The sequence below is a fragment of the Pseudopodoces humilis genome, chromosome 5 (assembly GCF_049639895.1).
Source record: "Pseudopodoces humilis isolate 2021_Gansu_Grassland_sample_001 chromosome 5, ASM4963989v1, whole genome shotgun sequence".
NCBI classification, from domain to species: domain Eukaryota; kingdom Metazoa; phylum Chordata; class Aves; order Passeriformes; family Paridae; genus Pseudopodoces; species Pseudopodoces humilis.
The window spans coordinates 36,822,213-36,966,391 of NC_142204.1; the positions used below are offsets into that span (position 1 = coordinate 36,822,213).

General features: G+C 39.2%; 1 protein-coding gene across 9 annotated transcripts; it reads left to right on the forward strand.

Moving 5' to 3' along the window:
- Positions 1-9,886: 9,886 nt before the first annotated feature.
- On the forward strand, positions 9,887-108,424 carry KCNC2 (potassium voltage-gated channel subfamily C member 2). 9 transcript variants are annotated; one of them, XM_005519370.3, is made up of 6 exons: positions 9,887-10,228; positions 10,917-11,674; positions 98,082-99,012; positions 101,403-101,570; positions 106,162-106,256; positions 107,296-107,420. In XM_005519370.3, exons 2-5 carry the CDS (start codon positions 11,042-11,044, stop codon positions 106,221-106,223), a joined length of 1,794 nt encoding a protein of 597 aa, XP_005519427.1. In that variant the 5' UTR covers positions 9,887-10,228; positions 10,917-11,041; the 3' UTR covers positions 106,224-106,256; positions 107,296-107,420. The 9 variants fall into 9 exon arrangements, with proteins under 9 accessions (XP_005519427.1, XP_087911439.1, XP_087911440.1 ...); XM_088055313.1 differs by having other exon boundaries at positions 105,335-108,424; XM_088055314.1 differs by having other exon boundaries at positions 106,162-108,424.
- Positions 108,425-144,179: the final 35,755 nt, after the last annotated feature.

Below are 144,179 nucleotides of genomic sequence, written 5' to 3' on the forward strand. Positions count from 1 at the left end.
TATGCAGGTATTTAACCATTGCTTATTTTCTATACTATATGGAAATGGAATATATGGAAAATCTTTGTGTCAGGTGAAAATATCTTTATTAGACTTTGAGGTGTGTAGTACTCCCTATTGCATTGGGTAAGACAAGCCAAAGCTTCTCTACAACAGTGTTCAGGATGTAGGATGTCTATTAGTTCCTGCTCCTCTCTTTTCCTCTTTTCCTTAAGTTAGGCTGCCTCTAACCTGGTGAAGTGAAAGGTGTTATCAGTAAACAGAGAGGATTGCTGTTTCCAGGTGATTTTTCTTTGGCTCCCTTGTCAACTTGCTACTATATTAATGTCTGCAGCGCCTTCCTCCTCCTCCCCTGTAAAGCTACTACCATAAAAAATACATAAACCCATGAACTGCCTGTCACCCCGAAGGAGCAGTCTACAAGGTTGCTTTAGTCACCAGTCAGGATTATGTCACGGTTACTAACTTTATAGTATTCTTTTTGGTTTAATTGCATTTTTCTCTCACCAAAATGAAAAGAGTACTAAAACTGCAGCTGTATTAGTTCCAAATAAACATGGACTACAAACTCTTCCTTTGCATTTCGACTTCAAAGACAGTCTCGTTGATAATTTGTTAGATTGAATTTTACTCTTGGGCTATAGAGACTATTTGATAGCAGCATGAATGTAGGCTGTGAATTCTTAACTCATCATATCTGTGAGCAATTTAAAGGTGGAAAAAGACAGTTTTGATGCCTAAAAAAATCAACCCAGAATGAGGACAACGTCCTGATAGTTTAGACTGAGTTTTAATTGATGGTTTCTAGTATCTGTCTTGATAAAAAGTGTTCAGAAGCATCAAACAAGAATTGGCATAGTAGGTATCAGTTTAGTGATCTAATAAAATGTAAATGGAGGCTGGAGTTATATCTGTGCTTCTGGAAATGCCTTATGTCCACTTCATACCATGAAGCTGATTGTCCTGCTGCCAAGACAGGATGTGGAGATGCTTTTCCCTTTAGGAGAGATTATGAACCATAGGACTTCTTGCCCACCTGTATTCTTGATACATTTTACCTAAGGGAAGGGCTGGGTGGTTCTAGGGTGTAGGGAGCTGGCACATGGAACCTCCTAAGAAATTTTCAAAATTAATATTAAAAGCCTAAGCCAAGGAGTTATTAAAAAATGTAAATGAACCTGATAAGCAGTGGTCTTTTTTTTCCCCTCCCAAGATTAGCATAATATTCACATTAATCATGATACTGCTAGATTTTAAATTAGAGCTTCCTTTTATGGAAGGAGGAGTAGCAATCTTTTAGTCACAGTAGCAGGAGAAACTTAAAGGTATATTTAAGTCAGCATCTCTGCTCTCAGAGCATCTCTTTTTGCATTTTTTCTTCTACTCTGCCTCCCCTTTTGCTGTTGAATCTTTTTGAGCTGGGACATGTCAGTGACTGTTCCATTAATGTGCTTTCTAGCTTTGAAGAGCATAAAAGATGTGTCATGCCCGAGCTAGGCACAATGCACACTACTACATTGGGATATAATCCTTGTCTCAGAAAATGTATAATATAAGTTGGAAAAAAATATATGAGGCTGGGAAGATATGAGGATTGGAGACAGGGAATACTGTGTTAATGATACAAACAGCTCACTTTTAATACAAAACTAAGCATATCAAATTGTATCTTGCTTAACAAGTACCTATGGCAGCAATTTGTAGTATGAAAATATTATTGAAAAGTCAGAGCAAATTTCAACTCTGCACAGGCTAGCAGGAACACTAAGGTAGGTGTCTAGATAGGTAGGAGTTTAAAATACTGTGAAGATTTTTTTTTGTTTAGGCAATTTGCAAGCAGAGCATTAGAAGCCCATCTTTTTTAGAGAGGTCCTTTGAATCTCCCATGTGATATTTCCTGGCTGCATAGAGTTTTATAAAAAAACAATCATGACATGATATGAGAATGCTCCTTCCATTTTGACAGTCAACATTTGCAAAAAAAAAAAAAAAATCTAATAGGAAGGATTTTGCTGTTATGAACCTTGATCTTGAGAAAAAGCAGATGAGAACCTCAATGACACACAACGATAGCAAGGGACTTCCCTGTGCATACCTTGCCAGCAGCTATATTGCATATTTAAATGGTGTTCCCTACTACATCAATGGCAGATTGACTTCTGTCTCTCTGCCAGACCTCTTAAAGGCTGAATTGCAAGCTAAGTAGAAGGGTGAAAGTTACAAAACTGGCACCTTGAATTCCCACGAGGCTGATAGGAAATTTTTACCCATGCTGCTGCATATGCGCTGTGATCTTGAGGTGAAAATGTCTTCTTAAAAAGGGGTATTAAACTCTCAGGACATTTTATCCTCTGTGCTTTCAAGTTGTAGGGAGGGGGAGGTGTTACAGCAACCCATTCTCAAGAAAAGGTGTCACTAGTGTTGTGTTAGTCTTGGTTAGTCCCTGGTAGGAGCATGCTGCTTTAGGCAGCTGCTTTAGGGTACCTCTGTTGTGCTGTCGCACTCTTTAGGCTGCCTGCTTATTCCAAAGAAAAAGCAGAGCCTTCCAGAACTTTAAGGCATATATCATTCTCTTTCTGAATATGTAAAAGTTTATGGAAATCACCATAGCTATAGTGACTAGTAAAAGTGAAGCAGGTATTCACTCTTCCTGTAGGACACAGATGTTAGAGGTCAATGCCCATTTATTTCCCTGTTTCTATGGTTGGACAGATCAGATCAGTCCAGGACCTAACACCTGTCTCTGCTCTGAGTTCCTACTTCAGGAGGTGTACAAGGCTTCAGAGAAGACTTCTGCTGCCCTTATGGCCCCATTCCTCCAGTCCAGGCACATCTCTGCACATCTCCACTTACACCATGTGCACAATACAGGTAGGTGCCAGGGGCTGGTGTTTTATTGGCTGTGTTGTACCTCCTGTTCCTGACCCAGGTGGTGTGCTCAACAGTATTTGCTGCAACATCAGCCCCTGAGCCTGCGCCTACCCCACCTTGGTCCAAACCAGCTCTTTTTTTTTTTCTTTTAAGGAAGGCATACTTCTTCTGGAGCATTGCAGTTCAAAACAAATTGGGAAAAGATCTCAAGGGTATCAAATGTTGCTGAAATGTTTACAAGATCAGCACGAAGATGGCATGTTCTCTGACAGCTAAGTGTAAGAATTGATGTGACCAATGTGGTTTTACTCTTTGAATAAGTATGTAACCTAACTTGTTCAAAGACACAGAGAAACCTGCAGTTTTGCAACCTTGTATTATTTGACTAATACTAAAAAGAGCTACTAACTCACAGTTATTTAGGCTGTTGCTCTCATAACTTCCCAGCTCAGCATGACCTTGCACAGCTGTTCAAGGCCCACTGGCACCTTGTCTCTGAGGGTGAAATGATGCTGATGATGCTACCTGCAGTGGATCTGGTGATTCCTAACTGGCTCTCCCCTGTCTGGTAGGGTAATGGTTCTGGTTTATGGGTCATGGCAGAAATCTGTAGCAGCACCTCTAACTTTGGCAAGCAAGACTGAAGCACAAGCAGAGGAGATGCAGTGTTTATCTCTTGAGAATGCTGTTCTGTTTCCATGGCAGTAGACAGCTCAGTCCAGATTTGGGCAATCTTGTCTGCAAAGTAGCACGAAAAAAATTAGGAGAGGAAAAACTTAACTGCAGCTGAATGGAGGCAGTCAAAATTAATCAGGCTTGCATACACTGAGATTGGGTCTGCCATATGAGACGGCAGAAACTAAGAAGAAACCTCTTTGCTTCCCGCATTGCTCAGGCATCTGATTTCAAATCTGCCTGCCTCTGTTAGTGAAGATGTCTGGGAGACTTCTGTGCCTTGAACTCTTGGAGTTGCCTTTCTAATAGAAAAACTATAGCTGTCCACAATGGGAAGACAAAAGTGTTACAAACCAAAATCGTTAGACTTTGAATCAATAGTAGAAAATGATTATGAGGTATCCTCTATACACTGATAATCAATTAAATTGCTGCTGCTTCAGGGTTGCCTCAATGACCATCAGTGCAAACATCTTCAGAAGATGATCTCTTAAAGCATATCCCCGATTCTTGAGGCATGTGTATTGTGGTCTCTTCCCAAAAATTAGTGAAAGGAATGGAGATTGCTAGTCATGGGAAGGAAGGAGATGATAGATGAGGTTTCCAGTTGAGCTCTGGTGAAACACAGAAACCAGGCGTAACAATGCCAGTCACCTGAAAACCTCTAGTTCTTACAGTGTGTTTCCATTGATTTTGGTAGCATGTGAAGGAGAGTGTGCTGACTTCCTCAAATAAATCACTGTCATATGTAGATTGTGTATCAGATTTGAAGTGATTTTAGAAGATTAGTAAAAATTAGCATTAACTGAAACATAAGACTGCTTCCAGAATATTTTATTGAATGGACCTAATCTTTTAAAAACACAGACTAGCTGTTCAATAACAGTTTGAATATCAATTAGGCAGTAGATAGAGTGTATGCTGGATGATAGATTATTTAATTTACCAAAATAAAAGTGTAAAGGTCTCTTTTCCATTTTTCCCCCTATGAGTCAGAATATGTCCAAGTCAGTTTGATCACTTCTAAGACTTAGAAACTAAATATCACTTTAAATTTCTTTGCAAGGTTGTTCAGTGGTACATATACAGTCCCCTATAAATTGGCTGTTTCTTAATACAGTCTTTGCCAACGAAATGAAAATGACAGATGTTTCAGAGCAAAGTGTGTTTCAGATGTTTTTGTTTTGTTTAGGGTTCTTGTTGTGGTTGTTTTGGGTTTTTTTGGTCTGTGTTCTGAGGAGACTGCTAAAATTAGATAATAAGGCTCTTATGTTTAGACGAGTTTAGTTCTTTCAGAGCACGCTCTTCTGTAGCTGAAGAAACCTAATTGTCCTGCAATCTAGGTGATTGTTTATTATTTATATGATGTAAATGCTTAAGACTTGCAACCAGATGAGGTCCTCATTATACTGACACTAAGTTTTATTATTGATGTGTTGCCCAAAAACTTCAGTTAAAATTAATGAGAAGGATAAAAAATATATAATCACAAAAATTTTAGAAGTAGAATTTCCCAAAATTTACATAAGACTGCCAGGAAATAGAAACTCCTCCAAGCTGGTGGAGGCTACCTTGGCTCTGCTGGCCATGCTGTAAGATACATGGCTTTGGCATTTCCCCATTTTCCATCTCTCTGTGCTTCCCAAATAGAAATGGAAAGCTTTATTCCTTTTGAATGAGGAAAGCTTGTACCTGAGCTGAGAGCTCTTTGGAGCTACTGCATTCATTTTCCTGTCTCTTGGGACTCTGTATGCTTGACATTCCAAGACTTGTTTCTTCCAGTCTCTGTAAGTACTAAGAGCATCTGGAAGAAGCTCAGTCCATGTTATTTACACTTGAACTAAGGAGTAAGTGCCTGTTGAGGAGCCCAGTACTGTTCTCACTGCCCAATGAGTCTTTCTTTACAAAGGCACTGTCTTGCTGAGAGGTGCCAGACCCTCAGAAGTGGCATCATGTGCTGGCTAGTTGTGAAGCAGGAAAACGCATCACTGACCCTTACCTGAAAACAAAGGAAATTTTCAGGATAGGTCAAAACTTCATTTCAATTACTTTAGCACTGGACACTAAAAAATGTAAATGTGGACAGAGCCTGAGGCAATACCTCCTTTTATAAGCAGAATGTAATATCCTAGACCTCTTGAGAAAATCTGCATCCCACAAATGTGAATCAGCACTGACGAAGATACTTGAATCACGGCAGAAACAGGTGAGTAATCTTGCTTTCCACCATTTTGCATTGCTAATACCTCTGGCATTAGTTCTGGGGGAGGCAAAGGACACCCCAGGGTCATGAAGGAAAAAGATAGTGACTTGAAGATTCTGGTGCTGTTGGCATTCGGGTAAAGGCCTTGTGCAATTTACCCCTGATCTAAAGGAACAGTGGAATCAAAAGTGAACAGTGACAGTGTCTAAGCGAGAAGCAGGTGAGAACAGGTACCTGTGAGAACAGGTACTTTGGATCAGAATCAGAATCGGGAAGAGGTGATCTATTGGAAAGACTGCACTTGCCTATGTGTGTTCTTGTAGTCCCCAGGCAAAACAATCCTGAGGTGGGGGATTTTCACCCTTAAACAGACCAAACTCTCCCCTTCTTTTGAAGACAGAAACCCAAAAACAGTTTTAATGTACATACACTTTAGAATTCCATCCCCACCACTAGGGAAGGCAAGGATTTAACCATGTAGCCTGGGTCATACTGGGGATTCCTAATTAGGCAATGCAATTAGTGCTCACCTGTTTTTATTTTTTCTACTGTGTCATCTCTTCTCAGGAGACCCCAGTCTTGTGTTCACTATTTTTAATTTCCTTCATAAATGTAATATACAAGGACCTTTCCAGGGTTTCATTTTTTAATGAGAGACACTGCATTCCCCAGCATTTCACAAGGAGCTGAAATCTAGGGGAAAACATATGAAGCACACCTGTCTGTTTAAAGCCTCTCATATGGAGGACTCCTGCCTGCTTGTGTGGGACTAAGAGTAGGCTGACTTCATCATAGCTTTTACATTTGGTATGTCTGTCTTATCCAATCTTACTTTTATTTATATTTCTCAACAATAAAACTTTTTTTCAGTAATTCTGTGTTATTGATCAAACCAAGCTTATATCTCAACTGTATTAACTAAAAATGCAATCCTGCACTGGAATTTAAAACTAATGTCAACTTTCTGCTAGCTTTGTTTTGAGCTTCATCCAATTTAACTACACCATGGCTCCTTACAGTTCTATTTCAGAGATGTTTACTTCTATTAATTCAGGATTTTTTGTGGTTTTAGAGTAAGATTCTGACAGATCATCAGTGTACTTCAGTATCATATGGCTGCCATGCTCTGCAAGATATGTAATGAATTAGTACATGTAATTGTAAATAGTAGAGATGATTATAAATAATAAGGGAAAATAGCAAAATACATGAAAGCAGCAAGTAGAAGTTTAATAAAATGTTAATGACAATGGATATTTAAAATAATTAATTTACTTAATAATCAACTAAATTGATATAAATAGATAATAGTTTATCTGTTGCACTGTCTTCAGTTATGATTTTTGATTATAAAATTGATTATTTTTTGTTTCCCAATTACAGCATATATGAATAATATAAAATAGACTAGAAAAATTTGGTGGCTTCAACCTCTCATGTCCTCCACAGGATGGCAGATGTTATCTGGACAGGGTAACCTTCCTGGGGACCCACTAGTTAACAGGGACAGATCTCCTGCAGAAGGTGATTCAGGGCATGACTTTAGCTGAGGTACACGGTATTTGTCCTCAAATTTATTTTTCTTTTGCACAAATCCCTTCTTGCATTTACTCTTGTTGTTAGACAGTTAACCCATTGACTTTTCATTACAGTACTCAAGATTGCACAAAGAATGATTGCTCCTAATAAGTAAAATGCTAATTTGCCTTGGGTTTCTCATAGGGATCCTTATATCTAATTTTATTGTTTTGCTGGTTAAAACCATGACATAGGACCTTTCCCTTTGTAAAGGAATTATTAGCCAGCAGGGAAAATCAGTTGTGAATTGCTCAACACAGATCCTCAAATAAAGCCCCAAATTCTGAGCTACAGAAATGTTTCCACTTACCTTTTAAATGAATATATTTGAGCATGTGTGTAAATAGGTTTTGGATTTGCTGGAGTTTTGTCCCCTTTACAGACATATTGGTAAGGTAAGGCTCACTCAGCAGACACATTTCTCTCTCTTACATATGTCTCATGCTCTCACTCTTACTGGAAGCACTGAGGAGTGCAAAAATTCAGGTCAAACTCTTGTAGGGAGGAAATTAATTCATAACTGTCACTATGTCTATGTAGAATATTGTGATTCAAGAAAATTTCAGCTCTGGAAAGTCAGCACCTAACATAATTTCATCCTTCATTGAGAAGTCCGCTACATGATGAAACTACAAGGAAGAATGACACACAGAGAAATTAACAGCATTATATTTAGTAACAGACAAGTTATAAAATGTGAAAATTTTTATATGACTGAAGGACTATTATATTCTGTAAGAGACCATTCCTTTTCTTACCATTTAGAAAAATTCTTTCTGTTGCTTATTCTCACCATGCAATAAAACCCCCCACGTGCTTCACAAGTCTGAAGTGTCAACCGGTTCCTCATAATAAATGCCTTTTTCATGGCGATGGCATTACAGGTATGACTGTAAAGCTTTCATTCATGAAATGCCATCCTTGTTAGTCTCAGTTTTTTTAGGATTTTGGGTGGGTTGTGAGGGGTTTCTTAGGGAGGGTGCTTAGCAGGGTTTAGGGGGGTTTTGTTGATTTTGTTATTGTCGGGGCTTTTGCTTTTTGTTTTGTGTGTTGGTCTGTTTTCTGGAGGGGTCGGCTTGTTAACTTGGGCACAGATGTGGGACTTGAGCAGATGGTGACAGTTCAGAAGGAAGTCCTGGTACTCTGTGATGATTCAGTTTGTGTAGTGTTTTGGCAGCTACTGCCACCCTATGGTTTTCCATAATGGATGAACACTGCAGAGCTTTAATGTGTTGCATTTCTCCAGAAACCTCTTGTAGGTCAGAGAGAAGACAATGAATATGCCTTTTGTCTTACTCCTTCTCTATGTCCCCTTTTCAGAAAAATCCCATCTGCAAAGAAAATCAAGTATGGCGTGAGAAGCCATAGGTGGCATTAGGATGGTAGAATCTTTTCCACTGCATTTACAACTATGTAATTGAATATTAATTTTGGTTCCAAGGGTTTTTGCTAACTGATTATATCTGCTTTGTCAGGATAGATTTTGCTCTCTTTTTTTTAGGAACTCCAAAATGAATATCTGGAGAAAGCCTCCAGAACCCATTTCTTAAAGAGTCTGCTGCTTTGGGAGCCTGTGTTTACATCAGGGATGCCACATATAGACAGATCTGGGTTAAAGCAATCTGGTCTAAGCAGAGTGTCCTCAGAGCATTGCTTCCAGCAGAGCTCTGCCCTCCAGACGCCAGCAAGTGCCCAGCCGAAGGCTCTGATGTGGAAAGAGTACGTTTCAGATACCATTATTCCACTCATTGCCCTTCTTCAGGCCAGGGAATACCCTTTGCGTGGAGGAAGACTTTTTTTCTTTTGAGGAAGGGGAAGAGGGATCACCTCTCATGTTGTATATCTTCTCTTTGGGGCTGGAAGCTTCTTTCCCTTTGACCAACCCAGCTCAAACCAGGCAGCAGTGTAGGCTGTAGAAAATAACTCAGCTGGCTTGGAGGCAGAGATATGGGATTCTCTCATATAATATAGTGCACAGGCATTGGTTTCCCTCATACTGAGGGACTCTCAACTTCCATCCCCTCTGCCACACCCCACCTCACACCTATGCAGTGCACCAAGTTTGAAGTGCACCCACTGCTCTTTATTTTTCTTAGCCGACAGGGAAACCGGGTGGCCTGTCCTTAAGCCGGCTCCCAGGGCCGGCTCTGGGGCTCCCCGAGCCGGGGCCCTCACTCCCCGCCGCCGCGGTGCCCCGGCACCCCGCGCATTCCGCGCCGCGCCCGCCGGGGCTGTGCGGCGCTCCGGGACCCTCTCCCGGGGGCTGGCCAGCTCCTCTCCGCAGCCACCTGTAGCTACGGCTGATTTTCCGGCACTTCTCCGAAAAAACAGCTATTCTCAGCCCCTCTCCCTTCCCGCGTGTTTTACTTAAGTCAACCAAATGTCCATGTATCAGCAGCGGAGGTGGTGTCTTTTTCGGAAAGATGCAGTGTTTGTTTTCGCTGTCGCCTCCCTGCGCCCCCCGGGCTGGTAGCGCGGGACCGGAGGGGTGTGTCGGGCCGCCTCGGCTGCCCCTGCCCCCGCCCCGGGGCGGAGCTGCGGCCCCAAATGAGGCACGATTTCACCTTTGGGCTCGTCTTCACGGAGCGCCACTGGAATCACGGCCGTCCCGGTGCCCGGTCTCGCTGATGGCTCTGCGCTCCGCCCGCTCCCCGGTCCCAGCCCCGGCGTGGAACGGCCGCGTGCACCCTGTGGAATGAGGGGAGCGGGATCCCCGTGCGGGCGGCGGGAGCCGCTGTTCCGCCTCTCGGAGTTGAGCACGGAGGGAGGCGAAACAGCCACCTGAACGCGGAGAAACACCCGAACCGACAACAAGTAGTCTCGCCTGGCAGGGCGGCGCGGAGAGCGGCCGGGGCCGGAGCCCGCCCGGGAACAGAAGGCGCTGTCGCTGCTCCGGCAAAGGTAGCGGCGGGGCGGCGGGAGGGAGCGCGGGGCTGGAGGGGAGCGGGGGGACCCGCGGCGGCGCTGATCCCACCTGCCCTTCCCCGAGATGCGCCCTCGCCTTCGCGATTTGTCTGAGAAAGTAGCGAGCCGAGCTCCACGCAGACAGCTTTTCCCAGAGTATGCCTGCTGCCCGCGCTTATGGGGTGCACGGTATTTCTTCCCAAAAAGCAACCCTTTCCTCTCTCCCACAGTGGGGGTGGGGAGGAAAAATATTTAAGCCTTCTTTTTTCCCCCTCGTTAAGCTGTTAGGATAATAAAAGATAGATGCCCATTAAATAATTAACCGTACACTTTCTGTTCCATCAGCTCGGTTCACACAGCCCCGCGAGGGAGAAGGGGGTGGGGACGGTGGCGGATCCATACGCGGTCGAAGCAGCAGCAGTGCCATTTCGGTCGCCTGCTTCCAGGGGAAGCGGGAGGCAGCCCCGAGCTGTGCCCGGAGCGGGCAGGCGGCGCAGCCCTCCGCGGAGGAGCGTGCGGAGCAGGCCGGCGGTGGGCGGCGGGCCGGGCCGGGAGGGCTCTCCCCGGAGCGCGGGTCCGCCGGAGATCCTGGCAGGGGTCTGGGACAGGCCGTGACCGCGGGGAACGGTCCTCCCACGGTGGTGCCTGTGGGGCTTCTCCTCGATTTCTTCTGTTTGCGTTTAAGGCAGAAGCTCGTCCCCCCCGGACCTGCCGGCGACCGGCTGCCCCCCGCCCAGCGACCGGCGCGCCCCCCTCCCAATCCCCGCCGCCGCCTCCCGCGCTGTCCCCAGTCATGTCCCACCCGGAGCGATGGGGAAGCTCGAGGACAACGAGAGGGTGATCCTCAACGTGGGGGGCACGCGGCACGAGACCTACCGCAGCACCCTGAAGACCCTGCCGGGGACCCGCCTGGCTCTGCTCGCCTGCGAGTCCCAGAGCGAGTCCCCGGGCGGCGAGGAGCCACCGCCGCCCCCCAACCCCCCGCCGCCTCCCGCGGGCGGCTGCCCGGAGCCCGGCAGCGGCTGCAGCCCCCGGGGCAGCGGCGGCGCCAGCGAGTTTTTCTTCGACCGGCACCCAGGGGTCTTCGCCTATGTACTCAACTACTACCGCACCGGCAAGCTGCACTGCCCCGCCGACGTCTGCGGGCCGCTCTTCGAGGAGGAGCTGGCCTTCTGGGGCATCGACGAGACCGACGTGGAGCCCTGCTGCTGGATGACCTACCGCCAGCACCGCGACGCCGAGGAGGCCCTCGACATCTTCGAGGCACCCGACCTGCTGACGGGCGAGCCGCCCCCCGACGGCGACGACGACGACTTGGCCGCCAAGAGACTGGGCATCGAGGACGTGGGGGCGGCCGCCGAGGGCAAGGGCGGGCGCTGGCGGCGGCTGCAGCCCCGGGTCTGGGCGCTCTTCGAGGACCCTTACTCCTCCCGTGCCGCCAGGGTAAGCGCCGCCGGCCGGCGCTCCCAGAGAGGGCTGGGGAGGCCGAGGGGCTGCTGGGGTCCCCCGAACGGGAGCCGGCATCGCGGGGAAGCTCGCCCCGCTTGGGGTGTGCGTGCAGGAGTGATGCTGTGGTGGGTCACTGCAGTGGGGGGGACGTCGGTCCACGTGGGGTGGCGATGCTTGTCCCCTCCACATCTGCAGGCAATGTCAGGCAGCACGGGGGTCCCGCCGTGCCGGCATCCTTCCCGTGGGAGTGGACGGGGGTGAGGTGGAAGCTGTGCCCCGAGAAGCCTGCTAGGAAGCCATAGTCACCCCCTGGCCCGTGTGGGGGTGTGGAGGGGGTGACTCACTGGTGGACCTGTTTGTGTGTGGGTGTGAGCAGGAACAGCCCCAAGGCACCCTCATCCTCCCTGAGCCTGGAGGTGCTTTTGGGGCTCGGGCAGCTGGCCTGAGATCTTGGGCTTAGGGTCAGGTGGTGACAGCGACACAGGAGAGTGACCTCAGTCCTTTCTGAGCTTTGCTCTGTCTGTGCTGGTGGGTGATCCTGGCTCAACAAAGTAAATGTGACAGAGGGTCACCCTGGCTCTTCCTCCATTGATTTCTCAGGGTGACCCTGACTGGCTCAGTGACTGAGGGTCTGGGGACAAGACAGTAAGTGATCCTACTGACTTTCTCTCACTTAGATAGGGATTTTAGATTTTTATTCTCACTACTTTACAGTTTGATGACTTGGATTTTAGTTCTGTCTTTTCATTGCAGTTGTCAGTGGTGATGTGGGTTCACTCTCTAACTCAGGGCTTTGGGGTGAACAAATGGTTGTAATTCCTTTGAGAGAAACATGCAGTGGTGTCTCTCATTTAACCAGAAAAGCAACCACCAGCAAATCCTCCCTGCAATACAGGACAAAGGACTCGTAACAGGAATTGTTTGATTATAAAATGGCAATAAGTATTTTGTAGTGTATTTATCAGGATTTCCACAAAGCATTCAGAGCTAAATCTCATTCTGCAGAAAGTGTGGTTATGGTGGGTATAATCTCTTAATCAGTTCCACTTACTCCGCTGGCAGTCTCATAGATGTGCACGTAAGTGTGTGGTTTAGTGACTTCAGAAAGTTCATGGAATTGTGCCCCATGGCATGCTGCAGTGTCTGCCCACTCACCCTATGAGCTTACTGAGGTAAGTTAAACAGAAAGTAAAGGTCCTCACAGTTATTACTGTCACTTGCAGAGTGCCAACATTGTTTATGTTTTTGAAGGTTGCCTACCAGTATGTCTTCCCTCAACAGCTGGCTCCAGTTGATTCTTGAAATATGTTTTTAATAAAGAATGGGTTCTGAAGAAAAGCTACCAGAAGTGTCTCTTTGCTCATCAGTGACACATCCACATCTCTCACCTCAGCTGTCTGAATCCCAAAGAAAATTTCTCTGTCAGTTACCTGACAGACTGTGGTGTATGCGGTGATTGCCCTGCAGATTTTCTTTTACCTACTGTCTTGGGGAAAGTTGCTGACAGTGTCAAAACTGCAGCTTTTATGACAGAGAATCTTCCTGCTCAACTTTGCTGGAGAACTGAGAAGTACGGAGTAAATGTTAAATGGAAGATACCAGTAGAAATAGGAGGGCAGGCGTGCTGAATGCCCTGGAGTTGTAGTTGGGTTTTTAGCCCAGTCTTTTGCAGAGCCTGTAGGTACTTGATTTCCAAATTTTCCATCTGTTCTAGGTCATCCTGAACCATTAGTGACTTGTGTGAAGATATTTCAAGTTTGCAAAATGAATACTGTAATTAACACTGTAGTAGGAAACTGCAACACAGCAATATAAATATCTTAGAAGATAGAGTATTTACTTTTCTTAACTGCTTTTAAAGATTTCATTTTGATTTCAAACCCAGGCAGCCAGAGTAAGGCAGTGTCAGAACCATAACAACCGCATCTAAATCTATATTTTCAATTTCTGAAGATCTGTACTTGATCTTGCAGGTAGGGAGACAATTTTGAGAATTTCTGGTGAGTTTTAAAGCATTAAAGTGAATTTGTATTTAAGGACTTGCATGCACTTAGTAAGCACTCTCGAACACAGTAATTTAAGGTGATTGTAACCTTCATTTGGAACTGAGACATTATGTTTTTCCACACCTGAAACAAGAGCCCTTATTTTCTGAGTATTCTGGCAAATACACTCTTGTTTTATGTCAGTTGAGATGATGACTAACTCTAAAAACATTTGAGTGAAGTCCTGGGCTTACGGAAATCAAGACAAAACTCTGTGAACATCAATCTTTGCCTCACAGTGTTAGTTACTGACTCATACATCACTTAGATTATGGTGGGGCTGCTCAGTGGTAAACTTCCCTAAGAACTGTGGTAATTATTTTCTTTTAGCATTACTGATTTAGGTTCACTAGTGTCTTTTTTGGGAATTGTGATGTTGATAAAAATGGGATATTTTCTGTTAATGAAATGGTACTTAATATTTGTGATTTTCTTTATTCAAAAGTGTGATCTCTAAAAATAGAAATTTATAGAAATTCAAATATAAGTTGCCATGGTAACCTCTTCGGGGATAGTGCACGCACAAGATTATTCTAGCAAGACCATCCAGTGATGTTATATAAATAATGGAACTAGTTTGTTGACAAGAAGGTTTACTTTAGTTGAGATTCTAAAAAAATTCAACTTCTAGTGCGTGCAATCTGGGAGTCAGATAGCGACATCTACGAAACATGGGGCTTGTAAATATGAAATGTAATCCATGTATATATGATTGCTTTGAAACCTGCAACACTTTCCTTTGCTTCTCGAGTTCAGGAGTTAGGTCTGAATGTTATTTCTGTCTTCGTATTATCGTTTTGGATTTCATAGACCATGAAATGAAATTAAAGAGTGCAGCCGTACTCCTTTCACTCCACTCGTAATAGAATGATCATTCACAAAAGGCTGTTTGACACAATGCTGTTATGTAGATATGGAAATCTACTGGCATAAGGTGCTGTCATAGGAGGAGGAGTGCTGGGTGACTGAATCTTTGTGCGTTGGTTTAAATGTCTCTGAACCAGACACCTAATTCTTACCTGACTGAAACGTGTGCACTGTTTTGTTGGTTAATATCTGTAAGTGATTTTGGTGTCCAGTGGCTTCTAAGTGCCAGGTACTTGTTTGCTTCAGTGAAAAGAAAACAAAGCAACATCTAAGTGAAATTTAGTAAAAAAAACACCTAAGTGGTTCGTAAGAAAGCACAAGAGGCAATATTAAGTGCTGAATTCAAAAAGTGTCTGCAGATGTCCAGCAGGAACTGGAATGCCAGTGCTCATCTCGGATATCATATTTCAAAGTAATTACCTCTAAAGCATTTTTACTTTTGAATAATAGTTGAAAAATGATGCTGTTTAAAGAAGTAATTAGTATTTGTAATTGATTTTTCCTTGGGATTATGGATTACTCCTGTACCGAGTGCAGGAATGCAAAAACGGCCCTGAAATTCACCAGATCCGTAGCTATATATCCTTAATGTTTTGAGAAGACTGTAAATCTGTTCATAGGTAAGGGGACAGCATCTGCAATGTGAGGTAGTTAAGCAGTGCAGGACAAACCATGGCCCAGGGCACTTGAGCCCTCACTGCCGTGTGCAGCAGCTGAAGGTGATTTACACAGCCCCCTTGCTATGGTTTTTATCTCTAGGAAATATCATAATTACTTGGTTTACAGGGAAATAGAAATCCTAATTAGCAAGTATTTGTCAAGTTTGGTGTAAGTATATATTCACTGCAGTGCAAGTAGACCCACAAAAGCCTTGCAGGTCTAAGCATCAAGATACATCTTGCAAGTTTTCTTAAAAATACTGATGGTGCTTCATAATGACATGGGGAGCTGTATTTGAGCAGTGGGTGGTATTTTTGGAGGGTAATAAAGTTCCCCTTTACTGCTTTTATACGGTGTTAAATTGTCAGAGATTCCTTTCAGTGACCCATTGCATCTGCACCAGCTTTGAACATTAGGTGATGTGAAGAATCAGCTGAAATGAGTGGGATGGGAGAGGGGAAAAATACGATTTTACAGATTCCCTCGAGAGGCTAAAGATACAGAAATTTATGTTGAAGAACATTTTTATCAAAGATAACTTATGTCTTTATTTGGTGATTTGCTTATGTTTTCTCCAGGTGCCTAGATACCTGTTTTGATACCTGTCAAGAAAGCCTTGATTTAGGAAGCCTGTCATGTACTATGGTGAATGACTGAAGTGAGTTATATTTTTAGGGCTTTGCCTGTTCTGATGCAAGACAGGTTTTATTTTTGGTGGAAACAACACTGCTGCAGTCGTCTGAAATACTGTGAATGGAGTGGTGAGGTACATTAATCTCAGAATGTATGTTTGCAGATTAATAGTGAATAGCAAAGGTTTGCTTTCTTAACTGATAGAAAGCCCTTTAATACATAAATGGAAATCTTTACTCTGTCTTTTATTCGACGAGGAAAGCAGGTATATTTTAGATCTTGCCATTCAATTATTAGTTAGGCAGTCATCTGTCTGAAAATGGCACAAAGAAAATGGTTAAGGTTGATGCTTCAAAGAGGGTATTCCTTTTGTTGGTAATCAAAGCACTGCATTTATTTACAAGTAGAGAAATAGTCAATTACATTAAACTGGTGAAAAACAGTCATTCTGCTTGAAGCATTTATACTATGGGAGCTGTCTAGAAAAGACACATCAAGATGTGTTCTTAATGACAAAAGTCATAATGCATTGCCATTAAAGATATTCATAGACTCTGTAGCTTCATGTATACATGAGCTGACTAAATCACATTATAATTCTTATTAATTTACTCTGGCATGCTGGCTTTTGAAAGTCCTAATTGAAAATTCTAGCTTGACACATGATGTATAATCAACTATCTTGATCTACCCTAAGTGTAGATGGTCTCTGATGGTACTGACATATCAGTGAGGTAAAATCAGCAAGATTTCAGCCTTCCTAACTTCTACCTCTTCCTCTACAGCTGTTCTGCCTGATGCTGCTAGTGTTTCCATGGAAACAAGCCAGCTCTTCGCTTCCTCTTCCCATTGAAAACAGCCTTCTCACTGTCACTTATTCATCTGGGAAAAGGATTTTGTCATGGCTCTGACATAAATGACACAGAGATGATCTGTCCTATCATTTCAGAAATAGATGCTATTAGGTATGTGCCCATGCATACAGCCAGATTGTCTTTCAGTGACTAAAATAATTTGGTTAATGGACTTGGGTTGAATTTGCTTTGGTGTAACTGGAAGTGGAAATCAGCTAATTAGACACAGTCCAATATAGTAACAGTGTGAGAACTATTTTTAATTGAGAAATCTGGCAGACAATGTTCTTTTTTTTTTGTAGTTCATATAGAATGTAGTATTTGTCATATTTGTTTACAGTGATAAAACACTTAAATGGTTTGCTTTGAGGATGAAAATTTATCCTCAAACTGATTAAGATGGTGGTGGGAGGAATAGCTCACAACTTGGGTTGAATATTGTATAGGTTTCAGCACTGCTGTCAGATGAGGAATCATGTTATCATGCACATCATGTGATGCAGTCAGAATATGAAATAAGTGATGCAAGAAAACTGATATCTTCAAGGTCCTTTTATTCTTAAGGTGTTTGGTACCTAGTCCAAAATAAATATATCAATCAATACCCTGTGAGTAAATCAGCATTTTTGCTTGATTTGGTGAATTTGTGTTAAGTTATAATCAAAAAAAGTTCAGAACTCAGACAAATTCTATATCCTTGATTAATATTCTTCACTGTAGAGACTTTAATATACTCTAAGAGAAGTTTGTGTAAAATTTGCCTGTCCTTCTCTGCCTCAGTGATCATTGGCAGAACGTGATTGTTCTCTTCCTATGAAGGTGCCTTGCAATTGGGGTAGAAGAATAAGAGAAGAGGAAAGGCTTCCTCCACACATTTTTAATATTTTAATAATCTCTTACAAAAGTGATGTCCGGTAGTTTTAAGATGGAAGAAACAAGTTCTTCTCATTATCAAGTGCTATTTCGGCACTGTTCATTTCTCCAGAGGTGGTTTCTGCTCATCCTGTGATTCACATTCGTGGCTCATCTTAGGGAAGGACAGTTTCCTTCAGCCAGAACGGGAAAGAGAGGGTTTATGCTCTCTGTATTTAGCACCCGATGGGGGTAGTGTGTTCCCTTTTAATTCTCTTTACTAAACCTTTCTTTCAGGTGTAGTGAAGAGAGGTCTTTCTTTAGACCTCACTTCTGTCAGCATGGTTTACATAAACATACTGATTCAGTGTAAAAAGCTTGTGGGGATTTTTGCAGGGTTTTGGCTGTTATTTTTTTTTTTTTTTTATTATTGTGAGTAAATTAGTTAAGCAAATAAAATATGGATATAGTAATAGTCAGAATATCAAGTTATCAGCTGTCAGTCTACTTAGTGTATTTCTTATAGTTATACAATTCCTTTACACACTCTTGTTCTTTCACAAGCACACACTTTTCCAGTATAAATCAGTAATTGCAAAGGAATATTTTATTTTAAAGAAATGCTAAGCAAGATTATTCAATAATTTTATATGCAGAGGTAATAGGGGAGCTATGTCCGATCTTGCTTGTGTGTGCTCTTACTTGCAAAGAGTTTTTTCCCTGATGCAAGGGCTGACACATGAGAATATTTCACATGTCAGAAATAATTTATTCTGGTGAACGAAATATTCAGTTGGGGTAATGTGCAAGGACTTAGTAGGATAAATTCAGATTGGTGAACATGATCATCAACATGATCAAAAGGAGTCAAGTTGTAGTGATGACCTGGTACATATTTTTTTTCCCTATAGTGGTATACATGTGTATATGTTGATATACTAAATGGTAATTTTGTCAGATGCTGTAGAAATAGCTGTAGAGAATGAACATGAGTTCACACATTTTTTTGGTTTTTCTTGTTCTACTAATTTGTTTAATTAACATCTTTGTTGGTACTTCATGATGACTGAAGCAGTTTTGAAGGAAAAACGCCACTTCCATCTGTTAATCAGAAGTGTTAAAAATAGAATGCCATCTAATCACATGAGATACAGTTTCTTGTGATTTGTGATTTGCTTCACAGATTTCCTGGCTGAAGTGGTGGCTTGAAGCTTAAAAAATCAAATTATCTAATTATGTATTATGCTAGTGTGTTGTTATTCCCCCTGCTGCTTTTCAGTTGAAAAATCTGTGATGTTGCTGTGGTTTTGTTCCTCTTACCAGTAGGTTAATTATTACAGTAGTGTGATAATTCAGTTCCTTCTTGTTACAGACAGCTTTCTGTAGTTTCTTAGTGTTTCTAGGTGAAACTTAGGTATTGGGTCTTTGATATATTCTAGCAAAACGCTGTAAACAGAGAACAGTCTCTTAGCCCAATGCAGAATAACGTGGTGGAGTTTATTAATATGCATGAAATGTGACACGCAGTATGATCTAGGCTTGTTTCTGAAATAAGTGTAGTTTAAAGTGTTTACATTTTCATTAGTGTATATAGCATAGAGAATTACATTTTTCCACTTTGCCTAGTCTTCATATAAGGGTATCCCTTGAAGATTGTGCATTTGGGTTGGATAATTTTTACAGTACTAAAGATACAGTAGATACATAATAGTAAACTTATTTTTAGCTGTTTAATCCTTATCCTGAGAGAAATAATTCTCCATTGGCAATGTCTTTCAGCCCAGTAAAATGTGTGCTGTGACAAAAGCACAAGGCTATTCCAGTATTAGGGATCTGATAGTACCTGGGATTTTAGTGCAACAGAAATCAAATGCTGAAACTCAGTTAATGGCAGAGAGAATTGCATTGGAGAAGATGAAATTTAGTGGAGCTGAAAGAGGAGGCTGTGGCACAGTGCTGTGAAGTGCTGGGTACGTGTTGTTGCCATAAAGCCGAGCACAGGCTGAGCTCCCAACAATTCTGCGAGGAGAACGTGTTGGTGCCTGCTGCAGCGCTGAGCGAGAGCTTAGCCATCCCCAGCAGCACCCTGAACCTCCACAAAATATATTAGGCTTTTATATGCTGTGTGCTGTAAGATTGAGGGCAGTCAAATATGTAGTAATTAATATTTTATATAAGGCTGTGCAATAGCAGAACTTTAATGTTTTTATTAAAGTAGATTTAAAAGTTTTTACAGGAAAATGTAAAAATGTTTTTGAAGTATACAAATGTCTGGGTATGAATTTTCTTTAGTTCTTAGACAATATCAAAGGAGATGTCTTCAATAGTCCTTATTTTTACATAGTATTTAAAATTCCTCTGAACTTTTCAAGTGAGCAATAGTCCTTATTTGCAGTTGGTAATCTTACTAATATGAATGGCAATTATGTTTAATAATTGGTTTCAGGAGTATCTCTATTTTCACAGGATAATTACTAAAAGCTGAAAGAGATAGCTTTGATATTTTTTATTAGTACCATCAAAAGTGTTACAGAGGTCTTTTTTGTGACAGGAATTTTTCAGTATTCTACATTTAATCCAGATATGGTTTGGAGAAGAACCTTATTTGTCTTCCTGGTTTCTGATCCCATTTGGGAAATAAATTTTCTTGCATTTGCAGTTCTGGATCTGATACCTACTGTCAGATTTTCATTTGAATTTTTGGATGTAATTGATGCACAAACACATCTGAATTTCACCTTGAACATTCTTCCCTTGATCTGCAAAATTATTAAAAAAACTATAAATAACTCAGTTGAGATGGAGTTATGTCTTTCTACAGCTTCCTGAGGAGGGAAAGTGGAGAGGGAGGTGCTGATCTCCTGGTATCCAGTAACAGGATGTGGGAAGGGTTCAAAGCTTTGTCAGAAGTTTAGGCTGGACACTAGGAACCATTTCTTTACTTGAGAGGGTGGTCACATACTGGAACAGACTTCCTAGGGAAGTGGTCAATGTCCCAAGCCTGTCAGTGTTTAAGAGGAATTTGGGCAATGCCCTTAAAACCATGCTTTAACTGTTGGTTGAGCTGTGGTCAAGCAGTTGGAGTAGATGATTGTTGTAGGACCCTTCCTACTGAAAGAATCTATCCTGTTTCTAAAGAAGTAAGTTCTGGTTTTCCAGCCTTACCTTCTTCCCCTTACAATGGAAAATTCAAGTAACTTTATGTAACAATGATGTTGCTTCATATTTTCATGGTTTAAAACCAAAAGTGTATATAGTAAAAGACGTAATAAATGACATAAACTTTTTTTTTTTAGGGTAGAAATCAAACAGGGTAGGATTTCAGTGTAGGTATTGAACATCAGCTTTGCTGTATGACTCATTATCTCTTCATTTAATAGTCTATGTTAAATTGATTTTAGCACCTTAGGCATCTTAATCCTTTGGCCAGTGAATTTTATTGTTGTCTGTATTAGAGACTGTTTGCATATAGTTTCAAATTTGAGAATTGAGACTCTTGATAGCAGGACATATTTATTTTCCTGATTGCCTAGGTGATATGCCTGTGCAGCTTGGAAAACAAATGTCTGTGGTTGTCATTTGTCTCCAAAACAGGCATGTGAAACTAATAGTGCAGTGACCTGTGAATGGTCAACAGAACTGGTTTGATGCATTGCAGGTAGGTACAAGGTCTCCTTGGTTAGTCATTGCACTTTTTAGAGTTGGTGCTTTGATAGCAGAAAAAATGAACTGGGAGAATTAAAAATGAAAATAGATATTTAATAACAGGGAAAGTTACATTGTGGGAAAAGATGAGCCATTATGAACTGAAGCAAAGAATATATTTTCATTGTCTTGATTTGTCACAATATAACCAGCCAAACTTTAAAACTGGCAAAGATATTTCAGGTTGCATGTGTGTTTCTTTTGACTGACATTGATTGTTTTAAGGATGGAAGATGCTGGGTTTTTATGAACTGCAAGTTTATCTACTTAAACTTCTTGCTCCAATTGCCATTTCCTTAATCTTTTCGTGAGATGGGAGCTTTGATCTTTTGATCTTTTCAAAATTACTTCCCTAATGACTAGGTTATGACATTCTTGGAAGAGCTAATGCAAGTAGGTACAATCTGCACCTCCAGCCAGGAGCTGTGACAGCAATGAGTGTCTCTTAAAACTATCATTAAAGGCTCAGAATTGGTTCTTGTTTCTTCGCTCTTCAGCTGCATTGAGTTGCATTCGGCATCTTGCACTGCCACTGAATGCCTTTTCCAATGCTTTTGTATTAAAATTTACCATTTTGCTATGGCTTAAAGTGCAGTGATAGTTATAGGTACCTATCTACTGTAAATACTACTTTAGTAGCTGTGTTAGCAGTTCTTCTTTGAAAGTGTGATAGCTTGCCTCACTTACTGAAATGAAAACTCTGCAAATTTTCAATGACTTTATATTCTCAACAATTGAAAGACATTTAAATTTAGTGTTTGGTAGCAGAAATGTACCCATTAGTCTCTAGAGAAGTGCAGATGTAGTTTATATTTGGTTTGTATTTCATTAGAGCAACCTCTCTGGCAATGCAGTCCTGACAGACCTGTGAGATGAAGGCATTCCTCTTTGAAATTATACCTGCTTTCTTCAAATATGAAGTGCTAATTTTCTAAAATGTGAAGAAATATTAAAATCCTATTTTGTACTGCCGCTGTTTGTGTGCTCCTTGCAAATAGGGATCAGGAGGTGTGTATAGGTAATTACAATGAACAATCTTTGCAACTCCTATTTTGCTTGTTTACTGGCAAAGCAATTTTAAAATAACAAGGTAATTGTTACAGTTTCCTAATCACGCTGTGAGTAATATGTTGCCTCCAGAAACCCAAGACTTGTCTGTGGTTGGGAAAGTCTTTGAAAAAGTGGATGCTAAAGGAAAATGTGTGACCTAAATTTTTCATTGCAGTTCTACTGTTCAGACAAGTACAGCGTGACAACTGTGTGCACTGAAGAAATGCCAAAATGGGGTGAAATGTGAGTGTGAGACAGGAGGGAGGATGTTTGGGATCCTAGTGCTTTCAGATTTCAGGTGTTCTTATCCATATATATATGCAAATGTGGATGCAAATATTTTGTGTGTGTGTGTATATAGATGTATGTACATGCACAAACGCACATACATTTATAAACAATTCATAGGTGGCTGTAATCTGTAATCATGATAGTCAATAAGATTTTAATTTCTTTTTTTTAAATTTGATTTCCCAATTTGTCCTTGAAGATTTTAATGAAGAAGGCTGCATCCTAGATTTCATTACTTAATTCAATGCTCTTGCTTTTATATGTTAATTCAGCTTCTGGCTGTAAGTTTGAGTAGAGTTTTGTGAACTGTATGAATATTTTGCTTTTTTAGGATCAATCTTACTAGATGTTCATTTATATTACAAAGTTGGTGTACAGTAATTAATCATGTTTGATAACAGGAGTAGTGTTCCATTCTTTAGAAATTTTATCTCACTAATTGTGAGGGAAACCTGAAGGAGTTACATAACTTAAGACGTGTTATTTTCTGTGAACTGCTTTCTCATCGGTGACTTCAGGGCTGAATAAAGTTATCCCTGTTTGTCAAAACATTAATTCTTTATAATATTTCATAAGACATTTTAAGAAAGTCATGTCTTACAGGGATGCAGTTTTCCCTTCTTTAGCTATAGTAAGGGGATATATTAAATAAGACCAGATTTGGCAATCATTTACATCAGGTCATGTTGATAACACACACAGTGATTTTTCATCTTTGAAGCATTACAGCCCATTTTATTATTAACCTGACTTGGTTTTTTGTTTATTTTGTGTTTTTGAAAGGAATAGAGGATCAGTTCAAGTTAAGTTCATACATCTCTGCTTCTTGTGAGGATTATTGACTAATGGGAAGCATAAAACCATGAAACCAGCATTTAAGCAGAAGATGCAGAATGTCTTAATACAGTGAAAGCTGGGAATGGTTTATGCCATGATGAACTCATTTGGTCAGGCTTGGAGGGACACTGAGAGTGAAGAGGGATCAGGAGCCTATAGTGCTAGCAGGAAGTTCTGGAAATCCGAGTTTTTGTCTTCTGTGGCTCACCCGTGACTGTAAACTGTGAAGATACAAATGCTCTCTTACCTTAGAAAATAAAAAGAAATAAATTAAAGAACAATTAGTACTCAAATAACAGAGTTTCTAAAAAAGAGGGAATTGTATTTTTGTTTGTGACTGCAACATATAGTGCAAAGGAGAGCTTAGGTAATTTTTAATGAAGGTTGAGGATTGTTTCTGTGGTTTCTATGGCTGAAAATTTAAGCATACATAATCATTTAATGGTCCCTTTTTTCTTCTTTTTTCTGTTGGATTTTTTTTTTTCCACTCAGTGGATCTATGGTAGAAGTGCGACTGTGTAGTAATTTGAATGTTTGCAGTAATGAGTACAAGAGGAAATCCTCAATGTATTGATAATAGTGTTTGCAGAGCAAACTTGGAAGAGTGTTTTCAGAGAAGAAGGCTTATATCCTACACCTGAAGGCTACAGAAAAAAAAAAAAAATTGACTTCAGTAAGAAAACACGACGATTTTGCGAACTGAGGCAAAGTCTACATGGAAGAAAACTCTTCAGTCATGTTAGTAATAGTTGCTTTGTTGGATGTAAACCCAAGGTGATAGAATTAAAATCATAGAACAGTAGAAAAGACCTTTAAAATAATGGATTAAGGTGGGAGTTGGCACATATTGGTCTACTATAGTTTTTCTTCTAAAATTTCTTTAAGTAAAAAGTTTGCAGAATTTGGTACTGTTCACTGAACATCTGCAAAGACCTTCACTATTTGGCCTTTTGCAGTTAAATTCCAGCACAACAGAATGTAAAGTCTCAAAGTGAAAAATGTTGTTCAGTTTTTACAGTTGATCTATCAATTTGATCTGCAGTATATTAGAATGATAAGTATATTGAATGAGCTGACATTTATTCTTGGTTGTGTTCTGTAGCTGCTTTCTAAGGGATGCATTTTATCAGGCTTTAAAAAAAAAAGAGGATAAGATCCCAAGGGCATGGCCAGTGTCATCAATACTTATGGTAGCACCTAATTTTATATTTCAGGAGCGTTTGCATTAGTTACTGAAAGCCAGTTGCTATTCCTTGCTGCTTTTTAATAGGTTAATAATTTGTACTTAATTATATAGATCAGTATTGCCTAAGCATGCAGCGGTGTTGTAATTGAGTTACTGTAAATTTTGGTATGACATTTTTTCAACAGAAATTAATCCTTAATTCTGAAATAACACTCATCTTTGTGTCCTGCTTTTCATGTACAAGAGCTGTAGCTGTAAGTTCTCCCTGTAGAGATGGGTGAATTTGTCCTATATATGGTGAATGCATTTTCATGAACAAGATGTGTAACATGTTGTTTAACAGTTTATTGTGAAATGAAGCCAAACATTTTGCTTATTGATCAGAAATGTGAATTGTTTCCTAACGTGAAAGCCATGGAGAGGAAGAGCATTGCCGTCAAAAATTGAAGTGTTGAAGTGTTTTGGAGATTCCTGGGGCCACTAATGATGCTATTTTGATTTTCTTTGTTTTTTCTTTTTCCTCACAAAGGGAATCTATACTGAGTCACTATATCAGGAAATACATTTTAGGGAAACTATACTGAATTATTACAGGAAATACATGAATAAAATAATGTATTTTTATTATTTGTAATAATAAACGGCAGTGTTTCCTGTTGGGGAAAAACAAAACAAAACTAACATTTAGTTATGCCTGGCCAAGATTTTAGGATGTGCTTAAAGCATGTGGCAGTATTGACTGAATTAATTCCAGAAGACGGCATTTGGCAAGCCTCAAGTCTGCTCTGATCGTGGACAGGCAAGCGATTTCTTCATTCAGTGAATTGCTTTGGAACAAACAAGATGCAGGATAAACAAGTGAGCTCAGTTTGTTTTTCTACCTGAAATGATGGCTGCCTGCTCTCTCTTTGACAGAGAATGGCTGTGTTTTGGGGATTTCTTCTGAGGCTTTTCTTGTCTGTTGTTAATAGCTGTGTAATATAGGGCTGGATTTCAGCATTGATGCCTAATACAGAGTAATGTCAAAACTTAAACTGACATACAACATTTTCATTAGAATTCAGTGCACATTCCCAGTCCGTAAACCAACTGTAAAGTATCTGTCAAGAGAAAATTTATAGCACTATAACTTCATGTCTGTCACACACGCTCTTTTGTTCACGTACTGTGCTGATGTTGTGTGTTCTGAATTTGGCAAAGCTGGTTCTGAACCAGGAATGTAAGGACAGATCTGGTTTCATGTTCACTGCATATCTGAAGAAAACCCAATCCTTCCATTACAGGAGTTTAACATGAAAAAATAGTTCTGTGTATTTCTAGTTGTCGTTGCAAATTGCTGGCATGAGTGGCTACTTTGGCCCTTAGAAAGCTACGAGCTGGTAGCCATGAGAATGATTTGCAGTGCATTTTACACTGAGTTTGGCATTAGTTATTAAAAAGACTATCCTTGACTCCTGTGATACTTATCAGAGTGAAAACCCTAATAAATGGAAGAGTTTTCAAGGCTTACTTAGATAAATACCTTGCTTTTCATGAAGATTGGAGTTCATAGTGTTCAGTGGAGTCAAGGCTATTTGTGCTTAAAAGAAGTACACTGCTTCCTGCATTAGTCTGGCAATCTCTGAGTCAGGAAAGGATTTCCTAGAACATGCAGAGAATACTGGGCAAAGTGAGCACTGTCAGGCTGGTAAGTTAAGTGTACTAAGGGATGGAAGTGCACCTATAAATAGGAAACCAATCTGTAGAAAATACATTAAGATCTTGAGGAGAGAGGATCTTGGAGGAGAAATCTAATGGGGGATACTGAAGAAAAGTGATGCATTTGAAATAGCACCTAAATAAAAAGAAAGGGTCAAGAGTGAGAAAAGGCCTGTTGGGCAGGGGTGTTTTGTTTGAAGACTATAAATTAAATAAATTAGAAATTAGGAGCTGGTGATGCCCTGAAATGTAGGTTGTGTTGGTTATAGTTGCATCTGGATTTGTTTTATTCTGCTGCCTAGGGAAGAAATAATACATGTTAACAATTTTGTAGGGTGAAATATTTGCATTTATTACAGCCCTTGGAAATTCTTCAGCTGATTAGAATAAAGTATTAGCAGGCGAAGAGAAAGGAGAAGGGCAGGGAGAAGCCTCAATGTCCATTTGTACAAAGTCACATTCTTCTTAGGTTTAATTATACAGTTGTGGTTTTTTTTTACTTTTGGAAAGCAATATTAAATCTTTGAGTTTACTTTGAATCTCTCTGAAGATTTATCTGAATGGAAAAACTTCTGTGTACCTCTGTGAGCTTTAGAATGGGGTCCTGTACATGCATTTGTTTTTTTAATTTCTGGAGAGTCCATAGCTCACAATTCTGCTGCTGTGCTTAATCACTCTCTATTAAACATGGTGCCTGTTGTGCAGTATATGTAGCTTTTTAGATAAGAGATTTTGAAATTAAATCCCTGAAAATATATAACATATGTTGCATTCAGGTGTTAGGCAAACTATCTGAGTTGTGTGTGTACCTGTATGTAGCAATATTAAGAACATTATTTAAATGGTGAATTTCAAGAAAACTGAACACTGAGTTGTTTTTTATTTCAGTTCACAGGAAAGCAAAAAATAGGTCATGTAGGAAGAAGAAAGTCTAATAAGATAAATCTTTAATATTTGAAATTCAGGAAAACCACTAAGTGGCATAGAATTTTACTTTTAATTTCAAACTCGTTAGTTTTTACAGAATGGCCTTGAATAAAATTATCCTAAAGGGACTGTCTTATACTGTCTTGTGAGCTGATATACTCAAATGAAGGCTTTTTCTCCATCTCACAACCTATTTTAGGGCTGTTGTTGAAAGGACATTGATAGTAAGGATGATGATTCCACTTTTTGTGGCACTAATCCATAGCAGAAACAGTTCACTCTGAAATTCCCCTTGAAAATAAAGTAAGACTTCTACAGCCAAGCAAAGGACTTCCAGCTCTAGATTACTTAAAAGCATGGCTTCTTTACACAGTATCAGAATTAGAGAGGCATGTCAAGTGAATGATGAAATAAACCACCTTTTCTGTGTTGCTATGAATATGAAAAGACATTATAAATCATAAATACCGTATATAAAATAAAACCTTTTTTTATTGCCACATTGTAAGTTTACCACAAAAAAAAAAAAAAAAAAAGGAAAAAAAAAGAAAAAAAAAAGGACTCTATTTCTAGGATATATTTTTATCACTTTTATTACTAGGTTTAGGAGACTTACATAGCCATTCAGATAAGATGAAGACCCAGGGAGAGGAAGAACAGTAAAAATGAAAAACAAAGCTTGAAGATTAGCCCTTTTCCTGAATTATAAGTGATGGCAATTAAAATGTCAGACAGTCTTGATAAACTGCTTTGTGTTCATAATCAGACTACTTCATGAAAATTTGAATTTTTTTTGAACAAACAGGAAGAAATGGAACAATCAACCATATGAAAACCAGTATGTGTAAATGATGGTTTTATGACACCCTTCATCAGAAGTTCACTTTAGAATGCCTTATTGATAATTGTGTGGAAAGGAAAAGTCTGCCTAGATATGCACAGTCAGACAGTTCTACTTCCCCACTAAATTTAGATTTTTCTTAAGTGTTTTTTTTTTAATTCAAGCGTATGAATTGCCATCATCACCCTTATTTCATGAATTTGTTACATTTTGGAAGAAACTAATTTTCTTCGGGCTATTTTCTACTTTTTCTAATTCACTTATTTTTCTGCTTGTTTTTTTTCTTTCCTCTTTTTTTTTTTTTTTTTCCTTATTATTTGAGGACTCTAAATTTAGCTAAACCATCACTCCTCTGTAGAAAGATCCATCAGCAAGGCTTCTTCCAGTAAGTGTGGGTCTTTATATCTGTAGAGCCGGTGGTGCATCTCATATCTGATCCTGTAATGCAGAAAAAATGGGCAAAGCCCATACCCCCTTCTTTTTCCATTTTATTAATGTTAAAAAAACCCTATAAATCTCTATGGGTTCACAGCTCAGAACTGTTAAAGATAATGAACAATGTTACTCTTTTCAAACACAGTTAGACTTAACCATCTTAAAACTGCATCTAGTTTTTAATCCTATCCGCAGATCCATTGTATCCCTATTACAGAATCCTCTACACAAAATCAGCCTGAAAATGTCTCAGATGTTCTGGTATATAATTTCTCCTTACATAATTTCACCTGGAGGCGCAATTCAGTGCACCCAATATCAGGAATCAAAGTGCCCCATCTTCTTAATAATTTGAGGTACAGGCCTTGGTGGTTAAAAGTAGCTGAGAGAGATGCATTCATTTGGCACAATAAACTCTCTTTTGAGCGTTTCAAATATAATCCTGCTATGTGTGACTGAAATGGGCAGTTGTGCTCTCTGCTTCATTGGACTGCATTTGTTTTCCTATGAGCTCTACTAGTGTGAAGTAAGCATTGTGCAAAGTTAAAATTGTATTTGTGGTCTAAATGTAGATTTGGCACTGTACTAACTAAATTGTTTGCTAAAGCTGATTTGCCTAAATCCATGTAGCAAGCCCTAGGATTGTGCTTCAATTGGTTAAAGAGTACTCATTTAGCTTAGTTTGGCTTCCAAACCAATTTTCTCCCACTTAACAGAATGTACTAGAGGCTATCTCTGATGTAAATAAGTTAATTTGCAAATCAGTTTAGCTAAATTGGAGAAATTTCTCTGTGATTTCTGTAAAGGTCGTTTGTGATATGAAGGTGTTCTGACCCTCGTAAGATATCCTAGGAAACAGGTGTTGCATGCCTTGAGCTGTCAGTTCTGGTTCTGACCCATCAGTTCTGGTTCTGACCCATCAGTTCTGGTTCTGACTGCCTGAGATGTCTGAGGCACACTTGCTTTCAGTATGCAATGGTTTTCTTGAAATAGAAGTATTTGAGTGAAATCAGGTTGAACTGACTCTTATCTACTTCTGAGACACTCATTGGTTGTGTTTAGTACTTTTGTTTCTCCAGTCCTTGCCGTAGCCTCTTCCAGCTGTAGATTCCATATATGTGCAGACTGTTGTTGCTGCATGTCTGCACGTATTTGGCTTTTGTGCTTTGGATTGCACAGCATGAGCCCTGGTAGGGAGAGTAATGAGTTCCTAATGCAATTCACTGTCATGTTTGCGACCTCATCAAAGTCTAGCATATTTTAGGGAGCTTGGATGTTCTTTTTTCATCAAGTCAGTAACATCATCTTTATTCCATTCTAGCCTGTCTTCTTAATGTTAGTGTGGAAGAACTGCGACAGCTGCCAGCATACTTTATTGCAATTTATAACATCACGTAACCACCAAGTGATGTTTTTTTGCTTCTCACATTCGTGCTGAATTCCCTCCTCGTTTGCTGTGCCCCTCAAGTGTACAACAGAGCCATTGAATTCTCTTGGGTGTGCTGTGGCTGCATGAACCCTGTTGAGGCAGTCCTCTAAATCTCTTACTTCAATCTTGGTGATTTCCATTCCCCTCGGCATGCCCCCCTTTCTGCATTTCCAAGCCAGGGAGCAGAGGCTGGGATAGCTGCATCACATGGAAGGAGTTACATGAGGATGGGATATGTTCAGAGTCAGCAGGGAAATTCTTATAATAAATTGCCGGCCCATGTTTTTGGGGTGGATTGCACATGGGGGGGATCACAGGTCTGTTTGTCCTCTGCCATGGGGGGCAGTGAGAGCAGTAGTGACAGACAGGGTAGACCTGTGGAGGTCCATGCAGGTGTTGCTTTGGTTTTGTTTTTTCAGGCCTTTTTTGGTGGCAGGGACAGAACAAATCACTAACAACCATAAAAGCTGTTTTGCTACATGAAAGAATGGCAATCACAGTGAAAATGGACGACAGCACCTTTTAATTCTGAAAGGTATGTAAATAGTCTCTGTTGAAAGGGAAAGTAAAGCAGGGGCTCAGCAGGAAGCCTGAGAGATGCTGCAGTAGACACACACCTGCTCAGCAGTGCTGAAGTGATGTTCAAGTGGAAGGCACAATGTGCTTATGCATCATTGTGGTAGCTCACTTTAGTTACTTTTTATTTTATGAAGCTGGAAAAATTCCCTGACTGTAAATTCTAGTTCTGCTGTTTTAATTTTTGACAAAAGAAACCATTGGAACTGCTTTGCCTATTGCCCTCTTCTTCATTAAATGTCTCCTTTGCACTGCTGTGTATCCCTGTTCATTTTGAGGAAATTAATGTGGCCCTCTGTGTTGAGTGGGCTGGTAGGTTATACAATTGCAGCTTTTATATAATTTCCTCTCTCTTGTATCCTTGGGGAACAGAAACACCAAGATCTTCAGAAGATCATTTTGTTGTTGTAGGTAATGGATGCATGCTTTCTTGTGGATCTGTTATATATTGTTTATAATCACAATATATAGCCCTTAAATGTGGAAATTACAGTAAAAAGCACCTATTTAAATTGTACAGTTAGCACCCTGAATTAGGGAATACTAAAATTCCCCATTCAGAAGTAACACCATCCTGTGTGTATATTTAAGACATGAGATTGTAGTGCTGGGTGATACTATTCACTTAGAATATGAGGGCTGTTGCTGCCTCCACAGTTTGTTCACCAAACTCCATTGCATGGCATAGACATATAGACATATAGGTAGTTACTAGTTTTTGATGTCCTTACATTTCCTTGAAAATTTTGCAGTGGATTCAGTAACTGGTGTTACTGGTGATACCAAAAGCAAGGATCCCAGTGTGGGCTGGGAACTGCTTCCATTTGGGAATACTGTGTATTATTTTGTGATAAAGGGTTTCCCTTTCCTTGGATTATATCTGATCTACCTCTGTGGGAAGTGTGGGATGATTCTTGTAACTTTCAAAGTCATTGAGTAGATGAAAGGAACAGATTCAGTGATTAAATGAAGAATAACAAGGTGGAGCTGTAAAGATGACCCTGGTTTTCTCATTATATATTAAGCTGCCTTCTCAATACTGCTTTGGGCATCAGAATGATTTGTATCTGCCCAAGCTGACTTTTTATTGAGGTTTACTAATGTGTACACTGGTAGTTTACTCAGTAGTGTTCAGCAGCAGAGTACAAATGCAGACTTTCTGTCAAAGACCAAGAACTGCCCTCCAAATACTGCCAGAATAAAAAAACTATCATGGAAAAACTGCTTCTGAAGAACAGCTCCCTATTGCAATTTTGTTTTTCCAGAAGCTGGAAGCCAGCACTTACTTTCTTAACTTCAGTTAATGACTTGAACCATTTCAGAGAAAACTCTCCTAGTTCACTAGAAGGAGATTGCTTGTCTACATGTCATTGTAAATGTCCTAAATATGAAAAAAAATCCTTGATTTAGACCCTCACTGTTTATGCAATGTGTAGCTGCTCAGCATCACCTCAACATCTTTTGTTTCCTGTTTGTATTATAATTTCTAGCAAATGAGATGAGTTATGAGAGCTGGTTTGCTGCTTTACTGGCTGGTGGATGCTTATGTGGTACATTAACCTCATACTGATGTATTTCTTTAATTAAGTTTGCTCCCAAGTAAAGTAAGAATTATTACATTTTTAAATGTTTATGCTCACTGCAAGATCTGACAGAGAAATTCCTGTTTCATGATTTTGACCTGAGGACACACAAACTTTTAAGGCTTGGCTCTTGCAGAGCTTATGTTTAATTCTGGGTCCAAAGTAATATTTTGTTTAGTCAGGAGTCAGGCAGGGTAAACATTAATGTGAAGAGTCATGAACTATCTCATTTGCTTCAGTGGATGCTAAAGCCCTGATTTAACCAAATAAGCATCAATATGATTAACCCTTTAACTGATAAAGACATTAAAATAAAAAAATCTTTTTTGTAACGTAATCTTATAAAAAATATAAGTCCATTAATTTCAAAAGATTGTAGTTTAAAGAATAAGATTAAAACTAAATTTTCAGGTAGACTGATATCATAAGAGATAACGCTTTCATTAATTAAATTGTGAAATTCTAGTATTATGAAGACATCACTATAGAACCTTTGTGACTTCTGTTTTGTGGTTTATGAGATTTTTGTTGTATTTCTGCAAAATAGAATACTCTTGGTAGGCACAAAACTGTGTCTTGAATTGAAGTAGAACAGCTATATAAATATTTCTTGATTACTCCCTTTCAACAATAGCTGACAGAAAAAAAAAATGTCAACAAAAACCAGAGAAGAATAAAAAAAACCCTGTTTATATTACCCTGGGCTGTAAGCACACCACAGTATTCCTCTCTTCTGAGATTACAGAAAGCTCTGTCCCTTGAGCTTTGCTGTTAGTGCCCTCCTCCTGGTGAACCCCTTCTGAGGGGCTCTTGAGGGCCAACAGCAAAGTTCCACCTCTCAAGGACTTGGTGGCATCATCCAGGAACAGGAAGGAATAGTTTAGTGATGCTGCTTTTCTTCCCCAGGGCCTTTATTTCAGTGGGTGGGCCAGCCTCATTCCATCTCCTGCATAAATCATTTTATCATTGCTTAAATTCCTGTTGAGTATTATCTTTTCATTGAATAGCTTGGTCAAATTCTCAAGTGTGCCTAAACTGCTCTGAATTGATGATCAATAACAGTGTTTGGGGAAAGATGGAAACCCGGGAAGAATGTAATGACTTACTGTGATCAAGTGGTCTAGGGGTGCAAGTATACCTTTTCTTCATAAACCTCTGTTCTTTAAGCATGTCTGTTGTTATTATGGAACCAAGATGGACTCGTGGATGCTGTCCATATCACCAGTGAGAAATTTAGAAATTATGGCTTATTGAAAGAGTGCAACCTAAGGTTGTTTGTCTTAGGGAACAAGATAATGTAGAAAGACATAGGGGACTTCAAACAGGCTGCCACAAAAAAAGGGTAAGCTTTTCCAGTGCCCATACCAAGGAGAGCAAAATATAGTAGGATTAAATTAGAGGTGGGAGGATTTAGTATAGGTTTAGTTTAATTTTAGTTCAGTGCTTTAGTTTAGCCAGAACAGATTGTGATGATACTGAGCTGAGCATGAAACACCAAGACTTACTTTGCTCCTGTCTCCTTGCATCTTTCCAAATTCTGTGGAGTTGCCAAAACGCTTCAGGATTTAAAGTTCAAATTGCAATTCTGTAGCTGGACAGTTATAGAACAACAAATAATTGTCTTGGATGAGAAAATCCATGCTTCATTCCCCCCATTCATGTTTGTTTTATGTTTTGTTCTTAATTGCAATAGTACTTTGTTGGAGTTTTGAAAATGGTAGAAATTGTTAATAATTGAGAGATTGTATGTTTCTAGTCACATAAATTTGAGAAATGTGCATTTGCCAGTGGATTGTAAAATAAGAGTGGTCTCAAATTATAGGCTAGGGTTTTGTGTTGTCTTGATTAATTATTTTTAAAAGCATTCTTACTCCATGTTATCAATGTGTGTAGCTGCTAAAAGCAAAGTGACAGAAGTAGTTCCCTATGACTCCTATGAGAGAAGTGTTGTGAGCTAAGAGAATTATGGAGTCAGGCAATGGACACTGAAGTTGTGTTCATATTTAAATAACTGTAAAAATAGGGATGTCGAAGAGAGCAGTAGTTCACCAGGAAGAGTTGGCTGGGAGGTTGGAACATTTTTGCTCTGCAGTCTGTGCAGTCATGAATTCCTGCTCTAGTCACAAAGCAAGCTTTAGGCTTTTTCAGGAGTCTTAAAGGTGACTAAGGAGGTGCAGCATCCTATTGTTTTGGCCATATCAAATTCAGAGTCATCATTTATGATTTCTATCACACAAATAAAGATTTACAAGCCTGTTTGGCATAAGAGAAGATGCCAGCCAATTTTTACCTCTCTATCTGGACTCCATATGAAGGACTTGCACTAGTATATAAATAATCCAGTGAGGGATCTAAATAAGTGCAAGGAAAATAGAAACATTTATAGTCTGTGCCTCTGCCAAAAATACTTCGTCTTTATTGGGAGATCTATCTTCTCATGGAAAATGGCAGCAAGATTTTTACCTGAAGTAAGATCTGAAAGTAAGTTCTGAAAAACTTGAAAATAATAACGGAAGCCTTTTAAAATACCCTCCAAAACCTTGACATCAACCAGAGTTTATCTTCTAAATATTTTATATTTGTTCAACTGTTCCTTCTTCCGAATTTGTCATGCCTTCTGATGTTGTGCCTTCTGTTGTTAGTGCTTATGCAGGAAAATGCCTTTTTAATGCTCTTACTTGCTTTTCTGAATCAGGGCTGTAATGTTTTCCAGTAGTGAGTGTCTTTTATATTTGGAAGTACATTCAAATGCATGATAGTCAGCTGAAATGTTGGGTAATATTTATTACTTGGCTAGTAATTGTCCAAAATTGTCCAAACTGCAGCTTAGGGGACATAGAATGTATTCATAAATTTTGTGTTGTTATTATTTGATAATTTAGGTCTGGGGAAGGAGAAATAATGGGACAGAACAGCATTTTTAATTTTTTTGAATCAGCTACTAATTTTGAAATGCCGTAATCAGTAGAAATTTCACTAAAAATCATAAAAAAAATTATAAGATAGGTTTTAATATTTTGATGTTGAGAGGAAAAAAAACAAACAATAAAGCTAAACCATTAATAAAACCAGAAGAATGTCCATTAGGAACTGATCTCTTTTAGCATTTAGTTTTTCCGTGTGTTCCTCATATTGAGAAGTCCATTATTTTTATTGTTGAAGTGACTGTCTCTGGTTTGGCATGAAGGCTTTCTGGGGAACCAAGAAGAAAACAGGCAGAATTTAGAGCTCTCTGGAGGACTTTTACGGTAGCAGCATTAAAGGGCAAACCACACTTGGATGTCAAACACCCAAAGCAAAACCAACAGATTGCTTGGGTCAGAGAAGAAGGTGTTGTGGGTTCAGGCTGCCTGAAACATGTGCCAGAGTGCCTGAGACATGCACATTTCAGACAACTTCTGCGTGGCTGTGAGGAGGAGGTTCATTAATTTCAGAATAATAGTTGTCCCAGGGAAGGAAAAGTGGTAATCTGGGCTAAGAATTTCAATAGAAGTAAGAGATGTGCAACGCATTTAAAAAAGAACCCAAAACCTGGTATGGTTGGTGGTCTTGATGAGCTCATTAAATCTCAGGCTCAAGTAGAGGCAAATTTTAGAAAAATATAGATGAGATTTCTTATATAAACATGAATATAATTGATTAAAAGCTTGTGTAGGTAAATGTAGTGAGACTTTATGAACATCTGTTGATTTTTTCTCAGAGTTCATTATGCAGAAATATGTCTCCTGCTCATTTTGAAGTTTGGACATTAAACTTAATTGATTAATAAGAAGGCGACATGGATAATAGACTGCTATTAATGTGCATAACTTACTAAGGTGAGCTTTGTTCTCCTGAATTAATAAGTGAATTTTAACAAAAATAGCTGAATTGCCAACAGAAAGGGAATGGAATTTCTTTGTATAAATAAGATGAAAATACATGTTATCAATTTAGAGTCTTCTCAGTGGAGGAGAATGACAGAAGTTTCAATATGAGAAATCACAAGTTACCATCACTGTTACAGCGGCTACTCTGAATTAATGGAGTATGACTGCATGCAGGCAAGGGAAGGGCTTTTCCTCTTAAAGAAGGAAGTGTTATCCTTGTAGACACCACTGGGAAAAAACCCTACCAGAAACGAGAAAATACCACTTTAGAGGGCATCTCTGCCATTTGGTATGCATACTCAACATTTATTCGTACATGCTCCTGTAATTTGCGCCATGGTGAATGTTCTTTACACTGAGGACTTTGGTTAGTGTGGTTGTGCAGGTGTCACTGAGCTGCTGTCCAAGGGTGCAGGCTTGTCCCTGCCCTGTGAATGGCAGCTGTCCTGCAGGGGCTGTTACCCAGTGCCAGGGGTGTGACATTCTGCTGTCAGTCCCATCTGGCTGGTGTGTTGGCAGCTTGCAGATCTGTGTGTGTCTTTCTCCTCTTCTAGAGAACTTTGTGGACCTACAGTGAAGGATTTTCCTTTCCTGTACGTGGGAAAACTAGGAGCTCCAGCCTACTTGCTCTCTCTGCAAGTGTTACAAAGTCTTTTGCACAGCACTCAGTTTTGACTTGGCTTCATTGGTGAAGCTCACCAGTCTCAATCCCATTCCCAAAAGCTGAATGACTGTCTCACTTTAAAGCTCAAAGCAGGAGAAATGCTATTTCAAGTAAATAGTAATTTTTCACCAAGGTGAAAACATTCTGATTGAATCAGAAATTTAGATTGAAACTGTTATTTACAAGAGTCGTTAATGATTGTGGGTAAATAAGCTTTTGAGGAGAAAGGTTTTGTACAAGTGGCTGGCAGTTTCATACAAGAGGGATGTAATGCTGTGTTGCCCGTGGAAGAAGCCTTTTTCAAAAGAATGACATAAAAACTGTGTTGTGTGAAGGAATAGCTACTAAAAGAAATCCTAATCCTTAAGTATTTTAAATTTCTTGTTATTAACAGAAATTTTCCCAGTCTTTGTGTTTGTTGTACTGAGTGCTGTTTCTCAATCACTGTAGTATGAGTTGAAATATGAGTTAGTGATGACTATATTGATCACTGATCAATACCAGTGATCTGTTTTACAGAGTAATGAAGATGGACAGAGTCTGAGGTGAAGGCCTCCTGTACAGGAACACCAGCAGACACTTAGGCCCACAATGTAGGCTCATTTTGTTACTAATATTTTTGCTCACAGCACTGTCAAGGTTAACTGTCTCCAGCAGATGTTTTACCAGGAGTGCTACATTCTTGATGCTACTGAAAGGTTTTGATTGGAGAGATACAACAGCATGTTTCCCTGGTACTCACAGGCTTGTAGAAAAATTCCTTTCAGAGCGATTCAGCTAAAGGTAGAAAGAAATGCTAAACTAATGAAAGCATGTGTTTTGAATATTTAAGGTTAATGAAGTCTTTGAATGATCAAAGCTGCAAATGAGTCAATCAGAAGAGGAGCAGGAGGACAGAAGCCCTCAAAGTATCAAGCACCCCTGATAACCATATGACCAGATACATGATTTTCTCAAATGAGCCCAGAGTTTGAGCAGTGGCAGGATTATTTTGACAGCCATGCTGAAATGGGAAGTGTGATAATTCAGCTTGTGGTCTTCTGCCTAGGGGTTTGAAACATGACCTTTATGTCCTGTTTTACTGGCTGATTCGGCTGCCTTGGAAATTAATAATTGGCCAGATAAATGTGGATATTGAATCCAGCTGGACTTAAGCAGAGAGGGAGATGAGCAGTGACCCACATAAGGATCTTTTTGAACTGACTTTCCAGAATATACATCATGGGGGCGCTTTTTGGAGCAAAATGAACCTCATAGTTGTTTTGTGCATTAAGGAGGCTTCTACAGAGAAGGAGAAGCAGTAGTTGCTGTGGTGAGGAAGGAGCATAAAGGCTGGTTGAAAAACGTGTATGTGTGGTTGAAAGGGCCGAATGCAGCACCTCTGCTCTTCCTTCTGGCCGTCCCAGGAGTAACAAGAGTAGCAAGCAGCTCCAGGCCAATTTTCTAGGAGTGCTAGACAGAATCTGCCTCATAGCAGTTCTAGTATGATTATAAACTACCACTCTTTTTGGAAGAATCCAATCTTTCACCAGTGAATTCAAGATTGCATTGCCTGCAATCAATAGCTTTTTTTATGCAATAGATTTGTATTAATTTTCTTAGTAGAAATGGGTGTTTTGCTCTTTGTATAGTTACAGGATATATCCAAGGCAGTGATTCTTTGGATCATGAGTTTCTGGCATTTAAGGAGTACCGAGCAGTCTAATGGGCAAGTGGGAAAAGCACTAGAGAGATCTTTCAATCCCAAGGAAACCAGGTTAATCATGGTAAATGATTATTTGAAGAAGTCTGCCAAGGTAAAGTCACTTCTAGCTTATCTATTACTGATAGTAAATAGAACTTAAAACAGCAGGGTTTTTTATGTCCGTCTCTTCTACATGGAAACTACTGGCTCATAAAACAATGGAAACTAGAATAAACATTTAATTTTTCTTGATGTCTGTGATATTTAGAACAGATAGAATAAGGTGAAAAGAACAAAAAGATGAAGAAGTGCATTTTTCTTAAATTCTCTCTGTTTATATCTATCTGGGCTTTTATCAGTAAAGTGCATTAGTATGAATAACAATTTACTTAGCCATATTTTTAGTGACTTCATGACAAGTTGGCTACTGGTGATGGAAATAGAGGCTAGCAGATGCCTATCCCAACTCTACAATAACATTTGTTAAATCTGTCTTTCTTTTTGCTCTGTTAAATAGAGCTAGTAATCTGAATATCTTTTCTCTTCAATGAAGAGTGATAACTACTATAATTATTAATGCAATGCCAGTCACTTAAACATGTGGTATTTAGTATGAGTAATAGTCTTTCTTTTAAAACAATTTTTACTCCCACGGTCATAATTTCATTACTTACTTCATGTCATGTTATTATTAAATGGAGTATACCTAAATGCTCTTCAGGAAAGATATTGCTGACACTTTCAAATTAGTTTTAGGTCTAATTAAACTTCCACTGTATCAGATCAGGTATTTGGGGTTTTCTAAATTATCTTCTTTTTTTAATAGCAGATGAAATGCCAGTGGAACAGAGAGAGAGAGAAAGGCAAGTTGCTGTGATATGATATATTTGATCAGCCATGCCAGAGTCTTTTACCCATGTGGTGGAAATGTTAAATGCAAAGTGCCAAGTGTGTCAAGACACAACAGAAAATTAAAACTGTCACATTTGAATGTCAGTTGGGATGCCACAGAGCTTTATGAGGCAAAGTAAAACTATTGGACATGTTGAAGCTCATGGGATTATTGGAATGGGTGAAAGTCTTGGAGAATTCCTTTTTGTAAATTAATGTTATTAATCACTGTCTTCAAGCTTAGAGCCTGTTAGGTTTCCATTAGCAGACAAATAGTGAGGTTAGGTCCAAGCACAAGGAGTACTGAATGCCCTCTGTTGATACAGAGGCAAATGGTCTGATCTTCCCAATGTCACAGAATGATAGAATGGTTTGTGTTGGGAGGGATCTTAATCTAGTACCAGTGCTCCTGCCATGGACAGGGACAACTTTTACTAGACCAGGTTGCTCAGAGCTCCATCCAGCTGAAACACTTGCAAGGATGAGGCATTCACAACTTCTCTGGGCAACTTGTTCTGGGGCCTTACCACTCTCACAGTCAAGAATTGTTACCTGATTTCCAGCCTACACCCCTCTTTCTGTTTAAAACCATTGCACCTTGTCCTGCCACTCCTTGCTCTTGTAAATAATCTCACTCCATCTGTCCTGTGGGCTCCCTTCAGGTACTGGAAGGCTGCATTTAGGTTACTTTGAAGTCTTTGCTTTTTAGGCTGAACAAACCCAATTCTCTTAGCCTTTCCTAATAGGAGAGGTGCTCCATCCCAAGTGCATCATATACATCTTGGTCTTGTTGAACTGCATGAGATTCCCCTTGGCCCATTTTAAAAATTATTTTTAGGCCTGTGAAACATGTCAAAAGAGTACTACCTCCAGTGAAATTGCAGGAGGGATCACATTATAATTCACATGTTTTATATGCTTGTGTTCTGAATGCAGAATGAGTTTCTGATTTGTGGTTGTCATATTTTTTTTGCCTGGATCAGATGTAAATATTTGGGATAGATTGGAATTTTTCAGCACTGAAGTGTTTGAGAATGAAATATTTGGGAAGGGAAATTGTGGATCTATTGCATCCACACTTCTGGAGTTAAGAGGAATATCACCTGATTGTCTTTATTCTACATGCAATAAATAAAACTGCTGTCACATGTGACTTCTTTTATTCCAAAGGAAGAATTAAATGATATTCTGGCTTCTTTTTGCTGATGTTCTCCATGGCTCAGAGTTGTGGTTTTCAAAGGAGAAAACCCAGAAATTGTGCCAAGTTGTATTGAATGCCAATAATGTTTCATCTTATTAAACTGCTCTGTGATTTTTGCTTGACAGAGGTCAATAGTCATTTATCATTCATCTTGTAAATTGCTGTAAACTGGGTCTAATGGATAGTTGTTAGTTTAGTAGAGGAGCTCTTTGTGTACACAACAATAGAAACTGTCTGTTTACTGAATGCATCAGAAAGCTCTTATGACTATTTATTAATTTATTTCAGGATTTTTTCCCCTCAGTATCATTATCCTTTATTAAGCAGGAAAAAAATCTCAGTTTTGAATGCAAGAATTCCAAGGCAAAACTTTTGATAGACATTCATATTCTTAGGTTTTTGCTTGTGGGTCAGATGTTGAAAAATATTTATTCTTTTGACTATTCAGTGGAAAATCGGCTTGGGAGAATATTTTAATTTTGTGAAGAGCGATGAAATTATTATTTTAGATATGGTTATTTTAAATATATAATTTAAAAATGATTATTTTAAATATAAAATTGGTTGCTTAGTAATGTTTGGGTATATTGAAGGATGAGGACTCCACAGCCTCTCTGGGCAACCTGTGCCAGTGCTTGACCATCCTTGCAGTAAAATGATTTTTTTTGCATTGAACATAATTTCCTATATTCCAATTTGTGCCAGTTCCTTTTGTCCTGTCTCTGGGCACATATGAAAAGAGTCAGGCTTTTGACATTGTTCATTTTCACTGAAGCATGGCTGATCTGGGACTGCCCTAAACGTGGCTTGAATCATTGTGATTACCTGCATCAAACCTGTTGTATGGAGAGGCTTAAAGCACTAAGATAAAGATCTAGTTTTTTTCTAAGACGATATGGGAAATTAGTATTCTTAATGTTCCATTTGGTGTGATTTTTCAGTGTTTAAAATAAATTACCACTCATTTAATTAAAAATAAACAAACACTGGCTCTATTGGAAGAAAGGTGAATTCCTGTTTCAGAGGAAGCAGCACCTTCTTACTGCACAAGCAGCTGGTTATGGTTATCAGCTGATGGGATAGTGGGGTATTTTATTTCCAGCAAGGAAGAAATACAGCATGGAAGAGAAAAAGTCGAAACATGGGGAAGAATATTATTAATCTTGCCTGCCATACCAAAGGGTGAGAACATTTTTCTCTGTTAAATCCTGTAAAGCCTTCATGAGTTTATAATTGCCTACTCTGAGCAACGCATGTGAAATCTCCTGTTTTACAGCATTTCAATAAATCTGCTTGAACTATGAGCACAGCACACTAGCAATAGAAACCCATCTTGGATTAATAAGAAATGTTTTTTGTTTACAGTTTCTTCAGTGCTGAGCTATTTCCCTGTTATGTCGAAAATTTTAACAATTTAAAGCAGAGTAGACTCAGAGACTGCAAGTGTTTGTTTCCAAAGCTCAGGCCTTTTGATCTCTTGTATTTGGGGTCATCTGTGATCTTCTGAAAAATTGTATTGTCTTGACAAATTTTTGTGTGGCATTATTACTCTTCTTATTAGCACTACTCTCTACTCTCTCTTTGTTCCTAAGCTGCTGCAACAGTTCTTCAAACTCATTTAGCTATCACAGTGCTACTTGTGTCCTCAAACAATTTAGGGTATGTCAGTGCTTCATTTATAAGTCATGTTTTTCAGGACATCACTGCATTCTTTCTGCTCAGAGATATCGTGGACAAGGTGTATTAATAACAAGATTTGGTTTTAATTGATTTGTTCTAACAGAAAGCTCTTGATGACTTTGGCTTGGGTTCAAAGCTTGTGTGAATCCTGTGGATTGCTGTGTTGCCTCACCCCAGCATGCAGCCCCAGCCTTCCATACATTGTCTTTCCTCTGGAAGGCTTTGCATTATGGTGGAAGAATTAAACGCTGCTGTGAGGGCTTTTCTCCTATAAGTGCTTAGGTTAAGAGAAACAGCTTCAGTTTCATTCCAACTAAATGTCAAATTTGAGGCCAGTTCAGTGGAAAACAAAGAGTTCTGTTATTAAGACATTTAAACACATGGTTTGCTGATTTAGCTAGTTCATGTTCTTTGCTAAAAGAAAAATATTTATTTGTGGAATCCTTCTGCATCTCCAACAACATTATGAATAAAATTTATGCACTCTCTTTTCAGATAAGTAGAAATCATGGCTTGGTAATTACTTAAAGAGGAAGTAGCAGAATTAGGTAGAAATACCATGGTCTGCTTGTTTTAAGCCTGCAGATTTGCGTAGGGGCATGAGCCTTCATATAAATAATTTTTTTGGTGCTCTAGTTGGACATATGTGCTTTGAGATGATTCTTCCCTAAAAAGAACATATACACTCAGACTGTCTGAGAGTTAAGGCAACAGGACATTGCAGCTGTTGTACTGTAAGAAGTCTGCAGGCTTTGTGAAGGACAATTACAGTTCTTTTGGGAAATAAAAATCCCCTCTCTTCAGCAGCTGCAGAGAATATGATTAGGTATCATGAAGCATTGCCTTGGATTATAACCAGTCTGATTGCTGAGCCTGAAAATCTGGTCCTTTAAACTGCCTGCTGTGTGATTATAACTCTGTGTCAGGATTTGGGATTACAGGAAATGGCTACAAAGAGCAGAGGTACCAGAAGTATATTGAAAACAGCCCTTACACTTCAACACAGTCCCTTGTGGCAGGCCAGGACTCTACATGCATGTGTGTAAATGCTGAGAGGAGAGTGAAAACTTTCTGTTGGTAAGGAAGTCAGCAAAAGCAGGCATTCCTTGAATATCTGCTCATCTGGGGGTAGCTGGGGATCTTTCATGAAGAGTACATCCATGGGTACCAGTGCGTAAAAATGAGAAATGCTCAGATGCCAGGAAAAACTATATATCCTTATCTTTCTTTTTTGATCACTGTTTTTATGCACTACAGCTTTTTTGTGGACTCTAGAGGCAAAATCAGTGTTGATTTAGGCTGGCTTAGGCTTTGCTGAAGCTAGGAGAACTCATTCCATCCAACAACAAAAATAAATTATTGAAGGTAGAACTTGGTAAATTTACGGATGCACTTGGGTGATGAAGTTGCTAGAAATTGAACCAACTAGTCTGAGTCCTTGGGTGTCCAGCTTGATTATATCCCCAAAAGAGATATGATTGGTATTGACTGTTTATTTCTATCCTTTGTGTTTGAGTCACTTCCCACAGCTTACTGGAGTTGTCCCTAGGCCTTCTGTTGTATATCTCGTCTTCTTTTTTTCCCTTTTTCTATTTTCTTTCTTTTCTTTTCTTTATTCATTTTTCTTTTTTCATTTTTCTGTTTCTGTTTTTTCAGTTTTTTCCCTTTTTTTGTCCTTTTTCTTTTTTCTTTTTTTTTTACTTTTTCTTTTTCCAGGGGTTTTCTTTTTTGTTTGTGTTTTCTTGGTTTTTTTCTCTTTTTTCTATTTTCCTTTTTTCCTTTTTTTTTTTTTTCTTTTTTTTTAAGCATACAAAAGTGTCAGAAAGAAGGTAGATAGGGAAAAGTGGTGGTATCTGTTGATGCTATGAGAAGTACCAGTATGTCACTGATCACTGAACATTTTGTCATGTTCACATGCTCTGACACGTCAGCATTGTTAAAAGTGGGGGAGCATTCTCACCCAGGCATTAAAGTCAAGCGTGGGTGGGTTGGTTTGTTGGTTTGTTATCATCTTAATTCCATTTTAGAATGGGGTCTGGGTCACTTTGATTTTTAGGTCTCTTCTAGAACAGACCTGTGAGGGTTTTTTTTGTTTGGAAGGGGTTTGTTTTGTTTTAAATGGTATTGTAAAATGTTTGTTAGCAGCAACACAGGGTCACATCTTAAAAAAAGCAAAATAAAAGAGATACCTATTGTTTACTTGCCTGCAATAGTAACACTTGGCTACTTGACCTGTGGGCTTAGGAGTGATGGTGGTGGCGACATGTTCTGTTCCTGTGAATGGAGATGGAGCGAGTCTGGTACTTCTGTCTCCTGAGTACTTGATTTTTATGATCTAATTAATATTTTAGACGTCTTTTTTTGTGAGTGGAGAATATCATACAGAACATTGCTTTGTGCAAAACTTTATTTTTGGAAAAATACAAATAGAAAAATATCTCATTCTTTTCAGTTCTAAAAGGCCTCAACTTTCATGTGTAGGAAATACATGCAAAGGTGATACAAGATACTTTGTTCATCAGTGTGGAGTATTTGTTTTTTTCACTTTTTACATCAATGTATTTATCGGGCAGCAATTTGAAGATGAAGTATTTTTCTTACATTTTGCACTTAAAAACCCCAAAATTTAAAATGAACAGTCATATGCTTCAACTTTTGTTCCTATAGCTACAGTCCAGTCACTCATGAAATGTATCCTTAAAAACGTGCTTTTAGTCCTGAGTGGATCTCTCTCAAAAAAGATAAATCTCTATAAATTAAAATTTTTGATGCTTTTAAGCATTTGCTAATTTACTTTGTGTTGATGTAGTCCACAAATATTGTACCTTTTCATTCAGTAGGTCTTTTAGTCAAACATATTAACAGATTTCCGCGTTTAATGAGTTATTTTAAACTTATGTTGCCATTACATAGGCTGCAGCTGTTAAAAGAGTTGACTAATGATTGCTCTTTTATGTACATCAGTGAAGGAATTGTTTACCTAAATGGTATTGATCACCTGTCTGTGAGCTATGGGAGTGTTTATTATAGAAACACATTTTCTTTTGTTTAAAGAAATAAAAGACTGCTTCAAAACCTTCTGAATGGAGGCTGTGTCCAGGCTGTGTTTGGAAACAAAGCTGCTGCCTTCAGAAGGTTTGCAATATACCGCAATACCATCTAACTCCTGACTATAGAACTCTTGGAATCTCTCTCACTTTTTGGGGTATGGGAGGCAGCATCACAGTAGCTCTTGGGCTGAAAAAGAAGCGTGCTGTGAGCTGATGTGAATTTGCAGGGGCTGTACATGCCGATGCCTTGGGAAGGGTCTTCTCAAGGCTGGTCCTTCACTGGCATCTGAGGGGGAGCCAGGCCTTCCTGCGGCTTTCCCTGGGGCCAGAGATCATTCTGGACATTGATAGGATGACCAGTTTATTTAAAGTATTTATCATGGACCTTCATGTATGGCTAGATAATAGATAGTAATGGGAGAAGTGCAGATTTCTCCTGCATTCCTCATCCAATTGAAATTCTCATTAGAATTAGAATGAAGATATTTAATTCTGTAAGTTGTTCAAACTAAAGGGTTGCTAAAATTTTCTTCCCAGCTTACATTTCCTAATATGGTTATTATTTTTTGCTTTACAGTATGTATTCTCTTCTAAAGAAATGCTTTAATTACTTGCATTTTGCCCTGCTGTCTGACATAGATTCTGATGCTTTTAGCAGTGTTTCTGCCTGAGTTGGAAAGAGAGAGGAAGTTCACCAGCCTTCTTTGTCTGTTTTCCATGTGATATAATGCCTTTTGTGACAGGCATTGGCAAAGAACCGAGGTGCAGAAAACTGTGAAATACATGAAAGTCCTAAAGCCATCATCTAAGTGTGTGAAGCTCACACAGCGTATCATCCTACTACATATTTAACAGTTTTTCCTGAGTAGTAGGCAGCTAGCTTTGGAAAGTTCATGAATATTTAATTCTATGAGATGAAAAGTAACTATGTATCAGACATATAAGACTTTTTGCTGGGTGTTGTTGTTTACTGCTTTTATTTGTGTGTACTTTGCTTTCATATGGATGAATCAGCATTTAATCTCCCAAAAACCTTCTAAAATTATTCCCATCAACTCAGTAGTACTCGTTGCTGCGGCAGACCTCATCAGGTGGAGTTTCCCGTTGTGAAGGGAAGAGATGTGAGCTAAGATGCAGAGCATGACTGTTTTTTTTAGTCTTGGGGCGGTTTGTGACAAAGGGAGTTCTGAAACTATAATACCGAATTTCAATATTTAAGTAAAGTTTGAACCTTTTTTCCTGCTGGGAACTGTAACATTCAGTAGCCTTCTTGAATTGAGAGGAGAAACAGAAACCTGGGATGTTGGCAAATGTTTTTTTGACAGCAACTAGCTGAAGAGAAGTGAGCTGTCCTATATGAGTTGTTTGTCCTAGTTTTGGTGTTCAGGCTGTTGTAGTTCTGCTAGAACACAGATCGAAGAGAAACATGATTTACAGGTAGAAATAATATCTTTTGTGAATCAGAAGGCATAGGGGGAAGATATAGGAAAGACTTTGGCTGTGTAAGCCCTTGTCAGATGAGAAACAGTAAAAGCAGAGATAATAGGTTGATAACAATTGCTATGAATTTAATTATGTAGATCATCTAGGCAGGTCAGAGAAAAGAATTCTTCCTACCTGTGGTGTAGAGTACTGCTGTGATGGATCATATTGTTTGGTCTGGAGGAGGAAAGCCTTAGGCTGGAAATATTTGCTGACATACAGATTTTCTTTCAAGTCTATAGGCATGTTAGGGGGAATGCATGATCATTTTTGTCTGGGAAATTACTTCATCACTATGCTAGAATTTATTTTACTTCTTGTTGAGAGATATCCAGTCAAATTACTGTAATGCAGTTTTCAAATACTGTGTTTTTTGTTTTTTTTCTCTTCCAAAGGACTATTGATTCATTGATTCTTTTGCACTATGCCCTCATTTCTTTAAAAAAAGTTTTCTTTCTTCCCTCTGTCCCTCCCTCCCTCCTCCCCCCATCAATCTGCTTAGCTTATATCTCCCTCTCATTTCTTTTTGTTAATCAGAGTTCTCATTTCTGTGGCAAGATATCAGGGAAGGTAACTGAACATGCCTGTAAAAGTTCCCCAGATGTCAAGTCACATGCATGGTATCTAGAATGGAATGATTGCTCAGAAATAATAAATTATCTATATGCACTCTTGTTGGAGGCAGAGAAAAGGAGACCCTTCAGCAGCTGCCAGAATTTATTTAGTACAGATGCTGAAACCAGGCAATCGATCTGCAGCTGTAATTCTGAGGTGACCATGTAATCCTCTGAAAGGGGCACTAACAACAGTCTTTTAAAGAGAATGGAAGAGCTAGTAGCTGGTATCAAATTGCAAAGTGGTCCCCTGGAGCAGAGCACACGCAGTAGGACAGCCAAGAGCACCTGTGCAATTCACAGCTGTTGAAGGTGTCAGAAGTCAATGGATGAGACTTATGAGGTGGTTTATACCACCTGAAGATTTGTCATCAGTTGGTGTTCTCCTTCTGTAAGTCTTAAAATGTACAGCAGTATTCTAAGTGTGTTATCCCTTAAAAGGAGTAAGCCAAAACACGCAGAAAGTATGTGCAATATCCATAGCTCCTCATTTGAAATGGAGGATTTGAATCACTGTTTAGTGCATGCTTAAGATCAGTTCAGGATAGTTTGTGCCTGTGCCTTGTGTGTAATAAAATGTGTTTTTTTACACAGAGAGCAGTTGGAGGAGAGAAGAGAAGGTTTTGTTGAAGAGGTACTGTGTTGTTGAACTGTATTTGGAACAGGAGACTCACTGAACCTACTGCGTCTCTTCCAGTTTGCATAGTCTAAAAAGAAGGCTGTACTAATGGGCCTGCACTGCCTCCCTTGACGGGATCTTTGCAGATCTATCAGGAAAGATGAGCATTGCAATTAGAAAGACACAAAGTGACTACATTTTCCCATTTGCACTCCTGCTTTTTCTGGCTCTTTTTTCCCCTCTGTGTGTGTGCCTACCTTTCATGCAAGGGTGGTTTTGAGGATTAAATGCTCTGTCATAGTATTGCAAGCTAGGCAGGAACTCCTCGAGTCCTTCTGCAGTTTTTCAAATCCTGATTGCTTTTCTTTTTTGCACATAAGCTTGAATCTTCACAAATCTTCAAAGCCTTTAGGCTTTTTCCTCAGGATATGTTTATACCAGCAGAGTATAAACTGAGTACCACTGAGTATTACTCAGTGCCCCCTAATCAACACTGTCTCTGAAGGTAAGACAGATGGAATTTGTTTGCTTATGAATTATGCAAACTTATAGCTTATAACGTTCCTGCATTTTAAAGTTCCTGCATTAATGGGCAAATGAGCCAATGTCTTATGTGGGTGAGATGGGTACTACACATAAATGGACTACAGTTGCATCAATTTGATAACTATGCTTTCAAGTACACCTGTTCTTCATTGTGGCTCTCGGGTGGAAAACCTACCATCTAGAATCAGACTACGTTTGGAACAAACAAATAAACAAACAAAAAATACCAGAAAGGCCATAAATTTAGGTCAAAACAGTTTTTTCTCAGCTGAAAGAAAGCACATTTTCATGGAACTTGATAACAGAAACAACTGCTTGTTGAGAAATATAATTAGAAAGCAGAGTTTCATATTGCCTACTAATGGATGATTAAAGAAGAAAATTAGAGAAATATGTGAAGTGTATTGCCACCAATTTAAATTTTGCAGATTGTATTGAGTCAAAACCCATTTCAGCTTGAAATGGCAGTGGAAATTCCATTTTTTTTAATGCTCTGAGAGACAGAATATGAAGCTCCAATGGCTTTTTTTGATTTAAAGGGAATGAACTGGGAAAGATAAGAGGCAGCAGATGACAGGTGTGTTATTTGGCTGTCACCTAACTTTATTTACTTTACATACAGACAGGAGATGTGCATCTTTTTTTGTAGCTGGACAAAGTTTGATGCAAGATTCTTTAAAAAATCGTCTTCAGTTTTGGTTTTGAAAGACACCGCACCAACCCAATTTCAAAGTAGTAACCCCAAAGTACAAGGAACTATTTAAAGAGTCTCTGGTAATGTAGTAAAAGGCAATAATTAAGATGGCAGAATGAATCTGTTAAATTACTGTGAGTTTTCTTGTAAACATGAAGAGTTAACAGCCATGAGAACTTAATGAAAAGAACCAGTACGTAAAGAAAAACGGGAATAGTAGCTATTAGCAAATTAATGTTTAATGGTTAGTTTTATAGAGCCTCTTCTTCATGGTGCAGGAGAGTCAGAAACTGAAAAGATGAGATAAGGTAAGCTTTTATATACACTAGTGCCAGTTCATTGACCTTGTATGATTGCAGAGCTGTAGCAAATGCTGAAATGTGGCTGTTGGGAGGGAGCCTGAATGATAAACCATTTCCTCCACTGCTAAGGGCAAAGGCAGATGCCCTTTCCTGCAGGCATCAAAAACAATGTTAACAGTTACCTGTGTATTACCGCCAGGATAGAGGTTATTATGTCTGAAGAATAATCATTGAAAGGAAGAATAATTTATCTATTTGTCATCCACATCTTACAAAATGCTTTAGGAAGGTATTTAGAGCTAAGATAAAAAGCTTTGCTTTGAAATGAAATGAAGATACTTACACAGGTTTTTTTTTTGTTTTTTTTTTTTTTTATGGGACTGATAAGCCATAGGAGAGGACAAGTAACAGGCAGCTTGTAAAACTGAGCCACTCTGGTAGCTCCCAAAATAGTCAAGGATATGTTGTTCCTAGTTCTCCAGTCACTACTTTTTGGTGATTACTATTTCCTGTTGCTATTTTTATGGCAGAGAGAGTGATTTTAGGTGTTGATTTTGGGGATTTGAAATATTTCCCCCTCTTCAAAAGGGGAGTATTTTACTGCTGATACTGCAGGATGCATAAATGATGAGCACTGATGACAGCTGCTCACTCACACTTGTCATCATTATGTAAACTGCCATCTGCCAGAAATGGGCACTGTCCGAATAAAAAGCAGAAGAGCTCAGCTGAATATCAACCACTAGGCTGGGCTGACTTCTGCTGAGCTTGAAAGATCATCTGGTCATAGATGCAGCTTCTTCTTTCTGTTGAATGGCTTTCAGACAAAATTGGTGCACCTTGTTTGGGCCATTTGCATGCCTTGCTTCTGGTGCTGTGCTCCCAAATGAACATTCAGCAGTGAAGAACAAAGCTGATGATCTAAATTGTTTCCAACATTGCCACTGACCAGGGTGGCCTTTATACCATCTTCACTGTGTACGTCAGTGCTATATTTGGGAGAAATGCTGGATGACCTGGTTATTGCTTTTCCCATGGTACAGCTCTGGAACTCTGCAAATAAGTAATGAGAGCATCCTATGGCCAGAATAGAAGGAAAAGTAATGACTAATCTGAAACAGGACAATAGAATGTCTTTTGATTTGGAATATAGTGTAGCTTGGAAACAAGATAGAGCAATTTTTGTCCAGTTAGTAAGAGATTATGCATGAGAAAACTCCAGTTAAATATATTTTAAAAAATCCCAGTGACAATTATAATTTGTTATAGGATCTGCACAAGTCAGCAGCTGTGATGCCCATCTACAAGAATGGCTGGAAGGATGATCTGTGGAATGACAGGCCTCTCAGCCTGACCTCAGTGTCATGGAGCAGGTCATCTTGAATGCCATCAAACAGCATGTGCAGGACAAATGGGGGTGTCCAGCCAGCACGGGTGAATGACAGCCAGGTCCTGCTTGGCCAACCTGATCTCCTTCCATGACAAAGTGACCACTGAATGGATGAGGGGCAGGTTGTGGATGTTGTCGATTTGGACTTTACTAAAGGCTTTGACAGCATTTCCCACAGTGTTCTCCTGGAGAAACTGGCTGCTCATGGCTTGGACAGGTGCACAGTTTGCTGGGTAAAAAACTGGCTGGATGGCCAAGCTCAGGGAGTGGTGGTGAATGGAGATAAGTCCAGCTGTAACCAGTCACTCGTGGAGTTTCCCAGGCCTCAGTGTTGGGGCCAGACCTGTTTAATACCTTTACTAATGATCTGAATGAGGGGATGGATCAAGTGTACCCTCAGTCACTTTGCAGATGACAGCAAGTTGGGTGGGAGTGTTGATCTGCTGCAGGGTAGGTTTTGCAGATGGGTCAAGGCCAGTTGCATGAGGCTTGAGCAGGGGAAGTGTGGGAAGTGTCAAGTCTTGCTCTTGGGTCACAAGAACCCCATGCAGCAAAGAGGCCTGGGGCAAAGTGACTGGAAACCATCCTGGTAGAAAAGGACTTGGGGGTGTTGGTCAACAGCAGCTGAACATGAGCCGGGGTGTGCCCAGGTAAGCAAGAAGTTCCATGGTATTGGGCCTTGTGTTAGAATTAGTGTGGCCAGCAGGGTCATAGCAGTGGTTGTCCCCTTGTACTTGGCAGTGTTGAAGCTACACCTTGAGCCTGTGTCCAGTTTTGGGCTGCTCACTGTAAGAAAGACACTGAGCTGCTGGAGCAAATCCAGAGAAGGGCAGCAGAGCTGGGGAAGGGTCTGGAGCGCAGGTCTGATGAGGAAAACTGAGAAAGCTGAGGCCTGCAGAAAAGGATGTTCAGGAGAGATCTCATTGCCCTCTGCAGCTACCTGAAAGGAGGTTGTAGCCAGGTGGAAGTCAGTCTCTCCTCTAGGCAACCAATGATAGAACGAGAGGAAATGGCCTCAGGTTGTGCCAGGGGAGATTTAGATTGGATGTTAGGAGAAATTCCTTTACCAGAAGGGTTGTTAAGCATTGGAAACAGCAGCCTGAGGAAGTGGTTGAGTCACCATCCCTGGAGGCATTTAAAACAGGTGTAGAAGTGGCATTTAAGGACTGTGGTTTAGTGGTGAACTCCAGTGTTAGGCTAATGGTTGGACTCAGTGATCTTAGAGATCTTTTCCAACCTAAATGGTTCTATGATTCTAACCTCTGTGCTGTGTAAGTGCTTTCTTTGCAAGTTTATATCCTTATTTTTAAGTTGCAGCTACATTAGTAGTAATCTAAACCCAGCAGGGTAATATTCCGCATTGGCCATTATACAGTAATACTGGAGTGATCAACAGCTGAGACATTTCCTGCAGCAAGAGGATTTTGTTTTGTTCACAAGCATTAGGTTGCTGTAATATTCAAAATTTTCAGTCAAAATTACTGATTGACTGTGAGTCTTGATTAAAAAATAATACTGAAACTTCAATTTTCCTCACGTCCTGTGAGTAAGAGTCATCAGAGACCAATGATGCCTGCCTCAACATGCTGCAGCACAGTGCTTAAACAGGGCAGGAGACAAGCAAGGGCTGAATTTTGTGTATTTGAGAGGTTTACTGCTCTATGTTGACAGTAACACAATAAAAATCCTTCTTTTCATAACAGGCCATTTAAAATGTGATTAGTGCATTTAGTCAAAACCTAAATATAAATAGAAAATAACCATGTGTATAAAAATGTTCGTTGTGTGTAGATTTTCCCCAGGAGCAATAAATTAGCCAGTAAGAGGTTTTGTGATGTTTATTAGTTACTGTGCCACATTTTACTTCAGGAAAAAAAACACCTCTATTGAATTTGATGAAGCAGTAGAAGAACCTTTATTTGAACAGTTTGTGACTACATGTCCCAGATGATGGGTGCGGGGAACAGTAAATTTAAATTTTAGTTTAACTTTGCTTCATCAAATGCTCAATGCATCAGAAATAAAAATGTTTTTCATTGCAGTTTACACTCAATCTCCCTTATCTGAGAGAGCAGATTTTGCATTAAGGAGTTTGGAAGTACAAGGACACCAGTTCAGGGTCTGCAGAGTTGGCCCTCTGGAGCAGAGCTATGGACCACAGTCAGGTAACACCCGGTATCAGCACACAGTACGTCCAGTCTGTACACTATGAACAGTTCTGTACTCACTCCAGCAAGCAGCTACAGGTTTCCCCCAAAACCTGGACTCCTCCTTAACCTCCTCTCTGTTTCTAACAGTGGCACAAAGTCTTCCTTGTTCATGCTTGCATTATTTATGTTTTGCTGCAAAGCCTTTCTCCTGAAATTATCCTGAAGAATTTCACCTTGAAAAATCTATTTTTTTTCCTCCTCTTTTGGCTTTGCTAGGAGGCAGAAAGCTACAAGTCAGCTATGTTTTCTTTTTCTGTATTTAATGCAAACCTCTTTTACTGCTTTCCAAACTCAAGAAGTCAGCTTCAGGCACCAAGACCACCTGCATTCTTCTGTTGGTGTCTTGACTTTAATACTAATTATATCCACACCATCTTATTGGGTGTGATACATTTTTCAGTAGTCTGTGGCAGTCTATACTGTAATGCCTAAGCTTTGAAGTCTCTTTAGGCATGTTAGCTTGGGGCTTAAGTTCATGCTCAGCCTCAGATTCTGAACTGTCTTTGTTTATTCAGTTTGTTTCAAGGGATCTAGCCCTTTAATCTTTACATGAGGAAAGAGCCAAACTTCTAGTGGTTTTCCCTGGTTGGTACTGGCTGAAGGAGGACCTTCAACCAAAACATAGGCTCGATGATTCAGACTTAAATCTTCCTAAAGCGAGCAGAGTATTTCTAGCCTGCTCAGAGCCGTTTTCGCTTGCTGTTTGCAAGGGATATCAGATAAAAAGGTGGATGAAACATCTAAAATAGGTGTGTGAACCATTCTGCTAATGTAGGTAGCTGTCCTAATGTGCCAGATACAGAAGTACCTTCATTCCAAGCAATTTTGTGACATTCATAGTTAGGAAAAAATTACATTTCCAGTACTTTTATAGTGTTTAAAATAAACCTGTTCCAATACTTACAGTAGAACAACTTCTTTTTTGTTGAGTTTGTTTTCTTCTTATTCTTTTCCCTCTTAATTGTCACCTGAGAAATGATTCATAGGATTTGTTAAATATTTTTGAAACATGGCACATTTAATCTGATTCTAAGAAATTTTTAATTTTGCATTTGCTGTTGAGATAAAATAAGCAAGGGAAAAAATGGAAAACTGCTTTGCAGAAATTAACCTTATTACAGCTTTGAGGAAATGACACTGTAATTAAAGCTGAGACAGATATTTTATTCAAATCCCTTCTCTTCAGCTGTGCATAGCATGTTGAAAATAATGTTGTGATAATTTATCATGTTGATGCTCTTCAATGGACAGTTTGTGGAGAGAACTTGTACTTAATTCTGAGACAGAAAATATAATATTTCTGTGTATATTTAGACTTGGGTGAACTTTTGTAGAAAGTACCTTGGAAGCTGGCTTTAACTTCCTGTTTTGTCCCAAACTTCATATGTACTGTTTCCATGGATGTTCCTATAGAGTGGAATTCTATCGTCCCTCAAGAGCCATAAAATCGGAGTTTGGGTTATGACATTAGTACATAGGATATTTTCTAATGATGAATGATTTGCTTTTGCCAGAGTAAAAGTGGAAAGGAAGCAAACAAAGGAAAAAAAAAAACCCAAACCAGAAACTGTTGACTTGTTCTTGCATTGCACCTGTTACTGTGCCATGTGGAAACTTTCCATTTGGGATTTTGGGGGAAAAAGAATAAAAAAAAAAAATATGAGTAGGTACTAGCATGCTTGCTCTCATTTGCTCCCATCTCAGCCATATTTACTATTGAGCTGAAAAAGCCATGAGAGCAGACCTTTTGTTCACTTGGAAAGAAGAGTTGCTCTCTTCTGTTTTTCTTTTACTGTCGTTTTCAGTTCCAGTAAGTCAATTAGATGTCAGTTCTCATTTTCACAGCTTTTCTATCCCTCTTTTAAAACCAGTAATATATATTTTTCCATTTAGGAAAAAAATATATTGAATAGATAGACAAAATATTGAAGAATTTATGACTGACTCAGACATGTTTAGAAGATAAGAGGCTCTTCCTTGATCTGGTCTACAATGCCTTATGTTCTTTTTTCAGTATTTTCTTACTGCAGATTTTTTTAATGCCTCCTTTTAATTTTACAGCAAACACTATAGTTTTTCAGAGTACAAAGAATCATTTCAGTTTTTTTGAACACAATGAGAACCAAAACAACTCATAGCTGTAGCCTGCAGTTAAGTTGTCTGTAATTTTTTCATTGCAATTCCATTTTTTTCAGTTGCTTGTATTTTTATCAAAAATCTACTCGTGCTTCAGCCTTACTTATCTTTCGTGAGAATATTTTCACAGGTGCTTTTTGAGGAGAGCCTCCCCAGTACAGGTGCTGAGCTGGAGGGGAAGACCTGACCAGCAACTCTTAATAAGATCAGATTAATAAAAGGGTAAGCTCCTGTCATCTTGATCTGTAAGATGAAATTTGTTGAGTTGTTGTAATAAAGTCTGTGCATATCAGCAGAGAACTTATTTTCAGTTGTCACTTTTGGAGATACACTGTGATTTATAAGATTGTTCAGAAATAATTATTAATAATGCCATGCACCAAAAAGGTCTGTGATGCTTCAAAGGGATGCACAAGCCCCAGAGGCACGCTCAGAGTTACTGCTGAGTGTGATTGCAGAAGAAAGTCATGAGGCTTGTGCACTTCAAAAGTCAGGGCATGCAAAAGTTGAGGCAGCCCAAGCAAATTCTCCTCCTCCCTTCTGCTTGCTCATTATAGTGCATATAATTGCTCAATCAGTTTCATTTCTTTGGAGCATCTCCTTTAGCAGTTAAGAGATTTGATGATCTAAGTATGAATGGAGTTCTTAAATTATATTTTTTGGTATTGAGGTTTTTGGCCAAGTAGAAATGCAGGGTTTTTGTTTCATTACTGCTGCTTTGCCTTTACAATCAGGTTTTGTTTTTTTTTAAACTGTGATCTGGTCTATTAAAGGTCTCTCCTGTGTATCAAAGCAATATGCTGCTTTCAAACATCTGTGTGGTGCATAATTTACTGTTTTTTTTGGTCTGTGGGTAGCATTTTTATATGCTCCTATAGCTGAAAGAAAAATTACACATGAACAGTACCCTGTGTGCCAATATTTAATCTCATCTATGAAAAATATTTTATTTCCTTACAGAAAACAAACATATTTATTTAGAAAATGTAAGACTAATTTGTAGAGCTAGAGTCTTAACTTCATGTGTCCAGAAAAATGACTCTTAACATGATGCAGACACATAAAAGTTTAAACCTGTCATAGTTTAAGCCCTCTCTGGAGCATATAAAGGAGGTCAAAATATGCTGATCAGTATTACAGGTTTATAGTGTAAATAACAGTAAAAACAACAGCAAAAATTATAATAATGATGATGATACTACCCTCTACTTCTACTACTACCGCTTTTGTGTTTTCAGTGGGAACTCTCAGCCTGCTTTAATAGACAGACCCATCTTTACCTTTAGTTTCAGTGGTGTCAGGCCACATGTAGAAGTGTTCTGGATCTGAAGACTGAGGTCTTGTCTCTAGCAAAATAAAATTAATCCATTCTTAAATGTGACCTCACAAAAACCCATGGCTGCACTGTCTTTATCCCTATAGAGTCAGGCAGGGATTCAATGTAATGGCTTCAGATAAGTGCTTTTTGACATTTGCATTTCTTGCAGAGCACTTTCCATAAAGATAAAGGCAATAAATGGGTTACAAATATTACTGTAAAGGATTTTTATGATAAGGCAAAATAGTCTAAATAAGTTTATATTGACTGATTATACTTTAGACAGAAGTGGTATGTGAAATTTGATAGATTTGGCATGTACTAATTGCCTCTTGATCTAGCTGTTGCTGACTTACTAGTTAGTAAAGATATACAGTCATGTCAAATCTGCAGATTCAAGCTATATTAAAACATTTGGATTTATGTCCTTAAGATACTCTATTCCCTTGTACACTGAGACAATTTACTTCCAATCACTGCACTTCAGACTCATTTTCTAAAATCAAATAGTTGTGTTGTTTTTTACTCCTGTCTCCCTAAACAGAGAAATGCTAAAGCTGGTGGTGAACTGGGATGTTAACAGTGAAAGAGAAATAAGGCAGAACTTTTGAAAATGCTGGTATTTATATTAATGAAAAATCATTTTAGAAGGAAAAGGAAATGGCTTATAATTAAAACAAAGAATTAAAATCAGGAATGATCTTTATTTGCAGCTCTAGCAGAAGATTTAAGAAGTGATTTAATATTTTTGCATGGTTTTCTTTCCAGGTCTGTAAAATGGCATGATAAAGGTGTACAAGCTAATTCAAGGCTGAAGAGTTTCTAGAGGCTAGCGGTTGTGTCAGATGAAATGAACTGAAATTCCTTTCAACATGAGAATTTACCTTATTTAACTTGACTTGATTACCATGCTACTTACTTTTTTATCTAGACCATAAAGCTATCGAATGGCTCATTTTTGTAAGTTATAACTTTTGTAAGTCATAAAAAATAGTGAAAAAACTAGGAATTAATGTAAGTTTCATATCACACAAGAGAGACGACTTTGAAAGTCTATATTTAGTTCATTCCAACTCTGAAAGTATGTGGAATATGTATCAGAGATGTGCAACAGCACTAATTTTCAGGCATTATCTAAAAATAGTTTATATTTTAGATTTTCATATAAAGTCAAACTTAGAAGTGCTGATTAAAAAGCTCATTTGGAAATCCCTGAATTAACTAACTTTCACAGATTTTTAATGGATGGTCTTTCCTTCCTGGCTATCCTACCTGTTTAATTTTGGAAATGCTTTTAGAGTTCTCCAGAGATCATTTGTTTGGGTTAATAGGGAGCTGATGTTCTTTGGAAATACTTTGGTTGAGATGACTGAAAAAAAGTGTTTGGCTTTGAAATGTGGATCTGGTTTAATTTCACATTAGAGGGTATGGTGAGAAGTAAATATCCTTCAATACAGTTGTCTTCAATTAGTCATATTTTTCCACTGGAAAGCAACTTTATATTTTATAAAATAACTATCCCATTAGGATTGAGCATACCATTGTTTTTTATTTATTCTGGATTAGAACATTTATTGTCCCATGGTAAAATATTTAAGAGCCAATGTGGTAATGAAACAAACAGCTAAAAATAAGTGAATAATGAATTAATCAGATGCATGTTACTTACTAAAGTGTCTCTAAAGATTTATAGCCTTAGTGAAAAGAAAATTAAATACCGTGTGTATTTTTCTGGTGGAAAATCAGTCATCAGGAAGATACTGTCTTTGCCATGAGTAACCTCTCTGGGAAAAAATGCTGAGAAGAAAAATCTGAAACCAAATTAGTTCTTCATCTAGGAAAATATACTGAAAGTACCAGGATTAACCTTCTTTTAATTAAATGATAAGCTTTTATCAAGGTAGACAAGCACTGTATATTTGAAAATTTTATCCGTAATGTATTATTGTTGTTACTAATTTTGCTGTGCTAAGAAATATGGATACGTAAAACTTGTGAAAGGAGAAAGTTATTTGAGATCCAGAAAGGAAACTCTTCTAACATTTCTTTTCAAGTTTGCAAGAACTCAGGGGACTTGTTTGCAAGGTATTACATAAGAGAGAGGAATGAGCAACCTTTCAAAGTGCAGGCCTTCTGAATACAAAATCAGTGTAGACTTCAGAACCAAGTAATAACCAAATTCATTCCACCTTTTCCTCCTGTACTCAGCACTGGTGAGGCTCCATCTCGAGTCCTGTGTTCAGTTTTGGGCCCCTCAGCACAAGAAAGACACTGAGGTGCTGGAGCAAGTCCATAGAAGGGTGGCTGGTGAAGGATCTGGAGCACAAGTGTGATGAGGAGTGGCTGAGAAAGCTGGAGAAAGGGAGGATCAGGGGAGACCTTACAGCTCTCTGCAATTACCTGAAAGGAGGGTGTAGCCAAGGGGGAGTCGGTCTCTTCTCCAGGCAGCCAGTGATAGAACAAGAGGAAATGGCCTCAAGTTGGGCCAGAGGAGGTTTAGATTGGATATTAGGAAAAATGTTTTTCAGTGAGTGGCTTGTCAGGCACCAGAACAGGTGTCCCAGTGAGGTGAGTGAGTCACCATCCCTGGAGGCATTTAAAAGAGGTGCGGGTGTGGCACTTGGGGAAATGGTTTGTTGGTGGACTTGGCCATACTGGGTTAATGGCTGGACTCAATGATCTTAGGGGTGTTTTCCAACCTAAATGGTTCTATGATTCTATATTGTACCTTTATACAAAAAATGATGCCTCCCTTATGGCTGGCTGTAATTTTGAATGAGTTTTAGGTTATACAGTCTGCATTTCTTACAATGTATAGAAGAGGAATGATAGGAATGAATTAGTCCAGTGAATTGGCCCAGCCTCATGGTGGTAATCAGAGTGAATGTGCCAATCTTTTTTTTTTTTTTTTTTAAGAAAGAAGATGTGATTTTGATTATTAGATCTGTTGAAACACTAATCTCAGTCCTTCACAAGGCATCCATACACATCTGTAGTTTTGTATATTTCCACATTGTCAGCTCTTAAAGACAAAATTGATCAAGTGTATCTGGGGCTTTTCTCTAGCTACTTGTTTTATTAATGTCTTACCTACTTCGCTTGTTAGTTCTTAGACTTTTTGCATGCAACTTCAAAAGCTATTTCCCAGTCCTACCCAGATAAAAGTGGTTGCTTCAGAGATGCAAAAAGCTGTCTTACCAGAGCTAAGTTGCTCACTGCAACTAAATCAGAATCAAGTAAAGGATCACAGTCTAAGTAATAGGTTAAAGATGGTGTTATGAAGCTCTATGACTTAACAAATTACAATATTTGTTTCTGTTCCTTCTACTCTTAGAACTGTGGACATTTGTTTCATTTATGAAAAAATTAGTTGAAATAAATGATTTACTTTCCTCTTACTTATATTTAATGTGCAGAAGACAGAAATTTCTTTAAAATTGAGACAAGAAAAAATTAAATTCCTCAAACTTTGGCTTTAAAAATTTTTATTTCTGTCCCATTTATTAGTGACTTTGGAAAAGAACCATAACAAGTGAACTTCAAGTTGGCTTTTCAAAATGGGAATTTAAAAAGCTGTAGTTCCTGAAAAAAAAAAAAAAGGATTATTTCCACATAAAGATTTTTATTTTTACAGAAATGTCTTTGTCTGACTAGAACAGTTTTTATTAGTTAGTCATATGTGATTTCTTATATGGATTTTCTTTTGAAAGAAATTACTTAAATGGAAATAATGCAAGTTAAAAATACTTTCTAGAGACCCTGTCCTAAAAAAGGTTGTTATGAAGTGTGGGTTAAACCACACTGATTTTATACTGTATTGCATAAATCTTTAGAAGGCTATCCAGGCAGAAAGATTTGAAACACCATATGCATCATCCAGTATGAATATGCATGGAAAATTAACTGAATGATAATCTAAACTCATAGGCAGTTGTCTGTAGTTACGTTTTTTGAAGTATCTCTAGAGAAATTTAGAAGAGATCCATCAGGGGAAGATTTTAAAGCTCTCTTCCCCCCACTATTTAAAAGCAAAAATTAAGAGGCAGATATCTGGGTGACAGCTATTGGAAATAGAATTTTTTTATGAATGGGAGTAGGATTATTCTTAGCAATTTATGTCAGGCTTGTAAAACACCTTTTGCCTGTTCTTTCAGAACTACAATAACGGATTGACACTGAGCTTGAAAGACATCTGGGCTTCCAATTATCTTCTTCCTTTTTGTTCCTAATTGGTTGAACAACATTTGGTGCTATCTCAGTAAAGAAGGTTGTTACCCATGCTGGGGAGCCAGTGATTTCACCATGTTTCTGTTAGCCTTATGGGCAAACAGGATGTGTCTGGCTTATTTGAAGTTCCAGCAGCTTGGCTTCTGAAGGGAGTTACCAGCTCTCCTGGATTCTCCAGGGTGAAGTTGATCTTCAGAAACAAACTGAATTGTTTATGGTATCTCTGAAACCCATGAGACCTTTCAGAAAGAACTTCCCTGAGAAGGTCCTCTGCTCCCTTGTTTTAATTGTGCTTCCCAGAAAAAAAAAAAAAAAAAAGCAGAAAAAGCTGACTTTTGTCTTTTAGATCTTCTGGTAATTCATGTTCCACCCTCCTTACAACTTCTGGGAGCTATTCCTGAAGCTCTACACTTCTTTATGTAGCAGAAGCAGGTATGTTCATCGGAATGTCATATGCATAAACATCTTGTAAATCATTTTGGGGTAGTGGTGATGATGATGATGTAATGATGATGCACATACACACAGGTTAGAAATAAAACTAAGTGGAAATTTCTCTTGTAGATACTTAATTCCTAATGTCTCATATTACATGGCTTGTAGCTGGGGACCATGCACAGTTTCTTCCTGCAGTGGTGTAAGTTGTCCAGTGCTGGGTCACTGACGTGTTACTCTTCCTACTGGTGGTGGAAATGGTCAATGAATAAACCACTCTCTTCTCCTGGCCTAATGCATCTAAACATCATTTGTCTGTGTTTGGCTAGTGTCTGCACTCTCACCACAGTCCATATAAAGTGTTTCCAAAGGATAAGATAAATCTCCTTCCTGAAATTCTGCCTCTCTCCAAAGACTGCTAAAGAGTTATTCTGCTTTTGGTGATTCAGATCTAGGATTCCTCATCCAACATATTGGTTTCCTGAAGGCATCCCTAGTTCAGAATGACATTTGACAAAAGTATTTGTGTTTCTCCTAATGTACTGATTTTTTTTCCCTTGTATTATGTGCAACCAGATTTATATTCAAACAGCTGAGGGTGTATTTTAGCCTTACCTGGATTTATACTGTGAAAAATGCAACCTTTAGTATCTACTTTTCTACTCCTGATGTGAGATTGGCTGTTGTGGTACTTCAGGTTCTTTGACCCAAATCCATCCTGTCCCTTAGTGCAACCCTACCTGCACACCTATCCAGGCTGGAAGGTCAGTCACTTGGGTGTGTGCATGACTTCTTAGCTGGAAAAACTTGACATCTGAGATTTAGACCCTGGTCATTCAAAATTAAGCCCATTTGCAGCAATTAGGCTTTTTCCCATGGCTTCTCAGCAGCCTGTTACATTTTAGTCATTCTAGCCGCTGCTAACCCTCTCTGCAGCCACTTCCCTTCTTTGTGTAGCACTGGCTTTCCTTCTTGGGGGAATCTTTCAGAGGAGGAAAAAGGGAGAACCATTTTGTGTCTGGGTCTTGACCACAGTTTCAGGAAAAGTCAAAGCAAATTCCTGGACCCATTTCCAGAAAAGTTCCCAGCTCCACCTTCAGCCAGAGGGTGTGAAAGAGCCTTTTATTCGGCTGGGAAAGACTCCTTCGAAACACTGTTAAGTCTATAAACCAAACTAGATAATTTTTTTTCTTTTGGAAAAAAGTTTTAGTTAGGATTTACTTTTATGAAGCTTTCCTGAGGGCTGATATTTAGTTGAACTGTAGTCTACTGCAAAAGGGGACAACTGAGTGCTCTCTTGAAGTCCCCTAAGCAAATGTTAATTGTCTACACTTCATAAGGACAGTAAGCGCTGGAGGAAAGATGCTGCCTGCAACCTTGTGGTAAATAATCAAAGATTGACTAGAACACAAGGAAGGTAACCCTTGGCTAAAGTTAGACTCAAAGTGAGATGTTGTCCGTGAAAATTTGAGCTTAAAGCAAAACACATGATGGCTGGAGATTTCTGCTAGCTAGAAAATCTTTCTAATAAGAAAAGAAGGACAGGCAGGGTAGTGCTACTTCTAGCAGAAATTCTGCTTCAAGGCTCAGACTTGGGGTATACACGGAAGCTGTGACTTTCTGTCTCTTCTGTAAATTTTATTTAATGAGCTGTAAATGTTACGTGTGAAGAACCATCTTAATATTTCTGAGGCTCTGCCATGCCAGATACTTAGTACACCCTCAGATAAGCCTATAGACTACGCAGATTCCATGACAGATTTCGCATCTAAATATCTAAACAATGAAACTGAATTGAAAAGACCTGTTAAAGATGTATGAATGAAGACTACAATTTTCATTTCAGCTGCTTATGTTCCTAAGAAAACACTTTAAAGACAGATTTCTAGTTATTATTTCAATGAGTATTTATTAGCATATTTGTCCATCTCTCTGCAGGCTCATACAGACTTGAGCCTTTTGAAAAATCAGTGGTGTTTTGGAGTGAAGTGCTAGTGCAAAGCCACATATCAGTCAGACATCCTAAAGAGATTTAGGAGATGATGCAGCAAAAATATATACAATCAATTTGGAAAAAATGGTTCAATCATAATTTGTAGCCCACGAAATGTCTGTTTTGGCTCTGCTGATATTTTTGGTAAGAGTCATTAGGATTATGAGTTTGTATGGGTCCAGCTATTTCATTGTCCAGGGAGAAAAAACACTAAGAAAGTACACATATTCTGAGTAATCTCAGTTGAGCTTAGTGACAATGTTTTACTCTGTAGGCAAAATACTGCAGGTATTAAGAAATTATTTCCTCTCCTTGCCCAAGTGTTGTGGGAAAAAATAGGACTGTGAGCACTTCCATGTTTTAACAAGAAGTGTTTTCTATTTCTTTTTAAAATAGCCATGTGGTGTATCTAATCAAAAACTAAACTGGGTTGCTGAGCTTCCATGTGTACTTCCCCTCTTCTTAATGGCATAAGAAAGCTATAACTGACCTTCAGTCATTTGTTTGCAGACTAAAAAAAATCAGTGTGGAAACCATTGCATGGTTACCTACTGAATTTGAACATTTCATCCTGAATTGTGATGCACAATGTCTTCTTACCTGCATTGGTCTCGCTAAAAGAATAAAGTTAAAAGTTTCAGTAAATAAATTCTTAAAACTAGTGATTTATTAAAATGTCTATTGAATTTTTTCTTTTAAGTCACATCAAGCAGAGAAGCTTCCAGATAGCTCAGTGTCTTGGGAGAAGTTCAAGGCCAGCACTGAAGTTTATGGCATGGGTCCAACGGCAAGTGAGAACTCACAGAATTCATGAAACAATTAAAGAACAGCAGTTGTAACCTTAGCATACAAATTGCACAAGAGCATCTCTTAACAACACAGTTCATAAAAATAAGAAAGCTAAGTTTTTTATCAGCACCCAAAGTGCCTATCACTCAGGTGTTGTGGCTGTATAGGGTAGTTGTGAGGCAGGATGAAAAGGCAAAATAGTACGTGGCTTTATTACTTGATGGGAGGAGTGTTATGGAATCACCTTCCTTAATTGGCTCTTCTGGTCCTCTCTGGAGCACAGTAAGGCCCAAAAGGTCCATCTGCTAAGAAATGGAAGGAAATGGTAATGGCTCTAATCTCTTTATCATCTCTAATCCTCAGTTCCTTCTAGCAGATACATTGCCTGGTGGTTGCTGGTGTTTGTATTGAATTTTCCTTTGAGGAGACAGAGAAGAACCTCTGCAGCTGCTGAAGTTAAACCACCCTGGACTTAGATTGTGCTTTGCCCTTTGTGGTGTTTCTACGGGTGTAAAATTTTTCCTAGCACTGCTTTAGTTTGTTCTTCACATCAGTTTCTTGTCTTTATGTACCTTTCACATACAGAGAAAGGACATCTCCAGCAAAGCTTCCCCCTTCTCCCAGCTTTTCTCCATAGAACCGAGTATGTCAAACAGTTTGCATGTTCTGGGACCATTCTGCAATGGCAATGGCAGAACAAATACCTTTGGGCTAGGATACTGTGTCTTCTAAGAATGCTTATTTGTCTCTGCTGTCTATTAAGATATTCTAGATTTAGATATCTATGGTTCAGGCATCTACATTTAATGATTAATACCTGCCATATCCTGTTTATGCTAATTGTCCTCTCTTTGGATTCCACATGAAGTTAGTTATAGGAATAAAGGGGAGAGTAATCCTTCCAGATACACTCTTCTAGTGTCACCTCACTGATGATGTCTAAGGATGGAAAGGAAGAAACTGGTTGGCAGGACCTGTTGGTTAAATGCTGTGTTAGAGCACTCTAAAAGCCTTGCTCTACCTAACTGCAGAGAAAGCCTACTTTTAAGTAGCTGGGAGGAAGGCAAATTTTCATAGTGCCAACCTTAATGTAAACAAGTTCTAGGAATACGTTTTCAGAATGAGCATGGAGAGCCCACATTCTTGTTTTTGAATATGTTAGCTCATTGAAAGTGCAAGGAATATTGGCTTTATCAATGAGTGAGTGGCTATGTGTGTATAAATTCTATGTAATGCATATGTTTATTTGTAACATATTTATTTATAACACACAAACTGTAATGTGTATATAGTGTATATACTTATATGTAATTTTGGTGATTTTAAAGAGAGAGAAAGAATCAACTACTGTGTAATTGTTTTAATTTCACATAATCCATGCAACCTCCTTCCCTTCTGCTTGAATAGGAGATACGGTGTACCTTTGCAGCATAAAGCTACAGGGCTTAACAGATTAATTGCTGTAATGTAAAATGACTCCAATGTCCCTGCAGATCGTGCTCTGTGAAAATTGCAGCTAATTAAGGCTTGTTGGCTATCCATATGGATGCAAGTAGAAATAACTGTACACAAAACCGTATTTTTATAATGAATTAACTAAATAGTATTTTCTCTAAGCTTTTTCAGAAATTTGTCACATGCTTCCATCAAATAGATATATTAATGGAAAATTTTGAAGCAATTAAGCCATTACTAATTTCTTGGATTTGATTTATGTGAAAAACTCTTGGGGCAGGGACTTGTCACTTTGGAGTTAGTGAAATTCTGCTGTCATTGCAATTGAAGGCTCAGTACTACCACAAATGATTGCAGAAGGTCCTTGGATTTCATATATTTAGGATGTGTATTAAGTAATTTATTGAGGTTTTCACTTTGGTATTTCTGAATAAGGCAAATATTACAAGGTCTTTCTTAAAAATTGGCCATTTCCTCTTTTTATTTTCACAAGTAGTTTACGAATATGACATGTTAATTTGCATCTTCCTGTGTAATAGGAGTTGTAAGATTTGTACATTTGCTTGTCTGCTAAGAAATGTCTCTTTTATACAGGCTTATTTTCTTCCTTATGTGAAATATTTCATCCTTATCAGGGAAATAAAAAAGCCCTTTAAAGTACAAGGACAATATAAATTTGAGAACAAAGAAACTGAATGTAAAGCCTAGAAATCATTTAGGTAATGATCTGGGTGGGCACATCCTTACTTTTGATGACTCCTGGTAGTTACAGAGATAAAGAACTTAGTTGAATTGTAGGTTCTGAACCCTTCAGTACTGAATTGGTGGCAGTTCATGAAAATATTTAGAGAAACTGTTAACTGCAGTATTTTTGAGTATTTACAAATCTTTAATGTCTGCTTAGTAGCAGTCAAATAACAAGATGAACAGATGTTTCTCCCAAGCTTTTAAAAGGAGGTTAAGAGAGTGGGATATGACTTATTAAGCATAACTAATGCTGCACAGACTACCTCTCTCTTCATGATAAATTCACATTTGCATGATGTGGTGACATTTCAGTTTTGAGTAAAGCAAACCTGTGTCTGATTGCATCCTGACTGTGGTGCATTTATAGTGCTAGCCCTTGGCATAATCTCTGTGATGTTTGCATGTTTAGGAGAGCTGTATGCATCTATTTTATTTTCAAGCTTTCAGCTAACCTTTTCAGGTTATTTGGGTGTATGGAAAGAAGGCAAAACATACCCCAGCCTGATTGTTGTGAGACTGAAGAGCATCAGGAACCCTACAGAAATAAATTGCTGCTGGTCTCAGCATGTCACACATTTTAAAGGGGATTGGGGAAGGTTTTCTCACTGTTTTCAGCTCAGCCTCTGCGGTCCAAGAAGCAAGGTGACTTTTGGGCACTGTCTTCTGACACCTATCCCAGTCATTATCTCCAGCTGGGTGACTTTTCCTAGTTGCTGATGCAGGCCTGTGATTAAAAAGCATTAGCTCAGAACATATAGTTTGTTCTAGAGGTTTATCTAGAGTAATTTATGTAATGCATAGTCATCCCTGTCTCGTTCATCTAATATGGGTAGAAAATAACTCAGGTTATGAAATTTGCAGGAAAAGCTTGTGGCCATAACATTTTGAAAATAAAATGCACGATTATTGTTTATGCTTTTGTTGTTCTTTATGCAAATTAGCTGATGAAAAATGAATACAGTATTTTTTTCTGTAGGGAAACCGAAATCCTTTACCCTGCACAGCTCTAGCTCATCAGTAAACCTGAATGACTGTTTATATCTTTGGTTTCTTTTCTGTGGTATAGCATGGAGAATGGCAATAATAGCTGCTGCTTTAATAAGTATGTCACTGCCTAATCACACGGCATCATATATGTTAAGGTAACTTAGAAGTACTTTGGATGTGGGTGCTTTCGTAGAGATTCCCACTTCTACCTGTCAATACATTTCATATCCAAGGAGCAATGTTCCAGCACTGCCTCTCTGAATAATGACATGATGGTGTCCTCCTCTGTTTGCTGTGCTTCTTCTGCCTTTAGTTTTCTGGTAAGTCACACCTCCTCCCTTGCTGAGCAAGCCTTTACGTTCTGTTCGGGGGATCGGGAAACTCTGCAGCTCCCCCGTGGATAAGCTCTGCTCTGTGCTGCAGCACATGCCTTGTGTGCTCACTGTGTGCACTTGGGCTGTAACTCCTTGTGGGGTTACCTGTCTCACTTCACAGAGGAGCAGTAGTGCTCCTTCCCTTTGACTCAGACACATGTGCATCTCACCTCATAAATTTTTTCTTTCCTATTGACCACAAACTCCTTTGATGACAATTTGGATGCTGTCAAGGAAACAATAGCAATAGTTTGCTTGTGTCTCTTGGCACAATGTAGGTAGACCATCAACAAGAATACCAAATGCAGTCTGTTTAAAAATCCTGTGTGGTATTAATAATTGAACATTTCTATTCATCTGTATTGACTAGATCAAGATGTGATCAATGTTATGTCATTTTATGAGTCTGTGTATAATTTCTGTCCTTTTTTCCCCAAAAGTAACAAGAAAAGCAAAAAAAACAAAAACAAAAAGCTTTGTGAAAACAAAGCTGTTCAATGCATTTGTCATCTATTCCATTCAATGCTACCAACAGATGTGTTTCATACAGGCCGTCTTTTGAATGTGATAAGATTGACTTGGTCTTCTTGCAGGCTGTTCTGTTTCACCATAATGATGCATTATCTCATTGCTTTTATGTAATAGGTGATCTTGCTGGTGATCTTGCTTCATAATGCTTTTCTTAATTTTTCTCAGACTTTGCCAGGCCAAAGTTAAAGCTCACTGATCTTCAAAAGTCACCTGGAAATCTGATTAGGACTCGTATGTTTTTCAAAATTTCAGTAAGTCTAGAAATTAGAAGCAGGATTGTGTTATTTAGGGCTTTGGTGGCTGGTAGAACACAGGAGGATATAATGGGAACACTTAGGACCCTTTTCAGCATCAATGTCTTTGCCTTTGGAAGAATTCTGACCATTTCAAGTGCTACTTGAATTAATGCTACTTGGACATTTGAAAGCACAGTATTCACTCATCCGTCACATGACTGAATGAGGTACCGTTGTTTCATAAGCACCTTGCTCCTGTGCTTTGGATAAAATTCATACTGCAGACAGTGTTGCTAAATCCTTGTCAAAGTTCTGACCAACCAGTCTCTTCCAGAAGGAATTATTACAGGGGAAGCCAGATGTTACCACTCCTCATGTTGTCTGTTTTTCAGTTCTTTGTCCTATAGATTCTGGTTCCTTTAAACTTTTCAGGGAAGTTGCAATGAAGGATGAGGGAAACAAAGAAGTAAAAGAAGATAGTTAGGAGAGAGTAGTCTTGTGAGAAGATAATAACTTTTTGACTATTATGCATGGATACATTACCCATACATCTGATTGGTTTGAAATAATATAATGGATATATGGAAGCAAAGCAATTGCATTATGAAAGCTAGAAAATATTAAGACAGAAAGTCACATGAGATAACATTTACAGGAAGAGAAAGGAAAAGCCCTCCATCAATTTCTGAATTAGCAACGTGTTTTTCAAATAAAAGTACTGGTGTTTTTAGTAGAATGTAAACATTTTATCATATTACATGTGTGAATATAAGTTAGAAACAAAGTAGTTTAAACAGTTTCCTCCAAATTTTCAGCTACTAAAGAAGATCCTGTATTTCTCTTAAAGTACTGTTAAAGTTATTTTCAAATTATTAGATAAGGGAAAAAAGCTATAGCTATTTTCCACCAAGGTTTGGCGATTCTGTTGAAGAAATCAGGAGGTGACGCATGGAAAGAGAGCCCTGTATACAAATAAATCATTCTTGACATATCCCTTAGGCAGTTGGCTTTCTTACGCTATGCAGTGCACTGGGACGTACTATTATTATTTCCCATGTGATTATATGTGTGCATATGCTGTCACTTTCCATTGCTGGAATAAGCTGTTTAGCTGGATTTTTTAAATATTCCCTCTTTATTCAATCAATGAAAAGTCAGTTTGATGCAAATGAAGGCTTTACTGAATTTCATTATCACGAAAAAGGTCTTTCTCTCCTCTGTCCCATCTCCAGTTGCACAGCTAAGGCAAGTCAACAACCTTTAAGGCGTTGCCTTAGATGCTGGAAGTGGTGTGAAGTAAAATAAAAAAGGTGCAGATTTAGCTGTCCATCTCCCACTTGAAAGCCTGAATGTGTTAACAGCTAGCACTGAAACCCAAAGGAGCTGTGTGAGTATGGATTATCTCCCCATATGCAGACTTAAGGAAAGGTACCTTTGCATGAAGAAGAGGGAGGAATAATTGTGCTTTAAAAATCGCTGCATGATTGCCCTGCCCTGTGCAGTTTTCAGGGTGATTTTGTTTGTGGCTTTCTGTCCTTCCATCTCTTCTGCTTAGTGCCTGGTAAGATAATGGTGTTTTCACTGCATTAAATCAGGACTAAGGCCTCTGTGACTCCTGGTCACAATCATATTTGGTTTGTCCTGGAGGGGAGAAGAGTCTGGTTACATTTGTTTGTTCATGAATGCTGTTCTGGCATATTCCTTTTGACAATTATAATTTCTCACTGGCTTTAGGTGTTTGTTGTAGGGGGAGACACAGTGTTCAGCATTCCCTTGTCAATAAAAGGAATATAACAAACTCAGTATTTTGCAAAACTCGTACGGATCATTCCGTACTGTGGCAGATTGATTATTCTAGTAAATATTGCCGGAAGTTTTATTGCTGAAAATAGATAATTTTTTGTCAATCACTGGATGTTTCAGGATGTGTGTTGCAGTGGAAAGGCATAGAAATTGCACAGGTTGGTTACAGTGAGAGAGGAGCAGCTTATTAATGCAGAAACTCTTGTTCACCCTTAGGTTGCTAACCTATTTTCCACCTCTAATCATGAAGTTGCGAGGGAAGAGAGGAGATTTCATCACCCAAAACCAGGCATTTCAATAACCAACCACAACTAAGAGTTTATCAGATGAAGCCATATGTGATATTGGCCTGTGGCACTCCTGCTTTGTTGTGGACCCATCATTCTCCCTCTCACTTTGCTCCCTTTACAGTTTTGCCACAAAGCTTTGTGCAGCTGTGCTGTGAATTGGTTTTGGAAATGAATGACTTAAGAAGTTCCCGAGCTGGGAAAGTTTAAGTCAGAAAAGCAGTGTTTCTGGTGAAAACAGGCAAATTCAGAGGATCTTCTTCTGAGGAGCCTTATGTTGTATGCAAAGAGAATGAGTGATTCCTTGATAATCCTCTTTTCTGTACAGAGGGAAGTGGCTGGAAGTTAACTGGTGTCCACATGTTTTATAAAACAGCAGAGGAGCCCTAAGTATGAATTGCCCTGTTTTGTGGCCGTAAATATGGAATTTTTTTTTTTTTTAACAAGCCTTCCTCTGCTCACAAAATATGTAGTGTCATGTATCTTGTGCAAACCAAGTTGCTACCAATGACCTGAGCACAAACGGGACCTTTTTCTTGCATTTATTCATTTTTCCTTCAGTGGTTCAGTGGTACCTGCTCTCTCTGTGCTTTTTGAGAAGAAATAATGTAACCTAAAGCTATTTCATGTTTCTCCTTTAGCAGCTCTGCATGCTTGAGACTTCTGAGATTTTCCCCGTCCCCTGGCTCTTGTGATGGCTTTTGCTGTTTGCAATTAATAGTCACTGTGCTTTGGCTGCAGCTGCCTCAGAGCCTGTTCACTGAGCCGGTGCTTTGGGCAGAGGAGAAGTGAGAAGCCACAGCCTGAGGTGTTTGCCTTCAAAACACACCTAGCACTTGGCTGGTGACTTCAATCAAGTTTATTTCAAAGTATCTCTGACTAGCTGTGCAGGCAGTGTGAGTTATCGTGCCGTCAAATGTGCATGCTGGATCCGACTCAGACCTCAGAAGGTTATTTCAGCCTTCTATTATTAAAGTGTTTAAAAATAAACTGTGGCTTTCAGCCGCTGTCCAAGGTGAGGGGATGGTCACTGCGCCCTTCCCTGCTGGAAGCACAGCTGAGAGCACAGCAGATTCAGCTCTTCCCATATAGTCAGAAGGAGGTGAAGAAAACTATGCAGCTTCCTGTCTCTTTTCTTCCCCATATTCAATAGCAGACTTTTTTGCATGTTATGATATCTGTTGCTAAGAAGGAAGACTGCTTTTGCCTGTATGGGTTGCAGAGTATACTTGGGAAGTACCTAATAGGTGAAATTATGGGTCCATCCTGGTCAATATTCTTTGGTAACTTCAGGTCAGCCAGCAGCATTTCTTCTTTGCTTTCTACTTTTTTAACTGGGGGATCTGTCTTAATACAGTAGAGGCATAGAGAGAAAATTGTTTCCTATAGAAGGGGATACTATTTTAGGATTGCAAGTATTATTTTGGAACATAGAGAAGTTTATTTGGAAGTGAGAAATATGCCTGTGTGCATGGCTGTACAGAGATGGTAATTTGAAATGATTTACTTTGAGATGGTATACATCCTGTCACTTCAAATACATGTTATAAATTTTTACACGTAGAGGGTATGGGGAAAGAATGGAGACAGAACTTTCTAATCCTTGTGGTTGTGTGTATGTCAATATCTTAACCAATAATTTAGAAGAAAGTTTTCACGGCCAAAGCCTTCTAAACAGGCTAGCCCCAAGCATGTGTCTTAAGAGACCATTGCAAAAATGTGTGTTTTCTATAACTCATTATTTCATAGTTTATTTCATAATGAGTATCATAGTGAGTCAACTGGAGTATGAAATTATGTAAAGGAACCATTTCAGTGCCAAAAAGGAAATGCTATCAAAGCAAGTGTTCAAATGCCTTCCTTTATTCCTTGTTTGCACGTCAAATGGAACAATAGTTGAACGATATATCCACAGTAGAGTCTAGCAGAAATTAAATTGTGCAAAAACCATCTGTTGTCTTTTGAAACTCTTTCTTAATGGTATATTATATGTAATCTTTATAGTCGGTGGCAAAAATGTTTCTCTGCCTCCTTTTAATTTTTTCTTTCACTTTTGCCCATCTAACACCTTCAGTTTCAGCTCCTTAGTCAAATGGATGTTCTCAGAGTGGCAATGTCCTGACTTCTGTGGTCTCTTGTGTAAGGAATTCCAGTTGGTGTCATGCCCGTGTTGTTTCTATGCTGTGAAGTGCAAACCTTACTGCTAAATTATCTTACTCAGCCACAGTAATGAGCTCTGAAGGCCAGATGCTGACACATCATGGGTAATCGTGTAGGTGTTCTGTGGGCTGAAGTGTGCCTCACCTCCTGTGTGCTTGTCTCATGGGATGTGCTTTTCACTACCCAAGCTGCTGACTGCTCATTGTACGAGCTTTCAAAATGACAGTACTGGACTTGTACTGATAGTTACACCCTCCAGCTCCGTGACTCAGTGCCCCTTTTGCTGCAATTTTTCTTGTTACTGGTTTCTCTGACCCTCTTTTAATTCTTCACAGCTCCTTGACTGTCAACAATCCCAATGTTTCATTGAGAAGATCTGCAAGGAGAATACACTTCTGGAGAGGGCTGTATAAAAAACAGAGTTTTGTTGAATGTTAGGAAAACAGTTATTGTTTCCCTCTCCTCTACTCTCCCTCCACCATATTTTAAGAGGGAGGTGCCTGAAGATGAGGAGAAATTGACTTGCAGAGGTGGAAAATACTCAGAAGGTTCAGGGTGAGCATTGTCATGATCATCTTGTGAGCTTTGAACAGTGAAATACAGAGAATTCTCTGCCCTCATAGTGAGTGATGGCAGATGAAACAAAGGGAGGAATGCCGTTTCACATTGTATGATAACAAGTTTGATGGAATTCTTCCTTTCCACTGGCTTCCTGCTGGTTTTGGTGGTCAGTCAGAAATGCCTCCTTCAACCCCACCAACCCTGAGAAAAGTAATAATAAGTAGGCCAGCGAAGCATGCTGCAAATATCTTAGCTCTTCATGTGAAGTTTGAGCTGAACTTTCTGATCTTTGTTCATTTAGCATGCTCAAAGAGCCTTTTTGGTGTATAAAGTCTCAAGGACAAGCACAATTTGATTATTTTTTGATCTGCAAAAGGAAGGCACCTGGTTTTCTTATGTCTAATTAGTTACTGTTAAATATTTGCAAGGAGGTGGACACAATCCATACAAGGGAGATAAAGATAAGCCTTCTTGGACAGAGAAAAAAATTTAATGGAATTATAAATGTATGGGAGCTTAACTTTAGAGTTGAAATGAAAATTAATGCCACTGAAGAACTTTTCATTATCTGAAAGCAAATTTAAAAGTCAAACCATACAGTGTTGCACCACTGTTGTAGGAAAATACTTCCCTAAATTGATGTTGTTTCTAGGTCTCTACAGTGTATTGATAATTAATCCCTATTTGGTATTTATCAGGGCAAAAATTTGGTAGGTATAACGGCAAAAAATGAAAGCTGTAGCAGTTCAATTCACATATAAAGCTGCCAGTTAGGACTCAGGCAGTTTTTTAACATTATGTGATGTCTAGGGAGGAAGGACGAGGAAAGTAAGGCAACTAAGTACTTTAAGAATTCTGAGAACTCCCCAGGCGTTAGTTCATGACTCAGACATCCTTTCCCCTTGGGAGGCTTACTGGTGGAATCAAATGAGCAAACAGAGTGCTTGCTTTCTTTTGTACTCTTATTTCTGAAGCAAGAGGGAAAGGTACTGAATTTTTGCTTTGATTTTCTTCTTTAACCAAGGAGCATTTATTAGATTTTTTGTTTTGCCTTGCTTTGTCTTGCATTCATAATTCCATAGGAAGATGCAGTCTTTATATGTGTAGGCCAAGGATGTGAAAACAAAAAAAGAAAGTATCAAAGATATTTTTTAATTATACAAAAGCATATTTATTTGTTAGAGAATGAAGTTAAATAATACCTTCAAAGGCTGTCAAAATTTTTTTGATTTTTACTTGAATATCATTAATTTAAATGCTTCTAATTCCTAATTGCTAATAATTTCTAAGCTTTGAAGATTTAAAGAGCAATCTACAGTGCAATTTTTGCTTCTTTTGAACTTTTATTATTATTATTTTTCTTATATGTTCCAGGACAAAAAAGAGAACATAGAGGCTAAAGGTACATCTGCCAGGCAACAAGTCAAAGTTTTCTCTTCATATGTTGAAAACTTAGGGGTATAAACAGATGCATTTATCAGTGATTCTTAAGATCAGAAATTTGAAAAATTAAGTTTTCAATCCATAGGGGTGTTATTTTAGTTAATGCTTGCACTGAGTGGCTATAAATCTGCTTATATTAGTTTATACCTGTTGATATTTCTTATACAGGAAAAGTTCACCAAGCAACAAAACAATCATCCACCTGTTGTGGGTATATTAAAGTGGTTACCCTTTTCTATTCATCTGTTTATTTTTGCTGTTGTTACATGCATATAAAGTCCTGAAACAAGAAATGCAAAATATGTTACAGTAAAATATATCTAATTTAGGAAAATGTAGTAATGATAGCACATTTAGGAAACAGAAAATTGGTTGTGAATATTATTGACTCATTTATCAGATATTTTGAAAGGGAATACTAACATTGGCCTCTGTGTATCCTGGGTGTGTATATGTATTTTGTGAAACTAGTTCATAAAAAAATTCAAGACTGCATTTTTTTATAGAGCTAGAGTATTGTGGTACATGGGTTTTTTTCCTAAATTAGTTTTTCCATGATACTTTAATAGCTTATTTTTAGATACAGTAATTGTAATAGCAGCTATGTACATTTGTATTGTACATTTTCAAAGCATTGATACAGTGGAGAAAATGTGAAGAATCTTTTTTCAAAAAGAAAGTGTTGGTTTTTTTGTTTATTTTTTTTGTTTGTTTGTTTATTCTCACAGAAGAAATTGTGTGGTCTAGAATTACTTTTCTTATCTTTGAATTCAGTGCCACTTTTACCTTGGGAACATGAGGGAGAATTAGGCTTTGTTAGTAGTTCTGTAGTCAGAGTGGGATGTAGCCAGATTAGACTGGATTTGGGTAAAGCAGAAAATGTTATGGTAGTTTTAGTGATTTAGAGACATTCTTCTGAAAATTGATATATGTGACTAGCGAGGATACTACACCTGGCCGCATAGCACAGGGTGGGAGGGAAACTGTCACCCCAACCTCCTGTTAGTAAAATCATTTCACCTTATTTAGTGTCTGTTTCTTAGTTTTTAAAACAAAGATGCAGAAGAGGTGTGCTGTGATGGTTTGCTAATGTTAGTGGAGAAGGTTTGCTGTGTTGGAGTCACTCTTGCTCTTGGCAGCTCTCAGTGACTCTGATGAGCCCACTTTCAGCCCTGAAGTCTTCAGAAAGGTTTCACTTGAGTGTGTGTGTTAAGACACCCTTGAATTTCCAATGATCTCTGAAAATCCAGTCTTGTTGGTAGGTCTCTGGGGAGACCTTCAGAACTCGTGTTCTCTGAGTCATGATGTCTAGCTTGAACAATAGCCAGGAAATCCAGGTTTGCCCCTGTTAAATAGAATTTTACTAGTGTAACAGGAAATGTCACTGTTCCCTGGAGTTATAAGTACTCTTTAAATCATACTGTATTAAAGATACTTTTCTCTTAAACTTTCCTGCACACTGTTTCTCTAGAGCAAAATATTTCTCAATTTTTATTTGAAATAAGTAGTTTTGCTCATTCCAGTGCATTGTTGCTCTAAGATAGAGGTTCATTTTTAGACTTACTGATAAACTCTTTCTCTACTCTAGATTGTGTACCTGCTTTTAAACAGAAAGAATTGGCCAGTCATTCAACCAAACAGGGTGTATCTCAAGATCAAATGAAGACATCGCCTGTTGTTTCCTGATGAAATTGCAATGTCATTCTCTTGCTGAAAATTTCTTCTGATCTGGCTTTAACAATACATTGGGAAAAAGTCTTTTAAAACCTGCTTTTATATTACAGTTCCCTTTAATGTCTAACTTAGCAGAAATTTCTTGGGACATAATTTTATAGCTACTGTATAGCTATAGTCTGAAATGCAGGAAGCAGAAATAATTCTGTTGTGTTTCAAGATCTGAGGCAAACATTTTGATTTGAAATTAAAAAAAAAAATTAATGGACTATCAAAGATATCTGAAGAATGTGCTGCATTCTGGTCATAGCAAAATTATTTCAGAGGTAAAATAATCTCACTGATTTTTTTTTTTTTAATGAAATTTTACAAGTCTGTAAACATTTTGAATTTTCTCTCCAATATAAAATCTTGTATTGTAATCTTGTAATTCTGTGTTTCAGATTCTCCTCACATTATGTAAATTTTACATCTGTATTCTTCCTCTCTTCAAAACTAGGGTAACTGAAGCCTAATAGTTCTAAGCACAATTGCTGTCACTATCAGTCTATTGTCTTAAGAAATCTGCTCTCCAAATATGAAGTATCATCAGTTTGTTTCAATGCTATTTGTATCCCAGGTGCGTTACAAGTGAAGATGGGAGGGATTCTTTCAAAAGTTGATGTGCACAGAGTTGTTCAGACTGATCTCCTTCCATAATCATGTTTCTGTATCTATTATAGATATATATCTATTTTCTGGAGCCCCAGTGAGCTTAAGGAGAACCTAGACCTTAAAATTCCCCAAGTGAGGCAGCTCTGAATGAGGAGAACATGTGTGTTTCCTAGAAAATTATGAAGATACAAAAAAGGAGTCAGCTGGTAATTTTGGGCACCCCCCAGCTCAGAGGACAGATAAGGGGATTCTTTTATATCATAGCTTTGATGATTTTGGGGACTGTAAGTCACATGGTCATATGCAACTGTTACCTCTGAATTTGGCCTTATTAGCCTGGGAACTTGAGAAGGGTAGAGGTTTTTAGCTAGGAAGGAATTGGCACATAGATGCCAATTTAGAAAAACAGGCATGTGCTAGATTTTCAATGCAAGCTTATTTTCCACTACCTTTGATGAGATTTATTATTTCTACAATAGCAGGAACTTAAAAGATGTTAGAAAACATCCTTTAAAAACACCTCTTTGAGATAACTTCCAGCCTGGTTAAGGATTTCGTAGCATTCGCCATTCAAAGATGATTTGTGCAGGGACATTTTAGATACAGTAATTGTAATAGCAGCTGTGTAGCACTTCATATTTTCAAAGAATTTCAAAGCACATTTTCATAGAATTATATGTGCCCTATCTCAGCACTTAAGAAACATACATCAAAGAGGTTTAAATCCTACCAATCCTACAAGCTCTGTTTCTCCCTTTCTACATAATTAAGTTAATCTTTCAAGGCAAGTTGACACATGTAGTCAATTGGTTACAGGGATGTTTAAGATCATATTTTGTATTTTTCTAACAGGCTAGTAACTGTGGTGAAATCTAACTTGGGAAATTTGCAGCTTGCTCTGACAGTTCTTCATTATTAAATTCAGAGGGCATATATGGTGATTGATTTCTGATTAAATCCGTGTCTTCCAGAATGCTGTGTGTAGTTTATCTGGACAGTTTCTTTTATAGTCAAATATTAAGAGGGAATAATTCGGTGTGTTATGTGCAATTATTTGAAATAATAGTGTTTTGATCGGTAATATTTCCAGAATTCCAGACATTGGCAATGTAAGATGCAATAAAATGTTCATTATAGTTCATATTGTTACAATTTTCCTCCTATTTAGCTGCTTTCATGCATTATTAGTTGCTATGAAATTTATAGGCAGAGAAACCAACAGCTACCTAGTGTGGAGCATGAAACCTGCATTTAGTGACTGCTGGCATATTCACTGACACGCTGTTATGCTGAAAACATTATATATAAACAGTTTACTGATGAAGGAAGAATCTTTAGTTGGGAGTTTGACCAAGGTCAATTAGATATTAAGGAGAATGTCATGGGCAGAAGATTGTTGTACCAATAAATGGCCTGATAATCTGCAGAATGAAATCGGATACTTTGCATGACTGATGGCCAAAAGGAAGAATGTAGTAGGGGCTGCAAGATAAAAGATTTACTATCATCACAGTGGTAGGTCAGGTGCTGCTCCTGACACAGCACTTTGAATCTGGACTTCTCAAATTGCTGAACCCACTTGGGTTTCTGTTGCCCTTGTTTTTCACTATTGCACAGCTATTTCTGCTCAGTGGTTTCTGGAGCACATGTAGTTTATCTCCACTTGTTCCTGCATCCCTGTAGGAGAAGCATCCAAGGGAGGTGAGCCAGGGAAGCTGAGAGGGACTGGGACCTCTCACTAGGGACTAGGACTTTATGCCCAGGGCTCTCTGCTGCCCTTTGGCTTGCTGAACCACCATGAGTAAGCCTTTCCAGCTGGCACCAGGGGCACAGTTATGATGAGGGACTGCAGATATAGGACTGTTACATTCAGTGGAATTAGTCCAGGCTTGCAGTAACTCAAGTGGCCTGTTGTTGACAATGGCACGGCTGTTGTTGCTATGAGAAACCAGCTACATACTGGCAAGAGAGAAAGATTGCAGATTGAATGTTTATGGCCTGTTTATTTACCTTTTCATTAGGAAAGCAGACAAATTAATTGCCAATTGCATGGTCATGTTAAAGATAATTTGATTTTTTAATGTTCCTGGTGAAAATGTGATCTCTTTTTAGGAGTACTCTAAAACCATCCTGAACAGAGGATCTAGCATGCTGTGGAAGTTACAGAGGAGCCCACAGCAGTGGCATATTTTCAGTTATGTACGTTTGACAGGGAGAGATCCTGTCTTCTAAAGAGCAGCTCTTTCTCTCTGTCCTTTGTTACCAAGTGTACAAGAGCAATTCCCAAAACTGTTACACTGACAGAGGGAAAAACTTCTTTCATTCAGTGTTTTCCAGTTATAGTAATTGTGATCAGTTCCTTCCTCACGGATTTGCAGTGTTAATTCACCACCTGCAGACATGCCTGTGCAATACTAAAAACGTCTCATCTCAACTACACACAGTTAGTGGTCTGAGTCTAGACTACATATCTAAACCCAGTCTTTCTGTGGGAGGTGGTTGATGTTTATGGAAAGCTTGGTTTTGATTGTGGCACAAGTGATTACCAAAATGTGTGAAGGGCTAATTACGTTAAATAGGTACAAGTGATAACAGCATATGTTCTGTCCATGTCCTGTTTTTCCTTAACCAGGCTGTGTACCTGAGGAATCAGGATACTTCTCCCAGGGGTAAAACTGTAAATAATCATCTGACTGAAGGTCAGTTCGAAGACAATGAATTACAGTTATTTGTGGTGCACATCTACACTGCTGGGCTGAGAATAGCTCATTTAAAGGCAGCCTCCAGCTCACACTTGTTGACATGTTGCCTCTGGTACACTGGCTCCTATTTTAATGTTTCATTCCAGTATCTAGTGTTTGGAGATCCTGGTGGGTTCTTCCTTCTTCTTTACTTCTTCCTGAGTCTACCAGGTTGAGAAAATGAACTTTTGAAGCCTGGGGTTTATTTTGTCTTTCTGTGATTATAAGAAAATATCTGTTAAAGTAGTCAAAACATGAAATGGGTTATTAACTTTTCTTGGTTTTTAAATTTTCTTAGTTTCTGAGAATTTTCTCCTTAGTCAGAATGTAGGCTGAAAATCTAAATAGGGTGGAATTGCATAGAATATTGAAACACACACAAAACCACCCAGAACAGGAAGACCTCCAGAAAAATTAAATCTATGCCGCGCCGTGTTTTTATCTGTGGTTTAGACCAACTGTCCAAATTACACGTATCTGAGAAACAGGAAATTCTGAAGAAGCGCTCCTTCAGTGCTGCATGGTGGCAGCAAGCCTCTGAAATAAATCACCCTATTTGATGTAACTTACTAAAAAATAAGAGCACTTTGAACTGAAAAAATGTTTTATTTTTCTGTATCAAGTATGTGAGCCTTCCTTTCACTCCTAACTTGGGAATTCCTCCTGTCTCCTCCGTGATCTAGTTAGCCCACATATAATAGGAGTTCTCAAGTCTAGCCTGAGGTTTAGAGTAAATTCACGCTGAAGATCAAAATGAGTCTTCTAATCAGCCTTTAATTCAAAACATTTCTGCTGGCATTTCATCAACTTCTGTTGTATCTAAGATAAGAATATCACCAGAGGTTGAATAAGGCTGTGTTTATTTTTTCATTTGCACTGAGCTACATTATATGCCATAATTATTAGCACTATTCTTAGAAATTAGGATTCACTTTATGGAACTAATGTTTGGAAATGGCATCAACGGTTTTTCTCCTGTAAGTCGTTCCAGCTAGTAATCTTTAAAAAGGCAGTGTTATAGTCTTAAAAGTGCCCTGGGGATGGGTAAATTTTCTGTTACACCAATCTATCCACTCATGCTTGGTTTACAGTGACAACTGAGTACTTTAAATTTGGCTGGTTTGGTATGTAAAGATTCCAATGGCTTGATGCATACATATCATCCAGATGTAATTCAATAAACACTTTTACCATACCATTAGCTTAGTGGAGGTATTTAATGGGACCTGGGAGAATTGGAGCTTTCTCACATGCCCTGTCACCATTTTGAACTTCATTCCAAATTTACCTCTGAGGTAAATGTGTATGAGAATAATAATTAATGACTCATAGATCAGCATCTTGCTGTACGTCTGCATATCTTACAAGCCTGTACTGAATGTATTTGTTGGGTACTTTGAAATGACATTAATTTTTCCATATTTATTTGGAGTGAAAGAAAGATCTTAAAGTCCCTGTTCTGAGCAATGGTTGTTTTGGTTTATGGGTTCTCTATAACTTCATTGCACCTTCTAGGTGCAGACCAGTACAGCAGCAATCTGTGCACATTGAGTGAGCTTATGGAGTCAGCGTCACATTACCAAAATCAATGTGCCTATTGCTATCTTAGCAAGATTCTTAAGCATGTGCCTCATTAAATACTCTGAATTGCACAGTCATTGTCTCTGGTGGTCTGACATTGTCAGGCTAGGTTATTTTTTTTGTTTTTGCTTACCCTCTCATTTCCCCAGTTCTATGAGATTTGGCTTGTTTCTGTTCTCCATTCCAACAGCATGAAACTTCATTGTGTTGTACTAAGTTATTTTGTTATTGTGTAATGGCCACGTTCAACAAACCCTCTTAATCTTGGTAGTGATTTAACCTTGTGTAACATAGAGAATTTTCTGAATCCCAGAAGATTTTTACAGATTGGGCCAAAAGAGAAAGTTGTGTCTGGTAACGTGAGTTACGGTGAGAGCCGCATTAGGACATTATATAATCAAAGAAACAGATGAAATGCTAATCAAGAGAAAAAAATTTACAAAAGCTGTGACAGCAAGGCATGAGCTTTAGAACAAGGAACAGAAAGTTTGCTATAAATCCCATGCAGAAATGAAGATGGAAGCCCAAGAGTGTCGGTTGAAACAAAGTGAAGAAACTGATAGTTCTATTTGGTTTATTTTCCATAAAGCTAAAGACCTTTGTTGGATTCCTCCATTCATATGCTTGCTACAGGCAGCCTGGAGAAACAGCCCTCACCAGACCAGCCCTGTGTTCTGCTCATCTCTCCCACTAGTGAGTATCCCATTTCCACTGCAGGAGGTGCTCGGTATTTCATAGGGTTGAGCCTGAATAGCTACATATATTTGGTTCCATTTGAGCTCCAGATAGCTTTTTTTTTTTTTTTTTTAATAGAAATAGTATTGGTGCCAGCTGTGCAAAACAGAAAACAAAAACCCCAAGCCCACACAAAGAGCTCACCCTTGCTTAGTCTGACTTCTTCTGGAGTGATGCTCTTGTATTAAGTGAGTGCCTGGCCTCGTTCATTTGTCTGGAGGCCAGTTTTTGTTCTGGACTGGCAGTATAGTATTTTTGTGAGCTCCCCCCTGCTATCACTGCAGCTGCACCTGGCAAGAGGAAACAGCCCACAATCTAAAAAAGCTCATCAGAACAATAATGGCTGCTTCTCTCTTGACAGGTTAATTAATTGTGTGCTATTATATTTTGTGTGTGGTTTTGGATGGTTTTGATACTTCTCTTTCACTTGTGTTTCCCAGTAGGATTTGAAAAGGCTGGTGCATTGTCTGCCTGTCTGTCACTTCAGATGGTGCTTGATGCAAAAAGAAGAGATGGAGAGGAAAAGAATGAGAGAGAGTATGTTGGGGTGTTGCAGTTAGAAAATCTTACTCACTGGGAACTGGGATAAAATAATGGCTATGGCTGACTGAAAAAAAAGCTTTTTTTTAATAAATTTTTGGGATTTGAAGTTTGTTTGGCCCTTTGGAAGGCAGGGAAGTGTGGACTTCTCATCAGTCCAAGGCTTTAGTTTAGGCACACATTGACCCTTTAGAGACTTTAACATGTTCTTTCATCTCCCCCATGAGCATCTAGACCCGTGGATACTGTTTTTTTGGTAGGAAATCTCTTTTGTGGGGCGTGAGACAGGGGAGAGAGAAGAAATTAAATTCTCTCCTGAAAAGACTGGGATCCCCAGTGAAAATTTCACAAGCAGTTCTTGTCTTAATAACAGCAACTTTTCAGCTCTCAGGTGACATTATTCTAGAAATTGAAGTAGCAGTGTGCAAACGATGTGCTAGAACTAAGGGAGTTGACCAGGCATTATGATTTTTCAAACTGGAATATTGCCAGATATTGTATAACACTTCTTTATGTCCTCCCACCCAGAAATATATTGAGACTTACGGGAGGAAGAAGTTTGACAGTTTTCAGCATTCTTGGAAGATGCACTGCCACAGAAAGTTTTAAAATATTTAAGTGCCTTATTCATGCACTAAGACTTCATCAATGTTCACATTCAACATAAAGATATTACTAGAAGAGTGTTATTCATATCTGTAGGTTTGGAGGGCATTTATTGTATTGCCTGAGAAAGAAGCTTTGTGTCTGCACAAGAACTTGGCAGTGAAAGACCCTGGATGCCATGCAGTGTGCTGTCCTTCCAGATGGTCACTGTGAGCTGGGAATGTACTGGAATTGCTAATTGCTCTGACTGGGCACTGCTCTTGTGTCCACTCTGTGTGGTACTGGAGCTGAAATCGAGGGCTTGGCTTGACATGAATGAAGGTGAAGGACCAAGAGAAAAAAATCAAATCCAAGCAACAATGACTTATCCAAACACCCTCACTTATAACTGGATGTCATTCACATTTTAGGAGTTTTTCATTTCTAGATGAAATGAATGCAATGACAGAGAAGTGAGAGGCCTGAAGGTCTGGGAAGACTGAAGATGTGGGAGACAGGTTATTTTTATCTGAACTTTGATGGTTTTCATCTCTGCTCTATATGAGGAAGCTAGAAATAGTCCTTTTTTGGTACTGTGACAATCTATAATAGTGTTGTGGCCTGAGAACAGCCTGCTCTTGCTATGGTGGGATGGAATTGAGCTCAGGATCAGGAAGCACTATAGGCACATGAGATTCAAAATCCAAGCCCACATAGTACAAGTGGTATCATGGATCTTTCTGGAGTACTTGAGCTGGGGAAAATGAAAATTATTCTGTATAGGCGACTCTCTTTATTTACTTTTATTTTACTCTATTTATTTACTAATTTAGAGAGTACCTTTTCTTTGTTTCTCTCTAGAGAAGAGGAGGACTGTGTTCACAGATGGGAGTCACTACTGCTGCTGTGAAATCAGAAGAATGTATTTATTGCAGTGCTAAAAATTCCCTTTTTTATGGGAAAAGATTCTTGAGTTTCAAGATTCTTTCATTTGTTGGGTGGAGATGCTACTCTCAACCTGGGTACCTTGCTCACCTGACACCAGTCACCCTCTGTCTCTCCCCAGGGGCCAAATTGATATTTGCACTGAGAGAAATGCACCAGAGCAGCCTGATGTAAAGCTGTGGGTCAAACACAGTAATGTATAAGTAACCTGTACTGCAAATATAAACATAGACTACTTGGTAAATCTCGCTCACAAAATCATAAATGGTTTTGTTCTGAGCTGTTCATCTGTTGAGGGCAGGGGAAATACCTGTCTGGCTGGGATAACATTTATATGATAGCATCTCCTTTAGTAAAGGAAGAAGCAGCCTTTTATTCCTAAAGTGGAATACTCTCTGCTATGTGATGTAAATTAGAAAGAATCCTATGATGCATTTAAGTTTTATTCTGCTTCCCAGTCTCTCTGGTTTGTTACATACAGTCTATTAATGTGTCTCTGCTCTTGCTTGGCAAAGTAACCCTGAACACTGCAAATGATAAGCTTTTATTAAACTATTTTAATCATCATCATCATCTGTCCAAGTAGTTTCAGTCCAAAAAGAACCGCCCCCCCCCAGACAAACCCCTCAGCTGATGTTTCAATGCAGTTTTGTTATGGTTCTGAAGGGACATCTTAAGGAACAAAGAGTCTTAATGGTCAAGAAGTGGAGTTAGGATTTAGGAGGCTGGTTAGAACACTGGCATCCTGCTAATTTTTTTGGTTTGCCTCATAAACACCACCAGTGACCAACTTCTGCTGGTATGTCACATGCATATTTCATCAGCGACAGCACTTTCGATTCCATGTACACGTAACCTGCTCTTTTTTTAAAGAGAAGTATGCAGGCAGATGTAACCAGTCTTGAAAGGAAAGTGCCAACAGTAAATATCCCATGTAGACCTTAAACTGGAAATAGAAACTGCAAAATGTGCCTCAGCGCAGCATTGCGTGCCACTCCTTTTGCAGATTACATTCACAAAAGGTCTCTAGTGAGCATAATCTGCCTGGTTGTGGCAGCAGTGGCAATTCATTCTCCCATAGTCCCCTTTGTGCATAATCATCAACAAGATCTCCAGACGTGTCAAATATCTCCTTTACTTCTGGATTTCCTAACTCTGGTTTCACCACAGAAATGCTCTCTAGAGAATTCCCTCAATGCAAAGTTTCCATGGAATGCTGCAAATGTTGCTCTTCATTGCTGTTAGAATCATTGGAAAGACACCAGCCCAAATAATAACTAAATAAAATGAATAAATAAAAATACCAGCCCATTGTGAAGATAATCAGTGCAGAGTTCTTTGCCTTTAGCTGGCCCAAAACTCTAGCTGCACAGGAAACCATCTCCCCCAGCCAACTCAGTGGTGTGTTCGCTCTGACACCTGCATGATAATCAGAGTACTTCTTACTGATGGCTGCTTTACTGTAGGTGAATTTTGGACATCCAGAACATCCAGGTTTTTATTACATTAAGTTTATATGTCTTCCCATACTCCTTTGTGTGGAGAATGTAATTAAAAGATTCTGGAATGGGTCCACTGTGTGTATTCCAGTATTGATTTTTTCATAAGTAAGCTAATAATGTAAGTTAAAAAATAAGTGGCATTTGGAATCAGAAGGAAAAGGATAAAGATATTTGTTTTCTGAATAACTGTTATACCTCTCAAAGAGATGAGTTGTCATAAGCAGTAGACAGACAGTAGCTTTCCCTGGCATTTTGGAAAGACTTCTTCTGAAGCCTACTGGATTGGGATGAATGCTCTTGTCCATATCAGCATCTGGTTGTGAAGAAATATATATACCATGGTGGCTTGACAGGTCTGACACAGGAATTAATTCCTGGGTTTTCCTGAGGTCACAAAGCAAGTCCTGTACGGTTCCCCTCTGCTGCTAGCAAGCTTTTGCTCATCAATAACAAGCTTTGACTAAAGGTATCTTCAGCAGGATGATGCAAAATGTTGTTGGTATTTGTCCTTGTGCTGATTAGTCCAGCCCTGAGTGTAAGTATTAGTGTCAGTCCCTAGGGCAAACAGGTGATGAAGCTGTAGGAGAATGTTTAAACTAAATAGGAATACATATGAAATGGTGCTATTCACAGAGTCGATGCTAATGCTTGCAATGGCAATAGCTTAGAACTTAATGTATTAAATAAATGTGTAAATTTGATTTGGAAATATTTGGAAAAATGCATGGAGACAAGGGGTTGGGGGAGTCTCTTGGGTCTCAGTGTCCAGTCCTCTCTTATCACAGGCCCAGTGTCATATAATCCCTCTCATAAACTTGTGTAATCTTTTTCATAGGCTTCGCCCAGGTTCTAGAGGAGGGTCTTGAATTATCTTTCATCTCAGTTCAAGTGTCTGCTTTGAACAGAGAATGAAATCTCAATGTCACAGTTGTTTGAGTATCCTAATAACTGTTGCACTAGTGGCTTTTCTCTTTCTTACATTCTCTTTTTCAGTTCAATTGAACTGTCACTTCTACATTCCTGGAGGCAAGGGTAAATGGAATTTTAATGTATTAAAAAATGGAAGTAAGCTACATGTAGTTATTTACCTATCTTTCAGAAAACCTTCAACAAGGTTCTAGTTGACCAATGCTATTTTTGCACTGTGAAGCCAAAAGAAAGATCTGAAAAAAACATGTCTTTGTGAACTACTGTTGTCTGGGGTGATATGCTTGGTTCCTCAGGGTCCAGATAAGCCTAGCTGACTAGAGTTGCAATGAATAATTCACTGTCTCTAAATTTAGCTTTGATCTATGTGATTGTGTTGTGAACTTGAAACATACTCACATATATCAAGCACAGGAATTTCAAAAGTCTTACTATTCCCTCTCTCATATAAACACCCTTCTGGCCTGAAATTCTTCTCCAAGTCCTTCAGCTGTACCAGAGTGTTAAGGTGCATTGATTTAGGTATCTAGAAGATCTATTTTTAAAAAAATATTAAGACTTTTCGGAGGGTCATGTGAGATCATGAAGGAGTCGCAAGGATACTGTCCTGTCTGGCCTAGGAAAAGGGTAAAGGTGAGATACTGTTTCTATTTTATAGACTGTCCAGTGATTAAACTATAGAAAGATGTAAATATTTCTCTGAGGAGGAGTTGTTCTAATTTTATTAGAAGATATATTTTTTTTTAAATTAGGGTCAGCATATATGCTCCCTTCCATTTTCTCAGAATCTAGTTGATGCAGGAGAGGAAGCCTTCATCTCAAAGTGAAACCAGGTTTGAAAGAAAAAAATATCTTTCATTAGACCAGTAATTTGGTTGGAAAAATCAGATTTGTTTCCAGGCACATGTGCTCTTCAGATACAAATATAAAAGTCACAGAAACTGTACATGGGAGGTAAGGCTGGCATAAAAATCCTGATGAGGTTGCGAGATGAGGAGAAAAGATACGTGACAGTGAGTGGCTGGACCAGGGGACCATGGAGTGGTATCAGCACTGGAGCAGAAGGAAGATCTCTTACTTTTGGAGATGGAAAACAGGAAGGTGGTTTTGATTTATGTCAAAGGACAAGGGCTTGAAGGTCCAGAAATGTGGAGTGAGGTAGAAAGTTACAGAGATTGAGCAAGCTGAGCAAACTGAGTAACTGAGCAAATGGCCTGGGATAAACAGGCAGGTAGCATGTGAAGTGAGGGCCGAGTCTGGGGCCTGGAGAGCCTGGAAGAGCGGAGGCACATCAGCTCTGGAAAGAGAGCTGCATATGAAAATAAAGAACGTTTAGATGTATAGGACATGGATATACAGATAAGGTAAGAACAGGTTGCTCAGAAGAAGAGAGGAAGAAATTCTGGGGTCCAGAAATAAACCTGAGGAACAGAGCTGGGGCTGAGAAAGGGAGGGGAGACAGAAAGTACCAGGGCAGGGACACACTGGAGCTGGAAATGCAGAAAGGATAAAACTGGACATCTAAAGGAGGGAAAAACATTAATAAATCTGTACTTCCTAGAGGATTTTCAAGGCAGAACCATGGAGTTGGAGACTGCTGAGTCTTGGAACTGTGTGCTGTGCTATGAGTCAGTCAAACTACTCCTGCTGTTGGCTTCCCTGCTAGTGCAAATGGCAGAGAGGTTTTCTCTACGGGATTGCAAAAGTTCCTGTCAGAAGCCACAGGCTGAAGTTTCTGTGTTCATGATTTGCTTTTATTAAGTCTAGATTACTCCACAGAAGCTCCTCACTAGGACTATCTTACCAAGCACCTGAGGGTTAGGCAATACCACAGTCTGGGTATCCTATTCCTTATGGTTTTGCTTTCCCATAACTAAGTTGCAATAATGAAGCAAAGGTACTAGTTACTATCAAATCTATTTTACTACTGTGGTGCAGGTATGAAAAATTAACCCAGTGCTACTTAAATAGTGTGTGTAAGGAAAAGCTTCCCGTCAAAGGGGACGTGTTAATCAGTGGTTTGAGGACTTTACCTACACTTTTGAGTAGCTTGGAAATGCTACTTGGAAGGCTCTGTCCCTTCAATTTTTAAGAAGTAGTTTGGTAGTTTTCATTCCAGCACTTGCAGTAGAAGTCTTATTATGGTGTTCAGGAAAGACACAGGCCTGGAAAGCTAGTAAATAATTCCAGAATGTTTTGATTAGCTTCAGGATAACAAAAAGAGGTTACATGAGTTGTTTAAAAGCTTCTCTGATGAAAGCTGAGATGGGCTCTATGACAAATCTTAATGGATGTCAAGCCTCAAAATCTCTTCTAAATTCACCCAAGTACAATTTTAAATTAGGCCATCAGACTTGTTTTCAGTGAGAAGAAACATAGACATAAATGAGCCTGAGTGCTTAAGTGAGATGGAGATGATACAGATGAAAATGTTTCTGTAATTTTAATGGATGTGAGATTTATGTACTAGGCAAACTACATTATAATAGAATTTTCATTAATTTATATTAAGAATGTCTTTCTTTTCTCCATTTGTCTGCCTGGGTGTAAAAGTCTATTAATAATAAATAGTATTATACTGAAGAATTTTTTTTCCAGTTTTGACCCATTGAGCCAAATGAGAACTTCTCATGATAAATCAAGTGCAGAAAGATATTGCCTGTGTAGCATTTCAAGTTGCCAGGTCCCAGAGCCTAATCTTTCCTGTAATGATTTGAACAGCAGGTAGTCTAGAGAAGGGCAACAAAGCAAACAGAGAGGCTAATTTGACACATTATGTAAATTTGGGATTGGCTGAAATGCAGGCTTCAAAATCTGCATTCTTCTTCCCTTCAGAAAATTTTAGCTTCATTTTGGAATATGCTCTTTCAGTAATAAGAAACCTCTGAATGTCTTATTCCAGACCAAAATACAAGCTGTGAATTTCTCTTTTTCTCACCTTTGCTTTGACTCTGGGAAGAACATCCATTGCGTTTTTGCAGCTGCTATAAATATTTTGCCTGTTTGATTTATAGCAATGTTTAATGAATGAGTGGCAGTGGCTTGCTTATCAAGCCACATAGCCATGCAGACCTTTTCAGTAAGACAAGGGCAAAGTGAGCCTTGCTGATGCTTTTTTAAAAAATGATTGCTAGATTATAAATGCCAAGTCTAGTTAAAATAACGCGCACAGCTAGCTGTTAAACCAAAAACATAGCTGCCATTGTCACAGCTCAGAAAAATCACAAGTGAAGCAAGCTTCATAAATTCAGGTGAATGGAAACAGAAGCTTCTGGAGGCAGCAATTCTGTTCAAGGACTTCTGCTGAGTCTTCAAGAGGCAATAGCATGCAGTGGAATGTATGTTGTGTGTTGGTATGACATGTCTTACTTAGCTGCTCCATGGGACAGCAAAGTCAGATGGTTTTGATTTGCCTGGTGGGAAACAACACTGGTCATTTAGGAAATTAGTAATCTTCTTGGATGGTAGGCAGTGAGGGATGGAGTACAAGGAAATGTCCTGGGCAGCAGATCAGTCCTATCCCTGGGAATCCCACTGCATGAGGTGTGGTCTTGCCACTGAAATTCGTTCTCAAGTCTTCTTTGCAGTTACTTGGCAGAGGAAAAAGTTTTCCATTTTGAGCAGGAGAACACATCTAAATCAGGGTAGCTTTGTAAATCAGTTTTGACTGATTTACAAAAGTTTTCAATTAAAATTCTTTAGAAAGATATATGTGAATTAAATGCAATTAAAATGCAGAATGATTGTAACTCTCGTTTTCTTTATGATCTGCTTTAAAATGTGGATGTGACTACGATTTGTTGAGTCAGACATGTATCTGGGTCAAACTGGTGTTAGAACTGCTGAGTTACCTAACAGCTTAGTTAGAGTGACTTAATTTTGTGTCTGGATTTCTGAATATGGGAAGATGAATTATTAACCTTTTTGTTTGTGCTCCAGCTGGTAATGAAAGACAACAGTTTTTTAAAACTATAACAAATGAGGAAAGAATGAGAAGCAAGAGAACATTTGTGTTTTCACTATTACATACAGACAATAGCCACTCTCAGCTGTAAATACTGCTGCACTATAAATTTACACGTTGGACATTAGCTATAGGCTGTTCTTTGACAGTGTATCAGTAAAAGTGTATTGACATGCAGATTTTTTTTTCATTCATTTATGACTATGTGTAGAACTCTAACAGCAGCTCTTTAACTGCTAAATTGAATGCCAAATTTTGTTAGCAGGAGAGGGTAAAAATGAGTTAGAACTTGACTGGGGATTTGAAAAGAGTAGACTTATATTTTGTAGGATGAAAACAAAAATATTGGCAGAGCCTCTTCTAACTGAGACTTGTTATTATAACGGCCAGAGTTTCCCAATTGGGATGCTAAGGCTGTTTGGCTGCTAGCTCTGTTAAATCTTAATTTAGACATTAAAAAAACCCACTTTAATGCTGATATTCCACATTATTCCCCAGAAGGAGCATGACTTACAGATTTTTAGAGACATAAAATTGGTCATAGTGCCTGATATTTTATATATCATGTTTTTGTTTGTTCTTTGGTGGTTTATTTAAAATGCTATGTCTGTATCAATTCCTTAATCTTTGGGGAGAAATAATGTGAGAGATTATGATTTATGAGTGGTGAAGTAAATTGATAGTATGTTTGTCTTGAGTTTATAATTTAAATGCCAGTAGTTTGGTTAGTAGCTTCTGATGGTGTTTGTTTTCTTACTAAGTATATCCAGATACAGTGCACTGAAAATGCATCACACCATAAAAACTTGTGACTTTGCCTCCTTTTTTTCTTTTTCATGAAATGATAATTTTCCAAAGTCAACTCACAGCTAAGGAAGAATAGCAGCTTTGAGAAACAGAGTTGTGAAGAGACTGATGGTATGTTTGGTGAGGTATTTGGGTTTATATAAAATTGCATTAATGTTCAAGTTCTGCTGCACAGAACATTAAACTATATAGAGAAGTAAATTCATCACAAGAGCTCATTCTGAAATCACATTATGATTTTAACAGTCTCCTGATAGCCAGATGGAATTAAACAGAGGGAAAAAAAATCTATCATGTTGAAATCAGAAATGAGGACAATCTGTCAAATCTAAACAAAAAGAACTCTCTTTAAATCTGGAAGTGATATCTAATTCTGTGATTGCATTGCCAAGGTTAGTTGCTACTTTGAGTGAAGCATGCCATGTACTTTACAAATGCAGTTTCTTTTTCTGCATAAGTAACATTCACAGTTGAGTCATATTCTCATTGAATGCCCAAATCCTTCAAATTTATTGGATTTTTTATGGGATTTTTTTTTTAAACTTTGGTTTTATGTGACTAAGCAGCTATAAAACTAGATTAAAAAATCAGCATTGCTAGTTAGTTGGGACTGATTAGAAACAGTACATGATTTTGGCTTTGTTCCCTTTTAAACTGGGTCCCATTCAGTCCCCTACAGAACTAGGGGGATTTCAGAAGCTGGCAGTTTGAATTCCTGGGAGAAGATAAAAGGCTTCTGGAGAATATTACAGGAAAAAATTATGGAAGTTTTACAGGGTAAAATAAGGTTTTTTCCTGAACCTTGAGAGAGACAAAAAATCAATTATCAACTTCTAACATTTATGGTGGGGGTATATAATTTTGGTATAACCATTATTAACTGTTTTAGCTTAAGAAATAGATCAATGAGTCTTAAATACATGTGAAGAAAATTTTTAAAATACAATTTTGTGATGCATATATATATGACTAAATTCTTGCAGTCAGTGAGAGTGGGTGCGTGTAATGCATAGATCAGCTTACTTTTTGTAGTCAGAGTAAGGTTAGTAAGAGGAAGAAACTGAATCAGTTAATTTTTTCCAAAAAATTGTATTATATTCTGAAATATGAAAAGACAAGGCTTAAACTAACAGATGTGAACAGACATCACTGTGAATAATTTTTAAATCTCCAAAGTTTGGAATTTTTTTATTTATCAAAATGAGTATGCTATCAAAAAAAATTACTGCTTTCCTTTTAAGTGTTCTGTTATCCTAAAGAAGTTACCCTGTTTTGAGGGTTCTGGTTAACATGAATGATCTGGGAAAGCAAAGAACCCATGAGTGGAAACTCCTCTACTGTTGTTTTGGTCAGGAAAAATGAAGTCGTTCAGTAAACCTTTTGTAATGAAAACAGAATTTTGGTTACAAGAGTGAGCAAGCCATCAAAGTTAGTTTCTTTATGAAAAAACTATCACAGTCTCTTTTCTTGGATGCTCTATAGTTGTATTTTTAGTCTATGAGTGTGGTGGGGAGGAATATTGATTTTTAAAAATCGTTTTAAGTTATAGCAACACACATGTATTAAGTCTCATAATGTGCCTGTGAGGAAATTTATTTAAAGCAGCGTTTTAATCTTATTTCTTTAAAGGCAATTCTGTACCTGCATTAGAGAATATTAAGTGTTGTATTTTCAAGGTCTTATTAAATATTCAGTCATTTTCTTTTTCCATTGTCAAGTGTGTCAAGGGCAAACCTTCTGTGTCCTGGGATGTAACTCAAACTAAATGAATCTTAAGAGCTGCTATTAAATGGTCACATTAGAAAATATACATTACACAATGAGGGGAGTTGAAAGAGGAGGGGGTTGTGGTTCTGATCCAACCCCAGAACAAGTGTCCAGACCAGATACAAACTTTTTATGGGAAAACACTGAAATATGGTGAGAGATTTTATTCAAAACTTAAATGTGAAGCTCACTTAAAGAAGTGAGGATGACTGTGACTTAACACTTCGCTGCGCATTAACCTCTTCACTGAGTATGACCTGTCCATCTTGGAAAACTAAATAATTGTGTAGAAATGGCCTATTGAAGGGTGTGGGATGGGAAGAAGAAACTTATTTTAAATATGGAGTAGGATCAGTCTGATCTTATGGATATGTATAGTACACCTGGGTGCAAAGGTCAGTGTCTAGCTTTGTTGCTTTGTTCGGGCTCTGTCTAAGCTGTTGATCCTTGGAATGGCTGCAGTAAGGCCCTGGCTCCATCCCAGGGCAACGACCAGTCCCATGTCTGGGTTTACTTGGAAAGGAAAATGTGTGTGTGTGTGTGTGTGTGTGTGTGTCAGATGTGAGCCACAGCATCCTCTGGCCTTCTGCCTTTTCTGACTCTGGAATCCAGACCTGGCCTGTGAGATAAGACTGCTGTCAGGTCATTTGCAGCCACAATTTCTAGTAAACTTCATTTTTCAATGCACTTAAGGAGCTATGTGCAAGGTGAAATGTGACGTTGGACTCATACAAGTTCTGCTAATCCACAGAGTGCTCAATTTGGTGTTCTAGAATTGGTTGTCAATTTTGAAATTGCTTTAAGCTCTCAGTTTAAATACTCAGTTCCCCATGAGACACTTAATTCAAAGTACGAATCATAAAGTTTTCTACTTCCAGCAAGTTATCTGCAGGCACCTCACACTCTAGATTTATGTGCTTCATTGAAAATAAAGTTATAGATGATTAATCCACTTACTGTGAACATTAGTAGAACTTAGCAATAGAGCTTGGCTGGTGATCCTATCAACTAGACAAGCTGGGAGATGGAATCTCTACTGTCTGAACGTGTGATGCTGACACACAAGAACAAAATTGGGTGCACAGTGTCTTCACACTGCAAGCAGAGGGAATCAGCAGCCTGCTGAGAGCTTTAACTGCTTAATGAGGGATGCTCTACATGCTGTGTATTGCATACTGAATATTTTTGCAACTTTTAACTGCTCTCTTCTGACAAGAATGGACAGAATTTTTTATTAATTCAATTTGTGTTAATTTCAGTTTTGAAAACGGTGGCCCTAGGGTGTTTCTACAGCCATTCTGTCACTTAGGAAAATAGTTCCTTCAGGAGGGAAAAAAACCCTAAATGACGAAAGTTAATTCTATTACATCCATTGAAGCAAACAAGAAGCACATACTTAAGAAACCCATTTTAAAAAATAAGAAAAAGATCACGATTACTTGGATATTACTTGAAAATTTTTCTTCAGCTTTTTTTTTGAAGACTCAAAAATTGTGTTAGGGCTGCAATCTTTGGTTTAAAAAAGGGGGTGAACAAGCTATTTTGCTCTATATCAAGGCTGAACTTTTCTTGCAGCTAGTCAAAAACAAAGTTTTCAGAACTTTTCACAGTGAAAGGTTGGTAATGATTCAAACAGAAAATTGTCTCTTGCTGTAACCTTTCTGAATTAGTGATCAAGCTAACTCCTTTTAGATTTTTCTGCTTCATAAAAGAAAAAAGGAAACAAAAAAAGTTGTGTGTGCTAGCCTGGTTATTGTGGACTGAGGAACTATTGCAGGACTGAGGATTAGAACTTGGTTGGTTGCATCCACCAGAGAATTTGTGGGTTCAAATCTGTATTGTGTTTTTCTGAAGTGTGGTGCTTGCCCACATGACAAAAATGGATTTATTTTTAGAGGCTAATTACTTTAGAGAAGCTGGAATTAGGATGAAGGAGAGGGAAAGCATAAAATGGAGATAGCACATGACTTCATTTAGTTTCTGTCATTACAGATGTATATGAAAAACATGCTAGAGACTTTTCAACATGTTGCTTGGTATTATGTAACATAATACTAAGGAATCATCTTTGTTAATATAAAGTTAATCCCTAAGCATTTTTCTGTTTGACTGATAAAATGTTCGTGCTTGCATTGGTCTTTGCATTTGCTTCTTGCAGGTTCTCTGAATCCTCTGATTATTGCAATAACATTGTAGGTCTCTTGTGTATGAGGCTTCCTCTGGCTAGGTGCTGTTCAAGCTCTGTCCTGATCCAGGAAGCTGGCAGTTTAAAACCAAGTGCAATGAGAGATAAAAGGAATGTGTGTCTGCTCAAAACCAGTGATGGCATGTGTATGCATAGCAAAGTGTGTACATCACATGTGTTTTACATTTCTGGGAATGCTTATTGCAGGCTTACCCAGAAATCTGTCACCAGATGGATGGTGTTGTCTTTATTCTAACCACTGGAAGATGACTGTCTTTAGGATAGATTTTGGACATGACTGAATGTCTTTTACCTTTAGGGATAATGAAACACTGAATGTAGGTACATAGCTAAAAATTTCAATCTGCCTTGCCAAGTGCAATGTCAATGCAGTGTCAATGTTTAGAAAAGCAGTAATAAATAGCTTGTCAGGCAGTTCTACCTTTAGTTACTCTCTTGGTAGTTGGCATTTTTTTAGAAAGGTTCTGAACCTGAATGGCCTCTGAAATACAGTCCAGAAAGCAGTGGTAATTATTTACATACTGTTAGGTTTACTGCACTGTTGAATGCACAGTTAATCCTTATTATATCTGAGTTGTTGGTAAATTATTTAGTTGTTGGTAAATTTTACTTTGGTTAGCCTGAATGTAATTTTCTTTTATTTTCAGACAAAAAAAAAATTTAAAAAATCAGTTGTCTGAAATCACCAGTGTTGCTGTTGAAGGGGTTTCCTAATATTTTTTTCTGTCAAAAGTTCCCTTCCAAGTTACAAACTACAGTGCTGACTTAGCTTCAGTGACTCAGCCGGCAAAGATTTGCTTGCTTTTTCCTTCCTTGACTGTGTAGAAGGATTCTGGAGAATGCTATAGGAGACACCCAAGGGTCATTGTTAGCCCACCAGTGGCTTAGAGTCTGATAAATTCTCTATCCCTCTAGAAGTTTTACAAATATCTGCTGAGATTAATTCACTTAGATTGTATAAATCTGGTTGTATTTGCTGACTCTAGTTGTCTCAGACAAGATTGAGGCTCTTTTGTGTAAGTTGATGTCAGGTGTGAGCTATGAACATGCAGCAATTTTGTAGTTAAGGCAAAGGCAGAAAAGCCTATTCAGTAAAAATCAGACAGTGTGAGATTGTTTGCTTAGCTTGTGGCTAGAGGTCCAGACTGGATGATAAGTGTTCTGTTCAGTCTGAGTCAGTACTTTTTGAAAGGCAACAGATTTAGAGTGTTTGCAATTGTAGGCTATGGTGTAATAAGTTTTTTTCCTTGGCTGAGGAAAGGAAGGCATAACTAACCTTCAAATATCTGATATAGGTAGTTATATGGGATTTTTCATAAATCCATCTCGTGAATCTGAATGTAATAAATTTGCTAGACCTGCACTGCAAATTTAAGCTTGTTTCCAGAAAAAAAAAAAGGAATTCTTTCTAATGGTTGTAGTGACAATATTTTGTTGTCTAACCAGTGTTCCATGTTAGAAAAATACAAGCATTCGGTATTGTATGAGCCCAAATGGGTTCCTGTGGCACATAACACTAAATCTAAATGCTAATACTAAATTCAGTCATTGATATCCAAAGTACACAAAATTGGTTTTGCCACAATGCTGTATCCTGGATTAAAGTGGTAGAACAGAGGCATTCCTGCTTATGGCTGTTATTTTGTCTGCCTTGCAACTAGGTTTTTCCCAATGACATTCAAGATTTCAGTGTGGTAACTCGATACTAGATATTTTTAAACTATTCAGGCATCTTTTTGCCTCCTTGGGCACCTAATGCTTTCAAAAATCTTCATGTTTCCAGAAGGCTTTTTTTTCCCCCAGCTATAAATTTATTTGCTATAAAATGTTTATTAAGATGAAAATTCAAAATAAATATATTGTAATTTATGTACCACACCACTGTTGTTTGAGTGCTAGCTAATATGGCTTTAATGTCGTTGAAAAGAAGTTAACCATTATAGCAAAGGAACAACTGACCTCAAAACACCTTTTCATTTGGTGTATATTCCTCAATGTAAGAAATTCTATCTCCTGCTCTAGCTGTTTGGCTCAGTGTTAATTTTTGAGATCCTGTCCTGGATGTTCTCTGTTATTCAATGCTTGACTGTGATGGCTGAATAGAAGAACAGACAGTATATGCTTTTTAAGTCCTAACCAGTCTTTTGTGATGACTGTTTCCAGGTTATTTACCTGTATTTTATCAATTCACGTGCCTCTACTAGAACTGAATTTGTATTTCTCTTTTTGTTTGGATTGCCCTGAATTTGTAAGCTAGTTAGCAGGATTGTGGATCCTAAGACTGTGGCAAAGCTCTGCCACTACAGTGTGTGAGGTTCTGTAAGGTTTACTTATAGTGCTGCCCAAGATAATCAGTGATGGATGGCTACATACATAATAGGCTATGCAACCTGCAGTCTGTAACACAGAAGGCATTTTCTGTCAGTAAATATCCTGTATTTGTAAGTCATTGAAAAGCTAAAGGGAACTCAGTGTTTGGATCTGCTCCTAGATCCCTCTGAGGTGCTCTTCAAGACAGGTCTGAATTATGAACCATAATCTCAAGACTGTTAGGGTCAGCCCATATTTTTCACTGTGCGAGAGCTGGACATCTTTAAGTATTGCTGTGGTTGGTGTGTACAAGGAACCTTAACAACTGAATCAAATTCAGACAATTTTGCACAGCTGAAAGGATTTATTGCCACTTTCCTAATGAGTTGCATTTTGTCATAAAATCCATTGCCAAGACTTCCTGCTCCTGGACTCCTCACCTGCGTGTGAGAGATGTCTGCTGGTCTCCTCTGGCCTAGATGGTAATTTCTATGTGTATGAATTTGCCAGCCATTTGGGGAAGAATGAATAAAAATTTTACTATAAATGCAGACATCATTTGTATTAATGTGAAGAGCTTTGTGGTTCTGATGTCTCTTATCTCTTTGTGTTTCAGTTCATCGCTTTTGCCTCTTTATTCTTCATCTTAGTTTCAATCACAACCTTCTGCCTGGAAACACATGAGGCTTTCAATACTATTATAAACAAAACTGAGCAGGTCATCAATGGGACAGAAGCTGTGTTACAGTATGAGATTGAGACAGATCCTGCACTGACATATGTGGAAGGAGTCTGCGTGGTATGGTTTACATTTGAATTTTTAGTACGTGTTATTTTTTCTCCCAACAAACTTGAATTTGTCAAAAACCTCTTGAATATCATTGACTTTGTGGCCATCCTGCCCTTTTACCTAGAAGTGGGCCTGAGTGGGCTCTCCTCCAAAGCTGCTAAGGACGTGCTCGGTTTCCTCAGGGTGGTAAGGTTCGTCAGGATCCTCCGGATTTTCAAGCTCACCCGGCACTTCGTGGGCCTCAGGGTGCTGGGCCACACTCTGCGAGCCAGCACCAATGAATTTCTGCTGCTGATAATATTCCTGGCCCTCGGTGTTTTGATATTTGCCACTATGATCTACTACGCAGAGCGGGTGGGAGCCCAGCCTAATGACCCGTCAGCGAGTGAACATACACAGTTCAAAAACATCCCTATCGGCTTCTGGTGGGCTGTAGTCACCATGACCACCCTGGGATATGGGGATATGTATCCACGGACTTGGTCAGGCATGCTGGTGGGAGCCCTGTGTGCACTGGCGGGAGTGCTCACCATAGCCATGCCCGTGCCTGTGATAGTTAACAATTTTGGGATGTACTACTCCCTGGCCATGGCGAAGCAGAAACTGCCAAGGAAGCGAAAGAAGCATATCCCTCCTGCTCCTCAAGCCAGCTCACCCACCTTCTGCAAGACAGACTTGAACATGGCCTGCAATAGCACACAGGGTGACATCTGCCTGGGCAAGGACAACCAGCTGATGGAACACAACAGATCATCAGGTAGGACCCCACTGGAAATGCATGTCCTCTGAAAACACTTTATAGACCAGTATGTTTGGTAGGGGTCAGAAAGCAGCCAGTCTTTCTGCCAGGAGAAGATGTAGCTCCCACCCTTCTCCCCTCCAACATTTGCGTGTGTCAGTCTCATAGAGGAAAAAATAGGTATAGTGATGTTCCCAAACCTCTATGTAGCTGGTCTATACAGTTTTGCTTGCTCTGTTGAGAATGCTTTCCTGCTGATGATATCAACCTTTTCTTTTGCCTGTTGTTTGTTGCGTTGTATGGATGTTTCTTGTTTTTCTGCATGACTGTGACTATTTGAGCAGCCACCGTGTCCCACCCTGTTGGACTCCATGGTGTTTTGCCTCAGTGTCTGTCTCTTGTGTCAGCTTTGCCTGTGCCACATCGTGGCCTGTTAAGCAAGATCCTACAAAGAAGCAGTCATTTAAAAGGAGCAGGTGCTTTACATCCAAAGCCCAGCACTCAAAGGAAATAGGAAGAAATTTTCTTTCTAGTTTTCTTTCCATTTGGCATTCTGCTTCCCTGGCTAAAAGAATCTCCTTCATCTGTGTTAGATGAGACATTGCATGATATTTACTATTCATTAAATTACACTAGCATAGCTGATGTAAATCTTGTCAAGAAAAAAGAAAATGGCAGTCCTTAGCATCATCATCGCTATAACAGTTGATTTTTGTGATTTCTATTACCTTATTTGTTAGAGTTCCAAATGATGAATAAGGAGTATTTTGTGCTTTACTCAGTGAAATTGCATATCAAATGACAGCCTCAGTCCCTCCAAGCCACTGCTCCATATTCCAAACCTGTTGCAATTAAAGAGTAAATTTTACCTCTCAGCATAATTAAATAGTTTATCTGCAAGATTTTTTTTTTTTTGTTTCTTAAGCATATTTATTCTTAAGCCAAACACAATCTGTTTAAAAAGCTCACATACCGGTCATGAGACTCCAGCTGTAAAGCTGCTAAAGAATAATAAGAGCAAAACCACTCATGACTGGTGTAATTCAGTAATTGAAATACAGTTTTTAAAAAGAAGAGTCTGGAAAATCGGTCTCTGAACAATATCCTTCTTTGGTCTGTTGCTCTGTTACTAAATTGCGTTTACATTCAAAGAAGCTCAGTTTCACTCTCTGAGTTACTGTTCACAAAGTTAATGCAGCTTTTTGAAATCCTAAATATATTTAAAAGGATAGAAATGCTTGAAAAGACTCAGACTGACAGTAAAATATAGTTAGTTTTTCAGTGCTTTGACTGATACCCACTTAGAGATAACATCTTTAAAGTGTTAATGGTAACAGCTTTTTCATGCCATCAGGTCCTACCAAAGGTATTCTGAATGGAGAAAGCTCAGTGTGATCACTATGTCTCTCACTAAGAGACACTTTTTTTTTTGTGTCTACAGCTTTATTTACAAGGGGTTATAATCATTGAAGTCAGAGAGAAAGCAGACATGCAAGAAGGAGCCATTTTAAAGTGTTATCTTTATTTTCAGTAGTGCCACCGCTCACATCATGCACTGTAGCTTTATTTCTGATAGAGAATGTTATTAGAGTCACTATGAATTATGTGCAAAACTTCAAGGCTGAATTCTGCCCTTTGCATTCCCAGTTCAGAGAAAAACCAAAACATCCTCAGGTTAAAATGCAAAGGTAAAGCTGAAGTTATGTGCTGTACTGAGAAGGGATTTTTAAAGTGTGGCCTGAATTTGAAATGGTAGATAATTTTAAAAGAGAGAGTCCTTTGGGAGTGACAAATCAGGAGAGGCAGAAGTTTTGCCATTTGACAAAACAAAGTACAGAGACCGAGACAGCATTTAATGTTGGGTATTTACGATGACAAGCAGTGCAAGTGTAATAAATATGCAAATGAAAGCTAAGTGTGTTATTAAACAGTGTCTAGTGCCAAATGTTGAAAACACAGCCCTTGGATGAGGGCTTGTCTCTAAAAAATTAAACAATATATTCTAAACAAAAATGCCTAACATGACCTCTTGTTTGGCAAAAACAATAGCCAAAATAGTAAATAAGTGTTTGAAATATCCAAGGCTGACTGTATGCTGACAAGTTACAGTCCAGAGTAGGTGACTAACTGAGCCTTGGTTTGATTATTTCTTAGTTCATAATAGTTTAATTTTATAAATTTTAGAAGAAGAACAGGAAAGTCGGAAGATCATTTGTTCTTGAACAAAATGTGTATCTTTTGCCATTTTGTACTGATTAATGATGAATTGCAATCTTGTTTTCTTCTAATGATTTACTTTATATCTACTTTTTGAGTGATGGGAATATCTGGCATTCAGCGTAAGCTCTTTGTGATGTCTCATTTCCTCATTCATTATTGTCTGTAAATGGGCATGGTGCTTTAACCAGTGTTATCAGGTGAAGACAGTGCAGGAAGTGAGCAGCCACTCTCACCTGGTGAAAGGCTCCCTCCCATCAGACGTTCTAGTACAAGAGACAAAAACAGAAGAGGGGGAACATGTTTCCTACTGACAACAGGTGATTACACGTGTGCTACTGATGGAGGGATCAGGAAAGGTATGGACTTCTTTCATTAGATCATAAAAGGTTACTCAGCAATGTGCTTGTGAAAAACAATCTTAGAGTAAAATGATGTGCACAATGCTCTTAGAGGAAAGACTGTACTCACAATGTATCTTTTTTTCTTTACTCCTAGTCATTCTTTTCCTTTTAGAAACACTCATCCCTTTTTGTCTTCAAAAAACGTGCTTGATGTTGGACCCTCATTTCACTTGTCTCTTCATTTGTCCGTAATCTCTTATGGGAAAGCCTCCAACTCAGACCTTGCTCATTCAACCACTCATCACTCAATATAACTTGTCATTCTAAAAGATACATTAATCATATTATAACTGTGGTCTGCTCTTAATAACTTAATAAAATTTACAGCTGAATACTCTTTAAAGGTTGACATGTCAGAAGTAAGGAACATTTTTGTTCTGAACACAAAAAAGCATATCCTGAGATGCTATTTAGATTTCTTTCAAATAAAATTCTGAGCTTAAAATGCCAAAAGATTTTTTTCTTTTCCTGGCAATGCACCACTGATACTAGAGGATGACTATGTACCCCAGCCATAAATCAGCTATGTAGTAAAACAGTGCTTGACCTTGCAAGGTGTTAAAAATGCCTTTCTAGTTATTTAGCCTCTTCAACTCTGACTGCTTGCTGCTCAGTAGGATGGGAGCACCCAGGTGGAGTTTGCAAAACTGTTTGGTACTTGCATCTCCCACAAGAGTGATTGTTTCTACCCCAGCAGGCCACACCTGGCTGTGGCTGAAAACCCAACGTCAGGACATCGCCCTAAGATCAGCATGCCAGCGGTAGTCTTGCCATTTCCTTAGACAGGAACTGCTTTTGTTTCTTGGCAAATTATATTCTTGGCAAATTATATTCTATTATCTGTGTCATTCTGACAGATTTTGCATTCCTGAGTGCTGAAGTGCGGTTGTTCACCTCAGAGTTCATGTGAAATAGCCATGCCACTGGACAAACATTTTTGCCTGACATTTTTTTATTTTTTATTTTTTTTTCAGAGGAATTCTCTTGGGTTGTTCTGCAAGTGCTCTTTTTACACCTCAAAGCATGAGCTCAGTAGGTTAAACCTGTGAAGGCAGATAGGCAACCATGATACAGTATTTGCAAAGAGTATGACTCTCTGCTCGGGCATTCTGTGTACTCCTCTATATAATGTTTATCTTAAATGAAAAAGCATTGCAAGCATGTTTTTTGCACAGATTTACTACATTTTCCACTGAGCGTATGTTTCACTGTCTTCTCAACAACTAAATTTAAAATATTTCTTATGGTGAGAGTCCTTGAGGAGGTCAAGAACACCTGGATAAGGTAGATTGCCATGACATCTTGCATAATCAGGTTTTTAACTTCACTCAGCAAGTTATGGCAGTAACCATGACTAGAGCAGATCAAAAATAATAAAAGAAGTTACCCATCAGCTACTAAAGACATATTTATTTAACAGTGAGACCTATTTTATCCTAGAACATTTTAATTCGTAAATCTAGATTTCAAAGAAAATGGTTTGTAGTTTTTACTAGAAAACTGGGGCTTGAGTTCAGAATGGACAGTTTTATGATGAGAAATGTGCTCTTTTATCTGGCTCTGATGATAATCTTCATTGAGGCTGAAATGTTTTAGCCACTGGCTTTGGAGTGTATTTTATACAGAGTAGGGAAGTTAGCATGTAAGCAGAAAATATCTTCAAGTAATATACAAGTGGGTTTGAATGCTTGAATGTCATTCACACATCAAGTCCACTACTTTGACATTCTATTTTTTCCTTTTCTTTCTTTCTTTTGGTACATTCTTGCTTGTTTTTTTCCTTGGTTGATTCTTGGTTATGTTCAGTTATTATTTATTCTGAGCTTTTTTTGCATCTCCATCTCCAAAATGATACTGATTCAGAGCTGATCCACTGAAATACCCGAAAAGTACTGATTTTGGATCATGCATCTCTCATTTTTCATCTTGTGTATCTGTTTTTCATTTTTTAGGAGTTTCTACTTTATTTGTAATCTTTACCATCTTCCTCTATCAGTTCTTTCCTTTTATCATGAGAAGAGTAGCAAGAAAAAGAATCTTAAAAACTGCTTTTCTAGTTTCTATGTAAAAAAGCTACCTGATTATTTTGATTTTTTTTTAAATAAGCTTTGTCTTTACAGGGAGTTTAAATATATACACTAGCATTGTGCTTCTCTTTAATTCCCTTTTCAAACATAATTCTTTCTAGTCTGTGTAAATACTGACAAAATCTCAGAAACTGGAGGCTGTTTCAGAAATGTATCAGAATTCTGTGTAGTATCACAGTCTAGTCTGCCCTTGCCATCTGGAGAGAACATTGCACAATGTTTTAGCAGACATGAGGTTATACATTTGCTTCAAGTATAGTTTTACAGTATGCAGGTCTCACTAGGTAAGAAACATGTTAATTGTCATAAGGGGAGAGCCCAAGATACGATTTTTCCTAAAGATGCTGTTAACTCTCTGCTGCCTAGAGATCTGGAATCTGAGCCAGTAACCATTTCCATCAGGAAAAAAAAAATGCAACATTCCATGTGGTGTTTAGTTTTATTATCATTGGTATTTTAAAGTTTCTGTGGGAAAAAGTCTCATTATTCCCCTGTAGGCAATTTATAGCTGAACATCTTAACCTGACAAATGCTTAAATGCATACTTTTCTTCAAGGAAAAAAGTAGTGCCACTGAAAGCAGTGAGACTTCTCATGCTTGCACTGAAGCACATACCCATGTACTTCAGGAGCAAGGTCCTGCCTGGCTTTATCTTGGTTGTATTTCATTGCTGATGTCTTCAGAACAATGAGGAGATACTTTTCAATTAGATTATTCAGCAGCTGCTGAAAATACTTGAATATGAAGATAGTGATGCAGTGAATAGCAATGTTTTATCGTTGTCTCTACAAAGTGCAAACAATCCACAGTGGCAAAAAGTAGGTAGCTCACAGTGTATGTGAACAGAAATGTCTGAAGTGCAATGTTCCCTTCAAATTGTGAAGCATTATGTGGTTGCCTCATTTAATGATTAATTATACTACTTTCTTATATGGATTAATACCATTGATTTTGTTCAAATCATCTGGAAAAGAAGCACAAATTCAATATTTTAAGTTTGCCATTCAGGAGCCATTTACAAATATGTCAAACTCTTCTGTCTTTTTAGTCTTTAAAATTAGAAGCAAAGCCTAAGGGTTAATATTTTTGAAGATAAAACTTCTTATATTATCATTCAGTCCAATGCAAAACTGATTTACACATACTGTATAAAATTGATCTGGTTTCTGGTTTGTTTATTTTAAAGAAAAAAAAAATTGTACTTTATTAAGAATTGAATTTAGCAGAGTTTTTTTAATTCTAACAGTTTCTGTAGTTTGTCTTAATGGGTTTTTGATTATGCTTAGCCAGATAGCTCAGTCACCCTGGTGGGATCCTTTATCTTGCTCTCTGTGCAACCCTGCTGAAGCCCACAGTGCGATATTAAGTGCAAGATGGGATGTGGAAGAGCAGGTCAGACCTCTTGTGTGGTGGTCTGTTTAATTCTTTTGGGAGAAAGTAGATGCATTAATTTGTAAATAATTTTATTTATTAATATCTTTTCGTAGTAATGTGTCTCAGCACTGAGTTCTTTTGCAGGCAGATTCCCCTCTGAGCCCCCGGTAGCTCCTTGGATTACATTACATTGTACTGTTTGTCTTTGTCTATTTTTTGGCTGAATTCAACTGATGTCTGTGCATTTTCTCATACAAGGCTATGAAAAATCTCGAAGCTTAAACAACATAGCTGGCTTGACAGGCAATGCTCTGCGACTGTCTCCAGTAACATCACCCTACAGCTCACCTTGTCCTCTAAGGCGCTCTCGGTCTCCCATCCCTTCCATCTTGTAAACCAGATGGCATCAATCGGCTACATAGTATTAAATCAAATGCTGTTTACCACTTATTGGAAATAAATGTAGCATTAAGCATAGGCTCCACAAATACGGTCTAACTCCTGCATGATACAACTGTCAGTAGTAAGAAAAGCCACTTGGGTAGCTGAAGATTTTTGTCTTGGCTTTTAAAGATTACTCAAGGTAGCATTTCTCCTTTTATCTACTATATTGTCCTACTTTCCTGTGGCAATAAAAGGACAGTTAGTGGATGCTATTGTCCAGTATATTCAATAAATAAGCATATTTTCAGGGAGATATACTTAAAACAATGTGCTTCCAAGTAATTATCAGTAACTCCATTGAACCTCCATTCCTTGTGACTCTAATCCATTCTGAAGATGTCTGCTCTGAAGGGTCTGCTCATTTGCATGGACCATCCTGTCTCCATCACCTGACAAGCAGTGTTGCCGATCGTGGAGACCACAGAGGGCTCTGGATGTGTGTTCTCACATTGTTACCATCCTGCTGAAATGAAAGCACTGATAAACTGGTCTGCATGTGGGATTGTTTTCCTTTGTTTAACCTTTTCCTTTATTTTTTTAACTATCTACTTGTTTATAAACGACTTTATTTTGTGATTAACTTATTTCGGTACTGGATTGCTGTATCAGAGTTCTGAATGTCTCCGGTTGTTTGCACACAGATAACTGCAAAGAGGTTGTCATTACTGGTTACACGCAAGCAGAAGCCAGATCTCTTTCTTAATGGCTTGGGGAAGGCACAAAACATGCAAGAAAGGTAAACGCCATCCAGACTTGCAATTTTAAGCTAGCAAGTGCTGCTTGGTACTGTAGTATTTTCTCTACTCCAGGGTTCTTCAACATTTTCAGAAGCTGAGTACCAAGTAAAACTGAAACAATTATTGGGGGCTTTTTTTTTTTTTTTTTAACCATTGTAAGAGGGTAGTAGTTCTCAAGTCGGGTTTTTGACCAGCCTTATACCTCTGGCTCATGGGCTTCAAAAATTTCTTCAGTCAGCGTTGAGGTGCTTTGTCCTCTATGTTGTTTGTCTGTCTGTTTTGCAACCTGTCTCCTTGTATTCTCCATCTGTCTCCATAAAGCACAGAGATAATGTTAAAATGCCCCCCTTTTTTTAAGTTGAACTAAGAGCACTTTTCCTCCTTCTCTCTTTTTTTTTCATATGGACTATACATCCGTGTATAGATAGAAATATACATATTTTTCAAGTGCAGTTAGTATCGTCTAGACTAACTCGTGTGCACTCCTAAGATTTTTCAAGCGGCTTTTCAGCATTGACCGGTTGCCTATTGCATCAATCTTCCTCCTAGCAACCAGCATTCATTACAATTTTGAAACTGTATCTCCTCTAGTGGCTTTTTCATTCAATATTCAAACCTCTGTTTATGCAACAGGACAAATGCAATGGCAAATTTGAGGTTCTGGGCTGGTGAGGAAAAATTACCCTTAAACTGTAGAGTTTTAGAACTACACAGTGAAGATCATAATGACTGAAATCTTAAGTGATCCTTGAAATTGTTGAATAATACCTGTCATGTTTTACTTTTTTGTTAGGAAAAGAAATTAAATATTTTGTTGACCGTGTAACATGTTCTTCTGTATATAGCCAAGCCCAATAGCATGACCTGCATGTCAGAATTCTTGTACAATAATGTATTTATCAAAGTATACATTTCTGATATTTAGAGATGTACATTGATTTACTTTTGGTAAAATATTGTCAATAGAAAGATAATTGCAAACAGCTTTTAGCAAATGAATTAATATAATATCTGGTGCTGCTGTTATATTAACTACAGTGTTGTACAGAATTTATCATGGATTTTTGACTGCTGAGAAAGGGACAATGGAATTTAGCCATACCAAGGACTGTACTGGAAAGAGACTGCTGCTGCTGAATGGACCCTGATAAACGACTCACACCTTGAGGAGGTCACTGAGACTGTGCTGAGAAGTAGAGCTTGTTAAAGAAGACGAAAGACCGCTGATAATTACTGCTGCCAGAGGAAGGGGTGACTAGTCACTGTTGATGAGTCAGTGTAAATAAAACGCGTGTGCATGGAATATCAGTTTTTAGCTGTATCAAGGAAAGCTGAATTCATGTCATCATTGCTAAGGCTCCATGCAAAGACCCACACCCCTGTGTTTATTATTCCTGGTTCCTGCAGGAAGCTGTGCTGTGGATCATACAAAGACACGCGCTTAATAATGATAGTGATGTAAACTACATCTGTCTTGACTTCTGTCATACTAATGGCATATATTGCAAAAGTCACAAATTTGAACAGAGTAGGTTTGCATAAGTCCTTGCTTTCTCAGTTTGCCATGACCTAAATTGTTATGAATTCTAGTGTACATGCCAAGTCCTAAGTTTACTTTTCACTTTAATAACAAAAATGTGACTGCAGACAACCATCACTGACTTTGTTCACAGCACACAGTCTTCTTTCATTGTTACCTCAAACTATAAGTATTATCAGAAATAAAATTCTGGCAGCAAGAATATTTTGTGGTTTTTTTTTTTTTAATTCAAAGTGTTGCAAACCCAACATTAATAAGTATAAAAATTGTATTAAAATTATATTCTACAAATGTATATTTTACATAAAATATATATTCTTTGATAAGTTATTTTCTGTGATTTTTGTGGTAAATGGATCTAGTCTATTCTATGTTTATGAGACATTGTAGTGCTACGATGTGGTAATTATGTTCCCTCCATCCTATTCAGTGGGAAATTCTCCAGAATCTGTTTTGTCACTCTGGTGTCCCGATTGTAGGGACCTGTCCCAGTTGTGAAACTCTGTATCGTGGAACTTCTGTGAACATGTCAAGGTGCATGCGCAATCCTGGTGGAAACCAGTGGAAATGTAATACCTGAATTGGAGAATAAAAGGCAAAAGACCTGGGGAGGAACTTGGAACATGTCTTCTGAACTGGCTCATGAGCTTTCTTTAGCTGTATCGGTCCCCTGACTGCTACTGGCCATCCCAGTTCTCAAACCAGCCTCCTGGAGTGCGTGAGGAGCTAATTCAAAGACTAGCATGAGCTGGCTTCTGCAACAATTGAAAATTTATCAGCTTGTTAACAACCCTATGCCTCACGTAGAAGTTTTGTCCAGGCTGGGTATTTTAAGTCTGATGGTAGTTTTGTCACATCCTGGTCTGAAGTCAACCTAAAAAGGAGGTGATAAATGGTTGCTTAGAACTTCTAATATTTGTATTTATGTATTTGTGGCAACCAGAAACCCCCAAATACACAAGCAGATTATTTGAGAGCAGCGAGGTAGCTAGTACAGTTTTACAAATGATCTGAGAGGCTGTAACACAGTATTTTGGCATATGTGCTGTAATGTAAGAAAGGTTCCAGGAAACAGGATCAGAAAACAAGTGTTCAATTTTAGAAAATGTGTTACAGCGGTATGTCAGGAAAGCTCGCTGTGCAGTTTACCCAAGGGTTAAAAGTTGCCTGTACTGTGATTGTGAGCAGTAGCCAAGGGAAGAAGAGGTGTAGTGGTCAGCCAGCACAAGGCTCACAGCCAGCTTCAGTCACCCAGGGTTATGCCTGCCCAAGCACCTAGAGAGGGGTATCTGGTTTTCCTCAGTGCTTCACAGGGACAGGGGTGATCCCCAGGTGGGATGCAGACAAGGGGGTGCATTTTGTTGGTCAAGACTGTAGATGTACTAATGGCCAGATGGTGTCTGATATCTTCTGCTGTCTCGGAATGGTAAGGAGCCTGGATGAACCTCCACCAACACAGGACTTTGAGTCCAGAATATCCTGGACTCAGTATTATCTTTCTGCTAGAGAAGCAAGCCCATGTTTAAACACTTTCTTTTAAAACACACCTGGAGGACAAGATGATGGTGAGTCTAATTCATGTGTTTTGAAACTACAATCCAACTCTAACTATTCTAAGAGGAAAAAGGTGGCTTAATCACCAGCCACTCCAGTTCTTCACCTGTTTCTAGGCCCAGGAAGAGGGAAAAGGGCATTTTTATTAGAGGTGAAATGCCAAGGTTTAACTTTCTCATGTTGAGGAAGGCTTTAAATGTAAACTTCACTCTTCAGGGTGCTGCAGTTCCTATGTCTCAGATACAGAGCAAAGATTGGGCTGCACATTCTCATTCACTTCCTTTTTTGGCCACCTTTGAAAGGAAAGTAGATGCAATGATCAGAAGCAAAATTGCACCAGGAGAAAGGAGTTTTGGTACAAGCAAAAAGATGCTGTGTGGGTATTCTGGCAAATACCCACAGAAGGGTGCTTGTGGCCACCTCTGGGCTTGACTTAGGAGTCTGGAAACTTATTTAATCCTCCTGTGAGTATTACTTAAGGGTTAGAAATCAAAACTAAAAAACAAACTGTGAATTTACAAGCAATGCAGCTTCTAAGACAATTTAGGAGATGCTGTTACTCATTTGCCTTCTAAAATTGTGAAGTCAAGATATCAAAAATGAGCATCCTTTTGAAAGATGAACTAATACAACAGCGGGGTTTGTGCAGAGATCAAAAGCTGTTATGTGTTGTGGAGATGAGCAGATTATGGGATGTTTGGACTTTGAAGGCAGTTTTTGTTCTTATGAGGCCTCATTCAGCACTGAGAAAATGTTGTTTTGAGACATTGCATTATGAGTTTTTATAGGTCTATACTGCAAACTGTTGCCAGAATTGCTAAGAAGCATGCAGCTAATGGTAAATAATATAATCCTGTATAATCAAGGGGCTTTCTCCTTAGTGAAAAAAATTACTACTCATAAAAGTTCTCTTACAAAAGGTCTGAATTAAATTAAAGCTGCCAAAGGAGAAGGAAATTTAAGGAATCTGTTCAGATGGGTAACTGAAAACTATGGTGGGAAGGGTTTGATCTGTCATCAGCAAACTTGCCAGCATAGTTATGTGAAATACGAATTTTAAAAGTCATGAATGAATTAACTGTATGAAAGAGAGCATTTTATCATTTGAAAAAATAATGCAGAAGTCAGATAAAGGAAATTGGAATAGAAAACTGTGGTTAGAAAGAGAAAATTAATTTATTAAAATGCTGTACTACAAGTAATGGCTTGAACAATTCCATAATAGAGCCTTCGAGTGAGCGAGTGAGAAGAAATTACAAAAAAGCAGAAAGGTTTCTTTCAGGTCAAATTTATCAGAATTTAAAAATATATTTATAATACATTATTTTCTTATTTGAAATCAATTTTATTTAATTAATTAACCAAGAGAAAAGTTATTTTAAAAATGGTGGGTTTCAAAAGTCAAGGATTGGCTTGAGGGCAAATACTGAGCGGTTAGTGCCGGGTGTTGGGTACATAGCTGGTGTGCCCTTACAAGCATTTCTCTCCTACTTCAGTGGCTATCCCTGGGACATGTTGAAACTGCAGAGGTGTCTGATTTCTAGCCCCAGAGACAGGGATCTGTCACCTGCTGTCTCCATGGCAAGGCTGGGATGCTCTCCAGCCAGGCGTGAGTGGTGCAGAGCTCCTGGCTCTGCAGCACAGCCTGCAGAAGCATCCCAAGTTTGGTCTAGGTGCAGCTTCTCATTGCCTTCTGGCAAAGTAGGCACGATTCCCCCGCCCTCTGCAACCTCCTCCCCAAAACCCAACCTTCTGTCACTTGCATTTTTTTATTACCAGCATGTTGATGAACAGCTGACAGATTTCAGATTCATGCTTTCACAGCTTCACATTCGCAGATGGCAATATTCTAGCCTATTTAAAAAAAAGAAGTTGGAGGTGGACACTTTTTGAAAATTTGGCACAAAAATGTTATGCATTTCATTTAACATCTTCTGTATTATTTGCAGGTGGAAGACTGGAGATCAGTTTAAACCTAGGGCACAGCTAGGCTGTTCTGAAACTTTTAGGATTCATTCCTTTCAAGTTCGTCATCTGGTTAGAGCATAGCTGCATTTTGTTATCACATGAAGCTCTCAGTTTTCTCCTCAAATGGGATTTTGAGATAAGACACTAGAGCAAGTCAGAGAGTACTATTTTAAGTTGGAATTGGAACTGGATTCCCAGGGAAGTGGTGGGATCACCATCCCTGGAGGTATTTAAAAGTAGTGCATGTGGCACTAGGGAATATGGTGAACAAGGCTGTGCTGGGTTCATGGTTGGACTTGATGATCTTAGAGGTCTTCTCCAAACTTAGTAATTCTGTGATTCTTATAGGAATGTAAATATGAATTTTACTATGCAGAAGAAGATAGTTCCTGGGAAATACTGAAGCTGTAAAAGATGGCTGCAGCTTAACAACTCTTTGTTCTGCAGAGTGGTATGGGCACCTTTTTAAAACACAGAAAGCAGATAATTTTGTGTTTGCCTCCTCAGAGCAGTATTAGACTTGCAAAAGACAATGAACTACCAAAAGAAGAAAGTGGAAGTTGTTCTCCTTGACCTTAAGACAGCTTATCTGCAAAAGTAGCAAGATCAGACTTCTTAAAGAAGCCTGGCCTTTTCAATGAAACAATGCAAGACTCCAGCAATCTGAAGAACAGTAAACCATAGCCACATTATCCTATTAAGCTGATGCTAAATATAGAATGGATTTTCAGTTCCTTACAGGGATTTCCTTGCTTGTGACTAAATGAATCACCAAGGTTTTACAAAAATCTTGTTTTCTTCATTCCTTTGAATGTTTTTGGTACAATGCAGTTTGGCAGTCTGAAAGTCTTCAGATTATGTCATTGTTTAGAGGCATTTTTTTGCATTTTTCTAGAATAAAAAATCAGTTTTTTTCTGAACTGAAACACTGGAAAGGGGGTGGGGGTAGAAGGAGCACTCTTATGAAATCTGCCAGGTGAAGCTGTGACCACATAAAAAATACACAGCTTTCCCTATGTCAGTGTCATAACATTGACTATAATTCTACATTTCTTAAACTCCTCTTAGTTTTGTTTGGAAATCACAGTAACAAAATTTATTTAGTTACTCGTGTTTAAACCTCTACTTAAACTTTGAGAACTATGCTTTAAATCTCTGAATAATGGAGCAATTAGAGACCTCAAGAGCATGAGGACTGTGCTCAGGAAAGAACACATGCACAAATTTAATAGTTTCAGCTGTAATTACTGAAATGAATCAATACAGGACATTATCTGAACAAGGTTCCAAATGACCTCACTAACATGAATTGAAAAACTATCCCTGGCTTACTTAAGCAAGACTAGGTCTTGGGAAGTAACTGGCTTATGGCATGGGCATTTCCAGGACATTTATCACCAACATTATAGAATCATTGAATAGATATTTCAGGTTGGAAAAGACCTTAAGATCATTGAATCCAAGTGTTAACACAGCAAGTCCAAGTCCAACATTAGACTAGCTTTAAGTGCTATTCATCTTTTAAAACTGCAGTGTTTGGCAGCACCTCTGCCCTGTGCACACCTGGTACAAACTCTAAGCAAGCTGCTCGGGTTTTTCTCCCCACAGCTAAAGAAGATGGATCGTTCATGTCAAGAAGCTGATGCTACCTTTGTCATATTGTCATATCTCTTTCATTATGGGTCAAATTGATAAATTGATCTTTGTGAGTGCCTGTTGACAGAAAAATATCCAGATCTGTCTCTCTCCTGGCATGGGAACAGAGGGCTAGTACAGAAGTAACATGGCCCTGCTCCAGTGCCTCTCACTGTGTTTTGCTTGCTCTTGCAGATGTGCAGTGCCAGACATGGACTTTCCCCTCCACTGCCTCAGAAACAGTTTCTTTTTCAGCGCTTGTGGTCTTCTGAGAAGAGGAAAGGAGTGTGCAACCACAGCCTGCCTGGGAGGTGGGTCGTGCTCAGGTGCACATGGCTTCTCATTTTTTGGTGTTGCAAGAAATCTCTGGTGAAGCCATCCTGCCATGTGAGCTCCAGGTATACTTCAAGAACACTTCTTGGAAGAACATTTGGCTATGTTAGAAGCTTTAAGCAAAGGTCATATTACCAGTTTGTTTTCTTTTTTTTCCTTCTGCAATCTACTAAACCCACTATGTAAATTATTCCCTTGTTTTCTTTGCGTGTGCCTTCACTGCTCTCTGTCTTCTGCAGTTCTCCTAGCTTCAACTTTGCCCATCCTGTATTCAGGACTTACCCACATGCCTCCTTTGCCTGTCTCCTCATTACAGTGCAGCTGTAGCCTGCATGAGAGCTGCTGGGAAGGGAAAAGGTAAGTGAGTTTGGACCTGAATTGCGAGGACAGAGGAATAGAGGACTGAGACTTCTTTTTACGCCAACTAAAACTTGTTGGAGATGTTGCCTTTTGCAGTTGGGTCCAGCCAGGCTTGGAATGAATTTGCAGTTCTCTGCAGCATCTTTTGTATAGCTGCCACAGCTGGGAACATTAAATTCTGGAAGCACAAAATGCTGTCTAAAAAGCAGCACAACTGTCAATGGAAAGCAGTTTGCAACTGGAGTATGTCCAGTGCCTGGACCATTGCAGAGGGACATGCCAAAAAAAAACAGATAGAGATGATTGCTTAGAAACCAAATTCAGAAATTAGATTTTCCAGCCACATATTCACTGAACTATTCATTTACCAATCAATATATTAGTACTGAGCAGAATGACTGGAGTGCTGAATATATCATAAGTTATCAAAAACAACGAAAAATACTGACATGATTCTTTCTGCCCTTTTTTAAGGCTTACTGTAATAGTGAATTTCCTTCAGATCTGAAGATAAATATAATGAAAATAGATGCATTAGGTAAATTAATGTCAGAATTAAACATCCTTCAAAGGTAGCAACAACACTTTACTAAAAGAAAAGGTTTTATATTCTAGTCCTAGACAGAAGCTCTGAAATAAATTTTATTCACACTCCTCAGTATCATTCAACTAGGACATGATTTCTAGACTTTTATTGTCCTTATTACTAGCAAGCCTGTTTCACTTATCTATATTTAAATCTTTAGGCAATAACAGGTAATATTTTATTCAATCATTCCTGCATTTCCTGTGTCTTTTTAAAAATACTAAACAAACTATGTTATATGCTCATCCAAGTTTTCAGATGAGATGTTTTGTAGCAGCAGGCAGGCATATGCTTAGCAATAGATATGCTCCAGGTTATGGTCTGTAGTTCACAGTAGGTCCCTGGGGACATTTGTGGGCCTGGCTTTGTCTCAGTGGGGCTGTTACGACCATGTCTAAGCTAAAGGAAGGGGTTGGAACTGCAGCTGTCTGATTCCCCATAAAAGTTTCAGCACATGGAGCTGAGAGGTGCAAGCATCTGTCTAAGGCCAGCACAGGGATTTAATTCGCTGCCTTCCTAAAAAGCCCAGCCCACTGAGCAGTGTGCTTGTCCTCTGCAGGGCACAGCTCTGGTGTTACAGCTGCATTGCCAGCAGCGCTGCCAACACCCTTTTGAGTTCTGCATCTGATTTCAGCCCTGCAGCCAGCTGCCTTGGTTGGGACCCAGCAGTGGTGTGTGGGGTAAGTAGCAGTATCCAAACCTTGATAGTAAGCTGTGGGATTCCTGACGAAAGTTTTAGGGAGTCAGATGGGATGCACTGCCTGTCCAAGAAGCAGTATTGTGTGACAGCCACCAGGCTGCTGTGCTGCAGTATGTGTCTATGTCCCCTTCTCCCAAGGATTTCACAAGGCTGCTTTCTCCCTTTGTGGTGTTCATCACTCACTGGGCTGATGGCAGGGAAGCAGAGCTGTGCAGTGAGTGCCAAACATGTCACAGCCCCCTCTGCGTTCCCTTTTGCCTCCATGGCTTTTCAGAGTAGTCACATCATCACAGAAATATTTGTATAATGCCACATCTCAGTGTTTAACAATATCATGTGCTTGGTATAAGCTGCAAATCGTACCACGTGGCACAAGGCAGTGGGAGGCAGGGGATCTGCTCCAAATCTCTGTAGGAGCATGCCTTTGGGAGCTCAGCTGTAGGTGATTTTATTTTCAGAGATAGAAGAATTCGTGTTTTTGCCCACTGAGTAGGTGGATGGATTTGGAGTGTTTTGCAGTTCCCAGTGGGAGGACAGAAGTGGACTGGATGGTCTCTGTGTCTACACACTGGCCTGTCTGCACCAAGATCCAAGGGATCTGTTGGATGGAGACCATGCTGCGTGGGCTTGAAACAGTCTACCCCAAACCTGTCTCAGTGGCCAAATCCTGCTGGTCCTCATATGCTGGGGCTCAGGGAGTGAGTGGGCTGGAGGGGATGAGCTGTGCTGCACAGGGACACAGACACTGCAGAGGCAGGTCAGCGGGGAGAGCTGTGCCAGGGCCTGGGCACAAGTATGGAACACCTTGGTGGGGTGCAGCATCACCCACTGCATGTCCTCTCCTGCTCACAGCCAGAGACATTGGCCCCTTTGCCACAATGTTCTGCCTCGCTCCTCCCCAGTCCCCTTGTTTTCTCTTTTAGGGTTTGACTTGGCTCCTAGACACTGAAGGAATTCACAGAGCACCCCCCAGGATGCATGCACAGAAAAGCATTTGCTCCTTGCTTGCTCTAGTTAGGAGATCCTCCTTTCCTAGGCATCACTACAGCCGCCAGCTTTTCTCCCTCCTGGCCCATCTTGCACCCCATACATCCCCAGCAGCTGGAAACTGAGAAACCACTCTGCATTTCTGGTCCTAATGCTGTTTTCTTCCTGAAGCTCTGTGTAAGGCATTGTCACAAGGAAGGTGGTCCTTGTCCTTGGACATGTTTGTCACCACAGCCAGCCCAACATGGTGTGGTCAAGGTTTGTTAGATGGATCTGTGGGCTTGGTGTGGACTCTAGAGGCCCAGTTGTTAGAGATGCAGTTGTTATTATGCATTTTGCTTAAGGGATTATGCTGGTTTTGATTGGGACAGTGTTAATTTTCTTCATAGCAGCTTACGTGGGATATTTTTTGGATCTTCAAACAAAACAGTGTTGTTAACACACCCATGTTTTAGCTATTGCTGAACAGTGCTTACACAGGATTCAAGGCCATTTCTGCTTCCCAGACTACATTGCCAGTGACCAGGCTGAGGGTGCACAAAAAGTTGTGAGGGGACACAGCTGGGACAGCTGACCCCAGCTGACCAAAGGAATGTCCTAGAATACCATATGACATGATGCTCAGCAGTCAGAGGTTGTGAGGGAGGGAACTCTCCAGGGCTGCTGTTGCTTGGGGTATGTCAGCATTGGTCAGCTGGTAGTGAGCAATATTTTTTTTTTTCATGACATTTTTTCTTGGCTTTGTTTTTCTATTCTGTTGGTTTTTATTTTGCTTATTAAACTGTCTTTATCTCAAACCACGAGTTTTTCCAATTTACATATACTGCCAGAACCTGCTTATGGTTGCGTTAAAGTGATAAGAGGGCTTTTTTATTTTGCTTGGATGTTTTTACGTTCAATTAGGCTTAATTATTGAATCTAGTGTATATGTGGGAAATTAATTTTTTTTCCTTTTCTTGCAACACTATTTTCTCTTTGAAGACCAACTTAAGGCAGTTTTAAGGAGACATCAAAAGCAGAGCAGCTGACATTGAAATGCAAGTGCTGGCTTCACAACATTCACAACTCCATGTGGTCTTTAGCCTCATTGGATTACAAGGCCACCAGTGTTTCTGAATAAATTTTATATAGCATCAAATAAATTACAATACAAAATAATACAAATGACCATCTTCCTCCCACAGAGGATTCTGAGCAAAACTAAAGGAGAATTCTATCCTTTCACTGGCATGGTGGAGCTTCCTGGACAACAGACTTACTATTAAATATTCAAGGAAGGATCTCAGGAGCTTTTGAAAGGTGCTTTGCATATAAGGTTCTCTGCAGGAGGACTTGGGTAAACAGTACTCTCAGCCTTGGAAAAGGCCCTTTCTTGTAGGCACATGTGCTGTGAAGAAGCAGCTCATCTCTTTGGTCACAGGTGGCTTGGGAGGGTGGCTGATAACAGGAAGGGTGGCTGATAACCTTCCTGAGGCTGCCACACACTGAGCTGCAGGTGAGAAATCTGCAGAGGACCTGCGAGCACTGAGGCACTTCCACAGACCACTAATTCCCAGTAATGCCTTACTAGCCGGGAAAAACCCAAACCTGTGCCATCATGCTCTCCTCCCCCTGCAAGAAAGGGAATGTTGCCTTTCTCATCAGATACTGCTGCAGGTAATGCTTGTGAGCGTGATTGCAGTGTGCAAATGGACTGCATGCTTCAGAGCTCAGCACTGAATTTTTAGACCTATCTGGGCTAGTGTGTTGTGCCACTGGTTACCATCACATCATACTGATGCAGGGCTGCATGGAAAGCACAGAGAAGCCACAACTCTGGAAACTTGAATCTGGGTCTGTGCCTCGAGCTAGCAAAGCTGTGTCAGGATGGCTTTCACCTCTGGGGAAAGGTGTTTAGTGGTCAGGACATGCTCTCTCACCATGCTGTCTCTTGGGCAGCACCCCCACAGGCTCCTTCCCCTCTTTACACTTTGGGTGGACACTTTACAGCCTTCCACCAGCTTCAATTCAGACACACTCATTCTGCATTTGGAAGCCCTCATCTGTAATCACCCTGGATTACAAATTTATTTATTTTTATTTTTTTTATTTTTATTTTTATTTTTATCTTTATTCTTTATTTTTATTTTTTTCTGGAGAAAAAGGAACAAAGATGAAAAAGCAGTACTGCACAAAGCAATACTGTATATCTTTAGAAAACTTTTTTAAGATAATAGTTGTCCTAAAATGACATTGACAAGGAAATCCCAGAAAAAAAAAATTACTTCAGAAAATTTCATGCAGTTTAATGGATATCCATTAGTGCACTTCCTTGCTTTTTGTTTCCTCAGTCATTCATCAAAACAGATTCACATTTACTGTTTACAAGCAATAAAACTAAAGTAATAACAAAAGTAACTCTCTTCAATAATAATCTCAAATGACATAATGTGTTTTTGTCATCTTGATCACACCGGGTTTTTTCCCACTTCAATAAAAAGTAGAAACAATTTTTAAACTTTTTTTAATATTTAACACTATCAAAATATGATTTTCTCTTGTGGAGTGTAGAGACTGCTATATGTTGGAGGGATGCAGTTTTCTCTAGAACTAACTGTACTTCTAGCATGTGGAGAAGTGATAGCATAACTTTTTACTGGACAATAATAAAGAGATTATGGCAGCAGTTGTGTTGTGTGGGTCCTGTGCAGAGTTAAGAGTTCCTAACCTTTTGGCTTTTCCCCCTTTTGTATCAAACTTACTGAAAGCCATTTTGAGGTGGTATTATCATGAACAAATTTTAACAAGTTATGATGGAAAGCTGAAAGAAGTACCTTGTGTAAAAAGTCTTTGTCAAATTTCTGTTTCAACAAAGTTACTTTCAGCTTTCATATCTGTTAGTCCTTTTCATTGAGACCATGTTCACCTGTCCTTCAGACATTTGCTGCAACTGTTTTAGTTTCTGAGTAAGCTGCTTCTGACATGGCAGCCTTTGCAAGCATGTTCACCATTCTGAAGAGGAACAGCACATCAGTCCTGTTTCAGCATGCAGAGGTTAAACATCTCTTGTCACACTGCCCCTCCATGCAGGGTGGATCTGAGAGACAGTGAGTGCTGCAGAGAGAGGAGTTATTGTGCTGCAAATGTGTGACACATACACAAACATGTTCACAAGAATACCTCAGTAGTCATTGAAATGTTCAACCTAACCCGAATGATACAAAGACCATTCAAACACTCCTAATTAACATAAATACAGATTTTCTTCTGTGTTCTTCTATTCATACCATAGCCAATCTCATTTTAGGGAAGATATTTCCTCCTGCCAAGTAGGATTGGGAGCACAGTTTCAAACTAAGGAATTGAAATTTGCTGATGAAAGTCATATGAGAACTGTGAGAGCATACAGTGCTTGCCCACTGCTCAGTGACCCAAGGGATTAAAGATGAGGGGAGCGCTTGATAGGGCGGAACAAAATCCCCAAATCAACCACAGGTGGGGTTGTTCCCATGGAACAATGTCAACAAACCCATCTATGTAGTCTGGGGTCAAAAGGGAAAAAGGTAAAGCCCAGCCCTCCACCTGGGGACCTGTGAAAAAATTTAGAAAGATTTGCATTTCTGTTGACCTTACCCAAATCTCAGTGCAGCTTGTTCTCAGAACTTTATGAAGATTATATCATGTAAATTTGCAGTTTGATGAGTGAGGAACCTGGTGACTCCTGGCCTGTGGAGAGAGTTGGCACCATCCCACTGACTACAAACTTGGAGACCAGTTGTTACATGCATCAGATTAAGGTCCATCCCTGCCTTTGACATGGGATGCCCATGGTCCTTCTTTGGCCTCAAACTGCAGGTGTGAGAAGACCCAGACTGTTCTCATCATTCTCATGGTCACAGCAAAGTTGAATTGCAGGAGGAGCAACTAAGAAATAAAAAAGGGGAAGTACAAGGACAATAATATTTCTTTGGTTTATGTGGTTTTATGTCTCACTCTGCCTCTCAGCATGGAAGATGCTTACAAATGTAGCTCTCTTGGCCACCAGAGGAAGGATATAAATGGTATTTGATAGAATCAGTCAGACTGATGGGCTGAGAATGCTCCATATTGCTTTACAGGCAGCCTTTGAGCTTCTGCCCACATTTCATGTATTCCTCACCAGCAGCAAGATAAGTTTAGAAATACGACTTTTCCAGAAAACTCACATGAAAGTGCACACTGGCTTGCAGGTTGGCCTCAAGCACATTTTTGTTCTTTTTCTCAAAAAAGCATCAAAATGGCATCTGCCTTCAGATTTTCTAACCAGAGTGACCCTGTGAAATTGTCTTTTGAAATTGCACAAATATGAAGAGTACTAATGCAAGAGGAGATAACTATCTGTTAGTTATAACAGAAGATTGAACCTTAAGATTAAGAATAATAGAATTGATGGAAAAAGGCCTTAGTGAATGCCATAATGTAAAGACATCAGAAGCCACTGGTAAATATGCAGTGTGCCAAGAGCAGGCATTTTTGAAGTATGAGGGTGCCTTTGTGCAGACCAGAAAAAAACAGCAAAGATGCAAGAGAAAAATAACATGCTGAGCCTCAAGGTTTTACTGCAATCCACTCATCCAATGTCTGCCCCTGAAAATATTAATGTCCTAGAAATCTAACTATGAAAGGAAATCCAGATTATCTGCCCAACTCTGAAAATGAAAAATGGTAAAGGAATAAATGGCAACATAATAATTCAGGACTAAACTTTAGTGTTTTACTGCTTTTGAGGATATAAATAGATACAGAAAATGATTTCTGGGAATGGATCTGAGGGGAAAAAAAATCTATTTTTTTAGTGTATTTAAACTCTATGAATGAAAATTTAGGCATACATTCTGGACCTAATTATTTTTCTTCTCTTCTTCTAAGATTGCTCCTACTCCAAAAATGTTCATATTGATAGCATTCGGGAATACTATCTAACATTTGAAATCAGAACTGAATATGGCTTCTTGTGAGTGTAGAGTCCATGGGGTCTGTGAGTGATTCATGTTTCATCTCTCCATGATCATCTCTCATTGATTACAGCAATCACATCCCTTACTGGACTTGCATTTCTGTAATAAAAATTACTATATGGGAATTAAAAGTTTGCTTTTCTAGAGTCATGTACATCCACAACTTTTTCTGTCAAAGGCCAGTGCAGTAAATATTCACAATCCTAAACCTCCCTTGTTCTTTTGGGATAATTAAAAGAGTGAATTGAATTCACATCATAGTCTGTGCAGAATGGGTTTCACTCAGATTAAATGGAGGTTCCAGTAATATTCAATGGAAAAAGTGTTTGTCAATTCAACAATGCTCTAATAGATGCATTAAATTTTTTGTGATGACTCATGCAAATAATTTGAAAGCATGTATTCAGACTAGAAAGGAGTGTCTGCAAGTTTAGAAAAATATTTATTAACAAGAATATTATTTTTGTCCACCAGATTAAACAAATTAATTCTTACTCTCTTGCTCCAGGTAGCAAAATTTTTGCCTTCTCTGTGCCACCAATATGGGTTATTTCACTTGTCTTGTCTCATATTTTGCCATATGTGACAAACCTTTAGACATTCCATAATGCCACAGTTCATCTGAGGTCAATCTAAAATATGTCTGGTTCCCCTCTAAAATTTTTCAGTCCCCGAATGACCCTCACAGAGCCTTTTAAATGTGTTGTTTGTTTTTTTTTTTCTGTAAACATTTAGGAATGCTGCACCATTCTGTGTCTAGAAATTTCACTACTGAGAACTCTGCCTCTCACTGGTGCAAGGGGCTGAGAACACAGCCAAGGTGTTTAATCCTTTAATGGAGATGCTAATTGGATGGTTTTAATCCATTTAATGGAGATGCTAAATTCTTCAGTTTCCTTCTGCCAAGCCTCACCCTTTTTATCTGAGTTCTGGCTCAGTTTTCATCAGACAGTACAGAATCTTGTACTGGTCCTTGTTTGCTGCACTTGAAGTACAAGGATCTGTGACATCTGAGCCCCTCTTGCTCTTTCAACTCTCACCTGTCTGGAAGTGCAGGAGTCAGTACTGCCCTTTGGAAATGGGAATGCTTTGGTCATTTCCTGCTAATAATTCCACTCCTAGGAAGTAGCCCAGTATTTTTAATATGATTTGCAAAGGTCTTCATTATCTCTATGTTTAAGTATCCAGAAACATTCTGCTCCCCAGTTTTCCTCACGGTGTTGTAAAAGTTGTCCAGTTCTCCATGGAAAACTAAGAATTTATCTACAAAGCACATCTTGGTGATAAAAGCTCTATCTGGCATTCACAGTATCTAATAAAATCAGTCAACATGTGTTGATTAGCCTGTTCAGGGGACTGGCACAATGCAATTTCATTTTCTCTGGCACTTGATAGAATTTCTACAGCCTCTCACTCTCACTTATTGTGTCATTGTCTTCTGCTGTCATAAAACTTCAGGACTCCTTCAGCTTCTTGAACTCTTGCTTAGATTTTCATCCCAAGTCCACTTAAAGCCTCTGCCTTGCAACTGCTTTTAATGCTGGCAATATGAGCAGGAAAATCAGCCCCAGACCCCTCACTTATCTGATATTTAGAGTCTTTGGCATCCTTCCTCTCTTGGGTGACACACACTCTAGTGAGGGCACCAGAATTTTAATCTTTTAACCTCTGCATGGATCTTTCAACCTCCACTATGGATTTTTTCCTTCACATCAGTCCTGACCCCATGTTGTTTATCAGATTTTTGCAGCCAATCTGGAAGTTGTCTCCTTCATCCTTTTTGTAAAGTTTTGGCATGTCCATCATTTAACTCCCTCCAATGTAAGGCAACCTGCTTCTGAGATTGAATGTGTAAGTGCTTTTCACTGTGCATGTTTCTGCCAGAAAAATTATTGCAGACCACTGAGATGAATGTCAGGGCTAATATCTAAACCTTCATTCTGAGAAATGATCCCTTCCTAGCAGAGCAAGTAGGTACACTTGAATGCATGCACTTATGCAAGATCCATTGACTTCAGATGTGGTTAAACCATGTCTTTGAGTGTCTTAGTGAATCACCTTTATGATCAAAATCCAGATTTCAAGGTAATGCCCTTTTATTAAGAGCAGATTAAGATCTTGTAAGGTGCTTCTGTGAGAAACTGTTTAAAAGATTATTTTCTTTCCTAATTCTTCAGTAAGGTGACTCAGCTCCTTCTGATCATTCACAAATATCTGCTGGAAATCTTTAACCAGTTCAGGAAAATTCTGGCAGCTTCAAACTGAATCTGTCTTTCAAGGGTGACTGTCACCTCTGCTTAGTGATAGAGAGCAGGAACAAAGTCCCAAACAACCAGCATAAATTAACCTGGAAATAGCAGCATTAAATATTGAATGGCTCTGGAGACTGCACATCATTGGGTTATTCATTAGCATAATTATATGTAAGGTTTTGTCCAACAAAATTTTTCTTTGGGAAATCTCATACTTTTATCCACAGTTTATGAAACCCACCGTCTCAAGGTGTTGTTCCATACCCTTTTCTGGTCTCACCTGTAGCTCAGGGGCGTGAAAGGACTTGGGTGCTCACCTGAATTGCCCCCTCCACCATCAGCACTTTCACCCAACACTCAGAACCTCAAAGACATCACTTAGTATTGCCTAATCCCAAAAGGGGTCTAGTTTTCCAGTGCTATCTAAAGTAAATCTGTACCTCTTCCTGCACAGCTGCCTTGGGTGTGCCTGTGCCAGCTGCTTCCTTTGTCTTTGGCAGAGCAGCAGCTGGGAGGCTGCAAACCTTCCCTAGTTTTGCAATGAGGGCTTCATGTGCTCAGATTTGTGGATGGAGGTATGGTTGTCAGATCTTGAGGACCATAAATTGCCTCTATGCACATGGGAGTGCATCACCCATGTCCTCGAGTATCCATCCTTTCAGCCCTCCCTGAGCTTCTTTGCCCCCACATTGTGCTCTCTAAAGAAAGACATTGCACTGTCTACATATTTTGATCTTAAAATCTTGTTAAGGGTGTGTATTATAGAGAAAAAGCTGATAAGGTAATATTTCAGAGGCTGCATTAATCAAATATTTATTAACTAAAATACAATTCCTTAGAATATCACAGAGCTATTTCCCACAAATAGAACATTGGTAAATTTTTTAAACACTCACACCGTTTTGAACTGCAAATTTAATAGGAACACCTGAGTGACAGCTGGCTTTCATGAACAGAAATTTAGCTTGGAGAAAAGAGGTGATCAGCAGGCTGGCCTATTTTGGGGAATGACTGGCTGGCTGGGCACAGGGGATTCACAGGCATGGAAAACATGTAACCCTCAGACAGTCATAAGGGAAACTCACAGGGTATCAGGCTTGCTGCTGTAATCACTGATCCATCTCTTCCCTTATAAGCATTTTTACAACAGCTGAGAGCTGCTGCTGTGCTTTCTCTACTTTGTTCAGAGTGCAATTTAACCCTACTAGTAGAATACAGCCTCTTAAAATTTACTTTTTAATCTAGTATTTATCAAATATCTCTTACCCAAGATCTGCTTTTATGTATACCCCTTCACAGTCCCCTGTGATAAATGTATTGTTACCTTACTGGTAGTATTTTTCCCTTCTTTCTTTCCTTCTTAGTTTGACTTTCTATCTGTTCATGATGCCTTGCCTCAGATGAGATCTTGGATTAGTTTGCACAGACCTGATGAGGACTGGGTCCTGGAAGGTGTGTCCCCTGCAGGTAGATATAACCTGGTTGCCTTTCAACAGGCTCACCTCTACAGAAAGCAGTCAGATTCTTAGGGTGCAAAGTGCTTTTCTCTCCTCTCCTTGGTTTCTGGAGCTTGCAGTGTGCTTTGTGACACCCAGGGATATAGTGCAAGGATGACAACATGGCTCTTTTAAAGGGGAGATGTAGCCTGATACACAAGAAGCCTGCAAATTAGAGTGCTTGAATTGTCTTCCCAGGTTTGCTTCTGACTTGCTGGGAGATGCTGGGCTCAGTCTGTCCCCCAGTTCTTATAGCTGCATTAGTATAGTAATATGTGCTGATGTCTTTAATAAAGTGGGTTTTATGAATGCCAGGATGATGATTATTTGGCTCAGACTCATTCTTCTGAAATGCTTACTCACATGAATTTTTTTTTTTCTTTTCAGAGGTTTGAAAGAAAATTTGGCTAGATTGTTCCTTTCAAGTAAAGCAATCTCACATTTGCCATGGCTGGATGCAAGTTGTTCAGCACTAGCTTGCCATTCATGTTCTCAAAGAACTTCAAAAGGGATGCTTTGATGTATTTTATGGACTCCTTCCAGCTGCTGTATAGCTCATAGTGTCTGTACTTCTGTAGCAAATTATGACTTGTGGGATTTTTACTATTTTACTGACTGCCTGAGGAAGTAGTCTGAGGGGTGCCTTTTCAACAACCCACAGGAGCTGGATATCAAGATTACAGTCATAAGTGGAATATTTACATCAGCAGCAAAATATCCTGTGCTCCTGAAAAGAGATAGCCATTCCTAAAATCTACAGCTCTCTATACCTCCTTAGATTTCTGCAAAGGGAAATGTCAGCGTGTGGCGTTTTGCTTCCTTCTGGCTTCATTTTCCCCTGTTTCTCAGCTTCCCAAAGGGGTTTGTTGAAATCCCTGAACAGTCCCTCTGGCTCTGCATGTCCCGTGGCACAGTTGTTGTCCTCTCCAGGTGGTAACTGGGCTATTAAAACTCCTCTCCATGGGAGCAGATGGGCGGTGCTGGGAAGGGACCCAAGAAGCTTTAGGGACAGTTTTGCCTGGTGGGAAGCCTGATGTGGCCTGGCAGTGGCTGTGTGTGCACTGCTGTCCCTAAGAGGGATGCTGGCAATGTCCTAAGAAAGCCCTGCCTCTCCCCAGGGGTTGTGTGTGGAGTGGTCCGTGTTGTCACTGCAGGATCCCTCAGCTGGGGCTTTGCTCCAGTGTCTCTGGCCGCAGGGTAAGCTCAGGATAAACACAGCCCTGTGAGCTGCACGCTCAGAGCTGCACCAGCCCTGCACTGCACTGCCACAGCTCAGCCTGCAGACGGGCTCAGGTCTTAGGATTTGCAGCTAATTGCTAGACTTTCATCTTCATTTTGAGCTTGTGCCCATCTACAAAATGTCCTGACATGCTGGGGTCAAGATCAAAGCTGGTAAGTGCCAAGGGATGACTGGTGCTTTATCGCAGCGGGGAGGGTTGTCAGTCCTGGGCGCAGGCCTGGCTAAGCCTGTGAAGATAATTGCGGTCACTAACCTGACCATCACCATCACCATCACTCTGATGTTTAAAGCCATTGCTTTGATTGGCTCAAATACAAATATTTTAAAAGAAAACATGCATCAGACCAAACTAAAAATCCCCTCAAAACTGAATGTTCCCCATGGTCCAGACTTCTACCTCTGGGGCAGAGCTGAAAAGCTAAACAGTGTGTGACTGATTTTTAAGTCCATCACTTAATGCACTGTGGGTCTGTTGTTCAGATGCTATGATGAGGAACATGTTATAAGAGCTGACATGGAACAGAACTAGTTTGAAAAAAGTCAGACATCATGTTGAATTTGTGATTCAGATTGAAGTGCATTAATAATAAATTGAAAACATGTATTATACATGGAGGTTCCTATTGAAACATTTCTTGAGGGCAGATGAATTTTAGTGCCATAGCAGAATGATAATAGTTTTAGAAGAAATTTAGATTACTGTCATTTCTCTTGCAAATTGTGTTGAGAAAAAATTATGAACAATGACAGGGCTGCTTACACAGGGCATATCATAGGGAACTCAACCTACTGCTAAGCTCTGCACTTCCACCTCCAGCCTCAGAATCATCTCTTTGGTGATGGAAGAATAAAAAATATGCTGTGGCCTATAGGTCCAAAAATCACCAGGAATATGTCCAATGATTTTAAAGGAAAAACTGTTGATGCTGGAATTAAAGACCTCTAACCGAAATAACCTTGTCCTCAGAAATCCAGTCCACTCATCTTATTAAAAATACATGAAGTAGTGGAAGCTTTCTGGATACTCATTTTTGAGCTTAACCTTAAGGATGATGGGTTGCAAGAGGTATTCAGAGGGATTTCTTCAAATCTTTCCTCCTCTATTAGAAGGCTGGGAAAGGTAGACAAGGGGTATAGTCACAACAACACATGCTCCAATTCCCCCAGAGCCTGCAGATCTCCCTTTGTCCCAAACCTTCCATATAACCCTTTTCTTGTGGTATCAGGCTTGTTTGGCAAGGTACTGGTAGTTGTGGGGCTACAGGAGTGGCTTCTGTGAAAAGCTTCCAGAAACTTCCCCTGACTCTGACAGAGCCAGTGCCAGCCAGCTCCAAGCTGGACCTGCCACAGAATAAGGCTAAGAGTGTTAGTAACATCTCTGTGATTACATATTTATGGGGGGGTGAAAAAGGGAAGACTACAGAAGTTGTTACTCAGAAGTAATAGTGGCCAGAGAAGAGCAGAGTGAGAATACATAAGAGAAACAATTGTGCAGACACCAAGGTCAGTGAATGACTCCCCTCCCTGAGGAAGAAGCAGTGGCAGAAACAATGTGTGATGAACTGACCCATTCTCACCGTGTCCCTGTGCTGCTGCAGGGGAGGACATTGAGAATCAAGAACAAACTTAAGCCCAGGAGGTAGGAGAGAGGTCGGGGAAAGGTGTTTCTAGGATTTGTTTTACTTCTCATTATCCTGCTTTGATTTTAATTAGTAATAAATTCAACTAATTTCCCCAAGTCAAGTCTGCTTTGCCCATTACAGTAATCAGTGAGTGATTTTTCCCTGTCTTTATCTCAGCTCATGAATCTTTCATTATATTTTCTCTCCCTTGTCCAACTGAGGAGGGCAATGATAGAGCAGCTTTGGTGGGCACCAGACATTTAGCCCGCATCAACCCACCAAACCTGTACAGAGTATAGAGATGGTTTTAATGAGCTCTACCTGTGCCCTGGAAATAGAAGAAATGGTAGCAGGCAACATCTGGTACTCAAGAGGGAAAACAGATTTGCTTATGCTGGAGGTCAAGAACTGCTAAATTCTTAGTTAACTTTAAAAATCTCCTCCTGAGTACAAAATATCTGTTCTGCTCCCCAGACCTCCAAATTCAGCTCAGGAGCATGTCTGGGGGCTCTGGGTAACAGTTGCCCCTTACAGAGATAAAGGTGCCTGCTTCCCCTAGGAGAGGTGTAGTAGAGATTCTCTCCCTGCAGAGAGACTAGAGCAGCTTTGTAGTTCTGAACACAAACTCTGGTCCTTGTCCTTCCACGTACAGACCTTTCTGTTGAGACAGTGCTTGAGGGCCATCAAGAATTTCGTTTGATCTTGTAACCTCCCTTCTGCCAAGTGTGAATACTTCATGCTGGCAGGACACTCCTTTCCTGCTTCCTGCCTGAGCCATGTTGGTGGCTTTGGGCCCTTAGAAATGATTGGAATGCCTGCCCACCGTTCAGTGCCTTTCTGTTCCCCTAAATTTAGGTCAGAGAGTGGCAAAGGCTAAGAAAATGGCAGCTTCCGTATCACTCAGAGACTGCTGTGATCTGCTGAGCATGGGGAGCATCACCAGCCTCAAAAAGACACCTGTGTTCAACTAAATATTTTCCTCCCTCAGTTGCTGTTGCTAGGAAAAGAATTTTATTCCCCCTTTCTGGACATTTCTTCCCTGCCTTAGAGCTTCTGGCTATTTTCACTCGGCTTTCACTTTGGATCAGAAATGGTTGGGCAGGGAGAATGTTTTCCCAGTTATAAGGGTCCATTTTTGTTTTCAGAGATGCTATCTTTATGCAGGAGCTGGATGCAGGAGAAGAGGCAGGGTGTGCCTCCCCCTCTCCTTTTGGTGCTCTCTTTAGCTGGAAGTTTGATCTGACTTTGCCCTCACTTGGATTTCTGCATTGAGTACATGGGGAAATAACATCCATGCCAATAACATATTCTGCTTTTCATGGTCATCTCTTTCCAGGCCTTCTACTGTTAACAGACTGTAAGAGCAGCCAGGGAAGAAAACACTGCTTCCAAATTAAGGGAAGTAAATGACTTAGATGAAAAGACAAAGCAGAAGAAAATATAACCTTTGCAGAGTTTATCAGGAAAAAACCTCAGAGGTGGGAGAGACATCAACATCAAACAACTCAGCTCTGCCTCAGCCCTGGATGTCCAACTGCAGTGACACAGTCCCAGTTCATGTCAGGATGGGCAGAAATGGTTATGTGAGTCCCATGCTGCATTTCCTTCAGTATTTCAAAGACTTAGGCACTGGTGTAGGTAGCAGCATCCTGGCCCAGGAACAGGGGATGGAAAGGAGCCACACAAATTTAAGTGATTGTGAAACAGAAAAAAAAATTCAGCCTCCTACAGACACTACCAAGATTTTCATCTTTTAATTTGAAAAAGAAAAGGTGGGAGGTAAGAGTATTGGGGTTGAAAAGCAGACTTTTATAGCTCAGCAGAGCACACAGACCTCTTGAACTAGAGAGAGAGCCTTTTTCTGAGAAGAAAATGTGGAGACTTTGTAGGTGCAGGCCTAGCAAGCTATTGGCACAGCTTCTGATAGCTTCTAATGGCACTATTCTTTTTTTTTTTTAAGAAATATTTGTAAGAACCCTGAAATTTATTTAAAAATAAAGCAGCCATACTTGACTGTTAATTGGCAGAACAGCAGAATAAATTAAGCAAAGTCCAAGTATGTGTCTCAGTAAAGATAACAGAGCAGTGAGAGTTAGACAAGGCAGCAGAAACCTGGGTTTCATGTGACATTTGCATATGAGTGGGGTGGTGGAGCTCCCACGCTGGTTGATTTAGAACTAGTCAGCAGTTAGTGGAGCCTAGAGAATGATTCAGTTATCTCCAAAGAAAACACAAAGGCATGATTCAGATGTCATTTACAATGCCTTTGAGGAATCTAGACATCTCCATTGGGCTGTCAGATATGTCACAGGATCTACAGGGGACCTCAGGTCACTTGTAGTGGCTGCTGCAGGCAAGGAAGATACCCAAGGGCATCTCAGATGGCACCAGAAGGCTAAGTTGAAGCAGTTAAATCCATTTGAAATTGTATCCTGCAGCCTAGGCACCACTGTTTGTCTTTTCTTCACTGGCTATACTGGGAAATAAGATAAATTGGCACCCAGCTTACATGTAAATAACCTGAATTTATGTGTCTAGAGCTGAATTTTGCCAGAAAAGACTGGCTAGGAAAGGGAGGATATTTGTCCTTACCCAGGAGGCTGACAACAACCTAAAATATGCACCAGAATTTGCAGTGTTAATAAAAAGAAAGGGACCTGGAGGTGCACTGTGCTATCCATGCCAGGGCAGAGGTGGGAGCAGAGCATGGGGGACAGATGCTGAACCCACAGCACATCTGGAGCACAGGAAGACTAAGAAGCCACAAGTAATGAAGTTATTGCCTTTAATTGACCTTCTGCTTCTTGAGCTGGAGTTATTGACCCTTCCAGCCCCAGCCATCCTCAGTGCCAGCCAGTTAATTTGTTTTACTGAGCATGGCAATGGGCTGTGTGCAGATTACAGGCAGGTGCTGTGCCTTAGATGAGAGGTCTGGTTTCCAGACAATGGGTCATAACTTGTAACATTGCTAACTCTGTTTTTCAGGTCTGGCTAACCAGATCTCAAATGCTCAGGAAGCTTGTATCAGCCTTGAGCTGTTCAATTACACAGCCCAAGTAACTTATGCCTTAATTTTCTGTATCTGTGAAAACAGAGATACTGGTTCAGATCTTCTTAGTAGATTGCTTTAGGGTATCATGAGCAAAACTTTTATGTAAATTTCAGAGAGAAAAGCTCTAACAGCAGTTAGTCTAGATCAAACGCAAACTTACAGAAAATCAGCAAAAAATTTGTCATCTACTCTTTTGTGAAGCCACTGAGTCCTCAGCTTCACTATTTTCCAGATGTCAGCATGGAGACACCTTAGACAATAACTTCTGTAGCCAGTTGATTTAGGAATCCACAAACTAATGCTGTTTGAATTTCTTTACAAGTGGATAAAGTCGGACTTAAAATTGAGCCTCTTACTTGATCTACTCTTTCTAATTTTACAGGGAGAGTATTCAGGCCACTTAAAGAGTCAAAGCCACAGAGAAGCCTCATTTTTTCATGTCTAGATAATGATCCCTCACTCATCTGGGTGTTTTTAGGCAGAAAATGGACTGTAATGGTAAACAGTCCATGCTAAAATTTTGTTATGAAGAAGGAGTGTCACACATTATTTCTTTGGTAAGTCACAACAAGCCAGCATGTTTTGAAAGAAAAGTTGTGGTATCTGGTTGTAAACAAATTAGCTGAACTTTTCAAATCTTATACCTTTCAAGAAAGAATCATAAATAAGTAACAAAGGCATAATTAGATTTAGTAAAAGGCATAGCTTCTAACTTAACTGAAAAATTCAGCAAATTTTATTCTATAGCTGAAAGCAATTATTGGTTTGCAAGCACACATCACAGAGGGTGCTGTCGGAGAGGTCGCAAACAATATTTCAGGAGGTTGTTTATCTATCAAGCTTATCTGTCCAGTGAAACTGTGAAATTCCAGTTGAGAAAATCTGTTCTCTTGCATCAAACTCCAACTGTGTGCCCAGTTTTCAGCTAGGTACCATTATCAGGAGCTCTTTCAGCATGGAGAGAAGCCAAGCCACCACCTCTCTGGGCTGAGGTTTGTAGGATGGAGCACCCATGAGAGCCTCAAGGCAAGGAGAGCCACAGCCACAGTCGCTGTGGTGGTCTGGCCTGCACTGGACAACTGCCCTGGCCAGAGGGGCTGGTCTCCACCTGGCATCTGCAGGGCCTTCTCACACCCCTCTTCATCCTGTAGATGTGGCATGGACAGAGATCTTCACTTCTGCACTCACACCCCCTTTTGCACAGCATGTATTAATGACAGTCTTCTCACCCAACTGCCAACCCTTTCGCCATGTTTGCTGAGCACATACGTAAGCTGCAGCGATTTATCTGGAAGAGAAAATCCCAAGTTTGCTAGGGTGAAAAGAAGCATTTACAAGGGCTAATGAGAAGGTGAGAAGGGAGTTGGGAGGTGGGAGTGTTTCTTGTAGAGCCTATACTTGCAACCAACTGAAATACATGAGTTTGGGGAATGTACTAAAGCCTAAATTGGAGTGGCTACAAAGTAAATTTTCCCCTTCATTACTCTTCAAACATTCCTCATGCTTATGAGGTCACAGCACAAACATTTGTGACAAGATGGAATATGACAGATTATTTTTGTGGTTTACCAAATTTCAAGTCATGATGTAAAATGACGACTCTGTATTTTAACACTGGGCAGAAACTTGGGCGGTTTCTCCTGATTAAGTTCTTGAAATATGGCAGTGTTGCAGACCTGTTCTCCTGTAGAACGGGACATAAGAGAGTTTGCAATTCTTATTTTGAATTTTTAACACTAATTTTTGTATTACTTTTTATCTTACTCTTAAACTAGTTGTTATAGCAAACCATTCATTTTACATGTCTCCATTCCCTTAGTAAGTTTTATTTAGGCTGGATCTAAAATCAAAATACTGGTAATACATAGATAATAATAGCATTCTCACAGTAATGATGTTCAAATAGCTACAGCCATTTTTCAGTCCATGTGCTTTCATCAGCTTCGATAGTTACATTTTACTGTTATCTATTAGCAAAATTGCTTCCCATTACTGAAGGAAAATATTAATATTTGAGCATATTTTAGCAAAATTTAAATGTGAATTTTCAATGGCAATCTCAGGATGGCTCTCTTCAATTATAAAGTCAATCTTATGGGTTTTTTTTGTTATTTTTATGATATTAATTATGTTTGCTATATTAAGAAGGTGTTTAGTTCAATCGGTTTCCCATCTTTTGTCCACCCCACCACAAGTCAACAATATTTAGATCCTCTTTCCTCCTCCTCACCTCCTCCCTCGCCCACCTGTGAAGGGTGGTTTTTGAAAGAGACTGTGCCCTCTGCTCCCCCTGATCCTGCATCCTCCTCTATCTAAAAAAGAAACGGGGAGATGTTGCAGTTTGTTTATTTAATTTTGTTAAGTATATGTTAAAATTAGTTGGTACATTCTTGTTCCCCCCCCCGTTGTTGTGTAATGGTTTAGCCCTAGTTGTCAATATTGTTAACCCCTCCCCTTTTTCCTGAAAGTTCCCCGTCAGTCGTCTTTACCCTGCCCCATCTCCCCCATCCATCATTGTAAACCCCACCTCTCCTTCCAGCTCCTTCTGTGTATTTCATTCCTTCTTCGATACGTTATTGGTTACTATGTTGTTATCCCGCCCTCTTTGTATCCCCATTGGTCCCCAATATTGTAATCTCCTCCCCTTACTCCTCCCTCCGCGATCCCTGATTGGACCCTGAATTGTGCCCACCCCTGAATAAAACCCGATGCACAGAGGTGCTCGGGGCTCTCTCTCCTGCTCCGTCGTCCCAGCCAGAACCCTTGCCTCCATTCCCTCACCCTAATAAACTTGTTCCTGGGAAGTACAGCAGATTGAGCCTCCTCCGTCCTTTCATCGTCACCCACGACGCCTGAATTAGCAGAGCCCGGCAGGGGTTGGAGCTCTGTAGGTTCCGCAGTGGGATCGCCTTTCCCCTGCGGTTCCCCACTCCTGGCCGCTGCCCGTGCCGGAGTGGTGTCACACAGCTAGCCCAAAGCTCCGGTGCGGCTAAGGAGCAGCGTCAGAACATGAGACTCTTAATCTCAGGGTCGTGGGTTCGAGCCCCACATTGGGCGCCAACTGACGCTGCTCCGGTCAGTTTCTGTGAAGTCTGGTGGCCTGACCTGGCCTCTGAGGTGTCTGACTTTGCTAAAATAGTAATCACATATCTTTTCTACTGCTTACTCTCCTGTTGGACTAAAACGCATGGTAGGGACAAATAATGACATCTGAAGTCATTGTTGCCCATTGCTACTTGAAACAATGTCTAAACCCTGGGGTTAACTTAGCTAAGTATTCAGAATTCATTGATCAGAATCCAAACCATTTGAATGTCTTAAAAATGAGGACTTAAAAGTAATAAATGTGCTATTTTTCCCCTATTAAGCAGCTGGGATTTTCCAGATTTTCTATGCAGCTAGGAAGGGTAGGTATTAAATTGACAGTCTGTTTATTCTGAAGAGAAAGTTACCAGAAAACATCCAAAATACTAAGACATTGTACTACACTGAAACAAAGAGAGAAGGTTTGTATATTTATTCATATGTTTCAGTTGATAAGTAGTTACTGATGTAACAATATTTTTTAATATTGTAACAGATTTTTTTAGACTGAACTGATGTGTGTTTTCTTACAAGATGAGTTTGGATGCCTGAAATAAAGCATTTCTCACAGCTTTTATGTTTCAGTTAGGAAAACTCAGCAGAGATGTATGTATTTTTCCTGAAGTTCATTAAGTTCCAGCATTATCTGCAAATATTTATCTGTTGGTTGCCTTGTGTTTTATCGAAAATGCTTCTGAAAGATGCTTTGGTGAAATTTGTCTTTTCTTCAAGGAGATCTGAAATCTTCAGATTGTGGAAGAACATTTCTTGGTAAGTCCATCTTTCTCAAAAAGAGATTTAACAGCTTGTCTCACACTGTATTTGTTCAAAGTGCAAGAGTGTCAGTGCCCCAGGGCTCAGCTTCCATCTTCTTTCTCTCTCCAGGAATGCATGTATCCAACCGGAGTGCTCTCAAACAAGTGAACTGTCTTCACAGCCAACATCAAAATTATTTGTAACAACATCAGGGGTTTCTCATATGTCTCATCTGTCAGAAACAAGATGAGTGACAACCACAGCAGTAGTCACTAGAGGAATTGCTCCAAAAGCCATCACTGAATCTGTTTTAAACTCACACATATATATTCATAAAGTATTGAGTCATGATATTTAAGTTAATGTTTCTTTTATGTTAACAACTGAATATTCTTTCTTTATAAATACAAATTCCTTTCTGACTCCTTTAACTCAAAACATTTCTGTACTGGCTGTACCACCACATGAGAGAAGATTTTCACTGAGAGGTGCAAAGGCATCTTCATAGGGCAGGTCTTGGCAGTGGTGTAAAAGACCAAGCTGTAGGCACAGAATTTTTAAATGCAGGGCAGGCTTAACACAAATGATATATTTTTATTTTTTTTTCCAAATGACATATGGACTAATGAAACTGAGAACCAATGAGATTTTCCTCAATCTGAGGTACAGTGAATTCCTACAGTGTTTTAGGTTTATCAGTATTCAAGCAGAGGAATAGATGGCTGTAGTGGGTTGACCCTGGTTGGATTCCAGGCACCCACCAAAGCAACTCTCTCATTCCCCTCTGCAGCTGGACAAGGAAGAGAAGATACAATGAAGAGTATATGGGTTGAGGTAAGTAAGGAGAGATCACTCATCAATACAGTCACAGGCAAAACAGGCTTGAATTAGAGATACAAGCTGAATTTATTGCTAATGAAATCAGAGCGGATAGTGAGAAGTAAAATAAACCTTTCAAAACACCTTCCCCCCACCCCTCCCTCCATTCCAGCTCTACCTCATTCCCAGCAGCACAGGGAGAAGGGAATGTGGGTTATGACCTGATGTTTTTCCTGCTGCTCAGGGAGAGGAGTTGTTCTCCTCTTCCACTGTGGGGTACCTCCCAGAGGACACTTCTCCATGTATGGCTGCAACCTGAGTCGTTCCCATGGGCAGCAGTCCTCCCCAGACTGTAGCAGTGTGGTGCTCTTCCACAGGGTGCAGTCCTTCAAGGAAAGGCTTCTCCAGCTGAGGATCCTCTCTCCATGGACCTCCCACAGGATCACAGGTTCCTCTCAGGCATCCACCTGCTCTGGTGTGGGTGTCCTCAATGGGCTGCAGGTGGATCTCTGCATCTCCAGTGGATCTCCGTGGGCTGCAGGGGCACAGCTGCCTCACCGTGGTCTTCACCACAGTCTGCAGAGGAATCTCAGCTCTGGTGCTTGGAGCACCTCCTGCCCCTCCTTCTCCACTGACCTTGGTATCTGCAGGGTTGCTCCTCTCACACGTTCTCACCCTGCTCTTCTCTGGCCACAATTACATCTGAACAATAACTTTTTTCTTTCTTAAATCTGTTATCACAGAGGTGTTATCACCATTTCTAATAGGATCAGCCATGACCAGTGGCACATCTGTCCCTGGAGCTACCAGGGATTGGTTCTGCTGGACACAGAAGGAGCTTCTAGTGGTTTCTGTGAGAAGCTACCCCTGTAGCCCACATGCTACCAAAACTTGGCCATGCAAACCCAGTACAAAGACATGTGATAGGCTGAAGATATTATTGTAATATTAATCTTAATATCCTAAAACAAACTTAAAGGGTTAGTCTATATAATCCATCCATTTGAGGAAAATAAGAAACTAATGTCCTTCCTGATGTGTCTGAAAGCCAAGACTCTTAACACAAGGCTGATGTCTGGTGTTTACATAGAACAATCATTCAGTTAATTGCAACTATTCTGAAAGGATTTTTCAATTTTAGTCTACATATTTTGATCTCATTGGGTCATGAGTCATCATTTTCTGTTATGGTGCTGTAGTTTTTCCCCTATTTTCCTTTCACCCTTGGCTCATTTGTATGACAAGCTGGAAATGTGCATTCCACAGTGAGTGACAGCACTTGTCTTAATGGATGGAAATTGACTGCGGGCCACCCTTGCAAAATAGCACATATGAACACTCCTTCATTTTTAGAGAATAAAATACTCTCTAGTGTTGAAACAAATGGCAAAAGCAGCCCTTAAAGTAAAGCCACAGGCTGTAGGTCTTCTAAATGCAAATGCTTGTTTTGGATCCTAGGTGATGAGCAGAACTGAGGAAGAAGCAACTTAATCAGATCACCCAACTTTTTTTCTGTTGTGAAAACTGTATTTTCTGATCTTTTTCTGAAGATTGAACCCTAAACTGTTTAAGGGTGGTATAGTCCTCAGAAAGTAGATCAGAGAGAGCTCTTCATTTGGATTCATCTTGGGCTATGTTATGACAGACTTTTGCCCTTGCTCTGAGAATTGAAGCTTTCAAAAGTAATTCTTGAACCTTCCCAAACCATCCACAGGGCAGGAGAATAGACCTGAAGTGTGCCTGAACTTTTAAATAAGCAGCAGAAGTGATTGAGTAATTTTTTAATTTTTTTTTTTAAATCTTTGCCATTTTCCCCATTCAAAACAAGAATACTCTGCTTTTGTAACAGGGGATATCAGTGTTCAGCCAGTCCTCAAATGCATATCTGGTTTGGTACTTGTAGCTGGTGTTGGTTGGAGAACCTCCAAAATAGTCTACATGGCTGTCTTAGTAAAAATGTTTTAACCAAAGTAAAGCCTCACAAATTCCAAACCATTGATTCAGACATTGCAGGTGCTCTAACTGGTGGAAAGTTGTACTTGCTATCACCAGCAGTGTTGTCAGACTCTAACTATGCTGAGGGTAAATACTCCAAAATAGAAAACATTCCTCATGGTAAAATAAGGCAATTCAGCACAACATTGACAACTCACTTTAGTCTTCAACAACCTGGCCATTTGCAATAAAAAATCATATCATTAAATTAGATTTGGCATGCATCTGTTGATATTTTGAAATAAGTTCATAAATATTTTTCTTTTTCAAAAAGAGAAAAGTGAACAAAATTATATCACCTCTATACAGGCAGACCATATTAAGCATTCCATTTCTTTAGCAAGATAGGAACTCACTTTTTTTAAACTAAACAAGATGATCCTAGAGTAAATTGGGAAAATATTTCCTTTTGACAGAGACTGGAATGAAATTATTTTGATTTAATGAAGAAATGTCATTTAATTGCTTGATCTAGGCTTTTTCCCCTCTATCATGTTAGATCTGTTGCCCTGAATGTAATTAATTCTAACTGAAATAAAATGCTTTGATTTGAAATACTCTTAATTGAACTTGCCAGCTAACCAAGCTTTTAAAACCATATAAAATAACTCATAAATTAAACAATAATTGACATGGAAGTCGTTGGTATTGCTCATTAGAATTCTACTGCCAAAAATCTTTGGTTGGTTAATTTTAAGTGTTTTTAAATAGATAAAATGCAATGGAAAAAAATTGTGATGTCTCATTGAAGATAATGTTATTATAAACTTTGGGTTTAGTACTTTTATTGAAAGGAAGGAGGCAATCAAGTACTGCTGAAGTGTTTGAAGCAGGTTGTTGGGATCAGTTTACAAACCCAAGCTGCATTGCTAAGGAAGAAGTACTTAAATTTGTGTATGTGATTTGTCTACACTTCTAAATGTTCATGAATCTATTTGAATTGCAAGTTTCTCACTATGATCCAATACAAAAAAATCCCTTAGCTGGTGCATGCAGTAATTATTTACAGTATTAGAACAGCTAAAAGTGCAAGAAGAAGGTTGTTATTGTTGAGATTAATGTTTGTTTTTTTTTTTTCTGTCTTTGATGAGTCAATTAAATCCAGTTTGTTGCATCAGCTTTCCTTAAAGATGGACAGGACTGTGTCTGAGTATTAATGAAGCACCAGCTGTGATGGATGCACTCAACCCCTTAACCAAACCAGCAGTAGTTTGGTACAAGCTCCAAAGGAGGTAAAGCCATGTTCTGTAGCTGAATCAAGAACCTCTCTAGGAAACCCACAAAGAAGTGGAGCAACACGGTGAGCATTGAAGCTTTTGCATCTCTGGTCTCTGTGTAAATCATTCTAGCTTGATTATAATTTGATTTTCATCTGTATGTTTCTTCCATGTAGCAGCTGATGGAAACATGCATCTTGCCATCAACTTGCCCTCAGAATTTGTTAAATCATGCTTTTGCAACATGATCTTAAAACCACTTTTTCTAGTCTCTTTGAAAGTGGTCCTTTAAGTGATCTAGGTCACTCACCCAATACTGTTTGGCATAGTCAGCAGGATCCTAAATCAGGACTCATGACACCAGCAGACATGGGCAATATAAATGAGGATGAGAAGGAAAATTCAGATTTGCAAGGCAGATTAATGCAACACTACATGTAACTTGTACACTGTTGCTCCTGCTCCTAGAAATTAAGGTCACCATCTAACAAGCTGCAATAGTAACTGTTCTGGAGAACTTCAGAGGGAAGCTGTTTGGTTCCAGTTGTACTTTCTAACTCTGAATTGCTTTCTTCTCCCAGGAGTAGCAAATATCAGAACAGATTAAAAGTTTGTCTTGATGTGCCTGTTCTTCTGCAGGCAACCTGGAAAATTATGGTGTTTTTCTTTGAGACCTCAAGCGGAGGCAGCAGCACCAGGGAGCTGGAGGACAAGAGCTCAGACTAGTAAGCTAGAACTGCAGTCATGCTACAAACTATGACCCCATTTCTCCTTTCTATTTCAAACCTGTGCCATAATATTTAATAGCCCTGTAAAAATCATTACTCCTTCAGATAGTCATACCTGCCTCCCCTACCTCTCTTCCCTGGAAGTCTAGAGGCTTTTCAGTCAGACAATTCTCTTTTTTTTATTATTATTTTTTTTATATAAAATGTTAAGGAAAAAGTTATTTTTAATTCCCAAAAATAGCTCTCTTGCTGTTATGAAATATGATGGGATTTGGGCAAAGCTACTTATTTGCCAGTTGTTTGTCATTCCAGGGTTGTCTTGTCCTTGTAGCTCATTACTGGGCTCTCTCCAGTAGGTCCATGTTTCTTGTATACTGAGGAGCCAGGAACAGGACCAAACACTCCAGGTTTGGCCTCACCAGTGTTGTGAAGGAGGGAGCAATCACCTCCCTCAGCCTGCTAGCAGCACTGCTGCTACTGAAGCCCAAGACACTCTTAATCACCTTTTCAGAAACAGCATGTTGTTGGCTTGTGTTCAAATTGGTGCCCACTGTGACCCCCAGGACCTTTACTGCAAAGCTGCTTTCCACCTGGGTGATAAGAAGCACATTTTGCAGAAACTTAAATGCTTCCTTAGCAGAAAGATGTGTCTGGCTTACATTGTTTCAGGGGAAAATGCTAACAGCCTACTATTGTCTGTTCTCAACAGCAGTGCCCTGCTGGAAGGAAAACCTTGCAGACGTCTGTGACAGCAGGGCAGAGTGCCATGAAGAGCTATTTCAGGTCTCTGTGCAATACATTTCCACAAAAATAGCAATAACAAAAACTTTTCTTGCTGATTAACTGTTACAACTTTTTCCTACTGAGTGAGGGTTTCTCCTGGCCTGTTCTTTGCTCAGTAGCAGCCCTTACATCAGGCTGAACACAGGTTTGCTTTTCCTTTTAGCTCATGATGGCTTCAAGTATAATCTGCTTCCTTATTACAACTCCTGTGCTTTCTCACCAGCTGGCATAATCTCACTTTTGCTATACCTCATGGTTATCTTCTGTGTGTAACTCATAGAAATGAGTTCTATTTTGCTTTAGACTCCTTTGAAGATGATATAATTATCAAAGCCCTTTAGAGGTACCATGGACATATTTTTGTAAATTATTAGGTATATTTAAGCTTTCCATCATCATGATAACCTGCTTGTATTAGTCACAAAAGGAAAGGAAACACAGGCCTCTTTTTTTGCAGTTATTATTCAACTGACACCCAGCACTTAGAACCTCCTCCTGACTGTATCTCCTCTTACCGGTCCTTCAGAGTACAGGTTTTTTTCATTATGCATTCAATGTCTAAACCTGTTTGTGTTCTTGGCATCTAACAAACAGGACCAACACTCGCATATTTAAATATATTTTACAGCTTGGCCTGTGTAAGGATATGCCTCTAAGTTCTTACACGGCATCTATACTACAAAATTCTTTCCAAAGTGGGGCAATCATTGCTGCCCATCCTTGTGCAACAGTGATATGCTGTTCTGCCTGCCTGATCACTTATTGAAATATATCCTGTTTACACACATCAAAGAAGTAAAATCCTTACATAAGAATGAGAAAGCCATTAAGTGAGAACCAGAAAGAAAAACAGGAAAGTTGAAAGATTTAGGGAAGAGCACGTAACTGCATGTGGGTTCAAAGGAAAAATACTGGGTCCTATGCCTCATCTTCTAAGAAGAGCTACAATTTTTTCCACCTTATTTAAATTGTATTTTGGAAAAAGTATTTGGAAAAAATTGCTTTAAGCTGCTTGGATAGGTTTTTCAAACATGCAGAGAATTTCTAAGTCCTTTTGCTCAAGCATCAGGCTTATGTGCAAAATAATCCCCCCAAACACGTCTCTCTTGGAGGAGAAATTCATGTGTTTCTTACCTTGCCCCCAAACAAATGCTTTTGCGTGAGTCATTTATTGTGGAACTATTAACCCTCATTGAAATGCACATCTAAACTGACACTTAACCCTGATTTTTTTTAGCAGCACATGAGGGTGTGGGTGATACTTATTTGGATAGCACCTTGCAGCCTGGAGGCTTTAAAAATGTTTTATTTACATAATGTCTCATTTATTTTTAAGAATTACACTCTTCCCATCACTGCTGTGAACTTCTTTGGCATAGAAAATATCCAACAGCTGTTTATCAGCCTACAGAAATGCTGTGTAATAAGAAGTAAAACGAGATTGTGCATCTAACTGAAACCATGGAGTGAGTCAAGAAGGAGCACCATCCTAAGAAAAGAAGAAAAAAGCAGTCACTAGTCTTCCAATGTTCATCTGTACAGTCCTGCAGGTCAATGGTAGATAGAGAATTAGATGGCAGGAAAAAAAGCATTCACTATGTTTTCACCCATGATTTGTGCAGCCCTGCTGGTCAATGGCAGGCCCAGTGCACTAAGGCACAGGAACCATCCTGGGCACTGTGTAGGGAACCGTATTTTACATAACCTGAAAAAACAAATGCATAAGCCAAGATTTTGAGAAGTGTCACATTCTATGGCTGTGGAATAGAAGGTATTTTTAAATGGAGTGGAGCCTGTATGTTTTTTTCAGAAGCAGATACCTTTGATAGAATGCACACTAATTTCACCACTGGGTATACCCAGTAATAACCACAGGAGAGCCTAAAGAATAAATTGCAGGAGATAAATTGCACAAACTGTTAGAAAATTCACACCAGCTGAAGAAGTTTTCATTTTTTTTCATTTTTTAAAATAGATCAGTATTCTTCTTCACCTTTGATTAATATAACAGCACAGGAGAAACATCAAAATTTCATTAGCTGGAGGGGTTGTGTGATCTTTGAGTTTAAACATGTTAGATTACCTCAAGTATAGTGAGACAGATATTTATAGAACAATAGGAAAAAACATTGCTGGTATCTTACAGGTAGGAGAGCATTTTTGCATAGAGAAATGCAATAAAATTTGAGTTGTGAAAATTGTAGCTCTTGCTAATTATAAGAGAATTCATGAAGTGTGGTATTAAATCCTGGGGGGAATAACAGAAACTTTACTAAAAGGTAGTATATTGTTTAAGATACAGAATAAGTAAACATGTTGAAAACCAGTTCATGGAGACTTGCCTTGACATCCAGGAAAGAGTGAAAATCAGTGGAGCATCAACATTGGGATGGTAGGCTTTGTGGTTTTGTCTCTTCAGAAAGAACATTTAGAAACAAGTACTTTGCTATCATTATCAACCATAATTGAAATTGGGGCAACTCAACACTTTGTTCTGAAGGTGTGAAAGCTGTGTTATCAGTTATTGGGCTAAGACAACAGAGGGCCTGAATGTTCACTGACAAGAAAACTTTGGAGTATTTAACACACTTCCTCATCAAAACTCTAGGCAGGTTATTAAATATAATCATAGAATATATGTGTAGAGGGAGAAAGAGCCTCTGCCACAGATCTGGTATCTTTTTCATTAGTGCATCCCTTGCAAAGGTGTTCCAGGTGCTCTTGTAATAGAGACTCACTAGTAATTCTATTTTGAGATTCTAGCATTAGTCAGGCATATTCAACTGATTAAAAGAGAATGATAGAATATCTAAATTCTAGAGTGCCAAATCAATTTAGCTGTTACATGTAAAGACTAGTGATTAAGGAAAGACAGAGCTACAATTTGTAAAATATTCTGGGTGGGGTTTCTCCAGGATGAGCTTTTTATGCTCTGTGGTTTGAAGAGGGGCTGCTCTCATCTATATTTCTGGCCTGATGGCAGAGACTTGCAGGAAGACACGATGGCTCTCTCTGAGCCACATCCTGAAGAATACTAGCTCTTTAGCTGGCTTTCCATTTCAAATTTTGTTTCTACTAAATGCTTTTCTTCCTCACCTATAAGACTCTTCTGTTAATAATAACATTCAGATAAACTACAAAGGCTGATATAGAATGAGAACTGCATGTTAATTTCAGCATAATGTTCTTGAAATTTAAGGATGACATATACGATGAAGAGGTGTTTAGTCATCTCAGTCACCAAGATACCCTCTATAGACAAGGGAAAGAGTTCATACTTCAGAAGGGTCATGCCTTCCATCTAAAGACAGGGGTTTAAGTACCTTTCAAGGTGCCTGACTCTCCACCAGCTGTAGAGGAGACCAGATGTCTAGCTTTCACTATGTGTCTGGCCTTTTGATTGCTAAAAATAATTCAAAGCTCTATGAAGATGTTATCCTCATCAAAAAGGAAAACATCTCTTGTAGCAAAACTTCTAAATGGTGAAAGTTAAGTGAGATAAATCTCATTAATATGATGTCTTAGATTGAAATGAGTCACTGTATTGGGTGTAAGTGTCAAAGTGGGGGTTGAACTGGAGAGGTGGCCTCTGTGAGAAGAGATCAGGGGCTACACAGCCCATCCCAACAGACTCCAACAGACCTTCTGGCAAAACATGGCCAAGCTGTTGGTTCCTCTGGAAAACCTCTCTAAGAAAGGGCAGAATGCCACAGGGAGAGGAGGAAGGAACAAAGATTTTGAGAAAAGGCAGAGAGAACACAAAGCATCATATGAGCAGGAGGAGGAGGAGGAGATGCTCCAGGTGCCAGAGCAGATATCCCTTGCAGCCCGTGGAGGATCCATACTGCAGCAAAAGAAGAATATGAGAAGGAGGGAACAGAGAAAGCAACTGCTGTGTACTGACCAAAATAACCCAGCCCTGTGATGCTTGCAGGAATGGAGAGGAGGGTGAAGAGATCCTAAGTCTGAGAAAAGGGGAAGGAAAAGTGGTTTTTAAATATTTGCATTTTTGTTCTCCATTATTAGATTTAGCAATTATGTTTTGGGGATGGTGTTTGTTTTTTTGGCTTTTTTTTGTGAACGTTTCAGTTAATTTTCCCAAAGTTGAGTCTGTTTTTACAGTAACAGGAAAGTGAACTCCATGTCTTTTAACTGATGAGCTTTTTTATTCCTTCTCTTCTTATTTTCTCCCCCACATCACCAAGGGGGTGGAGTGAGCAAGCATCTGGTGGGTGCTTG

What these genes read in the sequence shown, in the direction of transcription:
- KCNC2 (XM_088055313.1), top strand. Translation starts at nt 11,042, where the DNA reads ATGGGGAAGCTCGAGGACAACGAGAGGGTGATCCTCAACGTGGGGGGC. An exon ending in ACTCCTCCCGTGCCGCCAGG is followed by an intron (nt 11,675 to 98,081) that starts GTAAGCGCCGCC and finishes TTTGTGTTTCAG; the next exon opens with TTCATCGCTTTTGCCTCTTT. An exon ending in GGAACACAACAGATCATCAG is followed by an intron (nt 99,013 to 101,402) that starts GTAGGACCCCAC and finishes TGCTTTAACCAG; the next exon opens with TGTTATCAGGTGAAGACAGT.